This window comes from Melospiza georgiana, chromosome 1, assembly GCF_028018845.1.
Source record: "Melospiza georgiana isolate bMelGeo1 chromosome 1, bMelGeo1.pri, whole genome shotgun sequence".
In the NCBI taxonomy this organism is placed as follows: Eukaryota; Metazoa; Chordata; class Aves; order Passeriformes; family Passerellidae; genus Melospiza; species Melospiza georgiana.
The window spans coordinates 22,274,799-22,389,261 of record NC_080430.1 but is presented as its reverse complement, the minus strand read 5'-3'; the positions used below and the strand labels follow the sequence as shown (position 1 = coordinate 22,389,261).

The following is a 114,463-nucleotide window of genomic DNA, read 5'->3' as shown; positions in this document are numbered from 1 at the left end:
CAGTCATACAGACTTAAGCAACTGATTTCTCATGGTCTTGAGTCTGAATTAAACAGCTCTCACAGGAGAGGGAGGGAGTTCTGTGCTTTGCAAAGTCGCCAGGCCAGCTCAGACCAAGCCGTGGCCGCTCCGGCTGATGCTGCTCCCCGGGGTATTGGGTGAACAGCGGGGGAAATCCCCGGGCTGCACCGGGCAGCGCCGCCAGCCGGGAGGAGCCTGCTGGATCAAGGCTCTCCAGAAAATCCCCAAACCCGGAGCGCCCCCGACTGAACACGACAGGGCTCCCCCGCTCCAGTGGGACACGGGCATTCCCCCAGCTACTACCCCAGAATTTGGACCTGCAGACCCAAAAGAAATTATACAGCTTATTCTCTGTCTTTGGGAGCAGGGACGGGTGGTCCGATTCTGAAGAAAAAGCAACGGTACCAACAGAGAACACGCAAGGATGCGGTTTGGGATACACGACACAGATGCAGGAACTGAGTCTATGAGCTTGGCGGTCTTTTGGTAAATCACGAGTCGGTAGTTCTGAAATAACGTGGTATCAACCGATTCATCGGTGAACAACTCGGGACCTTTCCTGACACCTTAGCGGGTCACAGCCGCCACACAACACCGTTTTCTCGGGATGCGCCAAGGGCCGGCTCCACGTCCGCTGGCTCCGGGGCGCAGCCTCCTCCTCCTCAGCGGAGCGGTTCCGTCCACGGGCGCTGTTTCCCGCGGGTATCTGACAGCTGCTGGCCGGGAGCCGCCGGCGATCGGCGATCGGAGCCCGCAGCCCTTGGCCGAGCCCAGCGCCCTCAGCGCTCCCTGCCCCCGCACTGACAGCCCCACGTCCCGCCCCGCGGTGCGGGCCAGCCCCAGGCAGCGCCGCGCCCCGCCCCGCCCTGCTGCGCCGGGAAATGCCGCCGCGGGGCCACGGGCCGGTACCACCGCGCCGGAGGGGGAACTGGGAGGGGAGGAGATCGGGGGGGGCGGCCCCTCACCTCCCGACGGCACCGCCCGGCACCGCCCGCTGCCCGGGTGGCGGAAGGTCGCCGCTTGCCCCGCCCGGGCGGCGGCGGGACGCGGGCTCCGGGAAGGGCCGGGGCTGGAAGTCGCCGCCCTCCCTCCGTATCCGGGTGGTTGCTCCCGGGCGCAGCCGGACCGCCGGAGCCGGTGCCAGGCGAAGATGGCGTATCCCGGACAGCCGGTACCCGGCGGGTTCTACCAGGGCGGGGTGAGCGGGGCCGGGCCCGCGGGGGAGTGTGGCCGGGGGAGCGGCGGGAGCCGGGTCAGGCGGGGGCTGCCCGGCCTCTGCCCCGCTCCCACAGGGATGGGCCGCAGGCGCCGCTCGGGGCTGCGCGGAGAAGGGGGAGAAGGGAGGGAGGAGGCGCCTCCCCGCGACTGCTGCCGGGGAGAAAGTCAGTGCTGAGGGTGTCATTCCGTGATTTGCACTTAAGAATCAGTTTTATTTAAGAGTTTTCACACTTAATGCATATTCTTCTATGTATTTGCCCTAGACATCTGTTTTACCCAACTTTTCTGAAGTGGAAAAAAATTGCAGTATTTCTTCAGCAAGCCGTTTTCTGCTAGGGGTAGAATAAAATGAAACCTTGGAGAGGTAGACCAGGCTGGATCTAGATCAGTCGATTACTCCTGTAATCGATCTGCTTACTGATCTGCTTACATTAGTATATCAGTACTGAAACTGAGAGTTGGTTTGGGGGATTTTTTCATGAGGTGTTTCGTTTTTGGTTGGTTTGATTTTTTTTTTTGGCGTGGTGTGTACATAAAAACGTAAGTTGATAAGTACAGATTCTTAACTGAATCATTGATTTAAAATTAATTTTCTTTTTTATTTCCAAAGTATGGAGGAGCTCCAGGAGGACCAGCATTCCCTGGACAAGCTCAGGATCCTTTGTATGGTTATTTTGCTGCAGTAGGAGGGCAGGTAAACTTACAAAATTTACTTATTTCACTTACAAAATTTACTAAACTTATGATATTTACTTCTTGGATTTTTTTTTTTCTTGCGAGGGAATACTTTCTACCTTTGGAAGGAGAAATGCCTAGTATTTGCAGTTAGGAAAAACTGATGTTTCTAGTAAAAAAAAAAAAATCCATAATTGTTTTACTTAGCCTATTTGCCATGTACAGCTGTATTGGTCTATGTTACAGCTGTATACATACAGGGACTATACAATTTGAATAATGCTGTTAGTTTCTGTATTGTATGTGTAAATACATACATATATACACAAACACAGGCATGTATGCCTCTATTTCCTATACAGGTATATGCAGGGAATATATAGATGCATGAAGTTTTGTAACTGGATTGTGACTCAGCTCTGGGTTGGTGAATGCTGCCAGGTTTGGGAGAAAGAAAAGAGTGGAAAGCGTGGGCTAAGAGCAGGAAATGCTTTCAGGAAAGAGGTCATTACAGGATCTTAATAGACTCACAAATGGAAAAGCAGTCATGGGTTGTGCCAACCTCTGGGTTTACTGGTAACATACAGTGATTATTCTTCTAAAGGAAAGCTTTCACAAGTCTTTTTTTTCCTTCCCTGTCATTCTGCACTGCATTTTTAATTTCTTTCCTGCAGTTTTGTGGCATATACTGTTTTTGTATGATATATGTGTTGCTAGAAACAAATGCTCTTTGACCTGTATTACAGGGTTTAGGAACAATTAAGTTAGGTTTATTGAGCTGAAGTTCCTTGTCTGTTTGCTATATTATAGCTATTTATTGCACACCTGTAGGGTGTGTGCAAATCTCAAATTCTGCTCTTGGGTCTGCTATCCTTAAGAGATGCAGCCACAACATGAAAATTTAAATTCAGCAATTAGCTGATGTTCAGATTCCCACCCTAACTTGGATTAGTTTTGTTCTCTGTTACTCTTTTGAATTAACAATGCATCTTGCAATCTGTATCGTACTTCTTCTACCTGCTTATGAAAATATTTAGGCCGTGTGTTTTTAGTAAAGGAGAACACTGAATGTCCTCTGTGTAGTGAGGCTTTCTGAGCAGGTGGAGCCCAGAGCTGAGCTGTGCTGAGTGTGCTGACAGTTTGCCTGCCAGCTGAGGTGTGTCTGTGCAGGGGCCTCCTGGATGTGTGCCAGGAGTCAGCAGTGGAGCCAGTAACTGATGCTGGACTAATGAATGAGCTCCTATTGTAAAGAGAGAGGGAGGGAGCAGCAAACAGGATACAGCCCTGTGGAGAAGAGGTGGCAGGAGCTGGATCTCAGCAACACATAGACCATGCTCAGCTTTCTCGAGTGAGGCATGGAACCTGGAAGCTGAATACTACCCAGTGGGTTGTTGGGTATGATCAAGTTAGCATTTAAGAATACTTCAGTCAATACTCTGAAATGCTTTATATTTGTAGAAATCATTCCTTACTAAAATGAACTCAGTATCTTTGGAAGTTATCCTTGGAATCTGAGGTGTCTGTTTCTGGTCCCAGTGGCTGTGCAGAAGGAAAAACTCTGTAAGGAGACAGTTAAATGTAACAGCTAAGTTATCAGTTGCTTTTATAGCCATCCATGCAACTCTGTAAAAAGCCACATCTCAGTTATCCATCTATACTTACTGTAGAATTAGTATGTTCTGGTTATGGTTGGCTGCTGTGTGGTTTTTATGCTATATAATATTTGATGTTTTCTCTGAGCTTTCTTTGAAGTATCTTGTCTTTGACTTGATGAATTACTTTTCTTTGTTCACAGAAGAAAGCCAAAAGTATTGTTTCAAATCTTTTGTTCAATTGAGGCTGTCTTTATAGAAAGTAATAATATTTTTTTTAGCCTGTTTGCAAAGCTCATATGCATTGTCTAGTTTAACCTGCTTATGTTCTACTAAAAAACCCAAAAAAGACAAGCATATATTTGGTAATGTTAATCATGCTTTTCTATCTTCCTCTATTTTAAAGTTATGCAGTTTCTATCTTTATTTCAGAAGGTACAAAGCCTTTGAAGAGATTAGTTACTTAATAGTAATGGCTATTTTTCAAATCTCTTCCCTTCCCCTGTCCTGTGAATTTAAAGTATTAAATACATCTGTATAGTTAGACTGATGGAAGATAGGAAGCAAATTTGGGTTTAGCTGCCATTAACTTTACATAGATTCAAAACATTGTTGCCTTTTTTTCAGACCTTGTCAAGTATCATTTAACATAGGTAACATACTATTAACATACTATTTGTCTTCTAAACAACTATATTTAATTTTTGAAAGTTACCAGGCTGTGCTCTTCCCACCATATCATTCAGTAGAATATCTCTATTATTGAAAAAAAGAGTTTTCAAAAGATAAGGAAAATGCTGTAACAAACAGAATCATAGAATATGCTGAGTTGGAAGGGACCCACAAGGATCACTGAGTCCAACTCCTGGCCCTGCTAAAGACACTCCAAGAGTCAAACCAAGGCCCAAGGGTGTTGTCCAAATACTTCTTCAGCTCTGCCAGGCTTGGTGCTGTGATCACTTCACTGGGAAGCCCATTCCAATGTTCAGCTACTCCCTGGGCAAAAAACCTTTTCCTGATAGCCAACTTAAACCTCCCTGACTTGTCTTTTCCTCTTCTAATGCTTTGCAGAAGTGTCATCATTTTTTATGTCTGCAGACATAATGTTCCATTCCTGAATGAGATTAAATTAAACTCTGTGTGAACCAAACTTCATGTTGGGGATGTGAGGATTAAAGCTTAGAATTCCACCTCCAGTTCTGGCAGCTCATTGCTTTCCATGAATTGGCAGTTGTTTTCTCTATTTGGCCCTGAGCAGGATTTGTTGGAAGTGAGGCTTTTTCCAAGCCATGTGAATAAGTATTTTTCCGAGTTTGTTTTGTTTTTCTTTCAAAGTTCTTTGCTTTCTACATTTGCTTGTTCTACTAGCAACTTAATATTTTAAAAAACAGGAATTTTTAAATTTGTGAGTTATGAGGATGTCTTGAGCAGCATAACTAAATGAATGCCACTGGAAAGGGAGTGGGTACTGGGAATAAGCAGCCTGGGAGAGGGTATTAATAGCTGATACATCTTCTGTTATCGAAAGGATGGACAAATAGATGCTGATGAGCTACAGAGATGTCTCACCCAGTCAGGGATTGCAGGATCATATAAACGTAAGTTAATGATTTGAATAAACAAGCACATCTAAAGCACACTAATTCTTCTTCCCTAGAAAACGTGTGTGGTTGTGCCTTCTGCAGAGCTGGGGTTTTTTCTTTGCATGGCAAATGGGTTTCCTTTCCATATCTTGGACATGTAAATTCTCTATATTCAGTTCTGTGTGCCAAGGATTTGCCTTTTCAGCCTCCTTAGTTCCCCACTCTGCTGGGCTGTGGAGTTGAAGTGGTTTTTTTGTAATGGACAGACAGTTCTTCAAAAGATGCTTTGCTTTGGTTTGAACTGAGCTTTGATAGTGACCAAAATCTGTGGCAGTAGTCCTCTGCTGGGATACCTCCTGTTCCATTTACAGCTTCTGTGAGTGCCACTGGCTTGCTCGAGTGGTGTCTGTTGGGGGGAATAGAAATGACCACTTTGAAACCCAAAACTATTGTGGGTTAAGATGAGAGCAAGTTAATGTTAAATATAACTTGAATTGCCTCCAAATTACCTGCTGTCAGTTTTTCTAACAAGTAATGGCTCTTACTTGGATGAAAAATATGGTATGGCTCTATACAGGGGAACCAATTACATAATAGTTTATATAATTTAAATTTATAATAAATCTGAAATTTTATGTTTAGATAAAACTGAAGAATATGCTCTTAACATAATTTATTTTTCCTTTTTCTGATTTTAACAGCTTTCAACTTAGAGACTTGCAGACTTATGATCTCAATGCTGGATGTATCCTTTAGTATAAAATGTAAACATTTTGCATTGTGTAAGCAAAGATGAGAGAGTGCCAGAACATTTGGGAAATGCTTTGTAGTTTCCATTCAGCCTTTACTTATTAAGTCTTGTGATCATTGTGATTGGGAAGATACAAAACTCCATTCTCACTAATTTTAACAAATTAAGAAATAATAAATAAGTGAGGCTCTTGGTGACGTATCATTTTACAGCAAGTGGTATCCCTCTAAGCCTGGGGAGCTGTTTCTCCATCAGGTGAATGAAAAGTCAGGTCTGGTGGCCCAGAATAAAACATTGTGCAAATCACTTATTGTGCTTTTCAAGTAGGACACCTTTACAATTTCTCATCCTTCCTAATGAATTTTAAGCATCTGTTGTACACAGCCTGAATACAATCAAAGTCCTCCTAAATCCTGTTCATGAATGAATCAGCTTTGAGTATCTAATGGAATGGTATGTGGCATTCAACAGTAGGACCTGTGGAAGACTTACATATTCTGTGTAAGGCTGTAATCTTTGGAGGTTTGTTAGCCAAAACTTAAATTGAAAGTTTTTCTGCTTAAAAGGAAAAAAGCAGAAATTAAACTGGAAGGGCTCTTAGCGCATCTCGAACAAACCACTTAGAATACAAGAGAACTAATATAACAATTTGTTCTTTGGCATTTATTTTTATTTCAGCTATGTATTTAATTGGATACAATTACATAGCAGCAGGTTAAAGAGAAGTGTGTCAACTAAAGTAGAATTCACAAGGGGAAAATTGCTTTAGCAAGTTTCACTGGGAAGAAGTGGGGAGAGCAGATCTCTGACCTTAAGTTTTGGGTAGTATTACCACCATCTGTGCTGGGGGATGCTTTAGTGTTCTACAAGAGACATTAATAATAGTAAAATTGTATTAATAGTGGCCTTCAAGTAAGTTTTAACTACAGAGAGATGCCTTTTTTGTTTGTTTGGTTTTTTGTTTGTCAAATTTCATTGGTGGTTTTGTTTAGTTAAGAAATGTTTTTCTTAGCTTTGAAATCAGAGGGATATGTCTGGCACACTGGGATTTAATGAGTTTAAAGAACTCTGGGCTGTGGTCAATGGCTGGAAGCAGCACTTTGTAAGTTTTGACAGTGATGGAAGTGGCACAGTGGATCGTCAGGAACTGGAGAAAGCCTTGATGACCATGGGTAAGTTGTGAAATGTTCTTGCTTCTGACACTGACTCACCATTTCCCAGTTACCATCCTGCAGTAACTAACACATGATATTTCCAATGAAAACGTGTTGGATTCTATTAACTTACCTGGCTTTTCAAACTAAGACTTTATTATTTTAAAATAGGATTTCGACTGAGCCCACAGGCTGTGACTGCCATCACAAAGCGATACAGCACTCAAGGGAAGATTGCATTTGATGATTACATTGCCTGCTGTGTGAAACTCCGAGCTCTCACTGGTATGCTGGATTGGGGCCTTGTTGCTGTCATCCCCATAATGTATTTTTATTTAATAAAACCTGTTTGTTCACTTATCTCAAGTTCAACTTCGGCATACTACAAAAGAGGTTTCTATCAATAGTCTATAGACTAGGATTTTTTAAATTCCCATGAAAAAAAGGACTTTATACTAATGCAGGATTCATTCCAGAGACTGGAAGGGTAATGTTATCAAAATTGGGAAACTTAGTTTATTAACAGAACATTAAGGGTTGTATATGATATAAAAATTTAGTCTTGGAGTGAATAGCAGTATTCTTGATCATGTTCTCCTTCGTGTGACTTGGGAAATTTTAGGAAAGTACTATACACTTAAAAAAAATGTTTATTTGCAATTCTTCTTACCTGGTTTCTGTTTTCTTAATGAATTTTTGCAGAATGTTTTAGAAGAAGGGATACAACTCAGCAGGGTTTCGTGAACTTCCACTATGATGATGTAAGTAAATTTTAAGGAATCTATTAAAATTCCAGGGTAAAACAAAAGAAAAACTTAAAGACAATTAGTAATGATTTGAGTTTGTGCCTTCCCTATACATGCAGCAAGAACCCAGAAGTTCTGGGGCATGTTGAGTATTGTCTCAAAAAGCTTTCATGTATTTTACAGAGTTCTATAAAATGTTGTATACCTTTTTCAGAACTTCTAACCAGTGTGGTTCAAGAAGATCAAAGAAGCTACATCACTTGTTAGCATCACTTTCTGTGATTTTTTTTTCCATTTTCTGTTTTAAAGCTTGGTAGGCATTTTTCCTCAAAGGGTTGGTGGAGGTCTGGTGGACGAATCACACTCAGTCAGTCTGGGTCTTGGCTTCCTAGCCACATCTGTGCAGCAAAAAGAGAACACTAGATTCAAGTCATCCTGGGTTTGGGGATTTTTTTGGAGCGGGGGGGAGGACCATGTGTGCTAGTTTTTATTTTTGGTGCTTTGGTATCATTAAGGAGATGCTTTGCTTTAATTAACTATTTGCTTATTTTCACATGTATTTTAAAGCTTTACTATTTGTGGGCTGAATTTCTTTACAGAAAAGTGTTGTGACAATTAGTATTGTAGGAAAAAAGTAAAAACTCATTCTCTGTCATACATCTAAGAAGTGGTTGTTTTCTTTTCAGTTCATACAGTGTGTTATGAGCATCTAAATCGAAAGGAAGCAAGCCGTGGATGATCATGATTTAACATTCCAGTTTTATGAGCATCTTAATCAAAAGGAGGCAAGCTGTGGATGATCATGATTTAACATTCCAGTATGTGTTTTGCTTTGCCAAGTTCTCCAATGATTGTGTATCTCAATATTGGAAATTTCATATTTTATGAAGGCATCCCTTTTCACACATTTTTTAGTCTTGATAATGAATATGAACTACTCATGTACTGTTGTCTTTACCTTCCAATGTGTGATTATTAAAGCTGCTTTTATTTTCATAAACTTGCAGTTCACTATTTATAACTCAGATCATGCAAATGGTAAGACTTTCAGGCATGTGTCTACTTTTTCGCCATGATTTACTAAAATCAGTTTCTGGAATGCAACTTACCATTTTCTGACTTAAACAGTAACGTGTATGACTTAAGAGGATACATATTTTCTTGTCTTTGACAACATAGGACTGATGTACAAACTAAAAGGGATTTTGGAATGGTCATTTTGCACTGGTCTGTTAAAACATCAGTAAGTTCTGGTTACTTAGTTTGTCAGCTCTTTAGAAGGTGAAGCCTGTGACTCCATGCACTGAGTGTAAGACTACCTGCTAGAACTTCTTCTCAGCAGGGATGCAGCAAAACGTAGCAGAAAACTCTCCTAGCCTTGTGCCCTGGTACCAGGGGCTTTGTTCTTGTAAGATTCTTGCTTTGTTTGTGTCACTTCATAAAACACTTTGAAACATATAAAAGCTGTGCTGTGTCAGTTTGTGCATCAGCTCTCCCTTCACAGGCAGACAGACAGACTTCAGTCACATGTAAATAAATGTTTCTATGTCCTCCACTTTGACCTGTAGCAAATGGCCTTCATGCATCAATATGCCAGCTAACACAAAAGGGCCAAAACTCACTTGGAAAAAATTCTTGCCATGTTACTCTTTCAGATCACAGCAGTAGTTACCAATGAAAACAGATACAGACAGGCAAGGCTTACTTGCCTGAGGCTCTTCAGGGGGGAAAAATGGGATTTTTGTTTGGTGGAGGTTTTATTGTTGCTTTTGTTGTAGGGATTTTTGAGAAATGGGAAGGATAGACATTGTATGGAAAGAGGGAACAGCACAACTGTACAGAGGTAGTACAAACTTTTTTCCAATAAAATAAGTTAATGAAACTTTCGTTAATTTTGGTCACTTCTGCCTACCACAGAGGAGTGATATATGTTGCTTTTCTGCTTGTGAATACAATGTCAGAAGAATGTTAAAAGAAGTATATTTCTTAAATAAGTAGTTTAGGGCAGTTTGGGGAGGAACCTTTGCATTAAGTAATGAAAGCAAAACTACACATATGTGCATATATATAGACACACCTTAATATACATCATTGGACAAATGAGCTCCTCAGAGCAGGAATCTCACTCAGAGATACTGTATTGCACCCTGCTTTGTGGAGGTGTCTATTAAATCTGGCACTTTAGTTTCTGGGCTATAAATTCAAAGCAGGCTCGTCTTCACTAAAGAAGCAACTTGTACTTACTGCTTAAATGTAGAATCCTCTGGGTATTGCTTGTAATTTCATTACAGAAGCTAGTTCTCTTTCTGCCCTTATAATGAATTTCAAAGGCAAAGACAGCATTATAGATTCACATTCTATATGTTGTACTGTTGCACATAAAGTTGGGAAACAGATGGAATACATTTGTATTCTAATGGAATGCAGTAGAAGTATTTCTGCTGGAAAGACCAAAATCCACAAAGGTTTGTCAGTGTAGCCGACATCAGTTCTGCAGCAGTTCAAACCTTTGACAGCTGACAAGGTTGGTAAGCATGTGAAAAAAGGCTGTTCTTCCTGTAGGGATTTGAGTATTTTGTATATATACAGTGCTCATCCTTACACTTAATTTTACCCTAAGAGCAGTAAGAGATCTTTACCAAAATGTTCTTTTCCCACACATCTTTACTTCTGCTTAGTTGGGTTTCTGGTCTTGTAGTGGCTTTGCTGGGATAGAATTTATTTTCTTTATAGCAGCCCAAAGGTTCAGATTTGTAACTGATCAGCAGCAATAACACAGAAATGTTTCAGTTTCTGGGCAGTGCTTGCACTGTTGCTGGGCAGTGCTTGCATAGTGTCCAGGTCTTCTCAGTTTCTCACTCTGCAGTCACAGTGAATAGGCTGAGTGTGGGCAAGAGGCTGGGTAGGAATTCAGTGAGGACAGCTGACTCAAGTGGACCAAAGCACTCAAGACCCAAGGACCCAAAACTCACATCTTGCTCAGTTTATTTCCCCAGGCTGAATTGGTATTTTGGCACCAGCCAGTTACTGGGCAGTGAAATGCTGCAAGAAAACAGTGTGAACCAATAGGGTTTTCTTCAGCAGTCCTGCAAACATAAACCAGAGAAAACTGGAAAAAAAAATTATTCCAAAACCAGGAGAAGATTCTGGCTTCCTCCAGAAAAAGTAGTTTTTTGTTTTACATCAACATTTCAAAAATCAAGTGTATTCACAGGGACTGATGAGATACGTAATCTTTAAAGTTTAGAGAGAAGCTAAGCTAATGCATGCAGATGCTAAGGAGTTAGTACAGAGTTTGCTGTCCTAGCTAAAAAAAAAGCCACTTGAAACCCTTTCAGAAATTGCTTCCCCATTAAGAGTAGATTCAGTGGACAGATTGAATATGCAAGTTACTTGCTTTAGAGAAACAGGTATTATTATTCTCAGAATACCTGGGATGGATACTCATGTGACACAGGATACTTATATGGGGTGATTGCTCTTGACCTTTGAGCCAACCACCAGGCATAGTTTCAAATAGGTATTTTTCCTAGGTTGCCCCCAAACAGGCAAACTAAGGACTAGTAATTTTAGATTTGCTTTGAGAACAGTAGGTCCCTAAGACAAAGATTTGAGAAGGTCACTGAATAATATTCAACCTTGGAATTTGAAGAATACCGTCTATATTCTTCTATTAGTCTTTTCCCTTTCATGCAACATTTTATTTTATAGAGATCTTTAAGACAGAAAATGCTAAATACAGCAAATCAGAAGAAAATACACACAAGAGTCCTTGTCACTGAAAGTCACTTTACTGATGTTACAATATGTTAGTAACATTGAAAACCACAGGCATTTGTATTAAATACTCTTGTAGAAGTGGATACTGTGACGCTGTTATTATTAAAAGTGAGCAGGAATTTAGAACCCCAAATTACAACGATTTGATTTTATAAAAAGCAACATTTTGTTTAGCTACATGAAAGCCAGATTCATTCAACAGCCCAATGCCTGTAATGTTTATGACAAAAATATCACACTCAAAGCTAGAAAGTTGTAAACTGCAGTGCTTCATTTTGATGTTTGTCAAAATCTTGCATTACATCAGGTATGATTTTTAAAGAATTTTAACTAGCAAAGACAATGATATGATGCAAATCATTGTTTTTGCCAACACTAGCCCAGCCACAGGGGTGAAACATGATTCTCCTTGCCTCTTTCAATAATGGCTAGTATGAGTGAAAAAATAGCTTTTTTTTTTTTTACAGCAATGCCCAAGTTAAACATCAGCACAAAATGAAGCTGGCAGAGCCAGTTGGTATATACCACTCCAAAAGCTTTGCTGAAAGAACTGGTCATACAGTAAATAGTGTTTTCTCCAGCAGATTAAAAATTCCATAATGCTTTGCTATTCTGAAAAAAATATTTTGCATTTATGCAACAATAAAAATAAGTACTGTATTCTATATAAAATATTACCTATTGTAATATATTTTTATCCTTATGAAAAGAAAAATCAGGTTATATATTCACAGTTTGAGTATGTTCTGGACTGTATTTCCAAGCATAAAGTATGCAGAGTCTACACAGGCAGTGAGCAGGAGTTCTTGTACCAATAATCAAACTAAATCAGCATTTGCTGTTCTACAGAGCCTTACAATATTGCATGATTAGCTGCTCGCACCACTCCATTTACAAGGTCAGTCAGGCCTATATACAGAATTTCTAACATGGTTGTAAAAATAGACTTTCCATGCTAAAATTAGAATATGTAAGGTCTTAAGGCCTCATGTTGATATTTTTTAAACAAAAGCTTTATTTTTTTATTCAAAGGAATACAGAAACAATAAAAGATTGTTGCTTTGACATTTTATGCTCTAGCGATTAAAAATTGTGTTGACTCCTTCACTCCTACCCTAGATAACATGTTTCTTTTTAACTGCTCTGTGCTTATTTTGCCAAATTTTCCTCATCTCATCCTCATCTCATTCTGAGTTATGCCAATTGTGGCCCATCTTAAGTAGCAGAAGTTTTTAAACAGTTTAAAGCTGGTTTAGCTGAAGTGATTTTGAAACTGGTATAGACTGGATTTTAAAGAGCTAGAACTGCCAGACCTGGCTAGGTGAGCCAATTTTGAAGCCAGGTACATTACCTCAAGTGTGAGCAATATCTGTGTTCTGAACTTAGTTTTAGTGCTTGTTTTTCTTACTTGGCTGAGATAACCTGGAATGTTGACTGTTGTAGTGCTTTTCTCTAAATACTTGCAGAAAACTGTTGTGGAATGACAAGATACCATGTGCACAGTGTGCTGTTTCCAAAGCTGCAGCTTACATCATACTTGAGACACCAGAAATGGTTTTCATGAGCTGACTTAGAAACTACTCGGATCAGAAATTTTTAGCATAGATGATAGAAACTATTACTTCCTTTCCAGTTCCTGACAAAATCACACTTAAGAGACTCCTGTTTGTATTGCAGCTGTTTTTACACAATTAGTTTCACTGTTTCATTTTTTCTTTCCTTATTAGGATAATAGTTATGTGCACACAGGATCCTCACTCCACTGTCCAGTCATGGGATCACAACCTGCACATATTTTTGCAGCTTACTCAAATTTGTTTTCAGGAATCACAGAATATTCTGGGGAAGGGACCCACAAGGATAATCAAGTCCAAGTCTTAAGTGAATGGCCCATGGGGCAGTTGAACCCATGACCCTGGCGTTATTAACACCGACCAACTGAGCACGTCAAATGTGATCCAAGTCAAATCCCATATTGCTGATACATAAGATTTGGAAGCCATGCAAATAGTGGGTCATCAGCTCATCCATTCTTGGTATTCAGCAGAGACTGAAATGCTCAATCTCTTTAAAAATGAGGCAAATAGCATCATATTGTGGTTAAAAACAATGGTCCGTACAGTCCACTGCTATCCCGTGACACTGAAACTCAATTTAGAAAAGGAAAAATATGATTTTCAGACTTGGAGCAAGAGAAACAGGAAACAGCTGAACTACTGGGTTCACAGATTTGGTGATATAGGAGATTTAGCCTTCAAAAAGGCTAGAAGGTGAGACACAGGATGGCTGAGTCACAAAGTGGTTTTACCAGTAGTATTCTGGTTTAACCACAAGTAATTAAGCCCCAAAACAGCCACTTGCTCAGTCCCCACCCACAATAGGATGGCAAGAGAATTGTAAAGGTAAAAGTGAGAAAACTCATGGGTTGACATAAGAACAGTTAAATAATTAAAATTAAATAACTATAGTAAAGATAAAAATATTAATGAAAAGGGTATTAACATAGAGTGAACTAAAACCCAAAAAAGACAAGTGATGCAAATGAAAATAATTGCTCACCATCGAGAGACCAGTGCTCAGCCAGTCCCTGAGCTGCAGTTCTTCACTGCCAGCCTTCCCCCTGGGTTGTTGCTGAGTATGTCATCATATGGTTTAGGGTATCCCTTGGGTCTGCTGTCCTGGCTGTGTGCCCTCCCAACTCCTTGTGCACCCCAAGCCCAGCTGGTGGCGGGGCATGTGAAGAGCAGAAAAGGCCTTGGCTCATTGCAAGCACTGCTCAGCAATAACTGAAAAAATCCTTGCATTATCTACAGTGTTTTCAGCATAAATCCAAACCACAACCTCATACCAGCTACGGTGAAGAAAATTAACTCATCCCAAGCAAAACCAGGGCAAAATCCACAAGACATGAGGCATCACCACCTGATTATAGCACAAGCAAAAGATGACAAAATCATTAAATGGTCTGGGTTGGAAGGGACCAAAAAGATCAGCTCATTCCAACCCCGCTGCCATGGGCAGGACTTTCCACTGACCAGGTTGTTCAGAACCCCATCCAACCTGGCCTTGAACATTCCAGGGATGGGGCATCCACAGCTTCTCTGGGCAACCTGTGCCAGTGTCCCACCACCCTCACAGTAAAGAATTTCTTCCTAATACCTAATTTAACCTACTATTATTAACAGCATTGGAAAGACCCTACCCATACTGTGGAAAGATGACCAACTTTTTAGCAGCTTTCTGATGTCAGCCAACTCACAGAGGCTGTTAGTGGATGAATGTTTCATGCAAATCCTTTTCAGTAGAAGTGAAAAAGGGATGGAAGAGAACAGGAGCTCACTGATTTTTACACTGGAGTGTGATAACTTTGCTTACAACTAGCTACGGGATTCGATGACAGAGCAAGTCCTAAGGGCTAACTGAAGAGTATATCCTTTAGGATTATGGAGTCTAATCCTTCTTTCACATTACATTCTATCTATTAATCAATTCCCTAATGAAGCTACAGCAAATCTGGTCCGAATTTGTAGTATATGCATGTCTATAATAATGTATGTACCCATTCTTACCTCTGGTTTTGAAAAAAGTTGTTGCATTAGCATTGACAAGACCAATCAGTCCAAACCAGCAACAGGGATTTGAGTAAGAGGATTTCAGTACACTAACTATTGACACAATTTCTTTGTGATTTTAATTCAGGCTATACCTCAAAGGTTTCAATAGCACAATCAAAATTACTTCATGAGCACACGAGCTCAGCAGGTTCAATATCTCATAAATCAGGAACTTTTAAAATCATTTGGAAGAAGCCATCTTCAAAGTCAAGTCACACTTCAGTTGACTGGCAAGTTGTGACTTTAGTCACAATTTAAGCAAAGACAGGCTCTATTAAGGTAATAATCTTCTTGAATCTACTTAATTAAATATAACAAAACTATATGTAAATTATCAGTCACAACTATCTCTGGTATACTGTCTGAGATTACTAAAGTTCTTAAGTCAACAAATCCAGAATTAGAAGGTAAATCTTTACTTGTTAAACTGTGGCAACATTGTGCAGCATTATTTTAGATACAATCTCAATTTTCCAGTCTCCATCAGTTAGTCACATTATTTTATTATAAATTACACAAGGTTCTTTTCCCACATTGAAATACATAAAGGTATTATATTAAGTATATTCATCCGGCCAGTCCTATGCTCATATAAACAATTACTTCTGGTTGAAAACTGATGGCTTCCTTACTTACTTCAACAGGCATCTACAGCACAGTTGGCAATTAACTAGTCCATTTATTAAAATAAAACCAAAATAAAAGCATGAGTCTCAATTAGTCAAAATGACTGAGCTATATTAGTGACAAGTACTCTATTTTAGTCTGGATGAGGTATTATGCAGCAGTTTATATTGCTATTGCCAGCGTAACTAACTACAGTGGATAAAAATATTTGCAATCTTCAAGGTTATTAATCTGGCAGCTTTCCAACATACTACATTTTAAAAGTAGGAAATGACAGCTTTGTAAGAAAACAGCTTCTCTGTCCAACCTCCACTGGCCTGGGAGGCTCACACAGCCCTGCCAGTTCAGGTCTCCCAAGTTACCAACCTGATGCAAAGTTCTCTGCAGAAGAATTTTGCAAGAACACAAGCCCTGTGATATTCTCACGCTAGACCACCAAAGTGAAAGCCAACATTTATTTAACTTAAACTTAGTGCTCAGAACTAGACTTCCAGTCACTACATATCTCCAAATGTGAGGGAGACTGTTAAAGGTACACTACACACGTAAGTGTATCATCATATGCTACAAATGAATTATACCACAACAAAAGAAGCTGGGAGTACATACTACATTGAAAATACAGTCAGGAGGGGCATTTGTTTGCAAAACAAGCTATGAACATAGCAGAAAGAGCCTACATGTTATCTCCTGTTCTGTCTGCCAAATCTTGCTGCTTCTTGGTAAGGCAAAATGGAAAGGGAAGAGTAAACACTGAAAAACATAAGATATGCACAGAAATCTAATGGGATCATTCAAAACTACATGCCAGTTTGTATCAAAAAAATACCATAAAAGGCACATGATGAACAGTCCAGTTACTAAAGACAAGATATGAATATGGGAGGGAAAACCAGCTTCCAGGTGACAGTAATACAGCGATGATCAGGTTATCATAATGTCCTAATGTGGGTGAACCTCTTGAGGGTCCTGCTCAAAGTCCAGTGAAATCAACGAAAGACACATTGATTTCATGTTATGGCTCAGACCCTAATTTCATAAGCTACATGCTATCAACTATGTTTAATCCAGAAAGCTACACTCAAAGTAAATCTTTGCAAAAAATAATCTTCAGTGCTGATTGATATATTTACCTTTCACAAAAATGCAGAATCTGTCCCTAAAGCAATTACCAGGGACTGTCTCTTTCCAGATGGTCAGTCTGCACCCACTTGTGCTCACTTATATTTGTCTTTTTCCAAATACTTACCAGAACCTGTTGACTGTGAGAAAATAATTTGAATGCCAAGGCCAATATTTTGTTATAATCATACATACAGCCTAATCATAAAATATAGTGCTTCTAAAAATCTTACATATTTTACAGCTGCCAACATCTTTAAGCATTTATTAATTTAATCTTACATATATCTGACTTTATTGAGAGACGTAAAAGTTAAAAAAATACATTAAAAGGCTGCAAGTGTTGGGTTCACTTACTAAAGGAAATACATGAAAGAGGTAGAAGATTCAGAAACACCGTAGATGTTCCCATTACAATAATATCTAATTAATCATACAGCTGTTGGGTAGGGTATTCAACTGCACCACAGAGTCAGGTGTTTTATTTTGCAATGGTACTACCTGAAGCTAAGAAGTAGTCAGTTTTGGAAAACCAGAGAACTATAAACTGATTTAATATGGTCCAGTTTCTCACTAACTGAAAATTCCCAACCAGAAGGCGTTTGCTTTACAACAACCTTCAGAAGTCTTGGGTGTTAGAAATATAACATCAACTTACAGACAAGATTAACATGGTAAAGAGTTGTTCCCCCCCTATTCTTTTTAAGCTAAATTCATTTGTGCTCAGTTTAATGCCCCAAAAAATTGTCAAGGGGGCTTCAGGGGCAGCAAGCATAGCATTCAAGCACATGGTAAATGCGATTCCAAACAAATAAAAATTGAAAGACAGCAATGAAACTGGCCACTTGCCCAGCACTGTTATTATCTAGTGCAGTGAAATCGTTATGCATCTCATAAGCCTATGCCTTGCCATCTAAAACAGTGTCTGAAATGCTCTATCAAAAATACACAGCAACTCTCACAGACTTCACATCACCACATCCTGAATTGACCACTTAGAAGTATTCCCAAATGTCCAGTAAGTTGGGCTGCACATGACTTAAAGACTGCTGTCTGCTGAATCATTCTTGATTACACCTGTGAGAGGATACAGTGGTTATCTTACTAAACAAGGGATTTTGGCTGGTTCCTTTTACGATGATTTAAGATGAAGTGCTCCTGTACTGGTTTCCGCAGTCTACTGTACAACTGAGATTGTCAAGACTGTATAAGATGCTGAAAAAGTTGTTTAGATTTTGGTCGAACACCAGTTTCTGAGAGATACAGTTTTACAGTACTGTACTTTCTGTATTTCCAAGGATGTCTGCTCATAATATTAGAAAATCTGAAGTGTGATGATGTTAGTCATGACTGTTTCTTTAGGCATTTGGCAAAATACACATACGTATAACAGCTATTTTTGACATTATTGAATGTTTACATATATACAATCTGTATACTGAGATTATAAACATGTAAGGTAAAAAAAAAAAAAGATATAATCTTTGTTTGTTTGCTGTTTGTGTCAAATAGTTGCCTTTCAAAGCTTGAAATCCTGTCACAAAAAAAAATCCTATATTTCTTACTCCTGCATGCTAATCTCTACTACAGTATGTTGTTTTTCCCTTACATGTGGAAAGTAAAGAACACAAGGTTCATGCATACAGCGTACAAGTTTACATCAGCTGGGCTCTCTGTGAGGCACGTTCCCAGTTCCACTCTGGTCTGACTCAGGACTGCAGTAAACCAGAGAAAAACCTCTCTTACACAGGACTGGCAAATGGACTGCAGCTGGGATTCTAGGTCACCATGCGGAACAGCCTTGTCACATCTGGGCTAATTATTCTCTGTCAAATGTTATGATTTTGGTTGTTCATAAAATCCATAAAATACAAGTCAACAAAAAAGAAAGAAAAAAAAAAAAGACTGTTTTTTTCCTTTCCACATGACAGGAGGTTATCACCGGCATCTCTGTTGATCTTTCGAATTGTCTGAAGAGCAGATGAATGTGCAGTGACTCAGTGATGCTGAGTTCCTATAAAATCCAAAGTAAACAGTTCTGATGTGACCCCAGGAAAACACTGCAGCTAGATGGATGTCTCCCATAGCTGGAGAGGGGAAAATAAACACAAACACACATTGAACACCAAGATAAAACAGGCTGTCACCCAGACAGTGCAAGGAGCTTGTTTGGGGAACTGCATAACTTGGGTCACCAAATCCCCTCCCAGCCTCTGGTGGGTATCTGTTCACCAAGTGAGCAGACAGGCTTCAGCATTTCAGCACAACTTACAGTCAGCATAGTCAGACCATGGCTGGGAGTTCAGTTTTCTTTTTGAAAGAGAAATGTCAGTGTAGCATCAAACTTGTACTAGCCAACTTATACTTTAGAGTTACGCTAGTATTAGTGTAGAGATAACTTCCCATTTTCATCTGCCTAACTCTGCCCAGAGCAACATGACTTCCTGCTGTGGGTTTGAGCTGCTGCCAAAGCAGCTCCAGGGCTGAGATACCTCAGTACAGCCCAGGCTCCAAGCTGCCTTGGAAGACCCTGTGCTGCACCTCACACAATCTCCTGCCCCAAGCAGTACTGGGGGAGCAGCTTGCAGGTTCCCTCAGCAGCACTCCATTCCTTTTTTCTTGAAAAAAAAAAGGACAGAGAACAGCAATGAGAATCTCATCAGCATCAGCAACATGAACCAAGGGTATTGCAAGTAAAGCTCCTAAAGCAAATTTCAGACTTTTTTGCTTATTCAAATACCTGCTATGTCTGAATCGACACAAAGGAAATAAAAGCCTTTTGGAGCAGCTGGAAATCTCTCTGTATGAGGCGTAACTATCCACTACACATTCCAGCAGCTCCTGGTCAGTCTAGGAGGGCCAGGCTGGGCTCATATTACACAGCAGTGAAGTCCCTCCAGGCCTGCAAGCACTCCATATGCTGCATAACTGGAAATTTTTACATTTCCATAAAGCTGGAAAGCAGCTATCCTCACAGCCTGAATGAGAGCTGCTGGGAGAAGGGGTAAGAAAGGAGAGCCAGACACACCACTTACTCCAGGGTTGCCTGTGCTCTGCAGCCCAAAGGCTATCCAGGACACATTTTCAGCTTAAAATAAGAAATCTGGGCTTCAAGGCAGCTTTAAGAGCAACCTGAAAAGCTGCCTGTACACAGCTGTCAAGGCCTTCATCACTGCCAGAGGCTCAGCAGCTTCAGAACTCCACAGTGCAAAGGAAATGCCATTCCAGCTCTCCTTGTTGTTCAAAGGTGTTAATGTGCCACAGTTTCCTTTTGAAAAACTATCAGTAAATCAAGTCACTAGTGAAATGCAGAGAGAAGAGGGACACATACCCTGGCACTTTGCCTGTTGACTTTTTTCTCTTCATCAGGAAGTGGTGGCATCGGGTAAGGGTATTTTCTGCTGGAAGCAATAGATCCAGTGGATGAAGACGGAGACTTTGCAGGAGACAGTGTCCTGAGATGTTGAAACACATAAAATAAATGTGATGCCTTTGCATTCTAGCACTGCAACAGCAACTGCCATTACTCTGAAGCTTGGTTCAGAGCCAAGAATATAGCTTATTATTAGCTCAATATCAGGGGGATAAAATTGATTGATCAGTAGTCTTATAATTTCATTTTATGAATAAAGGTATTTAGAGATTTCAGGAACACTGGAAGAAAAAAATTTGCTACTTCTTATTAGAATTGTATAAGAAAAATTACTTCTTAAACTGTTTTATATGGTACTGTAATTAATCATTATAAAATTATTAAAAACCAAATCTGCAATTGAATAAATACAGAACTAAAAGCATAAAGCCTAAATAGAAACAGTAACTGTATAAATACAGGCTAAACAAATGTCTTCTCCCAGTGACTAAATGGCAATTATGAGTCTTTATGCATATCTTACACATCTCCTAAATTGATACAAACATAGCAAATAAATCTATTATTTTTGTAACATTAATTTACACAAATGCATGCATTTGGAGGCCAAACTGTTAGTTGTGAAGTAACAAAGGCATATACAAAGTGCTAATAACAAATTGTTATACATGCAAGCATCATACAGTGCATATTGTTCCAGCCAAAGAAAGAGTCTGATGAGAATATACAAAAATGGACTGATTAGTCAATGGCAATCAGCATTTCTGTACAAGGTGAGTAGAGTAAGCAGGAGCAAGTAAATGTTTGTATCACATGAAAGGCATTCTTTTCATGTCAATAAGGCAACAGCACATTATTGACTGAAATTTTATACCCAAGAAAAACTCTTATGCTTCTGTTTTGAGATTCTGCACTTTTCCCACTTGAGAGGTTCCTATTAGGCTCTAAATCTGGGCAGAGTAAAATGAAAAAAAAGCCTTAAAGTAGAAAAATTGAGCTATCCTGGCCCCCTTGTTCTCTTGTGAAGACCGAGGGCATTCACCACAGGAGGCCACTTAATACTGCAAGCATATCACTCAGCCCTCCCTGAGCACTGCTATCTAGTATCTTCTGAGTTCATGTGTCCCTGAAGAAGGAAACTTTCCATAATAATAAGTGAAATTTATTTACCTTTAAATAATTGTTCTTTTATTTTGGACTGTTGTATCATTTTGTTGTGTCTCTAGCTCCCTACAACAGCAGATTCTCTTGCCTCCCATACAAACAATGACTGATGGTAGCCAGAAGCAACAAGGTGTCAATGAAAATTATATGATGAGAGCTCTCCACTCTGGCTCATGATTCTCTAATGCCTCACGTGGTAGCCTCTAAATTCAACAGCAATTAAGGGATTAGCATTGGTACAATTGTCCAAACATGGAAGCATCCAAACATCTTCAGTACCTGCACATTGGTCACCCATTAAGATGAACTGGACATACACCAATGTTTTCAGGAAGAAAAACCCTGAAACAGCTACTGCAGTATAAAACAAGGTTTCTGTATGTCCGACATCATGGATCTGGGCACCAAACTGTGCATGCAAGAAAACAGGTTAATTAAAAAAAAAATTCCAAGGAAAGGTTGTCAACAGTGCCCTGCTGTTCACTATCCATACAAGTCCTCTCATCTCTATCCCCACTTGGACTATCACTAATAAACTATTTGTGGATCTAGAATGAAGAATATAAGGAGAAGAGGGAGAGGGGAAAGTAAGGATAGCAGATTTTACATATTATTAGTAATCCAATTATTCACAAATTTTACCCCATTGCTGCAGTAGAATTTTAAATTTTCATTTTAAAATTTGCAACAATGCACATGGAGATCAGAAACAAGGAACTGGGCTAGTGGAATCCGACTTGGCAAGCCCTATCAGAAAGCTGTTTATAAGGTAGCACAGCCGGGGGGGTGGCACAGAATGAAGGCATCTCCCATCTCTTTCACCACACCAGGCACGACACCTCCAACACACCAAAGGCTCTTCACATTTTAGATACTCTAAAATAAGGCCACAGTGAGAGCAAAAGCCACATCCAATCTTCCTGTCCATCCGTCTGAGCAGGTGATCCTGGAAGGAGTAATAATCCCCCGAAGGATGTGGCATCTTGAATATTTTCCCTGCACAAGCAAGTCCTCTGACCAGGATCCCTAACTTATCCTTTCAGCCAGGAAGCTTTGCACCATAACTCAAACACAATGCTGCCTTTTCCAAAGATTTTGAAGGCCAAGCCTCCAGAGTAGCTGCCTACACATCCTTTTTCTCAAACCCCCTTTGTACTGCCTGATCACCTACAGTTTGCACATCTGACTGATGTGAGCTTTGCTGCCCAGCTGCAACACTGCAGCCAACACATCAAGAATGCAGTTGCACACTTACAGAAATGACCTTGCCCTCCCCTCACAGGGCCTCACCACTTAATTTTGTTGTAGAGTTATATGCTGGTTTTTGTCATCTTTAGCGCCAGCTACTGAGACTGTGAGCATACACAACTCAGCATATGCTCACAGATCTTACAGTGCATCTTCTGTGATAAACAACATTGTTTGAGGTGGTTTTGATCACCCTTCAGGTTGTGCCCTGCAATTGTGTATGTGCTGTGTATCCCAGATTTACATATACTTTAAATGAGAAAGGTCATGTCTGGCTCTTTCTCATTTACAGGATGGAGAGACAGCATTCAGGGACACTTGCAGGTAATGCTGGGGTTACAGGTAGGAAAACTTGGCAGTTTTGGTCAAGGGTGGGATCCACTTAGTTTTCACTAGGGTTTCAGTTCTCCTGCAATCAAATCCATTAGCTCTCATGCCAAATGTTGCTTCCCGCTGAAACTTTCACAAGAAACCAGTACACACAACAGAGATTTTACTGCCAACCCTAAATGAAGCCATGCACCTCACCTGCAAAAATTGTGATTTTTGAACAGAAAGCAAGATAGAGTAGCCATTTTGTGTCTTTCTGTCCTGAAAGCTAAAACTAAGAGTGTGTGGAGACCATTCTGTGATTCACAACAAACACTGTGGCAGCAAGAAGACATCTGGAAGGAGTCCCTGCAGCCTTGGGCCTACCTGCTCCCCTCTTGTCCTTAAACAGCAAATGTTGGTCCACAATAAACTGTGCAAAATGTGTCACCTGGTCACACAACTAAACATTTTTCAATTTTGAGTGTCATTTAAGCTGAACTCAAGGCAGGAGGCCCTGACAGATCTGAACTGTTCATGAACTGTGAGTGATTCTCTTTTGCAGACTGAAATAATGTAATGAAATTCAATTAACATTCAACCTGGTGAAAGCATCGCAAGCCCAAATATAGACCCTATCAATCTAATCTGACCTTTGCTGCTGTGGATACAGCTCTTTGTATGACATCATCAGCCCAGATCCTACATTAGGATCTTCTAAAAACACTGGTGTGGCTAAACATTTTAAAGTAATTTCCTTTTTAAAGCAACAGATGTGCACACATGTCCTCAGAGAGAGCTGCAGCAGAGGGGAGAGGAGGCTCATGGAGGGACTGCAGAAGAGTCAATGGTTGTGGCTTGAGCTGTCACTTGGAGCAGTGAAATGTGCCTCAGAAGCAGGCACTCACATGCTTCAATGAACCCTTCTCCCTAACTCTTGAAGCAAAACCCTGATCCTGACATCAGAAGGCATTTTTTCATTATCTGCAAACAATAACAGTATTTTGCTTTGGTAATAAAGAAGAGGCTTGTTAGTTTGTTTTTTATTTCAAGCACCATCTAGAGCTGTCTCAGCAAGAGCAGCTTGCCAAGGGCTGGTCGTGGCTCTGGCCCCAGCTGGATGCTCACAAAAGAAGGTAATGGAAATGGTCAACTAAAGAGGAACTGAGAAAAAGTCAAGGACACAAAAGAGCATTAGAAATAGGAGGGAAATGACAGCCTACTGTCTCCTCCTTCCATGCCCCTTCTTGATGTCCTTCTGATTTAGGATGGCCCTTTTCCTTCTGGTTATGTGCTCCGGGTCTCCATCTAAAAAACCCTTTGTTTGTAAACCACTTCTGTGTTTAAGTAACTCATAAAATACAACATATTGCAAATACTTGAAATAAATAAAATGTAGGCAGCTCAACACTTTAGAAGGTGCCTTCTAGACTTTTTTCTTTATAATTATCTACAGAAATATCATGTTTGGGGTTTCTGGCAGTTTTTTTTCTGATTCCATCACGGCTCCATCAAGTCTTTTAGATTCAGTGAGAATTCTGAGTAATCCTTAACCATATTTCAGAAGGTCAGCCTGTGCAGTGGACACTGTAATTGTCAGTAACAAGAACAAGCAGTAGTAGCATATTCATAAAATAATGTCCCTTACAGCAAAGCTAAATTCAGGGAGAGGCTTCCTGCCTGATTTTATTGCCGAGGTTACGTGGTTATAGCCTGGCACACAAAATTAAAATCTAGACTAGACTTTAAGCAGGAAAATGAGAGTTTCCTTCACAGATCATATCTTCTTACAGATGAGAATCCCACACTAGGGAGTTTTCTGATGCCAGAGACACCAGCTACTATTATTACTATCATTATAAAAAGTAATTATGTGAAATCCCCATCAGACTTGTAGGCTAGAAAAAAATTACCAGGAAATCAGGTGTTAGAGATACAAATTATGATTTATATAGGGTATTTTAAGTAGATGGAGAAAATCTGGGTGATGACTAATATCTCTATTTTCTGAAAATCTGCAACTTTCCTAGAAGGCTTTTTTGTCATATTTCCTAATTCTATTTCAGCTCTTCCTACAACAGCACCAGTCATCAACATATTATTCCTAAAACTATAAGGAAACAAGCACAACAGCAGTATTACTTTCAGGACACATTTAAAAGGACAGAGAAATCAAAGATGATTATCAACATGAATATTAATCAGCTAAATATCTGCTGTAAATGTCTTATCCTGGCACTCTGACTAATAAAGTACAGTACCAGCTGGACAGTGTGACTTCAGCTCTATGTTCTAGTTTAACCAGTAAGATCTGTTTCATTCTGTTTGGGGATAACTTCACAGGCCCAGGCTCAAAACCCAGCCACAAGATGTTCTGACACACCATTCTTAGGAACAGTCTTTTCCTGCCCATGCTATCATTAAGCAAAATTGCACCTGATTTTTGTGGAGAAACTGTTTGTTCAACCTCTTGTAAACCCACAGCAACTCATCTCAGGAGATCTGATCTTTTGCCTTCTATAATGTGTCTGCAGAATACTTCCCCATGATTACCTCATTTAATTGGGACAATTCAGATTTCTAAATTTATTCTAGTTGCTCTCTGATTTCTAAGGGGAATGGCTGCAGGCAGTGATTAGTAAGCTTCTGTGGTGAAAAAAATTTGATTTATGCTACATCTCTGCTGATATGTAGCCTTTAAAACTCACATGGGTCAGCTTAATCCTCATCTACGTGCCAAAAATGCTTGGTTTATCTCAAATACAATTAAAAATGTGACTCATTGGTGTGACAGCTGAATACCCTCAGGAGCAGGGCATACTCTCCTCAATTTAATCTAGTTACTAAATAAAAATATACTGATACTAAAAAATGAAAACCAAATTATGAGTATGCAGATTTTTAACCCTGTTTATCTAAACCATTTAAAGAAACCTGTATTAAAATAGTGCTATCTTCATATTCCATCAATGTGTTTGTTTATGGCTACCACAGGGCTTCTGATACAAAAACCCTGAAAGACAGCTATGGGATTATGTTATGGCGAGCAGTTCTTGTCCTTGCCTGAACAATAAAGGTCAAGAGGCTATTTTTAGAAAAGGTTTTTGGTAATAAAGCACACCTCAATTTTTATGTGAGTTTGCCTAATTTCAGCTTCCAGTGACCTCTGGTCATTATCAGTCTTAGTTGGCAAACCTAAAGGACTTCCCACACAGAGGTTTTGCTCCATATGCAGTGATGTGGACCTCATGATCAGGTAAGTGTTCAGCTGCTCCCTTAAACTGCACAGCCTGAGGCTCTCTAGAAAGAACTGTGCTTAGATCATCTCAGTTCTAGAACGTGCTTGCTGAACTGCAGACACCAGACCTGGACCCTGTATCCCAGCCCTGAAACAACCAGACTCACAGTACTCCCTGCCAGAATGCCCAGGTACCAAGAGACTTGTCTGATACCAACTGGCACTATCAAATCAACCTCCTGTAAGCCCTGGATTCTTGCATTAGGGAACTTTTCAGTTCTGAGGACTGAACAGCCAAAGTTTACTCCTTTTTCCTGTTTGTTCACTGGAAACCTTTCTGGCAGCTTACTCTGTCTGTGATTTATGAGGTGTTGAAAACAAACAGAAAGGATTTTAAAAAATAATCATTTTATGGTGTTTTAAGACTTTGGGACATTTTTAGTTCTAAAAATGACTACATTCTTACACTGCCATTTAATGTCTGCCATTGTTACTATTGGAATAAAAGTTTTTCATTAGTACCCTGTGATACAACTCCCATCATATTTTTTTTCCAAATGCACACTGCACACATTTAGCATATGTTTCTGTCCTGTTGCACTTTTATTAGGTCTACTTTTGTAGCAAAACTATTAAGATTCTATTTACTTGTTCTTACCATCCTTCACTGTTTTGGCTGAAGGTTTTGCTTATTATTCTTTTGATTTGTGTTTCTGTAACTATCTTCATTTTTTATATGTCAGCTTACAGGTCCATGGATTTTGTTCATGCATTTGTCATAAGTTGTCTTCCATTCTCCCCTATGCTGGCTCATTTTTTCAGCTGATGCAGAGATCTGTATCAGCTGTGGGACTGTGTCTTTTGGGAATATACCGCAACATTCTCAGTCTCTTGATTCATGTCCAACAGGGGCCCAGCCTGATGCATGGTTTTTCTCTGTAACTTGGAATATACCAGATAATGCATACACTTCCCTTTCAAAAGCAAGTTATATTTCTGGTTGAACCCTACCTCACTTGTAACAGATTAATGAGCAGTTTGACAATTAGAGCACAGAGTATATTCTCATAAATTTAGTTTTCCAATTAAAATATATAAATTATTTCATTGCAGGCTGAGGGTAAAATACCACTACTTTTTAGTCTTTTTTAATTTAAATTTTAGTATGCACTATATAAGACAGTAGGTAGAGTCAATGTGTAACGAAACTACTTACTTCAGTAAATTAAAATTCTATTTAAGTTAATAGTATTTTATTAGTGATAAATATGTCTCATGCCCATAAAACACTATTCGGCATAAAATGATGAGAAAGCTACTACAAGCTATAGATGATGGTGGGAACGCATGCACTACACACACCCTTTTCAATGGCTTCATTAAAACATTCAGAAAAAGAATTGTAAATTGCACATGAAGCCAAAAACAGACATCAAAATGCAGCAAAAGAAGAGGGGCCCTTTGCGCCTAAGTAACTTGTATTGATTTATACAAGATAAGAGTCCCAAGATATTTGTAAATGCTGGAACAGCTCTAAAAAATGAGAATTATAGAATTAATTTACAAAATACCTAAAGTATGGTCCTTCTGTGTTTTTATTCACATCTTCTACCCACTTAGCTACATTATATTCTCTTTTGAACCATGGGTTTAAATACCTGCAGAAAGCAATGGAAGGAACAGAGAAAGCAGAAGAACAAGAATAGAAAATCTGAGAACACACAGCACAAGCTTAGCAAGGATGTCTTCATCCCCCAAGTGCAAGTGAATATGGCAAATCAATCAGTATGGATTTGGGTGAGGACTAGGCAATGTGTACAACTGCATGAGAAAATCTGACCTACGACAAGACTCATATGTTTGATTAATCTGGAAACTCTTTGGGATACATCATTCATTTATTGTCTTAATGGTAAAATTCACTCCTATGCAGAGGGCCAGCATTAAGCTCATGGTTTGAACTCCCTCATGATCCCAAAATAAGGATGAAGGGACATTTTGGCTTCAGTCATGATGTTTGCTTGCCGAAGACACACTTTTGCATCCATCTAGATAAATTGCAAGATAATGGCTGAAAGACCACAGAATCTTGGGCTTGACCCTTTTTACAGGAATGAATTTCAGCCTCATCATGTTAAAAGGTTTGAATTTTTTGCCAGTATAGTGACAATTTTTACACTTACAGGCAAACAACCCTCTGTTTTTTCAATGTTCATTTAATTTGGCTTTAATGGAGGTAGGCTGCAGAGTTATCTCACATTTTACAGAAGCAATATTGACACCAAAACCACATTTTTTAGGAAAAAAAGTCTGAGTTGTCTACTCATATTAGTTACATGAAAAATTATGAAATAAAGATGATATTTCATTATCCGACAACAAATTACTAAGGAAGAAGAAAACTTTTTTGTAACAAATTTTTCCCAATAACAAGATAAGCAAATTCCTCCCCTTCTGTCATGTCAACAAAAAAGGCAGATGCAGAAAATAGGAGTCTGCCTGGACCAATTTAAAGCTTGTTCGTGTTAGATATAAACGGCAACAATCAAATGATTATTTGTGATCATCATCTTTATACAATAGATAACCAAGGAAAATGGGAAAGAAAATTCCTCTTTAAGTTATTTTTGATACTTCTGGTCCAGTTCTTGCCACCCTTATTTATGGGAGTGACTCCAATGACCTCACACATGGGAACAGGCCTTGCAAGTTACTGCTCAGATGAATAAAAGTTGGGCCAAATCATGGCATTCAACCCCCTCCATATTTCAAACAACAATGACAACAAAAGCAGCAGCACTTTTTCAACCTCTTTTGCTCCTTTTTTGCTCTGGAACGTCTCCTCCCCGCCCCGCGCAAGCACAGCCACAGCTCTCAGAAAGGACTCGCCCTCAGCCAAAAGTGCTTCTAAGAAGCTTCCTCAGCTCGCTTATCTATCAGGAATCGGGAGTGCTTTATGCTTTCCAGCTTGGGGTCTCAGAGAAAGAAAACACCAAAAGTGGTAGCGCAGCAGAACAGATGAACCACTAGTGAAGCAACAGGCTGATGCCAGTGTCACCAGGAACTAGTAAACTTCTGCTTTAGCTTTAATTGTACATTTTCTTGTACTTGCTGCAATACTTTAAACTTGCCCTTTTTTCAGTTGAAAGGGTCTTTTGGTAACCATGAAACACTCCCAATCTGGCTTCCTGTATTAGAAAACAGTGTAAGGTGCTATCAAAGCATGCAATTGTTGCACAAACATGTTGCAGGGTTTCCTGGGTCTGGGTGTATTACAGACCACCATTCACCACGCCAATCCACCCGTTACAAAAAGGTTAAACTCGAGTTACTGCAGACTGCTACATGACACCATTGGAAAGCCCTCAGGCTGATCTTTCTGGCCACATGTCCATTAGTAATGGCCAGAATGCACACTTCCTTTGAGTGAGAAATTCTGCTTTGAAACAAGGTGTCCTTACGCATAAGCCCAGAGCTAGACCGACAGCTCGACTCGGCTCGTAGCGCAACATGCAACAAGGCAAAAGACCTGGGCTCAAGAGTACTGGTACTCCTCAGGCTGGCGAGGAGGAAGGGTAGCTAGCGCTGCATCAGCAGGAGCACCTCCAAGCAGTCACGGTGTTTTGCCACAGAGAAACTATCGGATACTAGGGAAGGGACTTGTCACAGGACAAAATGGCAGCCCAGAATGCAGGGGCAGGTGAGACTGACCTGTGATCCCGACTCCCTGTTTGGGGGTGGTCAGAACCCCCTGGGCTTATGCCTTGGGCAGGGATTTGGTGGGCGAGAGAAAGCCCAGGCTCAGATGCATGGGTTACCCGGCTGCAAAAAGACAATATATAATAGAAAGTCTAAACCAAAGACGTTCGTATCATGTATTACAACGAGGAAGTCAAATGCTTATAGGAAAAACAGTGCAGATTAACCAAGGACTGAATTGCTGGGACCTGTTTTAACACAAGCTCCCAATTAAACTGTCAACTTATTCAGAAAACTGTCATCATTCCTGGATAATTCTAATGGATTTTAATAGAGAGCTATTTATCAGGCCATTTCATCAGCCACGTTTCTGAAAAAGCATTTGGCCTGTTGGCATTCCTTCCACATGTAATGAACCATCTGCCTTTAGTAAAGAATAATTATTTTGTTATCAAACATCCAAAAACAATTAAAAATGTCTCAAAAAAAATCTTTAGCAGTCTCCTCAGAGCTCTATGCTTAGCATAAGCCTTGTTCATGTACGCTAGGTCCAAGGGTCACACAAAAGTGTGAGCAGGACATTTTTCAGGAGCTGAAACCCTGTCAGTGCTGCTCGTGAGGGCTGCAGACTTAAAACCTTGCTCAGTCCTTAAGAAATTTTGTTTAAATGATTAATGTCACAATTCTATTTGATTTTTGGCTGTATACAAAAAACAATCTGTGCATAATGTATGCAGTTACTGCAGACCATGCATACAAGTATCTTTGAAGGGAACCACACTAGTGTGGTTTTTAAAAAAATTGAATTCTGCACAAGGCATGGCATTAATAAACACAATTTTATAATGGTTAACTACAGTCTGCTAATTACAGGAGACCAACACTGTTATCCTTTTTCTTCCATATCAACAAGTATGCTTTATTGGACTCCTAAGGGCCATACAAGCTGACTTTCTAAATACTGCTTCAGAACAGATTTCAATATTATTCTGTACTTCCCAGACAAGGTAGAAAGGTAAATTGGTCTGGGAAAAGCCTCCATGTATTCTGCAGCATCCTCAAAGCAGCTGGTGTTGTTTTGGTTTATGTTTTTCCTAAATGATGAAATGCTGGTCACAGTTGCATCATTCTCAGTCCATTTTCTCTCCTTGCAAAAGAAGCTGTCCCTCTAACCAGAGAGCTAATTGCCCTCTAATAGCCCTGGCAATTCTCTCCATTCCCCACTGAACTGACACAGCCTGTGGATCATTCAATGGGAGCTCTCTCTCCAGCTGGTGACAGGACTGCCCAGGAGACTTGGACAAGCCATTCAGGCCTGTGCAGTCCAGGACAGACCCGACCAGGAGAAAGGGTATTTTCCTGCCTGGCAGGCCTCTCCCAGGAACACACACACTGTGCTTCATCCACAAAAGGTTGCTGCATGGCCCTTGGGAAGTACAAGCCTCCTCCCTGTAGCATCAGGGCTGCTGCTGGGTTAAGACACCACCATAACAAGCAGCAAAAAGGAAAGCAGAGAATTAGAGGAAAATTCAGGGGCACCTTTAAAAGAGAAAAAAATATACAGGGAAATATATTTCCAACTCACAATATCTCTGTTTGCCTGCTTATTTAATGCTTCAAAGGTCTCAGAGGAAATCTCATTTGTATTTTTGGCAGTTCAGCCAGACAAATTTTGGTTTTATCAAACTATCTCATGCAAGGAGAAAAGAAAATGAGCAAAATAACATTTCAGTAAGAGTTTATCAGCACAAAGAGTACAGAGACTCTTGAGATAAACTCCTCCAAGGGCTAAAATTTCTGATTCCATGATGCCATTTTGACCATGCAATGTTATAATTGCAATGCGCATCGAAGTACTGTTTTTGTAATTTGTAGCATAGGGTTTTCTCTAGGAACCCTTTCTGAGCCTACTCACCTTAAGACAGTGCACTGCAGGTGAAAGAAAAGTTTCAGAACAAACTCAAAATCCCCAAACCAAAGAAAATGGGGCCCAGAGAGCAGTTAGCATTATTAGCTTCCAGCAGGGTTGCTATCAAGCCCATTTGCCCATCAAGGTGCAAAGTTAGTAGTCATGATATGGGGAAGGACACTGTCACTACCACCATGGCCAAAGAAAGGGCCATTCATGTTGGCTGTAAGTGCTGTAAGAGCAGGCCAGTGCTTCTGACAAGCCCAGAGGTTTCCAGCCACTCACCACTCATTCACAAGAGGGGCCTGAACCAACAGGCTTAAGAGTACATAAGAAAGGCTCTTCCTGTGTGGGGAGCATTGCAACGTGGGCTCTTTAGGAAATGTAACCAATAAATCAATAAGCCAGCAACTCTCAGCTGTAGAGGAAAAGTCTGGGGATCAGTCACTTGGTAGAGACTTTAATTACCCTTTTATCACAGGGTTTAGTCAAGACTGGCTGTTTCAGGCTTACAATGGCAAACTTCAAGGTACTCTCAAAGCAGACAGATACCTGTCCTACAACCTCCAGGAAAGTATGCAGAGATACAAATCTCTGACTCTGCAATGGCCCAACCCAAGGTGGAGACAAGGGTAGGAAACAGTCAGGTTATCAGAAACTCAGTACTGAACCAGGATACACTCAGCAATGGCAGTTTACTGTAGACAAAAGCCTGCAGTGATGGTGCAGGCTGCCACCATCATTGGGAATTGCTATGGGAACGACTGTGAGGAAGCCTACATGAAAAAAGAAAATTAATAGTTAATTTTTAAAGAATACATTAAAAGAGGTTGAAATACATTAGCCAAACCATTTACCAGATTATCAGCAATCAGAATGGGCCACAGAGCAAAAATGCAGCTGTCTACTTTTCAGTACTCTTAATTTCCATCTACAAAACACAAATATGAAAACTCTACTTTTGGCTTTGCTTTTTTTTAAATTCAGACTTACTCAGTTGAATTAGACCGTGGCCTAAATCTTTTGCCTCTGACTTTCTTTCTGTTTCCTCCTATATTACCTGAAAGAAATCAAAGGACAAAGACAGTAAAACAACTTGAAACTCACCTGCCCCATGCCAAACTGCATATTCTTTTTGCATCCATAGCAAAAGAGCTGCTACCTTTAACTTTACGCCATTAACCTTTAACTTTAACCATTTAAATCTCACAGGTCTGTTCCACTTGATTTACCTCAGACACTTATCTACTTTTTGCTGCAACTGTACAGAGCAAAGAACTCCTTTATTTCGGCTGTTATTTGACAAATTCCCTACACTTCAAGAAAAACGCCTAACACTGCCTGATAAAATCACAGAAGCTGGCAATAGTGAATAGATTTCTTTCTCTTTTTCATGTTAGCTCACACAGGAGGGAGAAATTAAATGTAATTTCTTTGTGACAAAGTACTGTGCAAAAAAGGCACTTGTAGGGTGCTGCTAAATTCTAATTCCAAGTTAATAACAATTAGCACAATTTTAAGGAGTCATGCTGCTGTCCTAAGATCAGCTAAACTTCCAGCAGAGCACCAGTGGTCCAGAGGCTGGTTTCCACTGTGGCCAGCACAGTGGTTCACACTTACCTTGCCAAGAATTACTCCTAGGCCTCCCATTTTCACAAATGTCTGAAATATGTTTTGTGTCTGGGATCCTTTCACTCCAGGAATGAGATAATCCATTTGACCTGGAATAGGAGGGCTCAGATGCAGTTATTGTTAAGGGTATTGGCTCACATCAATGTTAGCTCAGTGGTTTGGTCACATTCCCGAGGCCAGTGACAAAACACAGCCTAAGGTCTGTCTGCACTAGCAGAGCATCCAGGATTTCTGGTTAAACTCTGCAGTTACACCTTGCAGCTGTCCCTGCAGTGGCTCCATGTGCCCACATTCAAGAGCCAGGCATCAGCACTGCTTTCTCACTCGTCTGCTGTAGAATGCACAAACAGCAGCGCACACCAGATTTCCTTTGGATTTGCAGCTCTGCCTCAGTTCCTAGATGGAAGATGCCCTTACTACTGTGCTCATTTCAAGGCTTTTTCATCTCACATTCAAGCACATCCCACCTGCAGGCTGCCCACTCCCTCCTTATGCTGCTGCAGGAAAGCCAGGACAGCTTCCCTCAACCCACTGCCAGCAGTCACAGGGGCTCAGGAGTTTGTGACGAGCATCCTCCCTCCCACCCAGAGCTGGTAGTGCCAGGGGAGAGGTAACTCTGCCTCATTTTTGCTAATTTTGAACGTTTATATTTTATCAGCCAATTGCTGCAGTATATACTTCTAATGCTAAACTCAAAGCCAAAGATACTCTTTTTATCTAGATGCTTGGTGCAAACTGTTTTTTCTTTCCTATTGCACTCCTTTTAAGAGCCAGAGATGTATGTGGTGATGTCCAACATGTGGGGTTTTGCCACAGGCTGCCTCTTGTTGAACTAGAGCTGCTGCTCAGCTGTTTGCCACGAGATCTACAATTGTCTCCGAAAGAGAAGAGGAAGTTGAAAAATCCAAAATAGACATATTACAAAGTCTTGCTTAAAAGAACTGGTTTTGTAGTTTTTAAGTCTGGATACTTGCATTTTTTAGTCTCTGATTTCCTTGGGAGCATCTGAGAGATGCTCTTCAATTTCCAGAAGCTCAGGCTAATCACAGCCACACTGAAGTGAGCCCAGGGTTTCATTAATTCAAACTTAATCACATCATGAAAGGTCTGAGAAACAACAGATCCACTGACAGATTTTCAAACACTTCCTCCTCCTCCTCAAGGTCACTTTCAGGTTCAGGAATGTCTTGCTATATAATGGTTTTGATGTTTGCTATTTCATAATAGCAAGAGTTATCATAAAGTTATATCTCAATCCGTGAACATCCTCTGAATACCAGCTAATATTCCATAGTGCTTTCCAGCATGGAGAAGCCCCAGCAGCTGATGGCCCAGCCACTCTAACATCTCCCAAGAGATGCCATCCATACCAGCACACAGAGCAAACCAAAACCAGCTTGGAAGGTAGGAGGTAGCACTCTGGGAATTCAAATGGAAGGACTATGTCAGCTGTATCACAATGTTAATGGAATATTTGTCAGACTTACTTTTCCAGACTTGACAGTGGCACAACATACCTGAATTGGTGGTGGGAACAACAAAACTCTCTAGTACAGACAGACCTTAGAAACCATTAGCTTTTTGGAACAAATACTAAAGAGAGACACATGAAATAAATGAAGTATGAAAAGAAACACAGATACTGCATGAAAGAAGAAACACATTAAATTATAGTATTTAAAAATAACTTTTTTTTAAACTAGTATTTAAACCTGATAGACAGAGCTATGAAAACTTGCTTTCCCAAGACTTTGTTTCAAAATTTTAATCAAATTTAAAAATATTCTCTAACAAAAACAGTGCATCATTTAAGATTAATGCTTGCCTCCTGAAAAAAATAAACAACCCACACATCCAAAAAGCTGAATTTAAAAATTAGAGATAATTAAGTAATCACTACTGGAGTTTCCCTTATAACATAATCATTCATTAACAAACTGAATGAAGTTGTATATAAGATCAAGCTGCTATATCAAAATAGCAAATGTCACTACATATGTGTCCCTTCCATACATTTCTCTTTAGTTTAAGTGAAATAATAGCAAAGAAAATGGATTCATAACTGCACAGTTGTAGGCGGCTAAGTGGACAAGAATTGAGAATTGCAGTTTTCCTGTGAAGCACTTCATGACTGTCAATTCCTCTAGGACACAGCGCTTCTCATAAATACTTTTATAGTGCTAGCTAGACATTTTCATATAAAGAATCCTTAATTGCAGAGGAACAGTGAGCATCATGATCTTAGCAATTACAAATGGCTCTCAATGCTTTTAAATGAATCTTCCCTTTTAAATTTTGAATTTTTTAGGCAACTGGAACAATAAAGGAATTAGTGAAATCTGATCAAGGGCAAAATCTAATTCTCTTTAATCTAATGGCAGAAAGCAGAAAAATGCAGAAAGCCTTTGTAGAATTATTTTCTAAGATAACACCTGGTGACCATTTAGTATACTACTCTAGTAAGTGAATAAAATGCAATCAGTATCATCTTTAATATGAGACAACAGAAGTCTAAGTCAACATACTGGATTAATGACACTGACAAATAAAGATATAAAAATAACATTTATATTTAACATTTTATGTTTATAACTATTATTGAAGAAAGACAATGCTCCTTTTCTTTGATTACATGACACTGATTTAAAAAGTTGTTGGTGTTTTATTTAATTTTTTGTCAGCCACCAATTATTATTACAGTCTACTTGAAATCAATTCTCAAGCAGGGATATTATTTAAAACTTTATTAAACAAAAATTGATTTACGATGCAAAGATTTTTTATTCTGGCCTAATCATACTAATTAGCAACTAGGACACAGGAGAAAAATCAGTAATCAAAGCAAAAAGGATGCTATTTCAAACATTCCACAAAGAAAGAAGAAAGAGTCAAACCTGCTGCAAAACAATGAAATGTTCTGACTAATGGAATAATGGGTGATGGAACAGGTAGAAATCTGAAAATGCGACAGAAAAGCAGACCTCTTCTTAGAACTAGATGCAGAGTTTGTGCTGACTCCAGGAGGCATGTCGCTATAAAAAGAGTCGGCCTCTCCCGGCTTTTTTACATAATCTCCCTGGGGTATTTGTCTGAAGTGTAATAAACATTGTAGAGTCAGAAAACATGACAGGAACTAGAACGCACACAAACATGCATGAACATTAGTTTAAGAGAAAGAGGCAAGGATAGCAATCCTTGAGAAAACCTGTTAAGAACACACGATAAAGCTATTAATAAATAATTTAACCATCAGAGAGAAAAGTCCCACACGCTTCTGTTATGTGCAGAAGAGTGGATTATGTGGTTTTGGAAAGAGAAAACAAGGAAAAAGTTAACTCTGATCACAATTTTCAAAGTGAACAGTTAATGATTCTTGAGACACTGGATAACTGGTCCAGACATTTCAAATAGCTCATCATGCTGGCTGCAAAAAGCACCAGTACAGAGCCTAAGCTGAATACAGGCCTGCATCAAAGAGGAGCTCAGGAAAAGTGAATGGTTTTTACCGTCTGAGGTAGATGCATTTAACTTTTGTGATCATGATAGAATTCAAGAGTAGCAACCTGTTGAGTTGTTTAAATTTCAGGAGGATAAAAACCTCCAGGTTTTTAACTGAATTCTTGTGTAAGGGAACTAACATCAGTGTCAGAGACCCTCAGCTACTCCTGATTACCACAGTAGTAGACTCAATCTGCCAAGACACACAACAGTAATGTAATAGTTTATCCTTTTCCAGAACTAGAAGCTCGGTTACGGTAAAAAAAAAAAAAAAATAAAACAATCTGTGCATTAGAAAGTTCTAATCAAGTTATGCATATTTTTTGCAGATGGTGAATTCATTGCCAGCAGAGAATACCTGCCATTGCAAATATTCCAGTTATAGGTCCACAACCTCCCAAGTACAAGTAGTTACTTTGACAGTTGACTATTTCATAATACCAGCATCAGTATTTATTCAGCCTCACACTTTCCAAGATATTTTTGCTACAGTCTGCTCCTATCAAGATGCACACTTATCAGGTTGATTCATATTCAGATTATGTCCAACTACATACCTAAACTGGGACCTCTCCATTCTGTATCTGGATTTCTAATGCTTCTGAAGTATGTAAAGTATACAACTATATGGCACATAAATCATTGGTGCAATGCAGTACTTCCAGTCTCCATCTTCTAAGACCTCTGGAGTTTCAGTTCTTGTCCCATTCCTCAGCTGGCACATGGGTGTGTTCAGAGTTGGCTCAGTGTGGATGGCTCTGTCCCCAGGGTTCCTCTAGCAAACTGCTCTCTTGCTACTCCATCAGATATAACTTCTCCCATGTATAGCTGTGCCCTTTAAAGCCACATATTCCAGCTGGCAGAATCCTTGCTAACTGGCTGTACCTACCACTTTCAGTTTATTTGTTTCAGTTGCTTATTAGTACCAAGTATAATCCTTACGTCATGTTCAAAAATATTATACTGACTTGTATTCATTGTTATTTAAGGAGTAATCTTGCCTTATTTTTTTCTTTTTTTTTTTTTTAAGGACTGTCCAGATAATCTGGTGGATATGTTTATAACATTTAAGGAACACTCCCTGTACTTTTCCAAAAATATGTTATTTAGAAGTCAGCCTACAGAGCTCCATTTTATGCATGAAGGAGATTTAGTAACTAAATATTTTCCTCATCTTTAAAATGATGGAGTCCTCCATTACCTTCAGAAGCCTCAGCTTATGTTCGTTCCCACTCTGCCTGTGCTCTCACACACAGCTGCAGACTGGCTGCACACTCACAGCTCTCTGGCCATAAAGTAATTTCTGGAGATGAAGATATCTGAAGAATTTACATTCTCTAGTATTCCAATGCAAACATAAACGGGGTGGACTCTGTTCCAAGATTTTTCTGCTCTGTCCTCAGCCAATACTGAAACATCCACAGCAGAATGACTTGATGGCCATGTTAGTCTCCATTTACAGATACATCAGCTTCCACTAAGCAGCACCAAATCCTTAAATTCTGCCTTCCTTGAGCTGGGTAGCATTCCCTACCCACCAGCCCCTGCATAAGGCTTGACTTCAATAGTGTTGCCTTGTACTTGTTACTGTACCTGTGGCCTATCTGACCCTGGAGCACACAACCAGCACTTGACAGTGCTTGTCCACTATTTATAAATATTTTGAGCCTGGCAGAGAAAGCGCTACACAAAGGGAAATGGAGAACAAGCACAACGGGTAGCAGCAACAAACAAAGCAGCAGCTTGGACCAGAAGGCAACGACACAGGCAGAAAACAGGGGAATTTGAGAAATCCTCTTATCTGTTGGGGACTGGGAGAGGAAGGAGCCAAGTCCTTCCCACAAGACCCATCTGCCAGGCAGATGCCTGATCAAAGGGAGGTGGTCTTCCAGGAGCCAAACATAAGTCACTAGGAAAACGGTTTATTTTTGGCCACAAGCTTGAAATGCTGAAAGCTCAGCCCTGTGCTGAAGCCAGTACTGTGCTTTAGCTATGAATCAATTGAACAGGGTGACAGGAAAGAATGGGCTCTTTGTCCATACAGCAATTTAATTGCATTGTATTTTTAACTGCAAAGCAGCTCCAGGAATTAATTTGTCTCAAAAGGCTCCTGAACATCATGTTAATATTAATTATTCAGTTCTTAGCCTCCCAAGAATACTTTCGTCTCTAATAGCTGATTTTCAGTGTCTCTTATTGGAAATATTCTCCTGTTTTCCTAAATAAAACAGTCTATTGCAGAAGTATAAAAAACATTGGTGTTGCTACTGAGTCCAGTGAAATCAGGATTTCAAGCAATGCATTATAGAATTCTGATATCATATATCACTCTAAAATATGATAACCCATCTCAATATTTTCTTTGTAGCATGTAAATGAGTGAAAGAGAAGAAAAGCTATTTTCAGAGACTTCTAAGATACATTCCACTACTTTTATCACATACCTCTGTCTTCTGTAGTTTCTTTCCATATAAACAGAAGAGAAAGGAAGAAGAATGAGTTTTTAGTATGCAGGTACACATGGTCAGTAAGACCAAAAAAATGTAAAAAGAAAAGCACTGTATACAGAATGAAATTTTTGCTCAAAATATTTCTACAAAATCACTCCTGAAATAAGCATATTTACAAATATACTACATCAGAAAAAACTGCCAGAAGCTGAGGGTGATATACCAAGACAGCATAGCCTACTTTTCTACTATCCTCATCTTCATAGTTTTTATTCCAAATGCTTCTTTCCTTAAGTATTTCTGAGCTGCCCTCAGCCTACCTCAGTCTGGCAAACCAGCAGGAGCTGTGCTTGTTATGCCAAACCACTGGGGCTGTGCCCGAGCCACAGCACTGCCTGCAGCTCAGCATGCCCTGCCCTCCAAGCACAACAAGGACCTAGACAGAAATGACTTCAAGAGACAGTTTCATCCAAACACAGATGATAAACTCAGTACCTTGAATCTTTTTTACTACAAGCAAAAGACATAAATCCCTCTGGTTTTATACGAAATTCGCAAAAGAATTAAAACTGAAAAAGACTAATCAGGCTAATATAATCCATTTTGCCTCTCAGTGAGCACTGACATCTCTACACCAGGAGAGAACTTGAGCCTTATTTGCAAATTGCAGATCTTTCCTACCAAAAACTGTGCTTGAATTAATTTCAGGTTAAGCCGACTAAAAATAATTATCTATTTAATGAAGGCTGTGGTTGAATGCTTTGCTGACTGACTGAGAGCTAATCTTGCTATATTTACTTCATCATGAGGAAACATTTATAATTTAATCAGATCATACTCCTGCATTTCCTTTGTCACATACAGTAAAATCATAATCTGATCATCTAAAAAAAAGAAAAGAAATTACTAAATGAGAAATAAATTTCAAATTTGGATCAAGCTCTCTAAAACCACATACAAATGTAAGAATTGCTTGAAAAATGTTAATACAATAAACATGTTACTGTATAAATATTGTTGAATTTGGATTTTTTAGATTTTTTGAATTGGTCTTTTCATAACATAATCAGCTATCACATGAAATACACATATTTTGAAATTCTATAAATAAGAACAAAATATACTTACTTGTAACCCCAAGCAGTTATTCCTAAAACGAGAGCCAACACTAAAATGGTGCCAGCAATAGCCCCTATTATTATATTTGTGCTAACCACGCCTGGAAACACAAGAAAGATGAAAAATATACATGGTTTTAGGAGAAAAATACACAAAACCAGTGAATGCATCATGTTTCAAAAATCAGCTTGAACAACTTTCACTAGGCTGATTGTGATATGTTCCTGAAGCATAGCATGGACATATAAAGATCATCTGTAAATCAAGCTTTGACTTCTGTGTCTGTTTCCACTAACTGAATACTTGTTACACAGGAAACCTATGCCAGGTATCCCAAAACAGTATTATCAATATTGAACTGCTGTAGATTACATCCTTACAACCTGCCGTAACAAACCCATGGAATAAAAGTGACTACTTGTTTGGTTTTGTTCATATCCCTTCCACAGCTGAATAAATTAATCAAATGAAGGATTCTGGAAGATGTTCCCCCACAAGAATTTCTAATGACCAGCATTTACAAGCTCATTTTTCTACAATATATCTTTCTTTTGTACCCAAGAATAAAGCAGAATAAAAACTTCCACTCCAAAAGTGTAAGTCAGGCATTACCTGACTACACTACATCTAGATGTGGAATGTCCCAGTAACGTTTTGTTTGTCTAATCTTATCAACATGCTTAATAAGGCCACCCAGATGATTGGGACAAGTATGGTGGAACTGGACCCATTGATACCAGTTCTCAAAGATGCACTGGCTGAGGCTTCATTTACAAAATTTTTTATACTTTACAGTGCTTCTGCTGTGGGAGGAGAGAGGGGAATGAGGCTCCTGATTCTGCAGCATGTTGTGTACTAGCTGAAAGCGTAGGAGACCTAGTTTTGCTTAACGAACTTTCTTCAAATCCAAGCATTTTCAATAGCTAGTAAAAATTACAACAACATACCTTTATTGATGGCATCCTTATCAAAAAATAGATCATCTTTGATATGAGCACTGCAGTCATCTCCTCCCCAAAATCGGTCACAGACGCATTTTATTTCATTGCTACAAACCTGCAGTCAAAAGTGTAGCTCAGAAAAAAAATCAGATTATTCATCCATTCCCGTAATTAATACCTCAAATATAGGTACAGTGATAAAGCCCTAATTTTACTGCTCACAAAATTTTGCAAAATAATTTTTAATATATAGCAATTTTTAATTTATGTTAGGTATAAATGAATTAAATATGCTATTATGTTTTATATAAATAGACGTAGTGCTTATTCAGTACAGACTTTAACATATCTATATTTAATAGAAGCATTTATAATTGCTTTGGGAGAGTGACTTAATGACTTTTTTTTTTCAAAATATGATGAAGTGCATTATTTCAGATAAATAACGAAGTTTTAATGCAGTATACAAGACAAAAGACATTATGAGAGAACAACTTCCCTGATCTCAGCTCAGTCACAGGGCCCTGGACACTGTGTCAAACTGTGTGAGGGACAAGGGGGCTCTCCAGGGCCACGGCAAAGCCACAGACTGCACACCGAGCCGAGAAACTGCCAAGAGCCAGCTCTCTGCCCTCTTTTCCAGAGTAAAGGAGCTCTCAGCCCACAAAATACAACATCATCAACAACTTTATGAATCTTCTTGGCTATTTATGTAATAAAGAGGGAATTAAAAAGAACAAGTCTCTGGAAGAACAGAGACCCAAGTTTCTCAGTTCATAAAACCTTTGTATTTATTCTCTCTCCAGCACATTGCTTGAGGAAATGTCAATCAAGTTAGCAAAAGTGAGCAAAAACATTGATTGATAAAACTTTGTAAAACTAATACATACTAACTATGACTCATTGTTTAAGATGTCTGGACTGGAATGCATTATATTTAGTTATGTGCCTCCTTCCCTTTTCACTTTCAAAAAGTTCTCCAGTTTTACGACGTCTAGAGTCACACTGACCTTCCTGAAAGGCCCAGCTAGTAGACTACACAAGGCCAGGTACTCAGAAAAAGCAGCAAAAAGCATTGAAGAGTGCAAGAACCTACCCCGTGTCCTGAACAAATCTGGCTGTCGGTGGTGCCCGGGCAGGTGCTGAAGTTGAAGGCCTCGGTGGGGAGGCAGCGATGGTCCAGGCACACCATGTCCGGCCCACACGGCGTCCCGTTCTCCACGTAGCCCAGGTCCGTGTCCTCATCGAGCTTCACATGGCCACCACTGCAAGACAGTCAAGAGAACCTTGGAAACTTGTGCTGTGGTTAGATGGGGCTGCTTGAGGAACTGGGCCCAGGGCTGCTGCCTGCGTTTCTGTGCTGCACAATGCCCAGGAGCAGGTAATAGTAAATGTTGGCTCAGTGACCTCACTGGGCCTGAAACAAACCTAATCAGTGTATCTACATCAAACATGAAATCATGAACACAAGGACCATTTTACCTGTGAAACAGCTTGAGTTAGACAAAACTCAGTTTACTTGTTAAGACGTCATTTCATCTTACAGTTGTGTGAAGCTATCAAAATATACCACATCTATAATTAGAATTCAGCTACAATATAGCAATGAATTAGGCTACCAGTTAACTTTGGCAGCGCAGGCATATGTCTAAGTATTCTGGGTACGTGAAGTACTTGGCAAATATTAAAGAATGTATAATCACAGGGCCTGAGAAGAGCATTACCTCTCTAAAGGCAAAATTAACTATTGAGGGGACTGCAAAACTGCCCCACAGGCAGTTAATTTTCTGAAGCTTAACAAAGGTTGAACTGAAATAATGGTTATGTGTTAACAGGAAAAAAAAAACAATGGAAACAGTTTTTCTCCATTTAAGAATGAGAAAGCTGCTTTTCTGCGCAAGATGGATATTGTTCATTCTGTTTTCAGGATTTCCAATTACCTGCAATTGTAGACTTTTCCATAGTGCAAGATTGATGTTGTGATTTCACCATCAAGTTCTCCAAGTCTGGGCACACTGGATATATTGGAGCACAGAAGGTATCCACAAAGCACATCCCTGCATTGAAAGAATAAACAGACACTCATAAAAAATAAAATTCAATGACAATGGACAATCAAAAATATGACCACTTGTTTGGTAACCTATGTGTTATTCCTTGATTTTCTCCCACTGACAATAACTCCCATAAATGATGCTATTTCCAAAGAAAATTCTTCCCTTGTAAGATAGATTTGGAAAACTCTGTTTTTATACCACATTATCAAAAATCCCCTGAGTAATAACAAGCAAGGAGCTGTCAAGAACAAACCACATCAAATTGATTTAATGATCTATTAAGATAAACTAACCGGTCCATAGAGAAGCAACAGTAGATACTGGTTCTATAATACACTCTCATAGGACACATATGTAGGGGAACTATAGACACCAAGTTGAATTAAACTGCTGAAGGGACTTCACTACTCATGTGTGGAGACTTTTGCACTGACAGAATAGAAGGGTCTGACATTTCCCATATTACTGAAAATTTTTTCTTATGAATTTGTAATGGAACAGAAATAAGGTTACCAGAGTTTAAAAAGTGGGAAAGAACAATAGTTCACCTGTAGGCAGGACTAGAAATCAAATGTCATGGACAAAATGGAGAAATTTTAAAAAACAGTTTGATAAGGACAGGTGAAAGGTCCAGAAATTGGCAGAAATAATCAACTGCAAATATTGAGAATGTGAAATAATGCTTTAGGCAGTGACTGGCAGGAGCATACTTGGAAAGTTACAATACCATGAAAAGTGAAGAAAATATAGCAATGCCATGGCACAGCATAAAAAGTGAACACTGCACCAAGATGTGAAACCAAAGGCTGCTCTCCTCTGCAGTGCTAACCCTCACTGAGTACTAGGAACACTTTTGGTCCAAGCTCTCCCAAGCTCAGATGGTGCTCTCTTGTCAGGGATCATCTCTTCTTGGCACCCAACTCCCTCCAGGACTTCTTGCACAAAGGTCTGCAGAAGAAGGCCAAAAATCTGATCCGTAGAGAGGCTTTTTGAGTCTCTTCATGCCAGCTAAAGAACTGGATCAGGGGCACAAACCTCATTCAATTAGCTTTCTAAATGGATCAACTTACTGTTTATTGCACTGTACCCAAGAGTCCTTGTCTCTTCCACAGTTTCCTTTCTCGGTCCCCTCAATATTCAGCTTCTCATAGCAGTACCTGTCAGCAGCCGTCACTTCTAAAAACAGAAACAAATCTCTTCTAAGATGATGACTTTGAAAAGCCATGTCCTGAGAAATGGGGATACACAATCAAAGCAAGCAGAACTTCCCAGTTTGTGAACTGACACACCATGATCTGCAGCTGGCCCATGAAACTCTGCACAGTGCTCTTCTTGATTAAAAGTTTTATGATGCTACCACAGGACTTTTGTTAAAAATTTTTCAGATTGATGAGAATTTATTCATGAAAAATGTCCCCACTGAAATAAACTAATGAACATGAGTACAGGCTTCCTAGATGGTTATTAATGAGAACTAAAGTTTCGGTTTTCAGTCACCAGTAAGTTAACCAACACTAGAGAAAGAGCTGGAAACAAGGATGGAAAGACAAAAGGACAGGGGAAAGAAAGGGAGAGACATAGTGTTCTAGATGCTTTCAATTGTTCTCAGTATGTCCCTTCCACAATTTTTCTTAGCTAAGAGAGTCTTTCAAGTCACATGCATGACAACCAACTTAGAAACAGAAACATTCACTTACTTTCACCCCAGATATATTTACATTGTCGGTCCCTGGTTTTACATCTTCCTCCAAAGCAAATACCCTACAAAGAAAGAAAAGAAATACAGAAAATATTTCAAATTACTTGATTTTCTAAAATATGTATTTCTATAATGCCAAGATTAGTCACACGCTTTATATTGGGGCAAAGAATATGTGATTCTATCTTCTTTTCATTAAAAACATGACTAGAATCTAAAAGTCATCAATCTTAGCAGAACTGTCCCAGGTGACTTCCAAAGATCCTAAAACAAAATCCATAAAAAGCAATCTACAACAGCAGAAAGAATGTAAAACAAACTGAAGTCCTAATTACCTGTCTGTTATCACACGAATATCCATCCATTTTATGGATATTAGGAGAACACTATAGAAAGAGAAAATAAGTAATAGATCATAGATCAGACAAGCATGAAAGCAAAGTATACAACAAAATTAATATGAAAAACCATTTCAGTATCATTCTGGTTTTTTAAACATCAACAGATTAAACACAATTTTTATGCACCATACTATACAAAACATTCACAGTGATTTTGAGATTACAGGTGGGGCTTTTTTGTTTCATTAACAGAAGACACAAAAATCACCTGGCTGGAATTTCCTGTGCAGTTCTCTGCAATATCACAATCGTTCACTGCTTCTCGACACAAAACTCCTTTAGGTTCAAACTGGGGGAAAAAAGCACAGAAAATTAGTGTCTTGGTTTCTCCATACCTTGCCTTAAATGCAATGCTTCCTTACAGTTTTATCTAAAATAAAAAATGGAAAATAGTCACGTGCTGACTGAAGTGGGAAGAGTCTCCTTTCCCTGGTGTGTATGCTGCACCACTCAAGCCATTTACAGGTGCAAGTGGTGCCACTCTCTGAGGGACCCCCTCCCAAGAACACGGATTGTGGGGCTGAGCAGGAGAGGTCTCTCCTGGCACAGAGGAGCCCTGGGGGTGTCCAAACCAATACTGCAGTGGCTGGCAGCATCACTCATTTTTCCACTTTTCTCCAAGGAAGTATTTTTCCCAAAGCAGTTGGGGGAGAGGCTGATGGAATCTGCTCTCTAGAGGAACCCCTTTGGAAGTTCTCTCCCATATCTAAATGCCCTAAACCAGGTCACTGTGTCTTTTTGTGACTATATTGCTTTTCTGTAAAGAACAGAAGATGTCATCCTGATCTTCTCTCTAGGGATGAAGAACACTGCAGACCTCTACATACAAACACTTTGGGTATTTTAATCCCTCATTGTTGCTGCAGAACAGGAACTATTAATAAATGTACTGAATTCTGTACAGTTTGACACTCTTTTCTAAGGGACTGGATATTTAACAATGAAAAGTGTACCAGTGACCTAATATAGACATTTTGGCTAAAGAATTATGTGCTAAGTCTCAGGACCTGGAAAAGAAGGAAGACATCTCATTTAGGCAATTGTTAGTGTTTCTGGTATGGACATATTACAGAATCCTTATTTTTCCTCAGAGTTTTCTTAAGATTTTGATACACAGTTCATTTTGCAGGCTCGTGATTTTTTTTTTTTTTTTTTTTTGAGATCTGCATGCACATACATTTTTCAGGGGACATCTGTTATCTCCAAGCTGGTGTGAACAGCACAAATGTTGTCAGAGACACTACAAGATTCTGGGATGTATAATCACCATGTATTGCTTGCAACCCCTCCTTCACTCCTGCTTTCAGGCAGGATGTTACAGGGGAAGGTAACCCCAAGTTTCGGAGCTATTATATAGTCTTTTGAGTTGTCCTGATAAACACAGTAGTAAAATTCTACTTTTCTGTTCATTCACTCACCCTTGCCACTCTGAAGGGAGATAAACCCTTCTCTCTTTTGCAAAAAAATAAGGTAGGTATACAAAAGCTTTGTTTTGTTCTGATAGTCTTTAATATGGTGCCTATGTGACTTGGATTCTTGAGCAAAATTCACCCACACTGGCAATCTGCTGATTTATTTTTATTATTATTACATTTAAAAAGGGAATGTGCTTAGGGAAATGTGATCTGTTCCAGCATAATATGTGCTTTTTCTTTTTTTAACATTAGGACGAGCACAAAGTCAAGAATGTGATCCGCAGTTATTATTAATGATCCTCCTAAGGGAATGAAACCCTCAAATGTGCAGAGAAAAAGATAAAAATACCACACATAGTACACCACAGTTTTAACTACATTAATACTAATTATCTTTATTACTAAATGAATACAAACAACCATTTGAAGTCACATTTAACAGGGCTCCCTTACAGCCACGATCTGGTTAAACCTCCTTTTACTATTTACTGATGTATCAAGAAGAATAACTTAGAGTTTACACCGGGCTTGATTCCCTTTACTCAATGGGATTTCAGTCAGTCCAAACATAAGGAGACACAGGCAGACCAAACTGAAACTGAATTCAGGTGTCTTTTAGGCAAATCCTTCTGAGTAATTCTGCTGGCTGTGCTTTTGTGTTTTTACTCCATCCTTCCCTCAGACACTCTGTGGTATGATTTTCCCATTCAGTTTCATGGGGCAAACCCAGAGCAACACATATGGCATTGGGAGTGTCACCTGGATAAGGATGCGCATGTTCACGGAGTGACAGAATGGTTGGGGTTGTGAGGGACCTTAAAGATCATCTAGCTTCAGCACCACTGCCCCTAGGCAGGAACACCTTCCACTTGCTCAAAGACCCATCCAACCTGGCCTCAGGGATGGGGCACCCACAGCTTCTCTATAGGCAACTTGTTCCAGTGCCTCACCACCCTCACACTGAAAAAACAAGGACATCTAACAAAACCTTTATGGTTCATTTATCCCTTAAGTGAGGATGTCTAATCTAATAAGATCTCATAGAACTTCAACCTGATTCAAACTTGTCTGAAACTGGAAGGATTCAATTTACTTCTGCATTTGATGACTGCTCCTGCCCCAAAAGCTTAAAAGACAGAGTACAGCCTTAGAAAAATCAGATTTCAGCCAGTTTTAAAAGGTAAGCTTTCAAAAGAGTAATTACAAGGTCTGCAAGGGAAAATACATGTGCTGTATTGCCTGCATCCACCAGGATGCATTCCCAGCAGGCTGTGAGGGTCACTGTCCTTACCCGGCACTTGCGGCAGCAGAGCCCGTTGCTGCACTGGGAGCCCGCGGTCAGGGTGCAAGTATTGCAGCACTCTCCTCCTTCACTGGCACACTCCTGGGAACACACACACACACACACAGAACAGAATACATGGAGAGGACATGAACCCCAAGCTCTTAATGCTCCTCATCTTAGCATGCTATCTGAATGGATTTTCATTCATTCATTCTTTCAGGTTCCTAGAGGCAGAAAAAGGCATGTACTTGTGGAGCATGAAACTGATGCTTGTGTGCAAGATAGAAAATAATTTTTCTAACTTCACATTGCCATTAAATACTAACATCTTAGCACTGAAGAGTGTTTCCATCTAGGAAAATGCTTTCTTTCATGCCTTTGAAGGCTTGATTCTGCACAGCCAGCTATTACTATGAATCCTTGGGCATATGAATCCTTGGACCTTCACCCTGCTTGTCTTCCTCCACTTATCATTCACAGCAGCAATGTGCAGTACCAACTCTCAGACAAATCTTGTTGCTAATTTAAAGTATGTTGCACTTACCGCTATTGTCCCACAGTCACATTCCTCTCCATCTTCCACAAAGCCATTGCCACATTCTGGAGGATCCAGAAGCTGCATGGAAATTCAGAAATCAAAGAGCATGTCTCTTTTATAGGAATCACTGTCATATTTGCTCTGTGCAACATGGTTTTTAAGCTAGGACTTTAAATGGATTAACTGAAATAGTTTCCATGAATCAGGGAGACACAGAGTGACACAAGTGAAGCATACAGAGAATGAACACTCCTGAAAATTGATACAGCAATGCTGCCAAGTCACATGGTATCTTCTGTGCATAGGTGTCACTCAACAGTAAATTCAATTTGAGCAGAAGTTACAATGAAAAACAAAAGATATGACAATATAGGGGGAAAAAAATAAGGATATGACAATTTCATTATCTTCATAACAGTTGCAATTGTTCTGGAGTTCAAGTGACAAGGGCTGAAAGGTTAAAGCCTCCACTGTAAGTTCAGAAGTAGTAGCCATAAAAAGTAGTACTTTTATGTGACTCAGAAATGCTTGGGAAGGAGAGATGCTTGGTTTCTTTGTCAGTTTTTGTTGCAGTTGGATTTTTCTTTCCATTTTCCTCTACCACAGTTGGGAACTTTTCCCAGTTTTCTGTAAGTATGTATTACACACAAGCAGATGTGCACAGGGAGTATTCCTAATGAGGTTTTCTCCCTTTCAGCCTTCCCAGTGGACTGTAACTTAAAAGATCAAAATCTTTATATTTGTATGCCATAACCTCTTCTAAGGGACACTGATATTCTGTTCTTTCCAGTTTAATTTTTTCTGTCTTCCTAAAACCTTTAAAGGTAGTTCTTCTAAAAAAAAATATCTTTTCCTTTGGACATAAGAAAACATAATAGTAGCTTTTATTACATAAATGAGAAGGCATTTAAGTGTGTCACCAGACTAAAATTTTGCAGCTCAGCCCTCGAGTTCTCCAATTAAACTGGGACCATTCCAAAAATCACTCTGCTTCTGAGCCATCTGCACAAGCACAGCATCGTACATGGTGTAGAGCATTTCTCACTGGCGGCTGCCTTTCTGTCTGGAGCCCACAGGATGGAGCATCACCCCACCAACTTCACTGTGCCACCAACCACAACCTGGCACAGGCTGATGTGTTATTATTACATGCCCTATTGAAATGGAAATTTGACTGCAGCATGAAATGCATATGTAGAAGGTAACATAAAAATTGCATAAGAGGGTATGCAAGCTTTTAGAATTATTAAAGAGTTGTTAAAACTGCTTGTTTCCTATGTATTTTTCCAGACAGCTTAACTTCTTCAGTATGTCTCAGTGTGCTGCACAACCAAGACAAAGAGACAGCAGAGACAGAGAATTCTGCCTTGAAATACTGGGCCAATTTGCTGCAGTGCATAGGGACAGGTAAAAATGAAACTGAAGGAAAAAACCCAAACATTAAAAGTAAATTGGATAACCTTTCCCCAAAGTCATATCATTCATCCATTCATTTGAAAAGAGCATATGTTCAACCTGCTCCAGCAGCCATTGATGTAATTTTTGGGATTATAGCTGATCTAAGTGCGGAGCACTGCCAAACACTGCACCTTGTCACATTAGCTTTCCTTTATCTCATAATGCTTGAAAAACAAAAACAAGTTTGTGTCTAACCACCCTTGCTAGGAAACACATCTTTGACAGCATTGTTAATTAGACAGACATCCATTGACAAAACCTTTAAACCAACTCAAACCACAATGCATAAAAGGAGCTAAATCACCCTGGCTCCACATCTAACTCACATTTCTGCATGCCAGCCAAAAAAAACCAAACCTAAAGTGCTGCCAAACTAAATTGAAAGGAGAGTAATTGGGGTTTATTCCAACTGACAGATGTGTAAATGAACACAATCACTAAAATAAAACCAAGATAAACAATACACTCAGCAAATAAATACATCCACCAGTATTTCTCCACCTTTAATGGGATGGAAAAAAGCAAACTACTAAAACTCAGGTACATTTTAAATAAGAAATTTTATCTCTTATTAATGAGTTACAGTGTTTTCTCTCCACTTTATTAATATACTCTTTCATCAAAATAGACTTTTAAGAGATAAGCAGGCTCAGCTTGTCCAGATTTGATGTTTTTCTTTCTTTAAGTTTTATGGAAATTCTGTGGTTGTCAGAAGATGTGGTTTTTCTCACGTTCACGAGAAGGAATATGCATTACTCCTGAACTGAACTTTCTTCTCTTTTACGTCTGTGACCACTTCAGTTACCAGATAAGTCTTTTTTCCACATTGGACTGTCTTTCTGCCTTAACCTCTTTTCCTTTGCTTGTTGAAAGACAGCCATTAAATACAGGTTAACATTAATTATATATAGAAAAGAGTCAAAATAATTATCCTGCTTGCTTTACATTTTAACACCTGCTTCAGTAAATGGAGCAGTAATATAGTGGAACACTGCTGCAAATCCTGCATTGCAGACCTGTTGTAAATACAAAATTGTATTGCATTCACAATATTCAGAATAAATTGTGTGAGGGATAATTCTTGATCAGAGGCTGTTGGTACTCTACTGGACATGAAACCACTTTATTAGAAATTTATTTAAAAGTAATTTCTAAACTACTATGAACTAAAATAATCTACTTACACCCATATGTTACCAGAATAGAGAGAACCAGAACTATCAAAACTAAAGGGTTTTTTTCCAACATTATAATTTTCATTCTTCTTGATTTCAACAAAATTAGCAATAGAATAGAAATAATATTAAACATTAATGTAATGCTTACTTTGGTTGGTTTATTGAAAAGGCAGGCTCCACCTCCATTGTTTAAAAATTCATGATACTCTTCAATATCACACTCGGAGAACTTGCTTGGAAGATAGTACCTAACAAAATAAGGTAGAAGGATTACTTTCTCTCGTGCTTTTTACACTGTAATTTCTTTTTTTGAAACAGAAGAAATATAATGTTATACTTCAGAAAGAGAATGAAAACAATGCTGTTCAGAATCAGAGTGACTATCTGCTTCTAAGTCTATCTGACTATTCTATTTCTTTCTATTTGAAAATCCTTCCAGTAAATAATAAGGAAATTTCAACAATAACACAACGCTCATGGAATGTGAGAAGTCTAGAATATTTCACTAAGTTTTTAGGTGTCAAACAGCACAAATCTGATTCCAGCATGTAGTTCACACAAGCGTGACTTGTTCCACTAACAGGCCTGATCTCAGAAATACATTTATTTCCTCCCATACAAACTGCAGGAGTAAAAGACAGATTATAGTTTGTTTCTCTCTAGGAGGAAATGGTTCCCCTGGCTCACAGAATTTTTTATATAATAGAGTTATGCCATTTTAAACATGCTTCTAGCAAACACCACCTAACATTTCAGCTTCCCTCTGTGTCATGTGTCCCACTCAGTAAATTTCAATTGAGTACAGAGTGCCCCCGAGGCCCTGTGCCCCACCTAAAAACAATGTGATGCACAGAATCTTTGCATGGATCATTTTCACAGGGAAATGACTTTTCCCAAGGCAACTGCAGTGATCTTTATATTCAGGTCCATAGTCATGAAAGTACTTATGCTTCAAGAAGACTTTGGAGTCTCAAGGGCTTTCCTCTTCTATCAGCTCAGCACTGGATATAAAAATATTAGCCAAAGTGCTATCCTGCACTGCTGGGAGAGATACCTTCCAGAACATAACTGGCTTTTTTCCACCTCTAATGTATTGAATTTGGTCATGAATTTGGTCTAAACACTACAGAGGCTGTGGATTTCACTGAAGTTCAGCAATAAACTAGGTAAATACAAGGCTTTTTCATGTACCAAATAATGTGAAAGGTTTGAATTTCAGATAAAGAATTTAAAGGTCCTAACATGGGAATTTATAACTTTTATAAGTTATAAAAAAAACTTATAAAAAAACACCTCTCAGACTGGCTTTTTAATTTCCCAAAAATCAGAAAAATCCTACCAGATGTGTTTTCAGGTATTCTAAGGTGAAAAGGGCACACATTCACACTTTTAAAGAGGCTTGAATGAGACATACTTCTTCGCTCAAAATTTTTCTGACCACAAAACTATTGTGAAAATTTGTGGATTCATTTGGAATTAATTACAATCTGAGCCCTGTCTATATCTCAAACTAGAATACAATGTAATTCATATCTAAAACTAGACTAAAATGCAATTCATATGCATGATAAAAGACAGGCCTGTAATAAAAAGTGTTAGTGTCTGAATACACTTCAGAAAGCATCAAATTTCATGCACCAGCAAAAATTTGCTGATTCACCAGTCACTATGTTCAAATCTCCCCAGTGACACTACACATGGGTATGAACATACTCAGCCTCCAATGGGGGCAGTTTTTCTAACAATATCACACAAACTGTGCGATAAAAAGTGATAGAGATAGATGAAAGATTCCAACAAAAACACTGAAAATGAGGCATGCCTCAGAAATTTGATTACAGGATTTCAAGAATTAGGGTGTGTCATTGTTTCTACAACTCAATAGCAATCTTGCATGAGAAAATAAGCTATGCCTGCTTCTGCTTCTCTGCAATGACCTGACTTGGCTGTTGAGCCTTGTCCTTTCCAAGTTAAATCAGCATTCGCCAAAACCTCTCACATGCCCTTCTCATGAACTCACTTATTCCCACATTTCTTTGAAGGTGTCTCTGTATGGGATGTACTTAATACTTTACTTTCTGAAAACTGAGTCGTCAAAAATATTCTGATGAACCACAAAAGAGAAAACTTTTCACACCTTTCCTTTATGCCACTGTATGAAAAACATGACTTTTCTCCAGCGAAATGTCTTACCCCATATCTCCCATTATGCATCCAGACCACATGTCCTCACACTTACATTCACCTGACAAAAACAAAAGATAAAATAAAAAGTTACATCTAAAGTCTTGTGAGTCCAAAGTAATACAATTCTTATCATAAAAAGCTCACTGTACTCAATTCCATTTCATATTTCCAGACAAGTTGGAAAGAATAATTTGCTGGTTTATTGCACACCTTAGTTTAAGTGTATCAGGGCACCTTGCCAAATTTTTTTAAAACTCTACATGATTCTGTGCAATCCTGAGCTTTGAAAATACGTCCTGATTTTCTTTCCTTCTCTGAAAGGAAATCTGAAAGGAAACTGCAGTGTTAGCCCTCTCACTTGCAAATCATGAGTCAGCTTTCTCATCTCCTGTGGGATGATACTCATTTCCAAAATTTTCAGAATTATTAAAAAAGAATAATTTTACTTTTCTAATTATTTTTTTTTTAGTTCTCTTCTTTGACTATTGTAATGTGATTTTGAAAATCTTTCCTTGGAAAATCCCAAACAATATTTCAGACCAAAAAAAAGCATGGAATGATCAATGAACAAAAGGTAGTACAGCAGGAACTATCAGCTTTTTCCTCTGCTCTCCCTCCCTTCCCTGCCTGCCTTCCTTCCCCATGAAACTCCCTTCTGCCCTGCCAGCTGGGATCACTTTGCTCTGGTCTCAATCCTCCTCTCTCAAAGCTGTGTCTTGCTTTAATCTCAGTAGAAATGTTTTCCACTTGCACGTTCCATAATTTCTTTTACTGTACACATGAACATCAGTTTATTGCTTCCACTTTAGAAGTACAATTAGAGAGGAAACAAAGCTCTGTCTAAAAAATGCACTCTCCTCTCTCCCTACCAAAAGTGTCCTGCCCTTCTCAGCCATAAAGAAAGGCAGTCACCACTATTATAATTTTCACTTTTATCCTGCCCCTAACTCCACTCAAAAATGTGGCTGAAAAATTAATACTGAACATGCCTGCAGGATAGAGCATAAGTTCTACATTTCGGACTATTTTTTAAAATGGTATTGCATAATTTGCACAAAACCCCTTTAAATGTAGCTGTCTCTCTGCATTATATATTGTCTTTACAATGCCTGAAAAAAAAAAATCCACTAATCAATAGAGTAATTTATATTTTTAAATGTAGGCCACATAAGCACACACAATCCAGTAAGTCCACACTCCAGTTAATTATCTAAAGTGTTTTATAACTGTATTTTTATTTTAATCATATCAGGCTGGGACTTCATATAACATGGAAGCAGGAAGGCAGGCTGCTTGTTGTGGGCACAATGGTGGAGATCAAAGCATTGCAGGTAAACAGGGATAACTAAGGAGCTGAATACCAAGGTTACAGCAGAGAAATGGTAGGGTAGCATATACTGGATATTTGGGTAATCTACAGGAGAAACAGGGGATTTGGGTAATCTATAAGAGGAAATCAACCAAGGAAAACAGATAATAAGTTGAATTGTTTGAACTGTTCTATATAACAGTACTGAGGAGGCTCCTCATTATACCCTGATCTAATAATGTATATTCCCACCCTTGTGTCATAAGATGGCAGCCATTTGGTCTGTGGGTGGGACACCAGTCTCCCTGAAATGAATGGGAGTGGCAGGCACCTTTATGGTCTATTTTGGATGAAATGGGGACACCACTGCTATCAGGAATTACAAGCAGGGGTATACTAGAGCATTCAAGTAAAGAAAAGTTAGTATGTCAGACCCTTCTCATGTTACTGCAAGAAATAAAAATATTTCAATATTGAGAGAAATGGAAGGAAAAAGTATATATCAGAAAGACACTGATAAGATCCTCCACTTGTTAAGATTTTTCTCTTGCGACAGAGTGAAAATGCAAATAAAATTACCACTTAGAAGTTTTCTTCTGTCTGAGAAAATGCCAATATTTTGGGCCAAGGTCTGCGCCAGGGTAACTGCCATTAAGTCTGGCTTTCCAAACTGAAAGAAACAAGCAATGTGGGGAAAGTAATCAGTAACACACAGGTATCTCTGATTCAAGTGAAGCTTTTTTTATAGAAAGGCAAAAAATTGCAAAATCAGATACACAGCCTTAGAATTCTTACTGCAGGGTAGCTAGATGAAAATTAAACACTGGCTTATAGACAAGCTAAGTAAGAGAAAGTCTGTTTCTCTCTTGGCACTGTGGCTAGAAATATGAATGACAGGATATTGCAGAATTTGCTTAAAAGTGTATTTGAAGTGTATTTATTGACTCATCACTCTTCATTTAAGTGTCCCTTCTATGGAGCTGCAGTAAGAGTCTACATCAGCAAAAAAAAGCAAAATATTTTTTGAGGAACATGTCTGCACTAATAAATTCCCAGCAGACAAATTTCCACCACTCTTTGCTCAAACCAGTATGCCCACCTACCTCATTCACACCTCCGCCTTTAAGCAAGGAGCAGATTCCACCAGTGTGGGCTACACCACTTCGACTGCTCTGAAATCGACTCCCCCTTTGACAAAAACAAAAAGAAAAAGAAGTTTACCCTGCTCAGTCCACGAGTTTTGCACCTGCCTGTTCCAGTATCCCCCTTGTGATTTCCAAATGGCATTTGCAAATGCTGGATGCCGCCACTACACTGCAAATTATGCAAAAACTAATGGGAAAACAAGATAACCACTCACAAACCTCACATGACAGGTTATCTCCAGAAAACTTATACCATCTTCCCTCCTCCTTTTCAGAATGCCTAATATAGGAAGAAGAGGACTATTTTGCCAAACCACCTGGATCTGCCCAGCCTCTTGTTCCTTGGCATTCTACTGCAGTGAGTGCTTTCTGCTGGCACGTGCTTCAGGCAGAGTTCAGGAGAGGCCACCATGCCCCCAGTGCATGGGACTAGTGAAATGACATGTCTCTGACTGGGCAGTGCAGATGTGGTAAAACTCAAGGGGAGAGGCATTAGCAGAAGATGCAGAGGAAGGTGAAAACTCCCTGGAACTACAGCCAATCTCATCCAAGGAGAAGATACACTCTGAGCCTAAATCTAATCACCTCTTTGGTGCTGACCACATCAGCAAGAATGACTGCCAGTTACTGGAGACAAAATTTACTCTGCTCCACCTGAGAGTACTGATCATCCGGCAAATTGTTTCTCTCAGGTGAGAGGAGAAAACTATCAAGAAGGGTCACAGTGGGCTAACTGTGGGAGCTCATTTGTAATCACTGCACCATCACACAGCTATCCCCACCTCCCAACTTAGCTGTGTTTCACTCACAGACACAATTGCAGAAACTGCTGTTTCTAAACAAATCTATGAATGCAATACCACAATAACCATTGGTGGTGTGCTATGGATAGCACTGGAATTAGCATACTAGTGGTAGCCAGAGTCCCAACCACAGGCCAAATCGGGCTTTCTTCTGTCCTAGTCAATACACAAACATTCACAAGAACCAGACTTCCCCCTCAAAGACTTTACAATGTCACCAGAGAAATTATGAAAAGGATATGAGAAAACCTGATTCCCATTTAAGAGATGAAGATCTGAGACACAGAGAAACCAAAATCTGCAAGCACCATTTTGCAGATCTTACTAGCTTTCTTCAAGGCAGAAACAAGTGGCACTAATTAGGTACAGGCAAAAACTCTGAGGGTGGATACCAGGCTTGGGTATCCTGGAACCCTACTGAAGTCATGAGAAGCGAGGTGTTTAGGTTAAGTTTATTCTTACAGGCTCCTAAAACAGTCAGCAGAGAGAAAAAAAGACTCCAACAGAGATATTCATCTGGCATGTGTGTGTGGATCAAAAACCTCAGCCACATATCTCTCCTGTATTTTTGCACATATATTTTATTATATCAATCTTATTTTCAAAACAACTAAGATACTTTGAGAAAATAACATTCTTCTCAGTTTAGTATTCTTATAGCTCAAATGTCTTGGGAGAACAAACTGTTTTGAGGATCTGAAACACTTCAGTAATCCTGCAGCATGCAGGTCATTCAACATGCCATAGTGCACTTCAGCAGAAAACCTCATTGGTTCCAAAACCAACGTTCTGCCTTTAAATAATCCGTGCTCTACTGCTGAAGAAGTCAACCTCTGAGGTGGAACCATGCATGACTCTTCAGATAGTTGCACTTGCAGAGTAGGTGGTTGCACAGAATAACAAAGGATAACAGCGCATGCAGCTCAGGCTTAGTATGTTAAAACTAAAATAAGAGTCAAGCCTCTGGTTGCACTGGCAGGCAGTTTGTGAATTAATTTTTCTCCCACCTCCCCATCTGAAACTTTATTTTCTGAATTATTTTGGATTACAAACACACATCAGGAAGGAGATGCATCAGCCATTTGTGAGAAGCAACCCCCAAGGAAAGAAAAAACCCCAGTAATATAACATCACACAAGGTTACGTACGAAAAAAGGTGAACTGCGTCACTTTTCTCTCTGATAAAATCCCTCCTATATTTCATAAACTCACGTAGAGTCACCAAGGGGTTTTCAGATATGGTGAACTTGTTATCAGTAGCCCAGGTTTCCATGGCAACCAATACTATCCTGGTGTTAAGTTGTTCTTTATATATCTAGTACATTAACAGAATGAACAAATATATTATGTCAAATAGAACAAAGATGAGATTTACCCCTTTTTTTAACAGCTTGCATTTTTACATAACTAAATATTTAGCTTATTCTAGCACATTTTGCATTCTTGTAGGTGATTTTATTTCCCTCAAAATCAACAAACATATAAATCAGGTAAAACAAACATTTTTGGCTTAATTTTTTAATCCATTCTCTTAGGCTTCTCTTGGCCTACACAGGCAGAGGTACATACAAGAAAAATGTGATTTTTGAAAAATTAGTACATTCAAAATAGTTCAAACATTTGAATGTAATGGGTCTTTTATAACAGCCAGCTCATCCCATGACACACAAGGGCCCTCTTATGCAGAATAATGATCTATAAAGCCATAATTTTTCTCTGTTATATATGTCTACAGGAGTATTTCAACTCCTGCTGGCTGAATCACAAAAAAAGGACATCCTTTCAATGCTGCATTAACCCTCCACACCAAATACTTTCAAGCATTTTCTTCTTCTAGGAATACTTTTCTTTTTCTAATACTTTGCTGTGGTGAGGTGCAAGAGCCAGCAGCTTGTCTGATTTATCATATAAAGATAATCCACATAGTTCACCTGTATGTCCCTATTCTAACTCATTTATTCAAGTGCACTTCTTCTGGAGAAATTTTAATGCATTAGAATTTCAGATTGTCTTTTGGGTTTAAATTTGTCAAAACAGGGATCCTGCACTAGAAATTGTCATATCTAAGGTGCTCTTTACAACTCAGACTCAAGGGACCAATCCAGCAGGATATTTAAATGTTTAAAGCCACAAAATAAAACCCTTCTGATGCTTTATGTTACACAGAGCCTCTAGAGGTGAATGATTGTGGTTCTAGATGAAAATTTGCAATCTTCACTACATTATTATTGTTACACCATGAATCAAAAACTCCTGCATGTATCATCAGGAGAATCTTATACTCATCTCACACGTAAAAGAACATATAGCTGAGTGATACTTACCAGATCAGCCATGTTCACAACTGATTTAGCATAACTGTTGGTATGGCCGACTGACAAGCGGTGCTTTTTACACTGTGAAAAAACACAGACAGTAACAGGATCAGATTCAGAAAAACAAGGTCCATTTCCAAACCACCATGAAGTAAAAAGCAATTATATCAACAATAAAGCCCTTGCACAAGGTTTTGTCTCTTGTGCTGAGTGTAATGCTCATAACCAATAGTAAGAAATTGCTCAGAAATGCACATTACTGATATACTTTACAACAGCTGTTGTGTAATTTCTTCTTTAGAAAGTATCCTAGAATCTTTATTGGAAAATGATATAAGAACAATAACATTCTGTTACTCTCTTCATTATCACTATTGTTGCCCATTTTAAAATTAATCACGAATGCCATTGAAGAAATTAGCAACAAAAATTTCCATAGCTGAGACTCCTTAAGGTATGTTATCCCAGAAGTGCCTGCATCTGTGTTTTAATCTATCAGACTCCCTTTTGTTGCAGTTTTCTCTCTTAAGGTGTTTTCTGGTTTTCCTCTTGCATAGTTGCACACTCTATAAAGCCACAGTAACTGGTTCAAACCACTTCAGTGATCAGACTCCAATTTCAGACCTTTACTGAAATTTGTAATGCAGTGTTATAAAAATGACACTAGAAACAGCTGTCCAGGTACTCCTATTTGCAGAAAAAAACCCAAACAGTTATGAATGAACATCATGGGCATGAAAGTCACAGGTATCTCAGAAGAATTTAGGAGAAAGTGTACAAGATTTTCAGAAATGTTTTGCCCCCTTGTGCCCCATGATGCTTGATTTTGGAATGAAAATTTTCTATATTTTCTGGAAGTTAGGATCTTTTAGTGGGCAAGAAGTTTTCCACAGCTAGGGCATAGGATGGGCATCCTTTCAAGCAGAAATGGGGGGGAAACCACCAAAAACAAGAAAGTTAAGCCCACAGCAAATGATATTTCCTTCTCACAGGAGGAAATTATTTGGCTTCTTTGATCACAGGCACTCACCTCAGAGAATAAACTCCTAACTGGACTGACTCTTGCAGTAGCTGTGATTAGACAAAATTAGGAAACATTGTCCTTGAAGAAAATCTGCCTGAACAGAGAGGAGGATCCCAAAGGAAATGTTGCAGCTTCAGCTCTTTAGGATCAAGCACAGTTACACTGATTTAAGGGATTTTCATCCAAAATGATTAATTTTAATCTAAGAATTTATTCCTGTGTTCCTCAAACTTAGCTCATGGAGGAGTACACTGTCTAAGGACAGAGGCACACTTTTTCTACACTTTTTCCCTCTCACGTCTATTTTTGCTAATTCAGGTATTGCATGAGAGAATTGCTGCACATCACAGAAGAAGTAGACAAGATTTATAGAAATATTTTGATTTTAAGGCCATAAGGGACCATAAAAACATCTAATGTCACCAGTTGGATGAGCAGTGCCAGGCTGAACTTTATCCAGTTACATCAAGAGGAAATCCATTGTGTTTGAAGCTATCTTTGAAAATTGCAAGTGATGAAGAATTTGCCATTTCCTTTGATATTTCCTTCATTAATGCTTAATAAATCATCTTCACTGACATAAATCTGTGGTTTTTCTCACTTGAATGAGTCTGGCTTTTCTTCAATACACTGTTATTATGTGTCTTCCACTATGTTAAAAACCCCACTGTATTCTCCCAAAGAAAGTATAAAAGTTTAACAAAATCATTTTCTCTACATTGATTGGGACATTTTAAAAAAATCTGGTCACTGTTAATCTCCCCATTCTCACCAGCTGCTGTACAATTGAAATAACTGCACTATGGATTGCTGAGTGCCTGTAACTAAGAGAAATGCTCAGGAAAGCCAGAAAGAAAATCATCAGCTTAAGTCACACTGACATTTTTTAATTTCTGACCCTTCTTTCTGATCCTCAGGTCTAGTTGCATTCTTGGTGAAATTAACTTGCGAAAATTCAAAACCAGCTTCATCAATGGTTAATGGAACCATAATTTCTTCTATTAAGAACACAATGAATTTATTGCAGCCTTATAGTGTTCTTTATTGTTATGCTCTCTGGATAAATTAAGACAATTTGATGCTAATTGTAAGATGTTGAAATGTGTCAGTCTTACCATTAGATGATCATTTACAATCATCAACTCAATATATTTTGTTTCCTCTTCAACTTTACGTGGAATCTGACGAACCTATGGAGAGATTGTAACTTAGAGTCTGACAATACAGAGTGTAACTGGTAACAGACGTCTGCACTTAGTGGCTTCCCTACTTTAATAAACAGGGAATGAAGTCTCCGTTTAGAATATTTATTTTGAAACAAAATAAAGTGAGATAAAATAGCTACTTGCCACTATTGCAAAATATTACAAAATATATAGGTTTTATTAAAGGAGTTTCTGATAAAACTATACTCAAAATGAGCAAAATTATTTTACCTACCTTTTCATTTGCCATATAGCAGTATTTAAAAATTTCCTAACTCTTCAGGGAGGCAGTGTCCAAGAGAACCCATCAATGTTTAGCTTACATTAGATACCTCTTTTTGCATTAGCTGTATTGATATAGAGATCTCATGCCAAACCAGCAGGAGCAGCAGGACTCCATCTGGACAAATTAACTCAGCAGACATGAAACAAACTTGACGGCACGTTCCTTATAAACAAGCATATTGGCACATACCTGCCTTTTCCTTCTTTTGTGTCTTGGCCTTACAACAAAATTCTGTGATGTACTATTCGTCTGCCAGAATTCTAAGCAGAAAACACAGACAAACACATGGAATATTTACAAAAATATAGCCCAGCAATTAGTGACCCTGATGCAACATGACAGTAGTATGGCATTCTTCAGCACTTCAGATGCAGCAACAACTCGTTTTTTCAAGCTTCCAGCTAGAAGGGAGGCAAGACTACAGATGCTTCCCAGTAACAGGGCTCTTATTAAAAACTCTACTAGTGATAATCTGGGTCTGTTGAAACAGATGATCTGTGGGTGTCACGCTTCAGAAAGCACAGCAGATGTTCTATGCCAAAACTTCACCAATACTGGGCATGAAATATTATTAGCATAGTGCTTCCATGGAGTGAATCACATTTTCAGGAATTCAGCAGACATTCACAGAGCTCTTGCAATAGCTACCTAAATTAATAAGAAGAGCATGGAAGGCAGAATTAATGCTTTAAGACGATTATATTCACAAAGCAAAATATGTCAGAGTTGGGAGAAACCTTACAAGATTTTGGCAATGCTCACTTGCCAACACAATATTCCTCCCTGCTAATCCCTCTGTGTCCTTAACTTCTTAAATCTCTAATCATAAGCATCAAGTAGTTTATTCTTTTGCCAAATCCTTTTCACCAAATCTATTAGTAGCCCCTCATGGAAAAGGACACATCATAAACTAAGCAGAAGATAACACTTGCTCTTACCCTTTCAAATGTCCAAGAAGTAATTTTCCATCTTTAAATTTAAATTCATAGTCCTTGCCTCTCTTTTCTCTATATAAAATACAGCTCTTTCCTTATCTTGTATAAATGTGTTTCCTATTTGCACAACCCCAAGAAGATCTTTTTGATTCATGCAAATTCAATGTTTGCAGTTTCTTAGTTTGTAATAATGTTTCTCCTTTCTCTGCTTTCCCTCTTTTGTGCTTTCTGTAGCTTTGGACATGCTTTCATGTTCAAGGAACTGAAAACTTCTTTCAGTTTTTCAGTGATTTTACCAGTCCTTCAGAGAAGTAAGTAGTCCTATAGTGTTTATAGGACACTCTTATAGTGCTGTAGAATTGATGGAGCTGTGTAAATTAAGAGACTTCCAGTTCACATATCTTTGTACACAACTTCTGCTTGTTTTACAAATTCCTGAGCAGTTCAGTTTTGCTGGTGAGACAGGGAAGTTTCTCACAACTTCACTTCCTGCTGTACGTTAATTGTACAATTTCTGCATGAGGTTCAAAAATAGGATTAAAAACATGCTGATAGGAATTTGACAGGGCTGCTATATCAGCAAAATCTTAAAACACAAAGCTGAGTTGCCCATCTGACAAGATATTGCCAGGCCTAAGGGATAATTTTAACCAAAAGTGGCAAATTACTAATAAGGCAAAACAGGAAAACAAAGCATGAATAACTGGTATTGTTTTGGGTAAATGAGGGACTATGGTGACATTTTGGTATGTGAGGTTTGCAGATACCTTTTCACAGAGCAACCTAGACAATCACAGGCTCTCTGCTTTAAAATGTTTTCATGGTTACACCAATGCACTTGAGGACTTTCTTTAGAAAAATGATCAAGGATAAATTCAATCACACCCAAGCTCCTTATTTATTGCTTAAAGACCTGCAGACTGTTGAGCTTTCGATGATGAGAAACTAGATCTTGGAAACCTTTTTACAATGTTTTTGATTATGCTTTATGTATGTTAACTAGTTTAGACTGTTCTAGTGCCACACAACTGGATGTCAACCTGTCATTTTTGATTTTATAACATGCTTAATGACACTGGTAAAAATAACACTTTTCAATCAATAAAATAATAATTTACAGTATATATATCGATTCTCAGATAACTTTACCAGTGCTTATTTCACTCACAATCAGAAGTCAGTCATGTCTAAGGGAAATGATGCAGCCATTACCATAACACACATTAACATTACCTTATAACTCACAAGATGGATAAACGCACACAGGTTGCATTTCCAGTCAAAGATCCTCAGGCAAAAGAACACAACCAGCAAAATCACAGGGAATGTTGATAGTTGAGAGATACTAGCAGATATTTTGATGGGAATATGTTGCCACAAAAAAAATGTAATGGAGATTCACAAAATCATAGGATCATCTTGATTGGAAAAAGATTGCTAAAATCAAGCCCAACCAGAAATTTAATACTGCCAAGTCCCACTAAATCATCTTCCTAAGTGCTGTATCTACATATTTTTTCATGTGATCCCAAAAGAAAAGGACATCTGTTATGTATTATTTGAAAAACAGCACCTTTGATAACATATTGTTATCTAAAACCATGCCAGGGCAGGCATTGTAGATCTCAACAGAGATTGTGAGAAAAAAGTCTGGTAAATATAAGGTCAAATGCTCTAAGTGTGCCAAGTCATCTGCTCAAGCTTCCTTATTTAAAATTCTCATTATTCTTCAGACCATTGCAAAGTACAGTAAAATAAATTCTTTTCTGCAACAGCTTGTGGGGTTTTTCTTAATACCCAGGGAGCAAAAGAATGTATAAAGTACATTGCTATTTAACTGGGATAGGATAATGTGTGCTTTTACTATTGCTGATACTGAGTAATCCCTACCACTTGAATTTTTTTCCCTTTCTAACACCAGTATTGAAGCTGGTGATCTATCCAGTTCATTCCTAATGCAGTGGAAATGCTGAGTGGAAATCTCACCTTACACACATTTCTAAAGATAAGAGAAAAATCTTGACTTCAGGAAAAATCTCCTTAGGCCAGTCAAATTGATAAATTATGAGAGTAGCTATGATGATATATGCCAGCACAGTGCTCGCTACTGCTAACAATAATTTTGTTGTAGTGCTTTCAAAAAATCATTCACAAAAATACTAGCAGCAATTAACTGTAAATGTTAATTAAGGAAAAAAAGTCAAGTCAAGACAGAAGTCTGACCTCTCCAGACTGGCAGGGAAGAAGCAGAGGAGCTCTCATCCCCTGAAGCTGTGACTGTGCATGGAGGATGACTTACAGGCAGAGATAAATTGAATAATTACAGACAAAGAAAAATTGTGGGTTTCCTAATGAGGATATAATATTATACATGTACTGTAATTTTCACTACAAACATCAGAAGCACCTTTTCAAACAATTTTACAAAACCAAGTATGAGCATGTGGGAGAGTAGACTATGAATTAGAGTCTATTTCTCCACAAATGGGACCCTAAACATAAAATGATGGAAGATTAGCACCTGTACCTCTCATCCACATTACAAATACTTGCATAACTGAGAAGACTAGCACTCTGCAACTGAATTTCCTTTTTAACCTTTTCTACGATCCTGTGATTCTAATTCAATCTAGATGGCAACATGTTCCGTTATGTCATGTGCTGGGCTTTGTACAGCAAAGCCAGCAACTATTTATTTGTTTTCTGTAATAAAATCAAAACTCTACAAGCATGTCTGGATCTTTGTGGGAAAACATATAAACAAAACAAGACCATGAAGCCCTAGTCTGACAGTTTTTCAAAAATCAAGAAACTCTGGTGGAGGTGAAACTGGGGCATTTACTTGCAATTAATCCCTTTTCATAATTTTAAAAGCAGAAAACAATTTTATTCCATAATCTTGAAAACATAAAATTCACTATTAGGAAATCTTATAAAACAGCTTATAGATAAACCAACACTAGCAGTGTCTTAGTTTAACAACCTGAGATAGAAGATTTATTTTAAACTCAGCATTGGCTGCATTATTTCCAATCTTTTGAGTCAAGAAAATGTGATAAATTATGCACTCTATTATTCAGCCTTATGTTCAATAAATTGCTCTCATTACACTATCATCTCTGCCAGCACAGGGAGCAAGCACGGTACGTGTGTAAGGTACACAGGAAGTTTTGTGACACAGAAGTCACTGCCTTGCACAGAAGTCATGAGCCTTTTGTGCTCATGTCCCTCCATCCCAACATTGCCTCTGCCTTGCCTGGGCAATCATCATCCCAGGACAGGAGGCACCAAGCTGGGACAGTGGCTTTGTTTGGATTCAGATTCCTTCTTCAGAACTGAAATTAAGGCAATCAGATTGTAGCAAGTTCCTTTTTTTTCCTTCTTTTCTCATTAGCTCCCTGAATGATTCTGCTTTGCTTAACAACTGGCAAAGCTGCACAAACTGCGCTCCAGGGATGGACCCGCCTGTGTGCAGCACTCTGCACCTCAAGACCTCAGATCCAAATGCTGCCATAGGACAAACAGTTTGTAACAAGATAACCAAACATCTGTAACTCTCCTGAAGAAATCAGACTGGAGGTGGTTTCTACCAAAACGTCAGTGTCTACAAAGGACAGTTTATCTAGGATATGCGTTGTAGGCCAGGAAAACACATCTGTAACAAATTCTTGACAGAATGGGGATATGTCACAAATACTGCAATTTTAGCTTCAATTAACAAGCCAACCTCTCAGATGAAAATCCATTTTTTTTTAGAAAACCTTTCTCCCTCCACACACAATATGGGCATTCATCGCTATAAGCACTTGAAACCACTTCTGCCTCCAAATTCATCTGCACTGAAACGCACGGCCCTCATCATAGCCAGCACTGTGAAAGATGCTGATGGGACTGGAGATCAGAGTCACTGAGCAGAAATGACACTGGGCAATTTCTTGTCTCCCAGGCTTATGCTCGCTCCACGGTACTCATCCTGTATCTCAAAACCAGAAAAACCCATGAAGCGTTATCAACCACCATCAAGGTGGTGTTAATTTTCATCACCTCTAGGCTACCTCAGCCCTTTCCTCCCTACAGCTACCAGCACACAATTCACACCACAGACCACATGCCCTGTTAAAAGAAACACATATCACTATGTGAAGGTCTAGGAGAGATTTCATTCATTAGATTCAGGATTTTTTTATCAGATTTTTTCCTGTGCTTTCATTGTTTCAAAATGGGTTTTTTTTTAGTGTGTGTGGTTTTTTTTTTTAATTTATTTGAGTAAAAGAAGGTGTATATATAACAAAACAATATACTCTCAGAAGATGATCTATCAAATATAATCAACAAATTTGGCCTTTGAATAAAACAGTAAGTAATGAATACTTAAAAATCATACCAGATGGCAGGTCGACTGAAGGAAATTCAAACAACTTGGATTTGTAAACAGAGTGGAAATGGAAGTCATCCTGAAATAGTGAATAATTGTCCATATTACATCAGGAAAAATTAATCCATCTCATGATCATTAAACAGACAATTCCAAAGGTTCTTGTCACCCAACGCACACCCCAGAGAACATGCAAGTTGCAAAGCACCATTACTCTACATTCTTCTTTTCCCAGCTGCAATGTGATTGCTAATGCCACATTTAATCACCTTTCATATCTGAGTACCTCAAACACAGAGGCTGAGCACACAGAGCTAGGCCTAAATTGGGCTCCCAGAGCTGCTCAGGGAGAGACAATGAGAAGTCCCAGGAGCTGCTGAACTGGAGTCAAGGAAGAACCAGGAGGAGAGTGATGTAATAAACCCAGAGCAGCAAGTGCAGGGAAGGGCACTGGGCACTCACAGGCTCCAAGGGACCCTCCCCTAGTGCTGCAGTGCTCTGCTGCCAAGAGCTACAGAGCACACACATACAGACACATCACTAATGTCTAATTTTTGCAGGTCTGCCTTTGTCTGTGAAGATGGAGTCTCACATTTGAGGTAAATGAACTGGGAATGAGGGGATGACCCTTTGGTCCCACGGCCTTATGCCTACCCTGTGCCCATGGATGACTACTCAAAAAAACACAGCAGGACTACTGTAAGTTCTACTTACATCTGAAGTGTAGTTTTCATCTGGTTCAATAAGGTAAGTATGGTTTCCATCATAGAACATCCCACTGTCAAGAGCAGGAAATGTAAATACAGATTTAATAAAGAAACACTAGTACGACATGGAAGTAACTTCTTAAAGTTAATATACTTTAAACATTTTAATATTTGGGGAAGGAAGAGTTTAAAATGGTTTCAGGAACTGAATGCAATTCTGGATTTCATTTATTTCTTCACTTCAGTAAAAAAGAATTTCTCCTGTGGTGAAGCAGACTCTTCTTCTACAAACCTTCCCCATAACATATATAAACACTAAATGGAATAATTTAACCAACTGAAAATCCAGTTCAAAGCCCCCACTCCAACGCAGGAGATATTTATCTACAACAGATAAATGAGGGACCTGTCTTTAGGAACACATATTTGGGGCATATGCATATCTTTCCCCAAATAAAAATGGTATTTAATTGAATTGAATTATCCTTAGGATTTAATAGGTTGTTTTATTAACTCTTTCCTTAGCATTTCATTTAAAGAGAATGTTGATACAAATACTAGTCTGTAAGAGCAGAAAAACAAATGTTATTTCTTATACATTCTGATCTTCAACCAAACCAGAATACTTTTAAGTAACTTTTCCTTTACTTCAGTGGCATACACACATGATTGGGATTAGGCTGTATCAGCATGTCCCTTTCAAAGGGTCACTACTAAAGTGTTTACGCTTGGCCCTAAATATGAGCTGTAAATTCAAATTTGGCACATAGCACACAGCAACAACAGCATGAAAGTGAGATTATTTATTTACTTACATTACTGTTAAAAAATCCAAAACAAACAGGAATTACAAGCAACAAAAGCAAATCCTTTTCTTTTTTCTTATGCAGCTTTTTTTATCAGCAAAATTGACATTCACAGAAGTAACTTGGGTTACTGACTGTATCACACATATCAAGTATGAGCATAACTACAGTGTAAAGCTGCTTCACCTGTCAAATTACACATGCCTATTCTTTAGAAATAAATACTGTTTATACGTTTAAGCAAAATATTCTAGCATCTGCTGGAGCTTCTTTGCTTGGAAATGAGATGAGACTGGGGAAGATCCTGTAGCTCTTTACCAGTCTAAATTTCCTTTCCTCTGTTTGCAACTTTAGATGTGCAGGGTCTGCAAGTTGAAGCACTGTCAGCAAAGAGCTTCTCGTGAGACTGCTGCTCCCAACAGCACTGACCTCTGACCAAGTCACTGAGCAGTGACAAGAATAATAAATAGTCACTGCTGACCTACAGACCTCACCTGCCCACTCAAAGCATCCACGGCTCTTTCCCCACCAGTTACCATACACCTAGTGCGCTCTGAATAAACCACACGCTCATGGGTGTGTTACAGAGAAAGCAAACATTTCAAAAGCCTGCATTTCGATGATGCGTGTTCCTCAGGCAATCCCATTCGTCGCCGTGACAGCGGCGCTCGCAGCAGGGGCCGCAGTTCCTGCGTTCACCACCAGGCGGCAGCACGATCCCGGCCGTGCCCGCTCGGCGCCGCGCACTGACACCCGCTCGGCGCTCTGCCCTGCTCGGGCTAAGCACGGCAAACCGAGCATCCCCAGAACACAAACAAAACAAAAACCCAAGCAAAACGGCTTGCTCGAAGTTACGGTGGCAGAGGTACATTTGTCATTAGCCAAGTCATTAAGAAGACATCCATAATTTCAGGTGTTCTGTCAGCCGGATGTGATCGATTTAACTCATAATAGGAAGGATGTGAAGCAGACATTACTAAAAGAAGAACTCATAACTTATGATTAAAAAACCTCAACATTTTTTCACCTGTATGAATAATTCTGCTGTTACTGGCTGAGATCTAGAGGTACTAACATGCAAAAGAGGAGACTGGCATGACCTTTAGAAATATGAAGCTTGTTTTTCTCTTAAAGGCATCTGTTTTGTCTTGTGTGCTTCCTAAAATTCATGAAAGCAAAGCTCCTGCCCAGACCTTGCAGAAGACAACTCTGCCCAGCTACCTTTATTCCAGCAAGATACTCCAAAGTGGGGCTGAAGCTAAGGAGCTCTGATTGCCAGTGTGAGTTTCTAGTAATTACTTATCATTTTAAATCAGCTGTGTAGGAGCTAGTTGCAATGATGGAAATGCAGTGGCAGAGAATGTGAGTTTAATACAGCTCAGGAAACATTACTTTCTTGTACTGGATATTTGAAATACCAGCCTGATTAGAGTAAGCTTGTGTCAAAGAACTCAGCTCAAACTTTATTGTATCAGGGGAAAAAATGGAGGGGGGATGGGGAGAGGGGACAGAGAGATATCTTTCAAGAGAGAGCTGAATTATACAATGAAAAAAATGCATCATCTATCATGTAACTTAGAAGGGATCAATTTGGATATCAGGCCATTGAAGAACACAGAGCAGCAGAAGAATCAGTTTTAAGCATAAACTCACAGAAAGAGGGAAGGAAAAGACACATGCAGGCTCTCTTTTGCTCCTGCCTTTTCTCCTAGGAGTTAGCAGGGGCCAAGACCTAATGGATCCCTGCTAATGGAAGCCAGGCAGTGCCTCAGGATGCATTAGGAAGATACTATTTTTAGGCTCACTGTCCATGCTTCAAACTGGGCTCAAGTTTCTTGAGCTGCACAGCTGTAAATCAGACAAGTGCAAGGATGGCAAGTCTTCTGCAGGCATTCTCCCCTTCATAACAAAGAATATACAACTATAAAAGAAAGACACTACTCAAATAAAAGTACTTATATGACTGACACCAGAAATACAGAATAATTGTAGATATACAATAGGCTGAAGAAGATTTCCATCAGCTAAACCCTGCTTCCACAGAAAAAGGTAAAGCTCAGGTGAACTCCACACAGGCTCACTTGGTGCCATGCCTTTTCAAGCTGATGTCAGTATTAGTGGTGCTGAGATCCTGTAATTCCCAGGTGTGACAGGCACTAGGTTGATCTGAAAACCTGACTAGCATCATTCAATAGTGCCAAAAGTAGACAGGTCCAAAAGCTGTACAATCCACACACAGCTTCATGTAACCTTCACTTGACAGGGGATTTATTTGTAAGTAAAATTATGTACTTCAAAGAAAAATTTTTGCACCCTCATACATTTTCTTCTAGATTTTTCAAGATTTTACTATATGCAAGGTATTACCCCATACACACAACTTAAGGCCAGAAATTCTGTTAACAAAAATGGATAATGCAGGATAAATTCTAAAATGACATTTCCTTTGTAAAGATACTAGAAAAGAAATAAAGTACACATCATTATAGCAACAAGAAAGGAACACAATTTCCAAATAATTCATTGGCATTGTTTTTATTTTTGTAGAATAGGATGTTTTCAGCTACTTCTACTCTGCCATCTCTATAATAAGTTATCTTAAAACAATACCTGGCCACTGCCATTAGTCCTGAATTTAGAAAAAAAGGGAAAAAAAAGTAAATTCTGAAGATTTTTGAATACTTAATATTGGTGACAAAGTAACAGGAAAATAGACAGCACTTATTTTACTATATTCATGTATTATTTTACTATAAATAACTTGATTTGGCTTAAAAGAATGATAAACAAAAATCAGTAAAAACAAAACAGCAGACTTACTGTAATCCATGGCATGTTGACAAGGCAACAAATGATACAGAATTTCCTCGAATTTTTCCCTGATAATAGCAATGTTCTCCTCCCTGAAATTGGAAATTGAGACTGTAAATCCATGGGACATTCCACAGCATCACACTTCATCCTGTCAAACACTGCTTTTCCATAAACACTTTCCCAAGCCATTGACATGGCACCGAGAACTGACTATCACTCATGTAGGAGTTCATCCCATCTTCTTTGAGCCTTGGTTTGGTACTTAAACAAACACCATCATCTTGACCCTGTACATCAAATGGTGTATTTCACAATTTCAGTGTGAAATTCCTGACATCCTGAGGTGGATTTCAGAGACAAATTACTCCAGAAGTGCTCACTCCAGAAGTGCTCATCTTCCTTCACTGACTAGAAAAAGAGTTGGCAGTAGGGGGCTTAGACTCCACATCTGCTCTGCACATGACTACATCAGACAGGATGAACTCTGCTCTGAGGGTAAGGCAATTTCCTTCTTCTAAGTAGAAAGGCATGCTAACAAAATAATAATAATGCTTGATTGGAAAAAAAGACCAAAGCAGAAGTAGTCACTAGTGCTCCAAAGCTAATGGAACCTCCAAGAGTAACTAAGTAGTAAAGGAATACAATGAAAATGAATGTTTGCCTCTCCTCTTCTGCAAATAAAATGTATATCTTTCTAATAAAATCCAGCTGACTCTACTCAAAAAAATTCCCCCCGGTTTCTCTGTAGTAGAGCTTTCACTGATAAGCCCTACTACACATGCGATAAATTTATTCAGTATTGCACAATAGCAATATTTGTATGCAAAATTAGAAAAACAATTCAAACATCCCTTAAATTCTCACTGACATCAACTCTTCAGAATAGCTTACCTATTAGTGTCTCACCAATTCAGCTATGCTGTAATGCACTCACATTGGTTAAAGGACTATGAAGGAGATTTTCAGTTCTTTTCTTTTTTAATAGCATATATTTGCAAATACTTCTTCCAGCAAATGAATGAATAATCTACCTAACGTAATGTACCCAGCCCTGTGAATATTTATGTCCATTTACCAGAGGGAGGGAAAGGCATTACAATTACAGCTGTTTCAGAAGACAGTAGTCACTTACATGATGCATAGCACAGTCATTTTAGGCATCTGACATTAAATGCTTTTTGATTTTATTTTTCAAATCCTAAAAAAATAATTAATCAACATCAGGCTAAAGGTGAGAAAATATGTAGGCTATGTTGGTAGTTTGGTGCTTTGATCAGGAAACCCTGTTCTGTTTTCTACAAGATGTGAAACCATTGTTGAAAGCAGCTACAATGCGTGGGTGCCTCTGGTTTGAGGCGCACCCCTAAAGAGAGCACAGGAGCCTGTTTGTTAGAGCACAGCTGCTCACAGGGAAACAGCCTTGATCTCAGCCTGGTCAGAGGAGTCCTTCACCACACCGAGCTGCAGAGTGCCCACCGTGCTGCCCACCGTGGGCCCCCTCTGCTCGGGTGTCTGGGGGAAGCTGGTGCCACACAGGCCGTGTTTGACTCCTTGTCCCTTGTTGGTGAGAAGATCTGGGGCTGACTCATCCCAGGCTACACCAAGGAGTGTCTGACAGCAGCTGTAGGACCCATCTCCCCTGGGCCAGCACTTCTTATGACTATCCAGAACTTGGGACACAGATCAAGTATCAGTGAAAAGGAGATTGTTTCAATTTCTGCTTTGCACTCATGTACATTTTAGCCACCAATATCCTAAGTTAATTTGATTTCAGAGAGACTATATCCTTCTTTGTCTTTCCTGAAATCTTGGCTTATTTTGTCCATTTTATCCCCTTTTTCTACACCTATTTACTTCCTATATCTTAGCTACTTTAAGCTCTCTTGACTTGGGATTTTCTTTCTTTCAGTCAGTAGAGTGTCCCCCACTACAGGACCATGGAACTGCTCAAGGCTTTCAGGTCCTTTTGGAATATATGAATAAGAAGTAAACAAAGAGAGACTCCAGTTAGCAAATAACAAAGCTAAAAATCAAACTATATGGATGATCTAAAACCTTATGAGAAATAAAATACTCTCTAAAGAGAATTCTTGAAGTAGTATTCTTGTAAAAGACATAACTGGAATAAGTGCATGGATATGGAAATAATACTGAAAAGACTATCAGTAGGGAGTTGTACAGGCTTCTAGCTGTGGAAGGAATTTAGAGTAATTACACAAATTGGTTTGTTCTCAGAAAATGTAGTTAATATGTACCAGAAATAGAATCTCAGGCTCCATTAGTTTGCAAAACCATGTCTTTTCAACCAGGAGGAACATTTTTTCACACTAATAATCCAGACTGTGGCTCAAAAGTGTATTTTGATCTTTCAAATGAGAATCAAATAAATGTCCCATGACAGTACCTCCAAATTAATTTATTCTGTAATAAATCCATGGGAAAAATAATGCATACAGATCTAGAAAAGAAAAGTATAACAAAAACAGCTCTAAATTCTTGTCTGGGAAAAATACAATTGAGATACACAAATTCTACTCTACTTAGTCAAATCAGTTAAACTCAACGATCTACTAGAGCTCATGGTAATTCTGGTGGAGATAGAAACACAACTCTGATCTCAGCCTCAGGCATCAGTTTATCACTACAAAACATTCCTTTCTATATGCTAACATCCAGGAGATATTTTTCATTTATTTACTTATGTTCCTATCCTTATAACATAAGTCACCGCAAGATAGTTAATAAAGTTAAGCTAAAAAAAATTATTTTCACTTCTTTAAATGAAGATAGTTTTTTTCCAAGTACTTGGTGCATGCAATTATCTGAGGTGGTTAGAGCATGGTGCTAATAACAACAAGGCTCTGGGTTTGACCCCCGTATGGGTACTTAAAGCCACAAATTCTGAGAATTGAAGTGTTCAGGAAACCACTGGATGTGGCACTCAGCGTCATGGTTTAGTTGGCATGGTGGTGTTTGGTCAAAGGTTGGACTTATAGAACTTGGAAGTAATTCCCAACCTTAATGAATCTATGATTCTGTGGTTCTGTACTGAGAGTCAGGACACATGAAGGCACTCTGCAGGGCAGGTTTTTTCAAACATGTGCAATTTTGGGCAAGAAGTTTACTGTTGCTGCTTCACTATAGTGCTGAGGCTGAAATTGTGCTGGGTTTGACATCTACTAAACCTGTCTGATAGCAGGTAGTGACATAAAATGCACTGTGTTAGAGGAGAAATCACAGTATGTGAGAGACCTAAGACCACCAAACACTAAATATGATCATCATATCTTATCTTCTTTTACTCTGCTCTTGGAAATACTCCCTGAAGGACTAAGGTTGTCTCTCTTATCAACTGCTATCTTCAGCAAAGAGACAAAAGCTGAAAAAAAAAAAAAATCTTCATTTTTTTCCTAAAAATATTCTGGTCCCATATGATAATTAACACTTCCCTTAAGAGTTGAAATTAGCACCAACTACAGTTCAGTCCAGAACATCAAGGGTCTTTTGTGAAGAGCTATTGGCTTCCTGTAGCTAACAGAGCCTCTCTCTGTTCTCTCAAAAGCAATAATTGCCCATCTCAGCAAATCAAACCTCCACACTGGCCTTTGCCAGCTACTGGGGAATGGTTCAGTGTAAGATGAGAGGAAATCAGACTGCTCTTCAACATATGCCAGCCATAAGTCTGAGCAGCACATTTACCCACTTCTGCTCTAAAATTGAACCTGGTCACTCTAGAGTCTGGGAGAAAATCAGGCTAAATGTCATCTCCTATGAGACAAGGTCAGCCTGGTGACAGCAGCTGTGACACAAACCTGCAACACACATTTGCCTGCAAGGCAAATTTTCTGCCAATGCCCATAGCACTCTGTGGTCCATTTCCTTGGATCAGTAAGTTATCCTTCCTGCAAGAACCTTCTCAACATGAGGGACAACCTACTGGTGATGTCCGAGGGCAGCACAGAAAATAGAGGTTTTTAACAAGAAGTTTATTAATTTGGAGAGCTAAAAATGTAATAAAATCCTACAAAAAAAAAAAAAAAAAAAAAAAAAAAAAAAAAAAAAAACCCTAACAGAATGACCCCAGGGTCAATTAAAACAAGTTAATCATTATTCTAGTTATCAATTCATAAGATAGCCTTCATCTTGATGCTTAAGTTGGATAATTCTAGCAAAATCCTGAAATAGGGCTATTTACCCTGTGAATTGCTACAGTTCATCTCTAACCAGATGCAACCCTTTTGCCTATGTCAGTACAAGTCTTCTTGCAACGTGTTGGGTACGTAGCATGGCAAAGATACTAAAAAGTGGTAAGACACGGATGTCAGCAATGCAAATAAAATTTGTTCCCATTTTTAAATTTTAAGATCGTTTGTCCCTGCTTTGAGAGGCACCAGCTGCTGAGCAGACACAAAAGAGATGAAAAACACATTAACCAGCACTCATAATAAAGGGTGAAATAAGTAAAGCGAAAGAACAGCCCCGACAGTCATTAATGGCAGCAGCTCCCTCTTCTCTGCAGTCACAGTGCAGAAAGCATCTGCTGACCATACACTGGCAGGGTTTGTTATTCGCCTCAGAGACACTGTGACCTTCCCAGGGGAGGGAAATAAGGATGCACATTCATCTGCTTTCTACATTGGATATCCAAGTAATCCATTTTCTGCAATTAAGAGAGGTGCTGGCCAGTAAAATGCAGGCAACAGTAAGGCACTGACCTTAAAATTAATACCTTACTTTTCTCCTACATATTCCTATTTTAACACTCTTTAATCCACAGGAAAGGAGATTGCTGGTTTAATTCAAATCCTAGTAACATATTTCCCTCTTTCCTTGCACCAGAAAGTTCCCAAAAGGCCAACTAAGGCTCAAGCCACCACCATTCTGTGAATGCTAGATAATGATGAGCTGCCAGATAATGATAAGCTGTTTAAAGGGCTACCCATTGTGGGGCCACCAGTTACAAAAATACATAACTAAGGCTGCACGATCAACAGCAAAAGGAAAAGAAAATTGCACCCTTGCTCACTGACTTCTATGGCAGAAAACAGCTTGTTATGAATGGGTTTCTATTAGTAAATTGAAGAGTCAAAATGGCACTTTGACCTGTGTAACTGCAATGAGAGAAAACACCTTTTAATTGACACGTACTTCAGCAATTGGCAGGGGCCCTGCTGTGCTGAGCCCTGAGTTCAGCTCCTACTCAGCTCAGTGACCACGCCAGGGACCTGGCACCACCTCTTTGCAGAGTAGTTCTGGACTGCATCTCCTTAAAGCCAAATGTTCTGGAATTGTGAAAGGTGCCCTCCCTTTGTAGGAGGATGGCTCTCACATGTGCTCACATAGCTCAGACCCGACACGCTGTGGGGACATTAGATTGTAACGCTGTCTCAGTTTCTGAAATCAGAGATGTGGATTCCAAAATTAGGAAAAGGCACAGCCGCTTCTAAGCCTTCTCCACAAAATGCCCATGTTTAAAGGCTGTTGGCAGCACTCTTGACAAACAGAGACACACGTGTATGTGACAGGATCCTGCACGCGGGCGACTCGCTCCAACTGCCATCAGTGACTCACAGCAGGAGCCTTCAGCAGATGGCACAAGATATCAGCCCAGCTTCCCAGCTCAGAGGCCAAATGAGGGCTGTGTTTACTGCCCAGTAGCTATGAGAAAAGATGCCCCACAAAACACTGCAGGGTGTGGACAGAGAGCTCATGCCAATGCAACACCATCTGCTCTGGAAGCTGCCTTGGCATCTGCTTGGAAAACAGACTCTTGCCTTGACTTACCTTGGTGTTAGGGGAAATTATTTTTTATTATCATCTGCCAGGCAAAGATGAGGCAGAGGAGAAAAGGTTACCTCTTCCTGCCCACTCTCTTGCTGTCTTTAAGACAGGTCTTGTAGCAGTGGCTAGTGTCTCTCAGTCGTGGCACACAAGTCATTTAAATGATAGTCATTTTGCCCCACTCCTGTGTTTCTGTTCCAGGGAAATGGAAGGAAACATTTTAAGGGACAGTATGAAAATTCCTTGTAATCTACGCACACTAATCTGCCACATCAGCTCATCAGTTTACCCCAAGTCTGGAGCCAAGGTGTAAGAATGTGATTTACAAGATTACTATAAACACAACACAACACCTACATGGATACCAATCAGTCAGCAGGACCTAAAGTTCTGAGGAAAACAGAAAACAATACAACCCTGATATCCTTCTTGGCTCATTATTTCTGAATGACAGAACTTTCTCTGTAAGTGAAAATTCACAGAGCTTAAGGCTGTGTCTAGAAACATTAGCCTACTGTTTATAATACAGTGCCAGTTTGGTATCCATAGGGAACAACAGACATGTCTAGGCAAAGCTACTTACAGAAGTCAAGATGAAGAAAGTAAAGATGTCAAGCTAAAGCCCACTGCATGGAAGCACTCCTTCAGAAGTACAGCAGCTTCTGTTTGCTTGGCTTAATTCCCCCTCAAAGGGATTTAGTTAAATCCAAAAATATACTTTTATTTTTTAATAAGAGCATCTACAAAGTGATTTGATGTTCTCTAATGTTATAGCAGTAATTAATTTCTCTTAGCCATACTCAGTCCTCGTACGGTCTGAGATTACAGAACACTTGGTTGCTACCAACCACTCTCTGGCTATGGATGCTGTATGTTGTTGCAGCTCGTGGAAAATAACTCATGAGGTGCACAAAGTCAAACAAGATTTTTCTGCAAGTCCAAGCTGTTCTTCTGGAACAAGACAAAACTGCAGCAGAGCACTCAAGAGGTGGCTCCTGATGGTCACACAGTCGCTTGTCTTGCCACTTCAGCAGAACCACCCACCATCACAGGGGTCCACATCCAGCAGAAATGTACTTTTTCATGTACAGTGAAATGTACTTTTTAAGCTCTGGAAGACTTCCACTTTCTGACATTTTTCCCCTGCAGGACTAGTTAAACCCACAGGATTTTTTATTTTTTTTTTACGTCACAAAGAAATGGGAGACAAGATAATTAAACCTTCAAAATCCCACATGAATCATGATCTGGGATTCATTCTAGTGTAGTATATTCAAAACCATGACCTGGGAATGACTCCTAATATGGAAAACTGTTACTTTTCATTTTCTTCTCCTTGGTAGCAGAATGTATGTATAAAGTAAGCCAGTAATAACAGGGAGATGATCACATATTTAAAAAATCTTCTGTAAATGTACATTAAAAGTGCCAGCCTGCAGGATCATTAGGTCAGGCAAATGCACTATGTATGAGGGCTGATTATCTTGCCCTGGTATCCTATAGAGGACACTACATTTTCTAAATCCTAAAGGGCTTGCTTCCAGAATTCAAACAACGCTACAACAGGAAAGCGAGATATTTCTCAATGCCTATTGACTCAGTGTGACAGCATGACACTACTGGAAAAAAGGATGTCCAGAGTAACTGAAAACACATAGAAATTAAAAAATTTTGTCAACTCTTCATCAAGACACATTAATTTCAGTCAAAACCCAGAGGAAGCAATTTGACCAGTATACTATGGGATCAGTTTGCTTCCATCCTGCCATTCTGTTCCACTACTACACTCTAATCTTCCCCTTCTTGTGGAACTTTCAATTTATGAACTTTCATTGTACAGTGCAAACACCTATAATTAGTCCCTAAGTGTAATAAGTTGCCATTTGCTCTATTTGGTTTTTTATTTACTCCATTAGTCAAAAGATAATCAGATTTCCAGCTGATTCTTCTCTGCACTGTAATGCTTCTCAGCTTTGCACTGTTGGCAAATTTCATTAATATACACATACATTTTTTTACATAAGTCATTAATGAAAACATTTGATGTGAGCACTCTGAAGATAACTTTGCAGGAACCCCCTGCTAAACTGTGTCAGACTCACAGACTCCTCATCAGCTCTTCTTCAGTTAGTTAACTGCTATCACTAAAAAGTAGATTTTGGCCTAGATTTGTTAGTAATTTGCCATGAGGCCAAGAGAGCTCTGTTGAGGGGGCAAGAGAGAGGAAATGTGCCAACATTACAGGAACCCTTATTCAAAGTCTTCTCTCAAACAAGACTGAGAATGATTTTTCTGATAACAACAGCTTCTCTAGTCTCTGGACGCAGGCAAAAAAGCTCTGCCAGAAACAGGCATATATAATTCCTGCATTATTTATGATTTGTTCCTTTTCAGTTTTCATCAGCAGGTTGTGCAAGTTCCAGGTAGATGCACGCAGAGCTCCCCACCACCCCAGGCTCCAGCCTCCCAGGGCTGAGTCTTCCTGCACTCCCATCCCATCCTCTGCCAGCCCAGCTGGCACTCCGCTAGTCAGGAGAAAATGTAATCCCAAACAGGAAAGCCTGTTCAGCATACAGGCTTCCCTGGCAACTGAAACACCTTCCCCTTTGGTTGCCAAAACCTGAAGAATAATAAGAAATACTTTTCAGATAGGGAGTGCCCTTACTGGAAGGTGATGGTTAGAAGCACCTTGCTATAAGACTGGAAAGATAGCAGTCAATTATTGAAATGACCTGCTCACTGGTGAAACGTTTCATCTGGCTGCACCACAAACTATTGTAGACTTATGATCAGTTTGTACCTGTGGAGATAACAAGGAAATGTTGGAATGCTACTTGGATAAGATCTCATCAAACAGGCACAGGTGTGCACAGACACACACTGCCCTCGGTCATGGGACTGTACCTTAACAACTGCTTGAGCAGACCAGACTTGAAGGAGAAAGTTTAACAGAAAAAGCAATCAAGGGTACCCAGACTCCTCTGATTTTTCAAGATCTTAATATTTTTCTCCCTTATGCATCATTTTTCCTTAAAAATGGCTTTTAAAGAGCCCTTCAAATCCACATCGTGGCACAGACTAGCCAAGGCTTCAAGCACAGCAAGGCAATGAAGAACAGTAATTTTCCTCCTTGTGCAGAGGCATTAAAATAGCTGTAAGCTACAATAACAGTCATCTTGCACACGCTACTAGTCAATGCACACAACATAATGACTATTTTTGCAAGCTAACAGCCCTGCTTTGCTGTGCAGTTTTAAAATGCATTTGCCCCAAACCCTCCATTGGCCAAACCACAATGGGGGCCCCTCTGCTGGGACCCCCACAGAGCAGGGGGCTGTGCTGGGACCCCCAGCTGGACAGGATGGCTGTGGGTGCTTTGAAAGCCCAATGGGCACGGTGGGGGCAATGCAGGGCCCAGCAGAACAGCTCAGCACAGCTTGGGACACACAGCCACACGGCAGTCCTAACCCACAGCACAAGCCTGGCCAAAGCTCCTCTGTTAATGCTGCAACAAAGAAAAAACAGTGCCTAGCATTTGATTTGTCTCCATTCATGTTGTTCAGTGCTATCACAGGAAAATGCTGCAAGGCTGAAGCAAAAAACAGCAGTTTATGCTGTAAACACTCTCTCTTTGTGCCCATAATGCACATGCTGTGTTTACACCACCACACTCAAGAATTTCAGACTTTAAGGACTGCCTATGAAATATAGTTCTTTCTACAGTCATATATAAACATATCATCAAAATTTTCTGGCATTTATCTACCACATCTCTACCTGTGCAAGTTTTCTGACTGAATTATTTTCATGGCTTAATCTTTTTCAGAAAGCAATTTCCTAAGAACTTGTAGAAGTGTACATTGTTTTGGGGAAATACAAGCAGAAACATTTATTTCTACACACTCTGAAGAAGAAAACTGAAACATTTTATTGAGAAAATATCACTGAATAGATTTCAGTTGTTTCTTCTGAGGGTGAAAAATCCAGCAATGTGAATTACTCAGCACTATAGCTGTTTTTTGCCTTTCATCTCACTGACAGCATCAGTGACAGAATGACAACCAAAAAAGAGGGAAAAAGAGAGATAAAAGGACACACAGATATATTGCAACAACACTAGGTATACACAGGTTCAGTATTGATGTGCTATGAGCATAGGATGGTCTGGAATGACACAATCAGGAAAAGGCAATGCCAAGAAGGGTTTTTCTCTTTCTTATTAATTGATTATTCTCTTTGCTACCAGAAGGAATTTAGGCCAACACTCCTGCTTTCCTACTAGAGACGTGATGTACAGTAAAGGAGGGTGTGGTGGGAAACACTGAAATAATTTGAGCATCTAGCTCCTTCTGTTTTTCTTAGGCATTGCACACTGCTGCTGGTTTAATAAAAATGTGTTAGGTGCTGCCTAACTGTGCCAAATTAACAAGAAGCCTCTACTCTGCAGCAGCTAAATGCTGGCACCCTGCAAAAACATTTGGCTATCTTTCACCTTCACAATGCTCTAATGTATTAATAATTATGCAGAAATAAAATTTAATGTAATGTCTTCTTATGATAAAAAGGTATGTTAAACTGAAGACTCTTTTCACAGTAAAAATCCCTTTGCTACTAAAAAAGTAGAATTTTTTATGGCATAAACATTTCTCCCTTCCCCTGCCCCCCTCTCCTCTTTGAAGCATCCTCAGTAATGGCAGAAGATCCATATGTGTTTTACAGCACAGGAAGTTTTACTGAGAGGGAAGGAGAGGGGGAGGAGTGGCAAAAGTGGTTATCAACTCCACATTGCACATGAGCCAAGGCAGGATCCGCTTTCCAGACACATTCCCAAACTGCTGCATGTACAGCTGCCTTCACACCGTGCCTCTGAGCTCCTGCTTCCCCCACACACTGCTGGTGCACAACAGCAGCACTGATGGTTCGTGTGTCTGGGCAATCTTCTTGCCCAGAGAAATGCAAGGGGGAATGTGTGGGTTTTAAGATACACCTCTCTGGTAAGAAGGCCATGAGCTTGCTGTGTGAGCAGCTTTGCTCCAGGCCTGCAGCTGGCAGGGGATGGCAGATGGACATTTTCTCTCTGTCGCTGTTTCTCCCACCAAAGCAGCAAGAGAGATGCTGCCAGGCCGCCTCTGTCTCTGCCTACAGCCCAAGATAAACTGCACAGAGATGGGTGAAGAGCAGCATGTTGAAGCAACTGATAGAAACCTGTCTCCTTTCTGAAATACCTCTTCAGCTTCTGCTTCAGAATATGCAGCAAAAAGGAGAGCATATTTTGTGGTTTATCCATAAGTTGCACCCTTTCACTAACTATTTTTAAATAAGAATCTAACCAATCTGCACAATCTCTAAAATCCAGCATAATAATTGTGTTACCAGTTATAGTAAACAATTCCCACAATAATCAAAGGTAATAAATCACCATCATGGAAATTTCTTATAACTGTAATAAGATTTTCAAAACATTTGATGTAAAACCAAAGCAAACAGACACTGCCAGTCTTTTCAGAAATTGTTCAACAGACAAACAAAGCTCTCAAATGAACTTACAGGTGCTCTGAAAAATACTGACTGGTCAGAGAGAACCAGATTAATTTTTAATCAGTTCAATAGCACTGATTAAATCAGCTTCACCCAGTGTCTGGTATTAAAGTGTACTCAGTAGCCTGCACTTTTCCAAAAACCTTTTGGTATCTGAACTTTTATGAAAATGTTCCCATGACTGTGGCCACCAGGCTCTTCTGACATTTTTCCCAGCAGCTGCTTCCCTCCCTGCCAATCCCACACACTCAGATGCAACAAAACAAGCAAAGACCTTACATCCCCTTTCCCAGCATGCTTCCACAGGACTGCTGGCTGCAGAACTGCTGGAGCAGTGGAACAGAAGGGGCAGAGGAGCCCACCTGTACAGCCCAGCCACCCCTGGCCCCCTGCCCATGGTACAGGGCAGCATGGGAGGGAACTCAGCACTCGAGCAGCAAGCCCTCTCCCTCGCAGTGCAGTCCTTGCAGCCCCTTCCACTCCCAATTCAGCCCATCTCAAGTACCAAGCTCAGTGCAGCAATGATAGCTCTCTGCTTCAGGCAGATTTGAGAATTCTGAGCAAGGCAGTGATAGCCACCCCTGAAGGTATAGCCTGACCCTGGCTCAGCACCTAAATCAAGGGGAAATAATCTCTGGGACCCTTGAGGCTCGCAGCTGTTTTACCCAGAACAGTTTCTGACCCTTCCTCTGAAAGGCCTGATCCTCCCATCTCTTTCCCTTCAATTAAACAGTACTTAGATATGAAGGGCTGCTGATTTCAAACATTTCCTTGCTTGATTAAGGCTTGCTCATCAGGAACAATTCCGTGACAGTGATGGATTAACTTAACTAACTTGCATATATATATCTTAATGCAGAAAAATGGGTTGTTTTTTCTCTTATTAATATCAGCTATTATCTTTATTTCTGCTTTGACTTGTATTCTGAACTTCAGTCAAGCAAGACTTCTTGACTGCAGAGCAGAGCTGACTGAGAAATTAGTCTTTACAATTTAATGGGACAGGTATGTGTTTGCCTCAGTCTGATAATGTATGCAGACTATTATCTAGATAATAGTGGGAGAGCAGACTTCCTACTTGCAAATGACAGAAGGGAATAAACCAAAGAAAACTTGCATCTTCAGCTATCCAGTGGATAAAGGACTGCTTTGCCCATTTCCATTTCCACTTTCACATTGCAGAGATTAACACATTTGTTTTGAAGTATTTAGATTATCTCAGATTTAGCAAAACAATTTGGGTGATTTCTTTTAATAAAATGTAAACTTTGAACAAAACTTTACCTAACATCTACCTGATAGGCAAATTTGGAGTTTCCATTTTGCACCATATATAATACATTTCTGAATACTCTATGTAATCTATAGTAATTGATACAAAAATTATAGCTGACATCTACAAAACAAGTCCTAACAAATAGAGGGTCCGTAAGAAAAATCTCCCATGTTGCATGCCAAGAATAAAACACTTCTGCAAAGGCAGAAGTGGGACATTTCACACAAGAAAACAGCAACAAATAGCATCTTGTAGTCACTATGCCAACAAACACACAGAGAAAGAAACACACAACTTGTGATTAGATATTTAATACAATAATATTATACAATAAATATTGCTATTCTCAAATTTACAAAGAAGGTCATAACATACCAAACTTGAGGTTTGGTACAATGAGAAAATGCAACCTACCAAAACAAAAATATTTTCTTCAATAAGTATCAAAAGCGAAGTATTCTTACTAGCAAAAAGAACTACTATGAATATATTTTTCATGGATATCATTTTGATTTAAACATTAATGTAATAAATTTGACAATGGAGTGTATTTGCCTTGTTTAAAGCTGAAAGTTAGAAAACAAGATGTTTGCCTCAGAATAGTAAAACAAATCACTTGAAAAATCAGTTATCCCTCCTTTCACAAAAATATGTGAGTTTTCATGAACATCAAAAGCCAAGCAAATTTAAAAAGAGAAACATAAAAAGGAAATTCTTACTTTAACTTCCACTGTCTTCCCACCTTGCTCGATATGCCTCTCAAGATATTCAGAAGACAGCAGGTCACTGCAAGAAGACAAAAAAAAGAACTGTAAGCCTTGTGCATGTGTTCTTGTACTCCCTCTCAGCAAGCACTGGTTAAACATTTACATTTGAAAAGGGCAAAACCTGCAGGATACTTTCCCTGAAATGTTCATAAAAATCATTGAAACAGCCATGTCCAATGGAGTTACACAGTGCATGGGATATACTGATTTCAACAGCAGAAGGTGGGACAAGGGAAATTGAGGGGAGTTTCTTCATGGAAGGTCCAAAACCAACCACCGACACTGATTGTAATTCAAGAGACTCTTCTATTTGCTGCTAAAAGCAAACAGCACAGAAGTTAGGTGAACTTCAAAAAAAGCAAAAAAGCAGAAGGATGGGGCACCAGCTGGAATCTGAGGGAAAACAGCCGCTGTGTTGGAAGGTTTCAAAGGACACAATGGCACAACAACAACATCACCTTGTCAGAGCGAGATGGTGGGCTCAGTGAACACTGCATGGCAAAGCCGTGGGCCCCAGGAGCTGCAGGCTCACAGTGCAGGTGAGTGAACACACTCCCTGGGAGCCCTGCAGCTTCAGCAGTGCCAGAGGAAAAGGCTCTGGGCAACAGCAATCCCAGCCTCCAAACACACAAGGACTTGGAACAAACACCAAGGAGAAAAAACAATCAGACCTGAGGCAAACATATATAAATTAAATGCAGGCTGTATTTACTAAGCCATTCAAATGCTAAACCAGTCAAATTATCTTCCTCATAGTTATTTTCTAGTCAGGCAAACCACAGAATCATAGAATTGGTAAGATTGGAAGAGACCCCATTATCTACATCGTAAAGTTTACTAAGCAGGTTCAAAGGCTACAAAATTTTACTGAGATTAAATCAGTAAAAAGTCTTGCTATTGCTCCACCTCAGTGACAATTAAGCTAGAAGAGATGATTAATTGGTAAAGAAAACCTGGCAAGAGGCAGATTGGCCACTGGGGCAGGAGGTAGTGAGCACAAACCTGCTCAGCAGAAGAGGCAAAAATTCAGTATTTCTCCTTCAAACAGCAAAACACCTGAGCATAGACAAGAACTGACCTGATGTGGGAGGGCAGGAGCAGCAGAGCAGCCCCACAGCAGGGGCTGCTCAGCTTTCCAGACCTTCATCCTGGCCAAACAAGCAGCAGGACCATGGACATTTTTGCTCACAGAGACATTGGTGATACCCTGAGTGAGCCCCAAGCAGGACAAAGTTGGAAGTATGGATCCTCCAATATCATCCCTAAAAACTGCCAGCTTGCTATTTGCATTAATTACCTAGGAACAAAATGTAGGAGCATTCCAATGAAATATGCTGATAACATTAATTTGGAAAGCATGGGAAATAAAAAAGATTGAAAAAACTCCCATAGGAAAGACCTGGATGATCTTCAAGACTGGTTATTAGAAAGAGGATCAAATTCCATTGTACAAACAGCAAATTTATGCACTTAAGGGCCGGAGGGAATTTCTATTAAAATTTTTGGAAGGCCTGGTTTATAAGGAAGAGAGACATGACCACACTTGTTTCTGGCAAAATGATTTGGCAGATCAATAGAATTTCTTCCTGGAAAACACAGCTGTCATCCCAGAATACATCAAAGATGTATTTCCAGTCAAACTGAGGTATGATTAATATCACTGCCCAAAGGAGACCTCTTCTCAAATACTGCAGACAGGTACTGGACAGCTTTGCTTACAAAGTTCCAGTACCTGGAAACACAGAGGGGCTCCTGAAGTCTAGCAAAAAATGGAGCTGTGAGGGAATGTGAACACACCTCAATTTACACACCACGATACAGGAGCAACTAATTGGGCTATAGAAGATACTGCCAAAATCTCAAATGCTTAAGGACTGCCAATGAGCCAATGGAAATTGGATGTTAAAAAAAAATATTTTGTATCTAAGTGTAAGGAAGGGACAGAGGCAACAAAATGAGAAATGCTAACAAATTTCTAAATGGGAGCATCTGTGGGACAATTGTCCATGGAGGTGGGCTTTCCTCTGATTCAGAGAGTTCACAGCTGGTCACTGCTGGAAGCAGGAGGTCTCAGTGCCCCCTCGGGAGCAAGCCCTGAACCAACCTTGTGTCAGCACAAACACTCATCAAAACACTCTCAGTGCCAGAGCTAACACTCACCAAAATACTCTTGGTGTCAGCACTGGCACTCTTCAAGGTACACTCGGGACAGTTCCACAAAACCATGGGTTTGCTGCATTAGGGAACTGAAATCCCTTGACAAGAGGTACAATCAGCCTTAGAGCAAAGGAGGGAATGAGCAGCTCTCAATAAGGGTGAAAGGAAGAGTGAGTGACTCCCTTGGCCACTGCAGAACCAGCGTGAGCCCTTTAATTCTGGCCAGCCCCAATATCTGTATGGATGCCTGGCACAGCCTGCAGATGAGCCATTACTGAGGAGCACCTAAAAGAGATGCTGTTGGGTTACTGACTACAATACTCTGACTCCTCTTAGAAGTGAATATTAAATATTTAGGCTACTCATGCCCTGAGGGAAGCTCAAAGACTTCTATAAGGTCTTGCATGCATTTTCCAGATTTAGTAATTTAGACAGATGTTCTTTTAAAATGAATTTAGCTTAGCTTGCTGAAGTTAGTGATATAGCTTCCCAGCATTGACTACACTCTTTTAGCAGAAGTTTATGCTTCCATAACTTTAATAACGATTCCTTTACAGCTTAAGGCTCTACTTTTACTCTTTGTTATTTCAGGGGGACTCAGTTAAACTGATGTCTTCCTCCTTATTGGATGGACACAAAGGTTTTCATGCCAAGCAAGATGCAAGAGATTATAAAATGTAAGATAGTAAAGTAAGTATATAGTACAAAGAGAATAACTTAACTCTGACCTTAGAGTTGTATTTGGGGGGATGACAAGGAAAAATACAGGTTCTTCTCATGTGGGTCTAACAAAATTATTGCTTTTTAAAAGACACTGCTGTTAATGTTTTAATGTTCTGGAAGATCATATGTTACGTTCTCAAAAATCTGGAAATTTTGCCTGGCATGAGAAAACAAAGACATTGATCATTCACTGCCTTGTACAACACAAGAATTAGAAGGTAACAAAAGAGGTCAGTGACCTCAAAACTAATAAAAAAGAACCTTTTCTGGCACAGCTGCTGATTGCAATGTTCAACGTAGTGCAGGAAAGCATGAATGCTAGAGGTTTGTACGAGGTCAAGCTGGGAATGGACAAGATAGTGGATGTAACTGGGAGCTGCCAAACACACTGTGGCCGACTCAAAGTGTTGGAATCCTGGAAAAGAGCTCTGGAGAAGCCTCATACATGCTTGCTCAGCCCTTCCACTTTTCCCTCACTATTGGCCCTGGGCTACTGGGACTGGGCAGCTGGGCAAGTGTCCCTCTGTCCTGCCTGGGCTGCTCTGCCTGCACCATGAAGGTCCTGCCACTCCTCAGGGTCACACAGTGTCCCGTGGCATCCAGCTCCAGGGTTGCTGATGGTCAGTCAGCTGCTCTTCTCCCACCCACCACCCCAGTGATGGACATTCCCAGGCTGTTCAAGTTGTATTTACTTTCAAAGTAAGCCACAAGAACAATTTCTAAACAGGCCGATCCATTTTTTCGTCCTGTTCAGTCCTTACTTTGAGGACAAAAGAGCTGGAAACATTTGGGGAGCTGCTGGCATTCCCACCCCTCTCAAGGTCTGTCACAAGTGCCTTGATTCCTGAAATGATCCTGTCTGGAAGGGAAAGACCACAAGGTCACCTGCCTGCCCAGCTCCTGGGGACTGAGAGCACAGCTTGCAAACAGACCACAGATCTGAAATGTAGAGACATTTTTAAAGCCTACCCTCAGTAACATGGCAGGATATGTCTGAGAATATTTTATCACTAGAAAAACCCATAAATGAAACCATGTTATGCTTTATTATTATGATTCACAGCACTGAAAATATCATAAAACCACAACACTCTTGCAGATTCAATAATGCAACCAATGCTATTATAAACTAAGCTACAAACCAGCCATTATACACAATCTTAAAATCTCAGGCCAGAAGGTATCACCCCCTAGGTGGAGTCATGTTTTGTCTACAGCAACAGTACAGGCACAGAACTGCACCATTAGAAGGCCTTTCTTTAAAACAAACAAAAAACTAGATTAAAATACCTGTGAAACATGATTATAATTATTTAAGCAAGATAAGACAATAAGCATTAAAATAATATGCATTTCAACATAAATAAATGCACACTTTCCTATGCTATAATTTAACTTGCCTGCCGATCTATCCTAGAAACCATCTTTGTCAGCTTAAGTGGTAGTTTTAGTATTAATTATAAATAAAACTGGCATGTTAAAAAAAAAAAAAAAAAAAAAAAAGATTGTGAAAAAAAATCTTAGGAACACAAGGGATGAAAAAATTACAGAGAAAACCCACCACCACTATCATTGGCAATATTGCAGAATGAGATTTTCAGAAATATTTGCTGAGGCATTGGTACAAAATTTTTGAAAAGGCATGGAAAAAAACTGCATATGTTAGCACCTAAAAATAAAACATTTCACAGGGAAAAAAAAGCACATGTGATCTGTTGCTTTTACAAGGAAAAACACTGCTACAGTAATAATGGCAATTCTGTTGTCAGAGGTTTGTTATTTCAGTGTACACAAATTAAGTAGTGTCATTTTGTTTGCAGCAGCAGCATTCTTGAAGCATTACCTAAAGTCCACATGAGCCTATCCCCTACAGACTCAATTGCATAAGGGCCAGAACAAAAACAAAAAACTAGAAAAATCCTCTTTGCTCTTCCAACCGTCCCAGTACACAAGAGGCATAAGCTGGATGAATTTTATTGCAGAATAGGCCCCCAACTAAGGAAATTATCCTTATCCAAGATGATGCATATACATGCACCTAAATTCTACCTAGAATCAACAGTTTACCAAAAGGAAGCTGGGATTGGGAACCCATGAAAACAGATTGGCTTTGGATAGAGATGGGTTCCCCAGCAGAAAGAGGTTGCTCCAGGAAGAAAAAAAGGTTAAAAAAACATGTTGGCAAGACAAAAAAGGACAGAAGAGTCAAGTGTTTAAAGAAACAGAAAGAAAAAATAAGTGATTACAAAGCACTTCAAGTCAAAAGAAGGGGGGGAAAAGGTGATTAAAGACGTTTCTAAAAGGAAGAGGTTTGCATTTGAATGTGAAATTGAGAAAAACCTGGGAATTATCCCTGTAAATTCAATAGAAACTTTCAAACAGAGAAGGAAAATGCCTATCACCAGCTTCTGAACAAAAATTAGCTCTCCAGATTAAAAAGACTGAAAAAAGTAACAGTTACAGAAGAAAAAGAGGTGAAATTATAGGGTTCTCTTTAGAGGTCATAGGAAGAATTAAAAAGTTAAGAAAGGTAGAAATAAAGTGAGTTCATAAACATAGTGCTACAATGTATCTTTGTCAGCATCAGTGTTACAAATAAAAGAAATGACTGGCTTCTTGATAATCTGATATCATTGCTGTGTCTCCTCGAACACTGTAGAAATTCTTTATCATTTATTCACCCTCACTTGTCTCCACAACTCTCCATTATGTACACCTGAAACTTCAGATTAAATATGATGCCAGACAAGAACATCAAGTGAGAGATCTGCAGGAAGATGCATTACTGAAAAGGAAGACAAGGTTTTAGTTGAAATCAGCAGAAAGGTCTGGACGGGTCGAATGCCAGCAGGAAATTATCAGCAGACATATGGAGACCTTCAAGAGAAACGAACAGGTTCAAGGAAATGATGGAGACAGTGATAAGAGATAGATGCCATATCAACTGCACAATCAATGCTAGCCCTGGGGCAGAGCCAGCTGTGAGAAGGAAGCCTCCTGCAACACCATGCTCGAGAGGGCTGCAGTGAGAGGAATGGGCACTGTCAGGGTACCAGGCACATGAAGATGAGGAAGCTTCCCACAAAATGAAATATTCTCCCCCCGTGGTATACATCCTTTAACAATTATTAACAGAAATATCAGCTATGGAAGGAGTGGCTATCAGAGGACATTTTTAGTACAGCCCATCTTGTAAACCAAGAAAGATAAGGCAGGTTGATTGCCATAAAACAAAGAGCAAGAAAGTGGAAAACTGGATGAGAGGGACCAGAATGGATGTTTCTATCTGCCAGTCAGTAAGAGTACAAAGGACAATTTGTATTATCTTGCATTACACTCTTGTCCTGGAACATTTTCAGTATCAGCCATGAGCTAACTAAAACATACAGCAATATAAACTCAATAAAGCCACTTAGCTGGCAGATTTCTGTATCTCACTACATGGGACACTTTAATTCTCCTTTATCCTTATGCCTACCCAGAAACCTCTCTGCTCATACATGATTTTCTTTTCACTTCAGGGGGGATTAGCTATCTCCATACTCTATGAACCAATCTGCTTTAATAGCCACAGCTCTGAAATTTTCATCTGCTCCTTCCCATCAAAAGAATTGCTGAATTTCTTTTTATGAGGATGGCTAATTTAATTAATGACTGTATCTGTTAAGTTAGCCAAATGGACTAATCAATCAGAATTAGATAACTTCTCGTAGATATGGCAGCAATTTTCAAAGTGTCTACTCAGAGGAAGGAAAAAGCTACTGACAAAAACAGCCACTTCTTGTCTACACAAATTTAAGTTTCACCCCTTTTTAAAATATTCTTACTGTATTTTTCTGTCCTTATTGCAGCTTATACAAAAGGGAGAACGGACTAAGAAATTTCTTAGTTTTTCTACTCCTACTATTTAAGGCTTTCTTCAAAAAGAAATGAGGGACTTAAGAATGGGTTAAATTCTCAAAGGATTATACACAAATGCTGAATAGTACCCACTCTGACTCCTTTCCTGGAGCTTAATTTCACATTTCACAAAATTACACAACTTGAATCTCTGATGATATTTCTTCCAAATACTAACATTTGCTCACTTTTTTTTTTTCCTCTCCAGGGCTTCTCGCTTAGATCCTTAATGCCATCTGACTTGAAAATACACTTAGTCCTTTATCCCTCATAGCAACTGTGCCTGCAGGACAGGATAGTAACTGCCCTGCAGCCTAGCACAGACACAAACTGCAGAGCAGCTCTGCATCCCTGGGCAGGGCCCCCACCTCTGGCTTAGAGAAGAAATCTCACAGTTCTGGCTTACAAACAGCATGTGTTTCATTTCTGAACTGGCTTTGTTTCTTGATGGGAAAAGGTTTAAGCAGGTTGAAAGCATTCTTCCTTAGTTTCACCAGATTTCTGTTACACACATGGCCCCTATTAGTACCACAGAAAAGGAGAGAGTACACAGCAAGAGCTGCAAGGAAAACCCTTGGAGCAGCAGCGGTGCCGAAGGCTCAGGCTGGTGTGAGCATCTCCTGCTGGACGTGCCTTGTGCACGGGAACTGCACCTGAACTACACCCAGAGCCATCCTACAGCGCCATTCCCCATCTGCACTCACCACACCAGGGACTTTTTGGCCTGTCCTTTACAATGTTTGCAATTCAGTTTGAACTCCTCTATCCCAATGACTGTATGGGCAATTTTGTAAGAATGTAAAGATACATAGATACTGCTTGCATTTTCCAGGGGAAAAGACTTAAAAGCTTGTGTTTAATATCTGCAGCTAGGAAGAGACATATTTACAAACTAACCATTTACTCATATCACCACAAGTTTCTTACCAGTATGTTTTAAAGAAATCTGAATAAAGCTCCCTACTGCACAAAACTAAGAGCAAAACATAACTAAAGTAGCTCCAAAATCATAATTTCAGGTTCTGTTTTTTTATGGAAACCTAAATATTAGCAATATTTTAACTCTATTTCTTGCATTAATATTAGAATATAGAAATTGGCAAATAGCATCTGATATGACATAACAATAGGGGTTTTTTAAGTAAGGCATAATAAAATATTATGTGGCACAAGCACTGCAAAGGTCACAAATTCAACATGGCAGTTAATTCATGCTGCTTGTGATGGAGGGATGGTGATTGCAGTCTTTCAGTAGCAGAGAGATTTAATCTAATGTACTAACAAGGAACACACAGACACACACACACACACAGCCTTCCCAGTATCCATGAGGAGACACAGCTACTCGAGGTACCCTAGCACTAAAAGAGAGATTTTAACAGGCAGAAAGAGCAGACAGACGGTGCTTGCAAGATTCTTGTCAGGCAGAAAGGTGAAATGGGATTTTTCTAGCTCTAAACTTCTGTTTTCACAGGCAGAGCTGAAAGCAGTCTGGGCAAGGCTCACTTTGCTACTCATCCAGGAGCTTTTCTGACAGTAATGATGGCAATGCAAGTGTCAATAAAACCTCACTCTTTTTTTGTTGATGAATAATTTACACCAGTAATTATTCAAGCAATTACTTCTTTTTTTCCTACAGAAATTTCAGAAATCCTATTAAAATGAGCAGGTATTTTTAGACCCTTACTACAAAGCAGTTTCCTCAATGCCTTTCTGCTCATGCACTTGCTACTTAAAAGTCAGGATAAAACAGTTCATTTTAGTACTTGAGAGGAAGGTAAATCATTGAGAAAGGGAAGAGGAATGCACATGAGAAGCACAGGCTGTACATTTCCCTGCACAAAGGTACCAGTGAATTCTAATCCTGTTTTTTAATATGCCTCTTCATATAGTCAAGCTGTTTTATACTACATGGAAAACCATTTCCCAAGTAAACTCACCAGTGATTTCAACCACATTTCAATCCAATTCTCTGTATAATGTCCAAAAATGCATCTTGAAAGAGAAAAACTGAGGAATTGAATGTGTAAGTATTATACATGGCCCTGTCATGATTTCATGCTATTAAAAACAAGCACATGCATTTTGTACAGGACATCTGTTATCATTTAGTGAAAGGACTTTACTAAATATTTTTATTTGGTAGCTTACTTCAAGATTTGCCCTCACATTCTAGTTACTGTATACATGGTCTTGCCCTGGAGCAAATTTACAAATTATTCCTGCACTCATGAACGTTTCCATTATGCTCTCTCAAAGTATTTGCACAACACAAATACTGAGTCCTCCACGTACTGCTCCTCAGGAGAGTCAGCACTTCCCTCACTACTAAAATGCTGTAAACTCTCTGTTTGGTTTGGGTGCCCAGTCTGAAACTTGACAGCACATATATTGCAGAAATACAGTGTCATTTTCATCTGAACACATTTCAGATGTGTCCTGCTCGGTGTTGCACTCTGGACAACTCTGGAGCTCTTGAAGCTCTTCAGAGCAGATCCCAAGTGCCCTCCTGGAGGTACCTGAAGAACAAGGAACAGTCCCTACAGCAAAGGGTGAAGGCTTCAGTGTGGGGGATGTTTGTCCAGAGCCATGCAGAAAACCCCTGTCAAAGTGACCAGGCATCACCATTGGCTTTGCATGTAAACAATTTCCTACCCAGCAACAGGAAACTGGGGCTGTGCAGCAAACCTCATTGCCAGCACGGCCTTGCTTCACCCCCAGGCTGCCTCACATTGACAACAAACAGTGCATAACTACAGAAATAAAATTTTAAAAATTAAGATGCAGAAAATAAGAATACAAAGGGCCAAATTATGCTCTGCCTCAGCTACTGCTTTTCATCACCTTCTCCAAACTGCCTCTCACCACACCTACCTCCCTCTCCCTGGTCACATTCCTACACCTCCTTTACTCCCCAGCCCATCCATGCCACTGCTTCCTACGTCTGCATGATGCCAAGAAAGACCAGAAAAGGAGTCAGTATCTCTTCAAGGGAGATACACTTTAGCACCAACATTGAACATACCCATCTTAAAATGTGCACCCTTAATGACAGCAAAGCTTTCCCCCACTGTGCCATCATTGATTTTATAAGCACTTAGGGCGATCCCCCCACTAACACTCATGGTTGCCTGCTGCTTGAACTTTGCATTTTGTCCTGAATATTTGAAAGATTGCAGGCCCCAATAATCTTTTATGCAGTAGTCACCAAGAATCATTTCTTTTAAAGAGTGTGCTTTTTATATATGGAGTATTACAATAAATAGATTGAAAAATTATATAGAAGCTTGGGGGTTTTGTTAATCTAGTGATTGCATCAACTGCTGAAGTACCTGAGACATTTCAGTGAAAAAAAGATCAGAAATAAAGGTTGCCCCTACTCTTATGTTCACTCACAAAGGATGTTAACTATAGAAAAAGGTATACCTAAAAATAGTTTCAATTTAAAACATTACAAACCTTAAATCTAGGAACTAGATTAGTTTCCAGAAACTATCATGAAGAAGAAAATGTTATAGAATCTCAAAAAGATAGAAATGGGCTTGAAACTCTAAGACATTGAAAAAGCCTCTTCTTGGTAGAGGGGCTAAGAAAAAATGAGTCAAGACATGAAGAACATCTTCAGTGACAGGCAATTTAAAAAGCAAGAAGCTGAAACCAAGTCCTGTAGCACTATAATGTCTCTATTTTGATAAAGAAGGTAAATTTTAATAGCATGGGTCATTGTGTGGATCAGAAGTCAAAGGTCTCATGCTTCAGTTGTGGATGAACCAGGATTTTAGCCTGAAACTAAGCAAAAAATTCCAATTGCAGAGTTAAGAGAGACAAGGAAAGAAATTTCTTGAAGAAACAGGCTGCATTACTGGGAAAATATCTCAAAATATCCACACATGACAAGTGACACAAAAGCTTGTGAAATAAAATTCATAGCACATCTTAAAAATGAATGAAGAGTGGGAAGACAAGAGTCCCTTAACCACTGAATCCTCAGGAGCCAGATTCTGAGACAACACTAATCACTTAACTCCAGTCCAAGAAATTATCACAGCTCCCTCAAACTTACAATCATCAATCTTCATTTAGGATACACAACTGCAAGAGTACAGCTAGCTTCAGAGAAGCAACAAAATCCATTTCCTAATGCTGTTCCAAGTCAAATTTGTCTGGCTTGCCAGATGGCTCTGGCATTGCTGATGACCCAGCAGGTTACTTTGCCTCCCTGTGTGTTACCTACCAGTAAATCATCCTCTCTAAACTCAAAAGGCTCTTCAATTTGAAGAGAGGATGGGGTGAGAATGGGGGGAATATGATAGAGGTTTACAATATCATGTGAGCCATAAATTAATGCAAAGCTGTTATTCTCTTAATTCCACATTAGTAAAATAGGGAAGTACTTGAAGAAATTAGAAGACCAATTTAAAACAGATCAAAGAATGCACTATGTCACACAACAAGTTGTGAATCTCTGCACCACATTGCCACAGGAGGCTGCACAGGCTAGCAGTGTCAGAAGGTATCTCTGAAAGGGACAGAAGCCATGGACACCGAGTCCATAACCAGGTGCTTTATAAAAGGCACACACAGGGATGTGCCTTCTGGCATCTCCATTCAGTCATGGATGTTATGGGGGTGAGTGGAATGGAACCTGAAAGTGGCCCAGCACATGTGCTCTTTCACAGCATTCCCTGTTTCCAGTGCCAGGACAGATGGACCATTGGTATGATGCAGTTTTATTCCTTTTGTGTTTAATCACTGTCACTTTTTCTTAGGGTGAAATAAACACAGTAATTTGGTATTTCAAATCTACTTTTCTATCCAAAGTCATTTTATGAAACTGAGAGAAAGTATATTTGTGCTTACAGGATGCAAATTATTTTTCCACCTATTAGCACAGGATTGCTTTTAAATACAATGTTCATATGCACATCATGTAACCTGCAATAGGTGTACAGAGCAACAGTGGCCAGCATCACCCTGCTGGCTGCATCCATTGCAGAGACTGCTCCACATCTGTAACTGGAGATCCATTTCTGTAAATGCAGCTATGACAGTTTTCCATCTGTTGCTTCGTGGATGGGACTACAGTTCAATTCCTACTGACAATCCTACAGCAAAACTCCTGCAGGTTCAAATATCTCTCCCTTTTCTTATCATAGGTCTCACATCCTTCATACCCTAAGACAAACTTTATTCCTCTATATACAAAACTTCCCATATTCACACCCCTCAAGACAACAAAACTCTGTATTAAGACCATCTATGCTGGTAGGTTTCTAAGTGGTAAGGGAATAGGATTAAAACCTTGATATTACTAGTGGTGATCATATATGCACCTAAATTGGTGCATTGATTGGTAAAAGAAGTTAAAAATAAAATTCTGGAGTTGTAGCTGGTTCAGTCACACAGCACTGGTAGAAGTTCTCATTTGACTGATGCTCTGCTGCTACTACCAATTTCTTCTACACACACATCACACACATGCATTTGTGTGTGGTGTGTGTGTGTGTGTGTGTGTGTGTGTGTGTGTGTGTGTGTGTGTGTATACACACAGAGCTCCTCTATATGCTATATATCCATATAAATTTATATAGAATAGAGTTTACATCCCTGGGAGGCATCTGTCAATAATACACGATGCATGAGACATCCATCCAATCTGCTTATTTGTTTTCTCTTGCTCCTTCATCACACCTTTTTCCTATCCCTTTATTCTCATCTTTCATTTCATCTCCTCTTAAATCAGGACCAGTCCATAGTCCTGCAGAACTGTCTGTTGGGAGAATTCTAGCTCAAAATTCTAATGATTAGAAAACAGTGAACCACATGTTCTCTTTTCTGACTCAAACACAAACCAAATTTGTTTATCCTGCATACCCACCACTGTGTCTAATATGCTAACAGACATTTTTAGCACTTGACATGATTTATTCAGTCATGCTCAAAAATAAAACACCTCTAACTTCTCATGCTGCCACCTAAGCCATAGTTGAAATTTCAGAATACATATCCCAGGATGGAAAAACTGGCAGGTCAGAGCAGATCCAAGTATATTGAATACTTCCCACTGAGTTTTAAATCTGAATCACCACCTCCTTACATCTCCAGAATGCTTGCCACAATGTAGCAGGCTTATGATTCCAGCAGAGACTCAAATTTTTCTTTTTTGTGACAATGCAAATCCTTATGACTATCTTGTCTTTTCCTGTACCCTCTCATGTTTCAGCTATGGTATGACTATAGACAGAAACATTATATGCCCATTTATAATGAGAATAGATTTCTAAGAAATATCTTATTTATTATTATCTATTAATCTTATCTATTTTTATCATGAAGTATTCTCTTCAGGATGAAAAGAGATCTTCACACTTTAGTGTGCCAGTTCTAATCACTACTTTTCAAAGAAATAACCTCTTCATTTAGAGGTTACTTATGTATTCCTTTTTCTGTTGCAGGACTGTCATATTTTCTGTAGTTCAGGCTGTGCACCTGACTTTTCAGATTTGGGCATTCTTTGCAAGCTGGCAACTATCTGGCATCGAACAGTTACAGTTTGAAGGTGGCACAGCAAAGCACTACAGTGATATGTGTAAAGTGCATCCTACAGGAGCAGATGAAGCATGCAATCAATTCCAGCAGATGCAGAAGCAAGAAGGAACATATTCTGCCATTCTGGCATATGTCTTTTTTTCCTTCAAAGGGCTCCAAGTTAATGACTTTCCAAACAGCTGAATAAAATCAAGATGAAAACTTAAGTCTGTCTAGAAAGAGTTAATTTTCACAAAGCAACTGCATGACCAGCTTGTCCAGTAAAAATAAAAACAGATCTAAAGGTGCAGAACAGCTGCAGATCCTTTTAAATGCCACACAGCAGCATGTTAGAAAGCCTTGAAAGAACACAGAACTGCCCTGAAGAACACAGAATTTATTGCCCCTCAGATCCCCTTGACTCTAATCCTGACTGACTCCTTCCATGCAGCACCTCACCACAAGGCCTCTAGCAGCCTCCTCAGCAAAGAGACACGGGACAGAGACCTCAGTGCCACTTCTGAAAGCCACCTTTCCTCTTTGCAGTCCTGTCCTTTTGCTCATCCAAGGGTCCACTCACAACTCCAGCTGTGGGATGTGAGGCAGAGCTGGGTGATGGGGTCTGGCTGGGAGCACACCTGGCTCTGCAGGGCCATCCCCCCAGCCAGGACATGGTCACATGCAGGTGGCTCCAGCTGTCACCTGCCTCTGAACGGAGAGATGCCTCTAATTAAAATTTTAATTCAGTGAATGACGAGTCTGAATTTGACCAAGCATTTTTACAATAAAGTTACTTTCAAATCTCCTGTCATCTTTGCTTGGCCGTCTCAGTGATGTGCTCACACTGTTCTAACAAAAGAACTGCTCCAGCTCCTCACTTGTCCTCATCCTGAGGTAACCCAGTGTCCTAAAGGAACCTCTGCAGCAGAACAAAGATACAGAAGGACTTTTCCAAAAAGACAAGGAAGGCATCCTCCCCTTTCTTCACTCGGCTGAGCCATGGGGAAACAGGGCAACCAGCTGGGAGGCTGGTCCCTCTGGGATGCCCTACTCTACAATCAGCAGAGAGAGAGAGAAGTGGTTCACAAAGGCAGGACCTTACCCTCCCACCAGCCTCCTGCCCTCCCCACCCTCTGCAGGAGCCCATGCTCTCCCTGCTGGCTACAAATATCCTGGGAGATTCACTTCCTAATTTAGGCGCCTCTGAAAATCAGGCAGGGGAATACTCTGGGAATGCAATCCAGCACCTCAGCGGAGAGCTCAAGAGCCTCTCACAGCAGTGCTCATCAGCTCTTAGGGAACATCATGCGTGGTGTTGAAAACAATAATTTAAATAAAGGGCACCACAGGTTATACCTACAGCTCACACTGACAAGCACACATTCAAGACTGTATTCTCCTTTTCAGTACAAAAATGTATAAGGATATCCTTATTATCATCCTTACTGAGTATTTATAGAATCTTGCTCAGTACTTTAAATTATTTATGTTTCTAAAAATAATTCTCCTAACATGTCATGTATTGCTTATAATAAAAGCTAGATTTAAGACTCAGGTTCTAGAGTGCAATGAATTTATTAAGCAATCATCAGGGACAATAATGTGGCTTGCAGAGCAAGAAAAAACCTTCCAAAAGCCCCACATAATACTGTAGAATTTAATTCTGAGCTAAAATATAAATTAGAGCTAACCAACCTCCACAAATTCTAATGGTTTTTAAGTTAGGAAACATACAGGGTTATACATATTTTTATACACCCAGACTTCTTTTTTTCCCCCCTCAGAAAAAACAGAGCCAGATATATTTACAATTCTACAACCAATTAATAATTTCTGTATACTTTTTCATGGGAATATTTTCAGTACATCTGGTAACACTGCTGGTACAACTGAAATCTGAGCACTCTATCTTAATATTTGGAGATGAGAATTAAAATGCAATTCACAGAAATAAATATAGCTGTTTCTTAAATCACAAAGACTCAGGCACGGAAGAATATTTCTTCTAAGCTTATTGACTCTGCACATAGCTATCGGTGTTTGGGGAGGGATGATGTAATCTCAAACACTGATTGCCATAATCAGAAACTTACAAAAAAGAGAATTCAGAAGTAAAGTGGCAATGCTTTCAGAGGAATAAATGCATTTTCCCTTTACATTTGTTTTCCTTATGGACCAGCAATGTGTGAAGGTGGAATTAACTATGCTGTGTAACAGGTAGAGAATTAGAGTGTAAGGACAGATAGCAAGATGTCTGAGACATCTCAGATGCACTGAAAACATTTTTTAAAAGTGCTGGCCAGGAATTTCCAACAAATGGTTTTACACCGGAAAAGTTCCTCCAACTTTTCCAGTGTGAAACCTTAATCCAAAATGTAACAGTTAAAACTATTTTCCCCCTACAGAAAGTATCTTCATACAGCCAAAGAATCAAATCTCTACACTCACATTCAAAGCCCTGATTTGCTTGATTCAGACCAAGCAGTATAACTGGAGTATAACTCCTAAAAAGAAGTGTTTCCTAATCATTGCTTTTCAGACTACACTTGGATTGTAATCAACTCCATCATTTCTACTCTGTGCTATGCAAGTGATTCATTGGACCAAAGGAACAAAAACAAGACTAACTGGAAAATGTTGGCATGTCTGAGATACAACAGGCTTTGCTTTAAGTCTCCTGAACTTACTGTCAGCTCTCTTCCCTCTTTGTTCCCAAGTTGACATTTTCTCTCAAGAACTGACACATGAGATATTTTGAGCTGCTAAGCATTCATTATATTCATTAACAAAGCACTTTTGAAAACACAGCACTTTTGAAAATCTGTTCATTATCCAGAACCAGCGCTGTTCATTCCAGATTGATATTTTTGGCCAAGAATATGTCAGTGTTAAAACATTCAAAATGAGATTTTGGATGTGTAGGGGAACTATAAAGATACACCCAAGTTTAGAGGAAAGTTATTTTGTGGGAAAACACGGTTACACCACTGGCAGATGGGAGATGCTCTGCAGAACAGACACATTCCAGCTCTTCCAACATCTGTATCATCACCTTACTGAGTTCAGACTTTACACAACAGTTTGTATTTCGGTTAGAGCGCAGAGCAAAGACCTGCTACACCTTCTGCATTACCAGAAGTGCCTGTCATCACTGAAATCTACTGACATCACACTTTCTTACATAATATTTTTAAGGGAGACAAATCTTAACAGAGCAGAACCCTTTCTAAATACAACAGAATTTCTCTTCATTGAGGCTCACAGTCACTGATGTATAGACATATTTCTCATGGAGAATTCCACCATTTCCACAGCTCATTTCATTTTGGTACAATAAACCCTACAGCTTTTCATTGTGGAAGACATGAAAAAACACAGAATCTATTCAAATATATATGGGTTTGGTTTTTGTATTGAACTTGAGTTTAAAATCTCCTCAAATAAAACTCAATTTAACACCAGTAACACAAGCAAACTCCTGAAATGTAATGATATATTATCTACTAAGTCTTAAGCCATATGTACAAATAGTATGAAATTAACACTATTTAAACAAATTAAAAGTGAAGTAGATGTGTTTTCCCTTAACTCAAACATCCATTTCACTTTTTAACAGTTTGCAGGCTAAAATGCTCTTTGAAGTTCAATATTGCATTTGCAGAATATCAGCAGGAAGCACAGATTAGGGGCAAGGGGAGGAGAGAAAACATTTTCATCTTAGAATGAGGTAAATGAGAAGCAGGAAATGAAATAGTGCTATTCAAGGTATTGTAAGCTGTTTGAGAAATTTTCTGAATACACAGGATGATGATATTGTTCTGAGACATGAAGTTCATGTTCCAGGCCATTTAATCTGAGCATGCACAAGGTGAAGCTGCCCAATTCCCGCCTAAATGAGTGGGAGTCAAGGGCACTCAGGCCCTGAAAGACCAAAGCCCTCTGAGATGAGGCAACACTCATCATGCCACCTTAACTTCAGATCACAGTGATTGGCCCTGTGCCAAGCATGCTTGGGCATGCCTGCCTGAATCCATGAATGTGCTTTAGCTTCATTCACAGAAAATGAAATAGAAGGTGACACTTATTCAGAAAATGTAGAATTAGACTTGCTCCTCAAAAGCACTGGTGTGCAGTAGAGCATGGGAGTTGTTCCTTCCAGCAAGGCAGAACCCCAGCCTCACACTCAACAGAAATGACAGTGAAAGAATGATTATTTACACTGTACAGCTATTCTCCATATTTATTCATGTTTATATATTCATTATTATATTACTAATACTCCAGTTGTACTATAATAAAGTAGCATTATTTATACTAACACACCATCACCTCAGAAAGGTGACGAGACACGTAGAACTGCAAATAAACTAAAATGCAAAAGACAGGAGCAGAGAACAAACCCCTTAAGTGTCCCAGTTCCTGAGGCCTAAGGAAGCCCCCTAAGCTGACCAGCATTCTCCCTCCCCACTATCTAAACCCAGCCCGAGTATTTAAAGGCCTTTGCCCACAGTATGTTAATATAGTTCTGTGCACGTCATAATTTTGTATCCAAAATCCCTTTGTTTCATTTTCCAGTGTATCTTAAAAGACCACTTTGTTACCATCTTTGCCATGTCCTAAATGGACCATAAATGGCACGCAAGCTTTACACTTTTATCAGTTTAATCAAGAGTTTCCGTTCTCTAGTGGTAATTCAACATACAAATAGCAGACTCCTTTGTCTAATGAGAAAGAGCTTATGAACATTTTCTTCCAAATCAGTTTCCCCCCCCAAGCAATTCCTTTTTCAATCTTCAAAGTTACTTAAATAAGAGAAAAACACCAAAATAGAATCCTATTCATCTTTTCTAAATGAGCAACTTGTTGTAATGGATTGGAAAACAATTCAAAATAAGCAATTATTCTTTGCTACTTGGCCACTAGAGCCCCAGTAATTTATTCAGGATACAAATACCTATTTTAGCAGTACCATTGATACAAAAGGACATGGAAAAAAAATCATGAGTTACTATCCCAGACATGCACAATATCATTCCCAAAAGCACAATAACACTCTTGTCTTAAACTCAATTTTTTCAGAGTTGTACAGCATAGAACCATACACTACAACTGAAGAGAAGTCAATGACTGGGTAACAACAACATAACTAACCAGTGAATGAAACTCAGAATGCAGCATTTCTTCCACGGAGAAAAAAAAGAAAGCTTGCAGAAATAGAATACAACCAAAAGAATAATAAGCACAATAGTAAACTGGTTTGTTAAGTCAAAGTTGGTGAAATACTGTATTTTTTTATGTAAGTTAAGCCTTGCAAAGCTTTTGCAATATTTTAAAGAATGTTTTTGTTTGCCTTTCCTCCCACTGTTGCTCACCCATCAAGAAGAAAGAGAAACTATTGCCCAAAAAAAGCCCAAGTTCCATTATTGTTGTTGTTTTGTTGGAAAAACGGATAAATGGCATGGTATTTTGGCAAACATGTACATTGCTTTTCTGACAGAAAATCATCTTCTCTTTACAGCAATTATTTATTTAAGTTTTGATAAGAAAACAGGTTAATACTGGCAAGCCTACTGTAGGATTTCACAACAGAGTTCTCACAACTCTAAAAACTAATTGGACAGAATTTCAATTGAAATTGCTGAGACTTTTAAACATTTGTCTTACAGATGGAAGATTTCTACCATGACAAGTTCAGAGCTGTCCAGAACTGGGAGATGGGTTTGTACCTCCCAGATCTTCAAGGACCAGAAGGCTTTCCATTTAACAAAAATAAAGACATTAGCAGTAGGTTTTATTTTAGTCTAAATACTAATAATAATCTTTTCAATCCACCTGTCATAAAAAAAGAAATGGAGATGTGTGACCATCTATGTTTATATAGAAAGGGTGTGTGAGAGAAATCCCCCCAGCTCCCAGAGTCATTGCAGGGCAGCAGCACTGAAGATGCCAGCAGCACAAGGTGTGAGGTGCCACACAAAGCCTTTTATAAGAGAATAACTGGGGCTGGGGCACGGGCTCAGGCACAGGCATTGGATCATCCACCATTGGATCATCCACTGCATTACCTGTGGTGGTGTTCCACATATCACACCCTGAGAGAGGGGCTTCCCAAAAACAGACTCTGCCGCCATGAGGCTGCAAAATTTTAAGCCTAATAAGTGAGAACAGAGTGAAGATAACCCTCCCAAGGATGCTGCAGATTGTGTTCTTCCTTGGGAACACCTTCAGAGACAAAAACCTCTCCGAGCATGAAGGCATTTGTGTTCCTCTAGCTTTTGTGCATAGTTCTGGGATGAGAGACTGAGGACAAGGAATTCTTCTCAATGTAAACTTGGACTTTGGTCTAAAGCATCTTTCTAGGTCTGAAAATTATTAAAATACAACAAACAACATACAATCTGGAGACACAGTTCACCTGAACAATTTTTCATGCTCTGCTTGAAGCCAGGCAACCTGGAAAAGCCAAAGAGTTGTGTCAATTCTTGATACAGGCCACAAGACTGTTGTGTGTCACTTCACTGTATCAAGAAGCTTGAAGAGAGAGGAAATAATAGTGCAACTCTCTGAAAGAATCCAACATGAGACAACAAGGGGCAGGAAAAGGGGGAGGAAAAGTAGAGGTTCTGGGAACAGCTGCAGACCAGCTGGGCATCCTAAAGTACAGCCAAAGCTGGGTGAGAGGCACAGTGGGGAACACTCACCAGCTTCTGGGTCCTAGGCCTTCGGTGTGAGGAAAGACAAGGAGCACACGCAGCCTGTGAAACTGTAAAAGGCAAAACCCACCTATGCCAGCTGCTTGAAGCAGCCAATTGTATTTCTGGGTAAATACTCAGAGAGATTCATACATGCCATGCTACAAAAAACCTACAACATATTTTGCAAGATAGAGTCAAATTGATTCCTTCTTTACAACCTGTAAAAAATGCTTTGTACGTAATTGACACGTGGATTTTTTAACCAGAGCCCTCATTCCTTACTGTTACTACGTAAATCAAAGAATATGTTCTCCAACTCTCCACTGAGATTCATCCTGAAACACTTAAGAGTTCTCCCCCTGACACTAAACCATGAGCAATAGCCTGAAACTCTACATGTACTACACCCACCACTTTATGCTGGTGGGTGTAGTACATGTAATTTTTCTAAATTAAACAGATATCACAAATTGTCACCCCTGTCAGTGACACAAAAAAGAATTACAAATATTCTTAAAAGAATTTGCTGTGCTAGTATAAGGTTGATGATTATTTTTATCTTTTACATCAATTACTGGACTATAACTAACATACTGGTACAACTTTTATGTCTTTAATACTAATTTGTTAGTGTCTTAAGAACAGACATTTTTTAGTAAGCCTTCTGTATCAAACGAAATCAATAGTAAAATCTTCTATATACAGATTCTTAAAAATTAAGGAAGGGGATAAAAAAGAATTCTCACAGGGAAAGAGTTGCAAATTACTAAGCATTTCACCCAAAATATCTCACAAAGCATTAAAATAATGTATTTGAAAACCAGCACAGAACTGTAATTTTTCAGACAACCAGAGTGCAAATTATTTCCAAATGTACTTGGGGGAAAAAAAAAGAAGTGCTATCTTTCCACCCACATGAATATTTATTACTGTCTACAAGATAATATAAAAGCATTTGACAAAAGTGAAAGGGAATAAAATTACATGATTGATACTGGATCCCTAAATACTCTACTTCTCCCTCTTTTCCCCTTAAGATCATTAGAGTTCACTTTTTAGGAAAAAAAGGCAAACAAGGATTACTGGAAACTGACATTATCCTTTTCCTTCAGTTAGAGGTCTCATTAGCAAAACAAGATCTGGATGACATAAAAAATGCAGCAGATGCAAATCCCCTGGGAACGCACTTAATTTCACAGTCCTGCTCCATCTCCAGCTTCACAGCCTGAGCCCCTGCTGGGCAGAGCAGAGCAGCTGCAGCCCCCCAGCCCAGCCCCAGCAGCTCCTGGGATGCAACAGGAGGGGCAGCAGCACGAGGAGCAGCAGCACGAGCAGCAGCAGCAGCAGTGCAGCAGCAGCAGGAGGAGGAGCAGCAGCAGCAGTGCAGCAGCAGCAGCAGCAGCAGCAGGAGGAGCAGCAGCAGCAGCAGTGCAGCAGCAGCAGGAGCAGCAGCAGCAGTGCAGCAGCAGCAGGAGGAGCAGCAGCAGGAGCAGCAGCAGCAGCAGTGCAGCAGCAGCAGGAGGAGCAGCAGCAGCAGGAGCAGCAGCAGCAGCAGTGCAGCAGCAGCAGGAGCAGCAGCAGCAGCAGTGCAGCCTGAGCTGCCGGCAGGGCTCGCAGCCTCCGCTGCGCTCCTGACCGCAGAGGTCACAAATCCCCGACTGCCAGGGTAATTCATCTGCCCAGCAGCCCAGGCCCTGCAGCCCCTTTTTTCTCAGAGCCATCAGGGCCACATAAATTGGTCTGGGAGTGACAATGTTCCCAGCCACCACTTTCCCTTGATCCTTCTCCATGGATGCGTGCCAGCTACAGAAACCAAAGTGTGACCACTGGAAACAGGCTGCAAAAGCCATGTGGATGTAACCAGCCATGCTGGCCACCATTCCTAGGCTTTCCTTTTCCACAGGCAGCCATTTAGTGCTTCAGGTTCATGGATCTACCAGCTGTGCTGGTTTGGCTGCCTGTACATGGGATAGCCATGGAGCACATGGACCACAGATCTGGTAGCTGTGGTTGCAGGCAACATCAGTGGCTGCAGTTGCACAGCTCAGCTGAACCATCCAAGCACACTATTCCCAGAGGAAAAGGTTTTTCGCTGCACTCCCCCTGACATGCCAAGGTGCCAAGGTACTTTCAAAGTCAGATTGGGCTGCGCTATGCCAAAATATAAGGCCCCATAAAGTGATGTACCTCTCTCAACAGAGGGTTTATTCAGTTGTTTTGACTGGGAAGGCACTTTGCAAATGAAAAATCTCAGTTCAAAGACAGGAGATTTGCTCTAAAAAAGGAATTTTGCGAAAGACGTCTGGAAATTGAAGAGACAAGTGTGCTCTGTTCCTCCCAGAGACCCTTCTGGAAAGCAGTCTGGGAAGGATTTTCTGGGGTTTTTTAAGCTCTCTGGTGTGTTTTTTTCCAGTACTATAAGTCTCTATTGTTAACTTATGCATTATTTAAAAGATACTGAGTTTAAAAATAGCTCTAACCCGCCAAGGGAAAATGGGAAAAGCAGTGAGCTGAAAGCCACAGTGTTTCTCTCGCCGATTGTTTCAGCATGCAAGACATCACAGCTTTCTCTCTCCCATTTTCATTTCAATTTAGTAGCTGTCTTTGACATATTCCCACCCATTTTCACCATCTAAGTATCAGAGGATAGCTCATTCCTGAGGGTGCATATTACAAGTCTCTGTGCACCACCGAGACAGCAAATTACTACCACACTAGATCATGGGATATATATAGAGATATATAGAGAGAGATATACATATAGAGATAGATAGATAGATAGATAGATAGATAGATAGATAGATAGATAGATAGATAGATAGATAGATAGATAATTTCACTTAAAGCTTTGTGTTTGGAAGTTCTGTATTCAACCCCCATGTTTTGAGCTCACCTATTAGGTGAGCAGCTCACACTCTTTAACATGTTAATGCCCACAGCACCCTCTCAAGTTACAGATTGTCTACTACCCTGCTGGACAGGCATGGACCGAGTTACATGGAGTGATTTCCCGAGATTGTGGGTGAAGCAATGGCAGATCTGGGGACTGCCCACCCCCAGGGGTGTTTCTGGCTAATGGACCACCCTTGCTCTCCCTGCAGCTGCACACAACTACTGGACACACAGGATGGGTGGGCTACCAAGGCAGCTCAAACACAGAAGCTCTTGCACACACTTGTACATACACTATGCAAACACCTACCTGGGGCAAGCACCAATCCTTCCTCAGACACTCGAGACAAAAACATCAGTGGGACCAGAATAGGAACATTCTGGGGCATCAAGAAGCAATTAGAAGTATCTGAGACCAATCTAAAATCAACAATGATCCCGACTCTCTATTTCACTTGTAAATTGAAATCCAGAAAAAGTACAGGCCTGGAAGTACTTAATAATCCTCTGCTTATAAAAGCAGCAGCACTGAGCCCCACAACAGGAAAAGAACAATCCTCATAAAAACTATGTACACGTCAGAACTAGAAGACTTTTTCACACTGCAAGAGAAACATACACATGTACACATGTTGATTTTAGTCCAAAACATTTCTCTGGAGTTTAGCTGCATACTGATCTTATACACCACATTAAATGGTGTTTGTGAATGTTTACTCTCAAAGAAAGGAGGAAAAGAAGAAAAGGAGAGAGGGCGGCAGGCAGGATAGGCTACCTTGCTTGAAACACAGCAGGTTGTCCACATACTTCAAATTTCATCATGTGATAGGTATTCCTTCTGTTAAATATAAGTAGTTGGAAACCTGTATGGGCAATAACTTACATGACAAAGGTACAAGAAAACAAAGCTATCACTGTATAAAAATGCCCATGGATAACAAGCATGTTCTAACAGTTTGAAACCATATAAAAATAACCCCAAATGAACCCAAGACTTCTGAGGAAAAAAACCCCACCACACCATGGAGCTCCTGACACACATCTTGGGACAATTCTAGAGAGGCGGTGAGGATTAGAGCACTGGGGCTGCTGCTAAGAAAATGACTTGATATTTATGCACAGAGCAGAGTCTTAGAGAGTCCTTTCCTTACACAAGTTTAAAAGCATGGAGACTGTTGTCTTGAAATAACAGGTGATTTATTTCATAAGTCAACCCTTGTTATAGAGGCAAGCTCCTAAATTATGAGGGATAGAAGTACAGAGCATGCAGTGAAAATGCCATGAGGCTTCTAAACATAACAGTAGCTAATTACAAAAGAGAACAGAAAAAACAATGTTTTTATATAAATATGCCTGTATTGTCACCTTGAAATCTCCCCTTTTTGGACCCAGAAATATGCTCTGCAGTATTTTGGCAGAATTCACACAGGACTAAGATCCATACAGAGAGCAATAGCCCCATAGTCCAGCAGATACCACATGGTACCTGAAAATTTAAAAATTAAGATAATAACATTAAAACTTTAAGCAAACATTGAGGGCAAGATGAAAAACTCCTTTGATTACTTAGATCCTTATGTCTCCAGCATGGAGACAGTTCATTCTTTCCAAGTGCAAACGCAATTTGAAATTAATGTGGAATAAATTTAAGGGACACAAATGTCCTGGACCTGATGTCCTCAGCAAAAATAACCAAATGTGAGAAGAGACAATCCAGCATGCAAATTAAGAAGAGAGTCAGGCAAAGTCCCAAGGGAAGGAGGAGGAGAGGGACTGCTGTAAAAAGTCACTTGTGGGACTGCAAGAGCAATGTCATGCTGCTCTTGATGTCAAGCCAAGTAACTGCAGCACTCACACTGGAAGAGTTCAAAGGGGCCCTTGATAAAGGGTGCACTTTCCTGCATCAAGTATTCTCATGACAGCTGGAAAGTGTCCAACTCCACAGACCCCTCACATTCAGCATCATGGAGTAAAAGAAAAATTTATCACAAAGAATGCACCAGTGTGACACTGAAAATTAATACTTTTCCAGCTGTACAGTTCCAAGTGTCACAAAGTTAACAAGCAGAAAACAGTGCCTAGGTTAGCAAAAAAACAGCCAGACTCAGTGTGGTACCAGGAGAGCAATATGTATGCATTGTTTCTCTCTAAAAAAAATAAATAAAATCATACCAAATTACTAATTCAATCAATGGGAGCAACAACACAGGTATAGAAAGGACGCAATGGAAAATGCAATAGTGAGACAAGAGAGTGCTTGCACCAAGCTGCAACAAGGACAGAAAAAGCAATCAGCCATTTTCTAAACTTTTTGAGATCTAGCAATACAAGAGTGAGAAGGCAGATGACAGTATCAACAAGGCAGCACCAGCTGCCTTCTCTGTAGCACAGGTGCACTGATGCTGAAAGAGACCAAAAACTGTGATATTTTGGCACATTTTCCAAACCTTGTTACACCTCTCCCAATTTCTTATCAGACATTCAGCTTGAGACTTTTGAGGTGTTGGTATTATTTTAATGCTGTTTTTCATATCTGTATTTCATGTTTAACATCTCTTTTTTTATTTAAAAAAATTAATTTTGAAAAAACTTCTTTTATAAAATGCATTGCAGTAAAAACTCTAGTAACCCCAAAGACATTGAGTTTGTTCTAAGGTAGAAAACTACCTTTATATAAAGGGGACTAGACAGTACTACTCAATCTTGAACTTCATGCACTAAAGACAGCCTGGAAATTATATTAACATAATCTCATTACTCATTTATTATACAAACTGGGAATATGACCATTTATTTGCAAGTTACTAAACAAGGTCACAGTTTGAATAAAAACAATTATTTCAAGGCATAGATGTTGTATCAGTAAGGAAAGCAAAGCAAGAAAAACATAAACAGGAGTTTATCTATTCACACCCTCTGTTAGTCACTAAAGCAGCAAATTCTTGTTGTTCTTCAGACTGATGCTAACATCAGCTTAATCATTAAACACCTACTAAAGATTCCTGAAGCATTTCTCTATCTTAGTTCAGGATCTATCCAGTGTCAATTCTCACACAGACACCTAAGGAAACAGACACCTAAGGAAACAAGACAGATAGCAGACCTGTTTTAAAAATCCCTGCTTGGGCTGATTTGCTGAAAACACCTCAAATCTGATTTCTCACATCCCAGACACTCTAAAGACTGGGTAGTTGAAAAGCTTTGATTTCTATACATGCTTAAAAGCCTTGGTGCCTGAAAGGCAAATTTGTTGCAGCCAGCAACTCCGGTCCCCCAGTCAGGATGACAAACTCAGTCCAAGTTCCACATCAGGCACTGGGAATTCTCCTTCTCATTAATGAAGAAATTTGTAGAAACACAGAAACGTTTCCTACTCCAGCTTCAGTTTACTGACAGCTGTGTCCCCAGTTTACAAGCAAGCAGGCAATCCCACTTTACCCATTTAAAACAGCATAAAAATACCATCAGAATCTCCTGCAAAATACCCAATACAGCTTCAACCTTTTAACTTCTCCAGGTGGTTTTTCTGTATATTGATTATTCCTAGCTCTGGCTTAGTCTTTCACCGGCAATTTAAATTCATTTATTTTCCAGCTCCCTTCTAATGAACTGGAAGATTTTGGTTGCCATATGGTCTAAGTGAAGGGGAAAGGTTTCTTGATTTCCAAAGGCTCCTCTGCCAGCTTCACTGCTGACAGTGGTGAGGTGCCTCCCACAGATTGGTCTTCTGCCTCTTCCCTTCAGTAGCAACAATAAGCCACAGCAGAGGTTGTCAGCTACATTCAGATACCCCAGGGAAAACTTGACTGCAGTTACAGTACAATAACAATAAAAATACAGCTTAAAAACTATTCAAGCACTTAGAGTGTCCCAGTAAGCATATCTAGAGCAGTTTCTACTGACAGCTGGTGTTTAAAACCACTGTGCTCTGGTTAGGGTGTTAATTGTCCACATAGAAAAACAAAATCCTAAATGCTTTGGTAAGGTGGCAGTGGATTTCAGGGCCTGGGATCTCAAAGGTGCTCAAACATTGACCTCTTATTCCCACACAGTATTTAGCTCCTCCTGTTTGGCTTTCCAAGGTCAAGTGAAATAGACTTGTTAATAATTCCTGTAACTTCTGTACTTTGAAAGCAGGGAGATGCACATTCCTGGAATATGCAATGCATCAAAAGATGATTTAGGTCTACAGCAAAGTTCTTCTATTAGGATGTTTGCTTGCAGCTCCTGCTGAAGTCAACCAGAACTATTAATGTTCACCCAAGGGCAAAATTTGATATATAACATTATTTTATGCTATACACAAGTCTGAATAGAGATATGAAATTCATAACTGAAAACCAGGAACTAGATTTGGATAAAGCAAAACTGAAATGCAGCAGTTGTTCAAGTGTAGGAGCATGACAGTTTGCCATAACCCTTGTGCAATTCCACTGGCATTCTCTCTTTCTGCTGGGTGACACACCTGAAACAAGAGTATTAAAACATCTTTTGGTGTATTTTTGTTTGAATAGCACACAGATTAGAAATATTGAAGGAGTAGTGGGGCAACATTACAGAGAACAACTCATGATTTTTTTCATTCCCCAGCCATTCCCCCAAGACCTACACTGTCAATTAGACAGCACCATGGTGGTCTTCCTTCTCCCTGTGTGTGTAGGAAGGAGCTCATGCTATCAGCAACATGGGGTGAAATGATTATGTCCTCAGTGATTTACACTCACCTGCAAACAATTCTGAAAGCAGTTTAAAGCTGCTTTCCATACAACAAAAATATTGAAAATGTCCACATCTTTTCCTTGTTGAACTTCAGCTTGAACATTTTCCTTATTCTTGCTGGCACAGTAAAGCATCAGCATGTTGCTGCTTCAATTTGTCCATAACAGTAAGAGGTGCAGAAAGAATTAAAATTAATTTCAATCATATTGTGCTGAACTATTGTACTTGAAGGCAAGGGCAAGCCCTTTCTTGTGACAGGCTTTGCTAGGACCAAGCAATAATAACCTTGTTTTTTTCATGTTCATTTAGCAAAAAAGTAATTTCTCTCAGGAACTGTCTGCATGATTATCAAGGTGCAAAAACTGAAACCAAAATAAAAGCAGACTATTTAATTTTAAAAATTCCCTTTAGAATTTATCTGCAGAAGCAACAAAAGTTGTGAAGATCTTACTCCTCCAAAGTGCCAAAGTGCCTCCTGTTCAATCTGGTGGGGAGTGGGACAGAAATGGAAATTTGAAAGAATCCCACTAGGAGGTAGGTGTTCATCTCCCATATGAGAAGCCAAGTTCAGAATTTGCATTACCTACCTTGCTCTACTGTCTGCACACCCAGACAATGTCTAGACAATTCTATTGTATCAGCCTTTCTATGCTGCTATTAGGAACAGGTGCCATGAATGAATTACTTAAAGTCTGAAATGCATTCCTACCTGTGGGAAGAGGGAGGGAGGGCAGAAATTCCCCTCTGTGTTTATGTGTGTGTATATGTACCTGTATATGTGTGTGTGTGTGTGTGTGTGTGTACACAGATTTATTTTTAAAAAGCACAGATACTGATACAGTTCACTGTGCTCTTTGTGAAGAACTGTAAAATAACAGATGCTTCTTTGGACTCTCTGACAGCTTCTACCCATTCCAACTGAATTATCATACTGTACTGGTGTAATCCATGGGCATTACACCATGCACCAACATGAAGGCTATCACAACAATTCCAAGATAGATAGATAGATAGATAGATATACACTATCTCAAATTTGCTTTTTCTCTTTGATTGAGGATAATTTTCTGTACAAAGTCCAAAAATTCAACAGAAGCAGCAAGTGCTCTGTATCCCTGAAATTGAACTTAGACAGCAGCTTAAGGGGACATTCAGTGAAGTTTTCTCCCTTGTTAGTACTTACGTGAAAACAATGTTTCAGTGAATATTTATATAAGATTTTACAGAAGGAGGAAAAGAAAATAAACTTTTCAAACATTTACTGTCTAACACTTATTACTATATTTCAACAATGAGTTCATCCAGGAATAAGAGTAAGTTTGCAAAAATAAAAAAATTAAACAGGCCATTTGGGAAGAAATGCAACAGGATGTCAGTGAAATCTGGATTAAAGGGCAGAAGTGGCATTGGACAGGAAATCTGTATGCTTGGGCCTAAAATGCTGCATTTCTGCCATCCAGACCGAGCAGGATGAGGATTGAGGTGAACTCAGATGACCTTCACAGCTCAAAAGCCCTCAAAACACATGCAAGAACCTGGTCCCCAGGGGAAAGGCAGAAATTCAGAAGTGTCAGCTCCTAGTCTTTGAGATTCCCAGCTGCAAAATTGCATCACTCATACCACGAAATGTGGAAAACAAACATATTCCATAAGTGATGAATTGCAGCTCTTGAATTCCTGTAGTCTAGCTAAGAGACAGGCAAAGGGGAAAGCAAATTATGATTACAACATAGCTGCCTAATTCAAGTGGCAGTACATTATATATTTACAGGCCATTGGAATATAATTCTATCTGGCTATTGCAAAAATTCTAGCACACCAGAAATCCATTAGCAGTGATGTTCTGGCAAACCACCAAAGAGAACTACATCCTCTTATAGTGAAAAAGAAATTAAGATCAAAGAATGATTATGGATAAGTATAGGCTAAAGATCAGCAAGCAAGCTCAGAAAATACATTGTAATGCAAGATTTAACTACTCTTCCAAAAAGAAAAAGACAAAAGGAACCATCTAACTCTGTACCAAAGCAAAGGCTATGCACATATAAATTAAAAGTTCCAGCCATCATTTTTCATTAACAC

General features: G+C 39.5%; 2 protein-coding genes across 5 annotated transcripts; one reads left to right on the top strand and one right to left on the bottom strand.

Annotated features, from left to right (window-relative positions):
- Positions 1 to 1,090: 1,090 nt before the first annotated feature.
- On the top strand, positions 1,091 to 9,622 carry SRI (sorcin). 2 transcript variants are annotated; one of them, XM_058035830.1, is made up of 8 exons: positions 1,091 to 1,192; positions 1,850 to 1,933; positions 5,035 to 5,104; positions 5,791 to 5,834; positions 6,865 to 7,012; positions 7,166 to 7,279; positions 7,697 to 7,755; positions 8,427 to 9,622. In XM_058035830.1, exons 1-8 carry the CDS (start codon positions 1,172 to 1,174, stop codon positions 8,451 to 8,453), a joined length of 567 nt encoding a protein of 188 aa, XP_057891813.1. In that variant the 5' UTR covers positions 1,091 to 1,171; the 3' UTR covers positions 8,454 to 9,622. The 2 variants fall into 2 exon arrangements, with proteins under 2 accessions (XP_057891813.1, XP_057891805.1); XM_058035822.1 differs by having other exon boundaries at positions 1,096 to 1,219.
- A 5,991-nt stretch (positions 9,623 to 15,613) lies between these two features.
- On the bottom strand, positions 15,614 to 71,488 carry ADAM22 (ADAM metallopeptidase domain 22). 3 transcript variants are annotated; one of them, XM_058034626.1, is made up of 27 exons: positions 71,412 to 71,488; positions 67,793 to 67,856; positions 67,088 to 67,157; positions 61,958 to 62,028; positions 61,393 to 61,467; positions 59,263 to 59,334; positions 58,087 to 58,253; positions 56,094 to 56,178; positions 55,570 to 55,660; positions 53,688 to 53,739; positions 51,643 to 51,742; positions 48,865 to 48,936; positions 48,327 to 48,419; positions 45,829 to 45,909; positions 45,555 to 45,605; positions 45,218 to 45,281; positions 44,591 to 44,696; positions 43,404 to 43,520; positions 42,560 to 42,728; positions 41,470 to 41,578; positions 40,532 to 40,622; positions 36,437 to 36,544; positions 33,444 to 33,544; positions 32,817 to 32,883; positions 29,927 to 30,037; positions 20,215 to 20,338; positions 15,614 to 18,970 (listed from the first exon to the last, which is right to left on the bottom strand). In XM_058034626.1, exons 2-27 carry the CDS (start codon positions 67,850 to 67,852, stop codon positions 18,950 to 18,952), a joined length of 2,328 nt encoding a protein of 775 aa, XP_057890609.1. In that variant the 5' UTR covers positions 67,853 to 67,856; positions 71,412 to 71,488; the 3' UTR covers positions 15,614 to 18,949. The 3 variants fall into 3 exon arrangements, with proteins under 3 accessions (XP_057890609.1, XP_057890620.1, XP_057890631.1); XM_058034637.1 differs by lacking the exon at positions 36,437 to 36,544; XM_058034648.1 differs by lacking the exons at positions 29,927 to 30,037; positions 32,817 to 32,883; positions 33,444 to 33,544; positions 36,437 to 36,544 and adding an exon at positions 39,398 to 39,415.
- Between the last annotated feature and the right edge of the window lie 42,975 nt (positions 71,489 to 114,463).

Excerpts from the sequence above, each read along its gene's own strand:
- SRI (XM_058035822.1), top strand. The coding sequence starts at position 1,172 with ATGGCGTATCCCGGACAGCCGGTACCCGGCGGGTTCTACCAGGGCGGG. Across the intron at positions 1,934-5,034 it reads TTGCTGCAGTAGGAGGGCAG|GATGGACAAATAGATGCTGA; the intron begins GTAAACTTACAA and ends TGTTATCGAAAG. Across the intron at positions 7,280-7,696 it reads GAAACTCCGAGCTCTCACTG|AATGTTTTAGAAGAAGGGAT; the intron begins GTATGCTGGATT and ends GAATTTTTGCAG.
- ADAM22 (XM_058034626.1), bottom strand. The coding sequence starts at position 67,852 with ATGTTCTATGATGGAAACCATACTTACCTTATTGAACCAGATGAAAAC. Across the intron at positions 56,179-58,086 it reads GACGCAGTTCACCTTTTTTC|GGGGAGTCGATTTCAGAGCA; the intron begins GTACGTAACCTT and ends TTTTTGTCAAAG. Across the intron at positions 40,623-41,469 it reads TAAGGATGCCATCAATAAAG|GCGTGGTTAGCACAAATATA; the intron begins GTATGTTGTTGT and ends TTGTGTTTCCAG.